This window comes from Anomaloglossus baeobatrachus, chromosome 6, assembly GCF_048569485.1.
Source record: "Anomaloglossus baeobatrachus isolate aAnoBae1 chromosome 6, aAnoBae1.hap1, whole genome shotgun sequence".
NCBI classification, from domain to species: Eukaryota; Metazoa; Chordata; class Amphibia; order Anura; family Aromobatidae; genus Anomaloglossus; species Anomaloglossus baeobatrachus.
In genome coordinates, this window is record NC_134358.1 from 99,957,801 (window position 1) to 100,101,979 (window position 144,179).

The 144,179-nt window shown below is 47.7% G+C and overlaps 1 protein-coding gene across 1 annotated transcript; it reads right to left on the reverse strand.

Annotated features, from left to right (window-relative positions):
* Positions 1-24,451: 24,451 nt before the first annotated feature.
* On the reverse strand, positions 24,452-94,743 carry CHMP4C (charged multivesicular body protein 4C). The gene is made up of 5 exons (XM_075316288.1): positions 94,405-94,743; positions 38,431-38,608; positions 34,262-34,376; positions 30,447-30,555; positions 24,452-25,309 (listed from the first exon to the last, which is right to left on the reverse strand). The coding sequence occupies exons 1-5, from the start codon at positions 94,607-94,609 to the stop codon at positions 25,242-25,244; spliced, it is 675 nt and encodes a 224-aa protein (XP_075172403.1). The 5' UTR covers positions 94,610-94,743; the 3' UTR covers positions 24,452-25,241.
* Positions 94,744-144,179: the final 49,436 nt, after the last annotated feature.

Here is a 144,179-nt window from a genome sequence, read left to right on the forward strand (position 1 = left end):
TTGAATCCATTCTTCCCTCCACCTGTGAAATGTTCCCCTTGCCATAGGCTGCAACACAACCCCAAGCATGATTAATCCACCCCCATGATTAATGGTTGGCGATATGTTATTTTCCTGATATTCTGTGTCTTTTATTCTCTACACATACCTTTGATCACTGTGGTCAAAGAGTTATATTTTAACCTCAGTCCACAAGACTTGTTTGCAAAATACATCAGGCTTGTTTAGATGTTCTTTTGCATACTTCTGATGCTAAATGTTTGCTGGTGATGCAGGAGAGGTTTTCTTCTGATGACTATTCCAAGGCCATATTTGTGCAGGTGTTTCTTAACAGTAGAACAATGTACCACAACTCTAGAGTCTGTTAACTCTTCCTGAAGATCTTTTGCAGTCAAGCAGGGAGTTCTGATTTGCCTCCTTAGCAATCCTACGAACAGATCTCACAGAAATTTGACTTGCTCTTCCAGACCTTATCTTGACCTTTACTGTTCCTGTTAACTGCAATTTCTTAATTTCAAACTGAATAAAGGGCAACTTGAAAAAACTTTGCTATCTTTTTAGAACCTTCTCTTGATTTGTGGGCTGCCACCATTTTAATTTTCAGAGTGCTAAGCAGCTGCTTAGAATAACCCATTGCTGTTGTTTTTTAGCACAGGGATAGAGGAAAGGATCTGTTTTCACTTGTGTCATGGCTTCTGTTGTAAATGGATGAAAACTGAAAATCATTGACCCCATTAACTTTAATGTGGCCCATAGGGGCCACTATTTTTCATTGCAGGATTAGCTCAGCAAAATGCACATTTCATTGCTCTGGGAAATGGGAAATATTGAATGATGATTAAAGTGTAACACTGTTACCATCGTCCCCACACTGTATTGCCCCCCCCCTCTCCTGGCGGGGGCGCTGGCACACTCCCCCTCCCAGCCACTCAGTGGTGGCTTCTGTACCCCAGGTTCTCAGGGCCTACTCATGCCACACAAGACTCTTGGGAGCGCACTTAAGGGCTTACACACCTATTCTTAACGTGCCAGCCTGACCTAAGCCAGAGGTATTTAAGGTATCCTCCCCCTATGGGAGGTGCATGGGAAATGTCTAACCTTAGAGATGTGTTGCTAGTTGTTCAGGTCCCTTTCCCGTATGTTGCTGCTGTGTTACTTACACCTGTCTATATCATAGTACCTGCCATATCCGCTGCTGCATCTATCCATATCAGCCATGCCTGCTGTACCAGCCGTGCCCACTGCACCAGGCAGTACCTGCCGTCCCAGCTACACCTTCTGTATCAGCTGTAACATCCATACCTTCTGGATTCTGTCATCTAGTCTGTATCACCTGTCCTTATCGGAGCCTGTCCGTATCACCTGACCCCGGAGCCAGATATCGCAATACCATGTCTCCCTGTCTAGCATCTAGTGGATGCCAGCAGCCCAATCTATCCTCACCATCAGAGGCTCTGTGAAAACCCTGTGTGCGCCTAGTAATGCCTCTCAAGTGAACCAGCGCTGTGGCCCATCGGGTCCACTCCCGCTCACACACGCATTACACAAAACAGGCACCTAACGCAAGTATAATTAGAGCCTAATGATATATTTCTAAAAGTATTCAGAAAAAATAGAATACATGGGAAGCTTTATAAAACTGGATTTCCATGGCATTGAGGAGATTCATCAGTATCTTCTTCTTTTCCTTATTTGCTTCTATACTTTCATCACTGTTATGCTGCATCTCTTCACTGTCACAATAAATACATGGTATCGGTGCGGCTGAACCCCGCTGCCAGTTAAAATACCTGCACTTCTGCATCAGCGTGACGCCCCTTGTGCTCATTATAACGCATCATTTGCAGGAATTGTAATTTGACTCAGAAGGCATTTGTCTTTGGAGACAGTAATTTGATTTCCAAGTTGTTGTCATCCTCCTGCTCCCACCGAGCGCCTTATCTTCCTTTTGACAGCACTTAGGAATTTTACACCATGTGAAACTCCAATCCCCAGGGATGGTGACACTGCCAATGTTTTCAAGTAGGTCATTCATCCGATATCAGCTAACATGAAACAAATAAGCTTTTGTTTATAGGCATTAAATAGCATGGCAAGAATTGCTGAGCAGAGAATGGAAAGCTGGAAATATGAATGCATATTATTGTACTTTGTATAAAACCAATAGTTAATGCAATTGTAATGTTTTTTTTTACTGATATATGTAAAGCTCCATTTACAGAAAGCAATTGCCAATAACGGTAGGAATATTGCTAAATTCTGCTTACTTCCTATGAGAGGAATGACAAAAATCCTCATTTTACTGTCTAAACAATTTAATCAATAATAGACAATATTGTACAGACTGTGATGGGGTCCTTCTCCCATATAACACAATCAACAGACTGAGAGATGGGTGAACAATCCAAGAATATTTATTCCAAGCAAATCAAACGGTCCATAACATAATCCACCACACAGAGGGTAAAAATAGTCCAGAAACACGAATATAGTCCAGTTAAGCGCATAAATGTCCCGGGGATCAGTCACATTCCTCCAGCAGTCCTTCTCTAGGGAAAGCGGGATTTCTAGGGTGCTGGCCGCAGCCTCAGCTTTTCCCTCAGAGGTTCAATCTTGCTTCTTTTCTCTTGTAAGTCTCACCCAGAATGACAATCCCCAGGGTAAGCAGAGAGTTTAGGTGGATCCCAGGCCCCCTTCCCCCCAGACCTAGGGACAGAAACACTACAGGGGTGATTACCTACAGAAAATACAATGTACACACAAGCAATACAGAGAATGGACCGAGAACCACACCTAAATTACGAACCTACACAACATGATTCACAACCCCCCATATTCCACCATCACATACACTATGGGACGGAAGTGTAAGAAGATTCCTGTAATACCAGTATGACTTGGGATGCCAAACTAACCAAAATGTAAACCTCTGAAGATCCTCTATTCTCTTACTTCATTCTTGATATTACTAGATTACTTTGTCACGAGCGGAGGAGGGGACGCCGCGCTCTCCCTACTGCTCGGGTCCGGCTGCTGCTGCGGCTGCTGTGGCCTGCTGCTGCCGCTGCTCGGTGGCTCGAGCGATGGGCCGGATCCCGGGGACTCGAGCGGCGCTCCTCGCCCATGAGTGAAAGGGGGTTTGGGTGTGGGGATAGTTTATTGTCCGTGACGCCACCCACGGTTGTGGTGATTAGGTGTACACCACCGCTGCTCTGGCTGGGGATCCCGGGAGTGATGGTATGGAGCAGCCAGTTGTTGTGTTGCCCCTCCGTGGGTAGGGGTTGGTGATCCCGGGGCCCAGTGATGGGGTTGGATGGTGGACAGGCGGGTATGGGGCCTGTGGAGGTGCAGGGGCGCAGGGGCAGCGCTCTGCCGCACGGCATGGAGGTACTCACTCAGCCAGTAAACACGACACAGTTCTCGGTAAACAAACGGCTGGTTGGACGGGTCCCTCAGACGGTTGCGCTGCTGATATCCCCTGCAGTTGACGGTGACGGTCTCTTCCCTGCACCTATGTGTTGTTGTTTGGTAGCGATTGGTTCCCACCGGTAACCCGCTCCCCAGCTTAGATATGAGCCGGAGGAGCTCCACTCTTGCCCGCAGGCACTGGCCCTGGGAAACTGGTGCCTTGGCGGTGGCGGTGTCTCCCCTTAACGGTCGGACTGTTGCCTTCAAACGGGATTTGGTTGTTGGGAGACAGTCGTCCCCTTCACTGACGGATTTGGCAAATTCAGCGACTCCTAGCCTTGCCGGGATCCGAAAGGCCCCTGCCCTGGTGCTGACTAATCTTCGTATACCGCTCCGGTACCGCCGGGTCACCACCCGTCCACGGTCCTTTCGGCAACCTCCAATCAGTCTCGCCTGCAGACGGTCACCGCCGTCTGCCAACCTTGCTGTCTCAGTCCGGAGCACACACCCGGACTAACTTCAGGCTTCTTTCTGTCACTGTCTCTGTTGCTTTTCTCCTTCACTTCCCTAGCTTCACTCTACTCTAGCCCTCAGCTAGACTTCAACTTCCACTCTTTCCACTTCCTCCTCCTTTCTCTATCTGCCTGGTTTCTCCCGCCTCCAGGGCTGTGAACTCCTTGGTGGGTGGAACCAACCGCCTGGCCCACCCCCTGGTGTGGACACCAGCCCCTGGAGGAAGGCAACAAGGATTTGTGTTTTGACCTAGTGTGTACCTGCAGGGAATGTGGGGTGCGTGTGGTGTTGTGACCTATGACCCCTGGCTTGCCCAGGGCGTCACAACTTCATATACATATATTACAGATCTAGCCACCATTCAGCCATTTCAATAAACTGCCCCCGTAAAGACATATCTGCATTTAATGGGAGTTTCTTTAATATTACAAATGTTAATATTTCTGTTCTGCTAAGGCAAGGTAACACAGTTTGTATAGCATTCTATTGTATGGTCATTGTAACTATATTGACTCGTAAAACTTAGTAATGTTTATTGTCTTTAAAAAATGTTGTCCTGTCAAATAAAATTAGTTTAAAAATATTGATAGTGCAAATTTAAAAACCAATAAATTGGAATATATTGTTTCAATTTTATACAGTCATTCCAGTTCCGGGATTGTTCCAATGCTCTCCACCCCCATGTGTTAGCACATGACCAAGGGACTGGCCGTCCAGAAAAAATTCAATAGCTGAGCCAGCATCATTGATGGAGAAAAGGGAACAAACCTGGCTGTGGAGCGGACGAGTGATGAATTCGGGTCAATTATCATAATAAATCATAATAAGTATGTCATCAGGTTCAATCAGTAGCGAATCCCAATACCCTGTCACGCTTGCCAAGTGTGATGAGCATGGCACGTGCGTTCATACCTACAGGTGTCAGACACATCAAAAAACACAACAAACAAGGGGACACGATAACAGCAGAGGGCCCTGGAGCTAGTGAGAGGGGTAGATGGGACACTGCCTATCCTCACCTGCAGCTGTCCCTACTCTCCTCGCCAGTCCCAATACAGTCTCCACAACTGTCGCTGATCAGGAAGTGGAGACCCTGAGAAGCCCTGTAGATGCCATGGCTAGTGAGAGGCAGGTGAGGTTTACTAGACCCACCGCTGTAGCAATAAGACACAAGGGGAGGAAAGACAAACCCAGAAAACAGTAACGAAAAAAGGATAAAGCTCAGGTCAACTCCTAAGCAGGACCTTCCACCAAGGCAGCCAGAGAACAAAGAATTTATATCTTCAGCAAGGGTTGCTGGGAAACACCACTACATAAACCTAAAGGGGAGAAAATTATAATAATAAAAAATTGTAGTCCGCTCACCAGCTTAGCCGTGTAGATAGGAGTCAGTCTTTGGTGATCCACGCTCAGAAGGGCAGGAGCCATCACACAGCAGGTGAAATAGAAAAGGTGAAAACTCCAGTGAAGGATCACATTGAAATAAGGTTAAAAATACATTGTATTAAAGTCATATTAAAAAGATAAAAATTATTAGTAATCCTGGCAATACGTTGGATGCAGTTCCAAAGAGAGTGAAAAGATAACTCGTTTCAGCTAAGAAGCTATCATCACAATCTATATGGCAGCAGAGTCAGGTTCACATTTAAAGGAAGTATGTTCAAAAAAGAAAAAAAAGGGGATTCCGGTAAAATCAATTAAAAAAAAGGGAGTATGCTCCCTAAAAATGATGTTTTCTTTGTGCCCTCTCTAGAAAGTAATAATGTATTATCTGTACCGCTTTAATGGTTATAAGATCCTGAGTGCCCCTAAGGAATAATAATTTCCCCCAAATGTTATCACATAGTCATAATGTCCCATATATCCCTATATAGTAATAAGGACTCCTGAGTTGCCCAGATATAGTTTTTTATATATAATATATATATATATATATATATATATATATATATATATATATATACACACATACACAGTACAGACCAAAAGTTTGGTAATACCTTCTCATTCAAAGAGTTTTCTTTATTTTCATGACTCTGAAAATTGTAGATTCACATTGAAGGCATCAAATTATGAGTTAACACATATGGAATGACATACTTAAAAAAAAGTGTGAAACAACTGAAAATATGTCTTATATTCTAGGATTTTCAAAGTAGACACCTTTTGCTTTGATTACTGCTTTGCACACTCTTGGCATTCTCTTGATGAGCTTCAAGAGGTAGTCACCGGAAATGGTCTTCCAACAGTCTTGAAGGAGTCCCTAGAGATGCTTAGCACTTGTTGGCCCTTGTACCTTCACTCTGCGGTCCAGCTCACCCCAAACCATCTCGATTGGGTTCGGGTCTAGTGACTGTGGTGGCCAGGTCATCTGGCGTAGCACCCTATCACTCTTCTTCTTAGTCAAATAGCCCTTACACAGCCTGGAGGTGTGTTTGGGGTCATTGTCCTGTTGAAAAATAAATGATGGTCCAACTAAACGCAAACCGGATGGAATAGCATGCCACTGCAAGATGCTGTGGTAGCCATGCTGGTTCAGTATACCTTCAATTTTGAATAAATCCCCAACAGTGTCACCAACAAAGCACCCCCACACCATCACACCTCCTCCATGCTTCACGGTGAGAACCAGGCATGTAGAGTCCATCCGTTCACCTTTTCTACAAAGACACGGTGGTTGGATCCAAGGATCTCAAATTTGGACTCATCAGACCAAAGCACAGATTTCCACTGGTCTAATGTCCATTCCTTGTGTTCTTTCACCCAAACAGTCTCTTCTGCTTGTTGCCTGTCCTTAGTGGTTTCCTAGCAGCTATTTTACCATGAAGGCCTGCTGCACAAAGTCTCCTCTTAACAGTTGTTCTAGAGATGTGTCTGCTGCTAGAACTCTGTGTGGCATTGAACTGGTCTCTTATCTGAGCTGCTGGTAACCTGCGATTTCTGAGGCTGGTGACTCGGATAAACTTATCCTCTGCAGCAGAGGTGACTCTTGGTCCTCCTTTCCTGGTGTGGTCCTCATGTGAGCCAGTTTCTTTGTAGTGTTTGATGGTTTTTACCACTGCACTTGGGGACGTTTTCAAAGTTTTCCCAATTTTTCGGACTAACTGACCTTCATTTATTAAAGTAATGATGGCCACTCGTTTTTCTCTACTTAGCTGCTTTTGTCTTACCATGATACAAATTCTAACAGTCTATTCAGTAGAACTATCAACTGTGTATCCACCAGACTTCTGCACAACACAACTGATGGTCCCAACCTCATTTACTAGGCAAGAAATCCCACTTATTAAACCTGACAAAGCACACCTGTAAAGTGAAAACCATTTCCGGGTGACTACCTCTTGAAGCTCATCAAGAGAATGCCAAGAGTGTGCAAAGCAATAATCAAAGCAAAAGATGGCTACTTTGAGGAACCTAGAGTATAAGACATATTTTCAGTGGTTTCACACTTTTTTGTTAAGTATTTCATTCCACATGTGCTAATTCATAGTTTTGATGCCTTCAATGTGAATCTACAATCTTCAGAGTCATAAAAATAAAGAAAACTCTTTGAATGAGAAGGTGTGTCCAAACTTTTGGTCTGTACTGTAATATATATATATATATAAAAATATATAAATATAATTAGTCCGGGATTGGCATCTGTACCGTCGCAGCTACAGCCACAAAACTTTGCACACTCACACGTCCGGACCCCGAGAGCATCATACGCTATGTTGTGAGGTGAAATTTTAACCCCGCGCGTTCCCATTTACCAATCAATTTTGCCCCATCTACATAATGGGGAAAAAGTGAAACGAAAAGTGTATCCGCATCGTCGCATTTACAATCACGAAATTTTGCACAGACACCTCAAGTGACCCAGGGAACATCATAGACTATGTTTTGACTTGAAAATCTAACCCCACGTTTTACAGTTACTCTCCAAAACACATGCCTCCATTAAAGTAAATAAAGCCTGGAACTACAGGTTATTAGTAGGAGCTGTGATTGGTTGCTATAGGAACAAAAGACATTCATAGTATAAGAAGCTTATATGTGAGGTAATAAGATGTCGGTGGGGAGACGGATAGAGAGAGACAGACAGGGAAAAAGACAGAGAGATAGAGACAGACAGAGAAAGAGACAGAGACAAACAAAAGAGACAGAGACAAACGATGAAAGAGACAGAGACAGACCTGGAAAGAGACAGACCTGGAAAGAGACAGATGGGGAAAGATACGGATGGGGAAAGAGACAGACATGCAGACAGGGACAGAGACAGGCAGACAGGGAAGGAGGAGACAGCCAGAGAGACAGACAAAGATAGATGGGGAAAAACACAGACCTTGATAGAGACAGACGGGGAAAGAGACAGAGAAAGAGAGACAGACAAGGAAAGAGACAGACAGGCAGGCAGACAGGGAAAGAGACAGACAGGAAAAGACACAGACAAAGAGACGGGGAGACAGACGGGGAAAGAGACAGACGGGGAAAGAAACAGAGAGATAGAGACAGACAAAGAAAGAGACAGGCAGACGGGGAAAGAGACAGACGGGGAAAGAGACAGACGGGGAAAGAGACCGATGGAGAAGAAGACAGACAGAGACAGATGGGGAAAGAGACAGACAGAGACAGACAGGGAAAGAGACAAACTAGGAAAGAGGCAGACCTGGAAAGAGACAGACCTGGAAAGAGACAGACCTGGAAAGAGACCTGAAAAGAGACAGACGGGGAAAGAGACAGACCTGGAAAGAGACACCTGAAAAGAGACAGACCGGGAAAGCGACAGACCTGGAAAGAGACAGACGGAGCACATTACTTAGTCAATTTAGTTAAATCTGTGTGGAATATCTGGGGTGTTGAAAGATATGTTGTGAAATGCTTCTATTAGCTTAGTTTTTGCCTTTTAATAATTACATTTCTATTTGTTTTGTGTGTGCAGACTACATTTTCGTTACTACATTCTATTTTGTTAACAGCAGGTATTAACCCGGGCGAAGCCGGGTAGTACAGCTAATATATATATATATATATATATATATATATATATATATATATAAAATGTATTTATTAGTGTTCTCTTCACGATTAACAATACCATAAATGCCTCCAAAGAGAAATAATGTCCCCTACAAACCTCATAAAAAGTAACAATGCCCCCAAGACACCCACATATAGTAATAATCCCATCTTCCAGTACATCACATCACATTTAGATTATATACAGCAACATTCCACAGTACATCACTGCTTTCAGTCCCTCTATCTGCAGCCTAATCATGCAGTATATCACTCAACTCAGGCTCTCTATATACAGCTCCATCCTGCAATACATCCCTCTTCTCAGTTCCTCTATATATAGACCCATCCTGGAGCCTCTCTATACACAGGCTCCTGCAGTAAATTAATACCCTCGGACTCTCTATATAAAGCTACATTATGCAGTGCACGGTGACTGTTGGGGTATCTTACCATGCTAGCATATCCCACACCTTTATAGCCGTGACAAAGTAATTTTGTCCCTCTAGAAGCCATTAGTGTTCCTACACAGTAAGATACTCATTTCGTGGCCCCCATACAATTTGATGCCAACAAATGTGCCCTCCTAGCACAGTAAGATACCCCAACAGCCATCATGCAGTGCATCATTCCCCTCAGTCCCCTCTATATACACCCAGCCACATCCAGCAGTACATCGCTCCTCAGTCCCATATATACACCCAGCCCCATCCAGCAGTACATCGCTCCTCAGTCCCTCTATATACCCCCAGCCCTATCCAGCAGTACATCGCTCCTCAGTCCCTCTGTATATGCCCAGTCCCATCCAGCAGTACATCACTCCTCAGTCCCCTATATACACCCAGCCGCATCCAGCAGTACATCGCTCCTCGGTCCCTCTAGATACACCCAGCCCCATCCAGCAGTACCTTGCTCCCCAGTCCCTCTATATACCCCCAGCCCTATCCAGCAGTACATCGCTCCTCAGTCCATCTATATACACCCAGCCCCATCCAGCAGTACATGGCTCCACAGTCCCTCTATATACTTACAGCCCAATCCAGCAGTACATAGCTCCCCAGGCCTTCTATATACACTTAGCCCTATCCAGCAGTACATAGCTCCTCAGTCCCTCTATATACACCCAGCCCCATCCAGCAGTACATCGCTCCTCAGTCCCTCTATATACACCCAGCCCCATCCAGCAGTGCATCGCTCCTCAGTCCCTCTATAGACACCCAACCCCAATACAGCAGTACATCACTCCTCAGTCCCTCCATATACACCCAGCCCCATCCAGCAGCACATCGCTCCTCAATCCCTCTATATACACCCAGCCCCATCCAGCAGTACATCGCTTCTCAGTCCCTGTATACACAGCCTCTTCTTTTTCTTCTCGGCCTCTCTATATACAGTTCCATCCTACAGTACATCCTACTTCTCAGGTATCCAGCTTACGAGTGTGCTGCTGCTCCATGTTATGTGTCATGTGTAAGCACTGTAATCTTGGAGTCCTTAAGATCTTCCCAAGACATCAATTAACACAGAAGCAAGCCCAATGTAGACATTTGCACACAGTCAGTGTGTCCCTGGGTATAGCCAGCCTGTTGAGAGGGGTCAGCAGTCAGTCAGTCAGAAGAGAGGTAGAGAAGAGAGTACACGGAGGAGGTGTGTGGACACGCCTGAGCTGGGTCCGTGCAACGGTGACTCCGGGGGCACAGGAGAGAGGTCGCCAGGACGGGTACCGAGATATCGCTGGGACCAGAGCATGAACGGGGCACAGGGCCCTAGATCATATGTCAAGTTTTAAACAGTTTAATAAATACCTGCACGTTGAGGACACCTTCATGGACTTCATTGAACCAAATAATCCGTGGGCATCAGCAATAAACTAGGATCGGGGTTTGGACATTTACCTCCCCGCAGGGTCCGCACTGCCCGCCGTATGGAGGAGATTGTACCCCAAAAGGGACAGTCGGGGTTCCCAAACACTCCACGCTACGGCAACTCAATCTACAGAGAGTGCCGGGGACAGAGCAACCTGGGTCACTACATTGGCACTGATACTCCTGGGACTGGAACCAGCAGGCCGAGGGTCCATGTGAGTAAAAACTGTTAAAGTTACCCTGGTGTGGTCTCCATCATTATAGACCATACATCTCCCAGGCGCTGCCCTACCTGCGGAGGGCCTACCATCTCAGCTGCCACTACCACCATCCCTGGGAGTACCCACATTGAGCAGCGGCGGTTCCCTATCTTTAACCGCAACCCGCAGGTGGCGTCACAAACATTAACTCTATTACCCCCTGTAAATACCCAGTTTTTAATAAGCGTTCTCAGGGCACGGGACCAGGCAACAGCCACCAGAGTGACATTCCCAAATGCAACTGCCCGGGACCGAGTACCCCCTTCCCTGGGCGACACAATGGCAACCGCCACCCCCACTGCCATGGTAATTAAGTTAATGACTGTGTGGCTTCTAAAATTGTGAGCTTGTAAGGCTAGTTTCACATATCCGGCTTTTCGCCGGTTTGCCGGATTCGGCGCACGCTAGTACACTGTATACAGTACAATGGCAGCACGACAAGCGCCGGTCACATGATGTGACCCGGAAGTTGCGGCGCTGCAATTGTAGTGTATACACTATACTGGCGTGCGCCAAATCCAGCCAAATGGCGAAAAGCCGGATGTGTGAAACCGGCCTTATAGCCTAAGATTTCAGGGCATACTGGGAGTTCTAGCTTCACAACAGCCAATGAACGTCTGGATGCTGTTCACGGCACCACTTTATATCCATTGTTTCATTTAGAAGGTGAGATTTGATTTTCCACAGATACAGCATTGATTGCTATTTATACAGACATGCAAAAATGTACAAAGCAGGTGTCATCATGTCCATTACCAGTCTTGGGGATATAATTAGAATATTATATAGTCCAAGCTACAAGCCAAGTAAAAAATGACACAATGGAGTATGTGATTGATTAGTCACCTATTACTTCGTGACACATCATGTAAGAGTTTTACCGAGGTCTGATGGGGCCACATGGTATACATTCATTACATTTCCTACACTTGCCTCATTCAGATTCCCTGATTAATTATTTGTGCATTTGTTTTTCTTTACTTCCGTTATACTAATTATCTTATTAATCATCACATAAAGGTATTCATTCCGAATAACCTTAGTTACAGTATGTGCTGAACATTTCCAAGCCACTTGCCCGTATACTTTTGTATCTATAGTCATTCTCTTAGTATGTATATAACAACGTTTATGACACCATATTTTATCATGTAACTCCGTGTACCCCACCATATGAACCGCATGAATATATGAGTTTATCGGTAGTATACTCTCAGCATGTTTATGGTATTATGTGATAGTTTGCTTTGTTCTCATTATACCAGATTTATTCTTTTAGGCTTTGTGCGCACTGGAAAATGCAATTTTCTCAAGAAAATTCCGCAAGCACTGAAAGATTACCGCACCCGCGGTAAAAAACCGCGACAAACCGCACCCGAAAACTGCATGCGGTTTGCTGCGGTTTTACCACGCTATTGTTCGCGGTATTGCCGCGTGTGGGTTGGTACATGTGCTTTAATGCATTCAATGCAATAAAGCACATTGAAAAAAAAAAAGTAATTTCCTTCTTAGATAGCAGACAGATATATAGATAGAAGAATAAATAGAGAGATAGATAGATAGTTAGATAGATAGACAGAGAGACAGAGAGTCCCTGTGAGCACATGCTGCATTTCTCACAGTCGGTAGTGAGTTCACATTACCGGCCGTGGGAAATGCCCTGTGGTTACCTCTGCAGGCTCGCTGCGAGGCTGCATTCAGCAGTGTGTCAGTGTCAGTCGCGGCTGGATGCAAGCATCGCAGGACGTGGATTACGCCGGAGCTCTGTGTTTCGGGGGGGTTAATAAACGGGTGAACCAGGGGCTTTTTTGTGTTTTATTTAAAATAAAGGATTTTTCGGAGTGTGTTTTTTCACTTTACTTACGGGTTGATCATGTCAGCTGTCTCATAGACGCTGCCATGATCAAGCCTGGAGTTACTGGCAGCGATCCGCCGCCATTAACTCCTTATTACCCTGACTGCTACTGCATCACGGCAGCAGGAAGAGCTTGGGACACTCCGGTACTGCCGCATAATGGATGCGACAGTCCCGGGGCAGCTGCGGCTGATATTCTCGGCTGCGGGAGGTGGGAGGGGGGGACATTAGCCCTGCCCCTCGCCCTCCCCAGCCTGAGAATACCGGGCCGCCGCTGTGTGCTTACCTCGGCTGGAAGGTAAAAATATGGCGGAGCCCACGGTTTTTTTTTCTATATTTCCGTTTCTTTTCTATGTGTATTCTATAAGTCTGTGTCTGTGTTCTATGTCTGTGATGTCTGTGTGAGTGTAATCTCTGTGTGTTTACTCTCTGCTCCGCTTCCTCTTCCTGTCATAATGACATCACTTCCCTGCAAACCGCAGGCAGCGATGTACATTACCGCCGGTAAACCGCAAAATACCGGAGGGAATAACGCAGGAAAACGCAATGAACCGCACAGAATTTGCTGCCTGCGTTATTCCCTGCGGGATTTCACGATTACTTTACAGTCAATGGAGTGAAATCCCGCAGCGATGTGCGGAAGAGAAGTGACATGCAATTGTTTTTGCTGCGGGAATCCCGCAGCAAAACATGCAGCTGTCAAATTCCGCATAGTGCGCACAGCATTTTTTTTTCCACAGGTTTTGCTGGTGATTCACTGCAGAGGTGTTATGAACATTTTCTGCAGCGAAACATGGAGCAAAACCACAGGAAATCCGCGGGAAAAACCGGTAAGTGCGCACAGGGCCTTACATGTTTTTTTTCAAGTTGCATTTTGCCCTTTCTCAATTTGCATTGTGCCATATGAACTGAACTGATACATCTATTTTTTCACTTTTATATTTTGTAAATATTTTTTTGTATATTTTTTTTGTATATAATTTTGTTTCTTCTAGAGACTCTGTGATCAAGGCCCCTAGGGCTGAAATGTCAGACACGATCATTCTTGTTCACAATTTCACAAATAAAAATTGCAGTTAAAAAAACGTTTTGCTCAAAATTTGAGAGTGTGCAGTGATTTTCTGTGACTGCAACCAATCACAGACGCCGGTGGGTGGGGGAAAGCAGTGCATATGCATGAAGGCTAATGAGCGGCCCTGGAAGTGAATGGGTGGCCGCGGGAGCAGTTACAGCTGACCCGGAGCCTCAGTAAGTATAAAGCGCTTGCTCCTATCACCCTATACCTTCTACCACCATTTTTAATCGCCAGATTCTAGTCGCCATAGACTTATATGGGGACTGGAAAGCAGCCAGATACCTGGGATCAGTCCTGCTTCAGTATCTGATTTTTTAATAATCTGGTTAGGCCCGCCGGTCCCGGTTATCTGCGAGTCCACCCATCAATACTGATGATATATCCAAGCTAGGATTAACACGTTAGTGTTAAGAAAATTAAAAAAGACATTGTCATGAGTGTGTCACAGCCTCAGATTACATCTTACATTGGAGTGGATTTACTTTCTTTTGACCCTGAACGTTTTAATTACTTTTTCCCTGCTTTCTGAGATTACTCTTAAGGGTGCTTTACACGCTGCGACATCGCTAGCGATTGCTAGCGATGTTGTGCGCGATAGCACCTGCCCGTCGTTCGTGCAACATTTGGTGATCGCTGCCGTAGCGAACATTATCACTACGGCAGCGTCACACGCACATACCTTGTCAGCGACGTTGCTGTGACCGCCGAACAATCCCTTCTTCAAGGGGGAGGTGCGTTTGGCGTCATAGCGACGTCACTGCGGTGTCACTAAGCGGCCACCCAATAGAAGCGGAGGGGCGGAGATGAGCGGAACGTAACATCCCGCCCACCTCCTTCCTTCCGCATTGCCGGTGGACGCAGGTAAAGAGATGTTCGTCGTTCCTGCGGTGTCACATATAGCAATGTGTGCTGCCGCAGGAACGACGAACAACATTTTACCTGTGGCAGCAACGATATTAAGGAAAGGAGCGACGTGTCAACGATCACAGTTTTTTAACGATTTTTCAATCGTTGATCATCGCTCCTTGGTGTCACACGCTGCGATGTCGCTACCGGCGCCTAATGTGCGTCACTAACGACGTGACGCCGACAATATATCGGTAGCGATGTCGCAGCGTGTAAAGCACCCTTTAGCCTTAATCACAGCTGCAGCATTTTGTAATCATGCCCTTCCACATTATATACCCACTCCTGGCTTTACTCCATGCTGGTGATAAATATTCTCTATACTGACCACGTTGAAGGAGCTTGTCTCGCCATAGCTGTGGTGTCGTTTCAGTTGCAGCTGCAAAGTTTCTTGCTGGAGAAACCAAGAAGTGCTTTTTGATGTGTCTTTCTTCACCTATTTGTCTTATTTTCCTTGTGTTGTTTTATTGTAGTAGTGGAACTAGTATCCCGCTTGCCTACACCCTAGTTAGGGTATGTTCAGGTCAGTGAGGGCTTGGACACATGACAGTGCACAGGAGGTAAGGACACTTCTTGGGACGTTAGAGAGTGATCAGCCACAGGTGAGTATGAGGTGGTGACCCTTCTCCCTATCGCCAGGGCCTTCCTTTACATTTCCCCTGGTTTTCCATCTTTGTTCCGCTGAACTCCTGTTGCTCCCTTGCTCTGGCATGAGAGAGAGTTGCTTAAATAAATTAAATGATCCAGAACCTATTGATCATTAAGGAACCCCTAAAAAGTTCCCTATGAGAGACCCCTCCAACAATCTAATCTATCTCTAATATAGTGACCACTGGATTCTGGTTGGGAAAGAACTTGTAACAAAGCTTCCAAGTATAGTCAAAAAATCGTCTGCACTCAGACTAAAAATGATGGTGGTGCAAGTTAAAAATGTGATGATTGCCTAATGATAGAGAATGGTAAGAAATAAGGAAGTGCACCATATACAAGTGTAAAGAGCAGACAGGAATGAGTATTGACAAAGTTACCTTTAGGATAATAGGAGCTGGGTTTGCAAGCGCAGCGGCGCTGTTGCTGTTTGTGATCTGTCGCGGGCGGGGAGGGAGCCATCGCTGCTGCGCTCTTGCTGGCGCTCGGATCCGGCACTGCTGCTGCTGCTGCTTGGTGGCTCGAGCGGTGGGCCAGATCCGGTGACTCGAGCGGTGCTCCTCGCCCGTGAGTGAAAAGGGGTGGTTTGGGTTTGGGGAGTTGGTCCGTGACGCCACCCACGGTTTGTGGTGAGGTTGGGACACCACCGCTGCTCTGGACAGGGATCCCGGGAGCGATGACAGGGAGCAGCCGAGATGTTTCTCTCCCCTCCGTGGGTAAGGGGGTTGATGGTCCCGGGGCCCGGTGAGGTGGGACGGGGAGGCAGGGTTGGTGAGGTGCAGGGTCGCGGGGGCAGCGCGGTGCCAGATGGCACAGTGGTACTCACTCAGCCAAGAATGGATACAGAGTCTCCGGTAAAACAAATGGCTGGATGGACGGGTCCCGCAGCCAGCTGCTGTGGTTACTCCTATTAGGTTGGTGTTGGCTGCCTTTCCCTGCACCTGTTGTGTATCTTAGTCCCGATGGCTTCCCACCGGTAACCTGCTCCCCAGCTTGGATATGGGCCGGAGGAGCCCCTTTTGCCCGCAGGCTCTGGCCCTGGGAATTCTAACTGTGGCGGTAGTTGTATTTCCCTTTCTCGGTTTGGACAGTGGCCTTCAGTCGGGTCTTTGTTGCTAGGAAACCCCGGAGGTTCCGGTTGCTAACGGATTTGACCGGTTTAACAGCGACTCCAAGCCTGCTCGGGGTCCGTAGGCCCTGCTGGCTTCTCTTCGCTCCCCGGTTCGGTACCAGCGGGCCACCGCCCGTCCCCGGTCCTACGGTTCCGCGTCAATCGGCCTCTCCTGCAGACGGCCACCACCTTCTGCCAACCTTGCTCTCGGTGCCTGGGCCACGTACCCAGACATGGTCAGTCTGCTCTTCCACTACTTCACTCTCTCTCCTTCACTCTCCCTAATGGTTCTCTTCTGTTCTGACTTCCTCTCCCGCCTCCAGGACTGTGAACTCCTCGATGGGTGGGGCCAACCGCCTGGCTCCACCCCACCTGGTGTGGACATCAGCCCCTGGAGGGAGGCAACAAAGATTTGTGTGTGACTGGTGTGCCTATCTCAGGGTGTGGGGTGTGTTGTTGCAGTACCTGTGACGACCTGGCTAGTCCAGGGAGCCACATTCCCCCTTGGTTAAATGCAGACCGTCCGCGGGCTGTCCGTCCATCACTGGTTTTATTTTTTTTTGTAAACTGTAAGAAGAGGTAGAAAAACAGGTAACAACAAACACAAGTAATTTTTTAAATCTTCCCATAACGGGAGGCACGGTACTTTCAACGTTACAAACGGTAGACATATTTATTAGCAGTAACGGTCGGCTTCCGCTCTCTCCCGCCCAAACAACCTGACCCTGATGCTGCCCCTAAGAAGTGGGCAGCACCCCTTGACCCCAGTCCATATCCAGGCTGCCCGAGCGGGTACGGGTACGGTATTTCGCACCTTACGGTCTTTTCAGGGGACCCACGTCCATGGGGAACCCCTGACCCCCGGAGGATGGCCACCGGTCCAGGCGGTGGCCGGACCCAGCTTACTCTGCTGCGGGCCCTTCCTCCAATCCGCCTCTCCGGAGGCGGCAACGGAATTAAGCCAATTATTTACATTCCACTAGTTTGTGGTTGCCCTGCAAGTTCTTGGGCATGTCCATAAGTAGTTCCTTACGCACGGTGCAAAGGGTCCCTACGGGGACAAACTTGCCGGCAACGGCCGGTTCAATCACGGTTGACAATCTGGTTAACTTCTCGGTGGATTACTTTCATTCATTTAACTACGGTACTGGTGGTCCCAATGGGGACAACGGTGCAATAGAGGGACCGCTGACTCACTTCAAATCCACAGCGCAGGCCGGAGGAGGGGGCTGGGCTGGTGCTTGGGCCTCCTGGCCTTCTCTCAGTTTGGCGTCCAGGGCAAACCAACCCCTCTCTCCACAATGCCGCGTGTATTGTACCAGATCTCCTGGGAGCAGGTTACGGCCCGGGTGGTCCTCTGGCAGGTGGGCATTAACGTCCCGTCGAGCCACAAAGACTTCGGCCTCCAGGCCCGGTTCGTAGATAAAACCGTACCCCTGACGAACATCGAACCTTCTCACTTGCCCCTCGTGGATCGGGCCCCGTACTCGGAAGGTGGCTCTGCGGAGGCTCTCTTCTTCTCTGATGGTGCGGGCGATCAGTTCAGCCTTCAGTTTTTCCCTCTCCGCAATTTTTCGGCCCAGCGGGTCGGTTCCCTGTCCCAGTAAGGGGCTACTGCGTGCCCCTGCGCGCGGGTCGGGCCCTGCTGGATTTCCACCACACTGCCCACTACTGGTGTCCTCTGTGGAAGATCCCGCGGTGTCATGGCCTGGGGTGCTGCCTCACAGCAACGACCCGGCGCAGCCTCAGCCGAGGCGTGGGGGATGGGTACAGGGGTCCTCTCCCGCTTGACCTCCGCCTCTTCCTGCACGGGACGGACCGCCGGTGCCAGAACGGAACTAGGCACGGTCACTGCATGTGTCACCGATACATCTTCGCCGGCTGACAATGTCTTCGGCGTCTTCCAGGGAAGCGGTTCAGGGCGGCTACGGGTCTCAACTGCAGGTCGGTCCGCTTGGGCGGATGGGCAGGGTGCCGCTACCGGTTGTGCGGGTAGCGGGCCTAGTGGCGGGGCGGTAGCGACTAACACGGGTAGCGGGGGAGGCAGCAGGGTGAGCGGGCGCAGGCCGGGCCCCTCAGCCGCAGTGGCCGATCCCTTGGGAATACAGGGGCGTGGGTCGCTTACCTGCTCCTCCAAATCTCCCTCCACCTCGCGTCTTCGTATAGCCGCCACCACGTCCGCCATGTCGGCCTCCCACTCCTCCAGGAAGAGCTGCATTCGGACCTGCAGTCGGCTGCTCAACTGGACGGTCCGGGCTTTCACCCACGCTGTGGTACCAGGCGCGGGCGCGGGGACTGCGGTGTTATCGGACGGACTGTACATCTTGGCAGCGGTATCTTCCAGGAACCAATTATGGCCGCAGAGTCCTGGCATCCCTGCTTTTATAGCCGCGGTTTACATGCGGCTGGACGCCATCCGCCCCCCTTGGTCTTTTCTCAGCACCTCCTCTTCAGGGGCGGAGCTTCTGCTTTCACGCCTCCACTGCTCGAGAAGATGCTCGAGCGGGAAAATCTTCGCTCCCAAGATGGCGGATTCTGAAATTTTTCGGCTGGACACCACCGGCGGGACACAAGGCGCACTTCTGCCAGCTGGCAGAACGGTAAGATCCTGTTCGTGACGCCAAGTTATGTCGCGGGCGGGGAGGGAGCCGTCGCTGCTGCGCTCTCGCTGGCGCTCGGGTCCAGCGCTGCTGCTGCTGCTGCTCGGTGGCTCGAGCGGTGGGCCGGATCCAGGGACTCCAGCGGCGCTCCTCACCCGTGAGTGAAAAGGGGTGGTTTGGGTTTGGGGAGTTGGTCCGTGACGCCACCCACGGTTTGTGGTGAGGTTGGGACACCACCGCTGCACCGTTGGGACACCACAGGGATCCCGGGAGCGATGACAGGGAGCAGCCGAGATGTTTTTCTCCCCTCCGTGCGTAGGGGAGTTGATGGTCCCGGGGCCCGGTGAGGTGGGACGGGGAGGCAGGGTTGGCGAGGTGCAGGGTCGCGGGGGCAGCGCGGTGCCAGATGGCACAGTGGTACTCACTCAGCCAAGAATGGATACAGAGTCTCCGGTAAAACAAACGGCTGGATGGACGGGTCCCACAGCCGGCTGCTGTGGTTACTCCCGGTAGGTTGGTGGTGGCTGCCTTTCCCTGCACCTGTTGTGTATCTCGGTCCCGATGGCTTCCCACCGGTAACCTGCTCCCCAGCTTGGATATGGGCCGGAGGAGCCCCTTTTGCCCGCAGGCTCTGGCCCTGGGAATTCTAACTGTGGCGGTAGTTGTATTTCCCTTTCTCGGATTGGACGGTTGCCTTCAGTCGGGTCTTTGTTGCTAGGAAACCCCGGAGGTTCCGGTTGCTAACGGATTTGACCGGTTTAACGGTGACTCCAAGCCTGCTCGGGGTCCGTAGGCCCTGCCGGATTGTGCTGGCTTCTCTTCGCTCCCCGGTTCGGTACCGGCGGGCCACCGCCCGCCCCGGTCCTACGATTCCACGTCGATCGGCCTCTCCTGCAGACGGCCACCACCATCTGCCAACCTTGCTCTCTGTGCTCGGGCCACGTACCCGGACACAGTCAGTCTGCTCCTCCACTACTTCACTCTCTCTCCTTCACTCTCCCTAACGGTTCTCTTCTGTTCTGACTTCCTTTCCCGCCTCCAGGACTGAGAACTCCTCGATGGGTGGGGCCAACCGCCTGGCTCCACCCCACCTGGTGTGGACATCAACACCTGGAGGGAGGCAACAAGGATTTGTGTGTGACTGGTGTGCCTATCTCGGGGTGTGGGGTGTGTTGTTGCAGTACCTGTGACTACCTGGCTAGTCCAGGGGGCCACAGATCCATATCCTAATGAACTGCTCTGCAAGTGGGGGTATATGTATTACAGAAGGCAACCATGTGGGGACATAGGGCCAATGGATGCCCTGTCTGCTCTTTACACTTGTATATACAGTAGTGCACTTCCTTATTTCTTACCATTCTCTACCATTAGGCAATCTTCATATACGCCAATGCCATTGCGCTTTTCATTATCCTACTCCAGCTACCTATCCTCAAGGTAACCCTGCCGGTGTACTACACTATTCTTTTCATTATTCCTCATTGATTTTGTGTCTGTTTGATCAATATTTATTAGTCATTTACATGACGCTTCTTGCATCTTGTCTGTTGCTCTGCAGGAGATTATCCTATTTATACTGTATGTACCCATATTCCTTTAAGAACGTCTTCTGTGCTATGCTTTGCCACATGTCCTGTTTTCTAAATGTTGATAGTGATTTAGACTAGACAGTTAGGTCAACTAACCATGTACATGCATTATCTCTTTATGCCCATTTTTTGATTTTTGCTTGTTTGCATCTTGTGTACATACTGCATATATTGTATATATGTCTATAATGTGACTATTACCAGATTTTGATTGTACATTTTGTATTTTCTTTCATTTAGCGACTCTTGACTAAGCCCCAGGTGGGTCGAAACGTCGAATGACTCCACAATCACTCTTCTTTTGTATCAATAAACCCCTCAACTTTTTACATCATAACCTATGAGTGTAGTGAATTGTGTCTGATACAAAGCTTCCAAGTATGACAGACCTCATTAGCTTTTATTCTGTACTAGAAGGTGGCCCGATTCTAATGCATCGGGTATTCTAGAATTTACATATTTTGTAGTTAATGTATGATTTTTGTTGTTGTTGTGTGTAGTTGCCAAGTGTTTGTGTCGGACGCTGTAAATGTTCTGGGTGTTGTCTGGGTGGGGGGGGTGAGAGTGGTGGTGTTTGTGTGTTGCGTTGTGTGTTGCATTGTTTGTGGAGCGCTGTGTGTCTGTAGCGTTGTGTGTGTGTGGTGCTGTGTGTGTTGCGTGGTTTGTGTGTGTGTGTGTGTGGGGTGCGTGTGTGTGTTTTGGGGGGAGGTATGTTTTGTGCAATGTGTGTGTTGTGCGGTATGTGCATATATTTGTGTGTGCCGCGGTGTTTGTGTGTTGTGTGTGTGCAGCATTGTCTGTGTGTGTGTGGGTGTCTGTGTAGGGCAGTGTTTGTGGTTCCCAGTGTGTGTGTGGTGTGTTGTGCGGTGCGTGTGTGGCGCTGTGTGTGTGTTTTGGGGGGAGATGTGCACCCCCCATCGTGGTCCACCCCCATGCTGCACCCCCCATGCTGCACCCCCCATCGTGCTCCATCCCCCATGCTGCGCACCCCCCATCGTGCTCCATCCCCCATGCTGCGCACCCCCCATCGTGCTCCATCCCCCATGCTGCGCACCCCCCATCGTGCTCCATCCCCCATGCTGCGCACCCCCATCGTGCTCAATCCCCCATGCTGCGCACCCCCCATCGTGTTTCATCCCCCCATTCTGGGCACCCCCATCGTGGTCCACCCCCCCATGCTGCACCCCCCATCGTGCTCCATCCCCCATGCTGCACCCCCCATCATGCTCCATCCCCTATGCTGCACTCCCCATCGTGCTCCATCCCCCATGCTGCGCACCCCCCATCGTGCTCCATCCCCCATGCTGCGCACCCCCCATCGTGCTCGATCCCCCATGCTACGCACCCCCATCGTGCTCCATCCCCCATGCTGCGCACCCCCCATCGTGTTTCATCTCCCCATTCTGGGCACCCCCCATCGTGCTCCATCCCCCATGCTGCACCCCCCATCATGCTCCATCCCCCATGCTGCACACCCCCCATCGTGTTTCATCCCCCATTCTGGGCACCCCCCATCGTGGTCCACCCCCCATGCTGTACCCCCCATCGTGCTCCATCCCCCATGCTGCACCCCCTATCGTGCTCCATCCCCCATGCTGCGCACCCCCATCGTGCTCCATCCCCCATGCTGCGCACCCCCCATCGTGTTTCATCCCCCCATTCTGGGCACCCCCCATCGTGCTCAATCCCCCATGCTGCACCCCCATCGTGCTCCATCCCCCATGCTGCACTCCCCATCGTGCTCCATCCCCCATGCTGCGAACTCCTCAGAGAGGAGTATAATAGGAGGATTATAATAGGAGTATAATGGGTGGAGTAGTCCTATGGAAAGAGGAGTATAATGGGAGGAGTTGTCCTGGGTGGGAGGTGTACAGGTGCCCAACGTGTGCGGGGGGCATGGCCGAGCGGGCATAGTGTGAGGGGGGCGTGGCTGAGCAGGCACAGAGATGAGGAGGTGTGGCCTAGCGGGCATAGTGTGAGGGGGCGTGGCCTAGAGGGCATAGTGTGAGGGGGCGTGGCCTAGCGGGCATAGTGTGAGGGGCTGTGGCCTAGCGGGCATAGTGTGAGGGGCTGTGGCCTAGCGCGCATAGTGTGAGGGGGCGTGGCCTAGCGGGCATCGCGTGCGGGGGGTGTGGCCTAGTGGGCATCGCGTGTGGGGGCGTGGCTTAGCAGGCATCACGTGCGAGGGGTGTGGCCTAGTGGGCATCGCGTGCAGGGCGTGGCCTAGCGGGCATCCTGTGCAGGGGGGGCGGGCCTGGCCAAACGGTTAATCCATGCGGGGGGCGGGGCCAGGCCGAGCCGAGCGGCCAATCCGTGTGGAGGGGCGGGGCCAGGCCGAGCCCAGCGGCCAATCCGACGGTTGTCACTGTAAGGACACAATTTTGGAGCAAGACAGACAGACAGAATAAGGCAATTATGTATATAGATTCCGGCCTGATGGACATAGTGCAGAATGTGAAGCTCCAATTAATCACACTTCTCTACCGTTGCCATTTTTTCTGTTTGTTACATCAGACTCCCATATTACACTTCTATCCTCCGTAGAAGCTTTGAAAGCAAACGTGCATAATAAGAGGGAAGAATACTGACCATAATACAGACCAAAATTCCCATCAATTGTCCATACCGGAATGCTTTCAGGAAACCAATTCCAATAGTATATATGCATTGGTGATGTTAATGTAATTTGTGGAAATACTAGCTAATTGCATATGTGGTTAGATATTACTCTAGATCAGACTGGTCAGCATCTCTATTATATGTTCATAGATCTGGGAATAACCATACGGGAGCAAGGATCCATCTTGTATATGTTTATACAGTATATACACACACATATACTGTATATATACTGGTATATATATATACAGTATATACATAAATTACATGTGCATATATATATATATAAATTATATATATAAATTCACCTTTATACCCGTTATGTCTCAGAATTACTCTAATTAAATGAATATATATATATTTATTTATTTAGAGTCATTCTGAGACATAACGGGTATAAAGGTGAATTTGAAGTCCACTTTGTGTCTTGTCGATGCTTACTCTAAGACAGTGAAACTGCCCAAGGATGGAAAGAGAAGCAATACCACCAAGTGAGCATTATGTGAAGACATAGCCGGTATCTGGTTGGACTAGAATAGGATTATATACACCGTAGTTCCAGTAGAAAGTGTTTAGGTTTTAGGACCCTCTATTCATATCCAATCAAGAGCACTTGGCCGATTTGTGTTATTCTTGTTTATACTCACCGTGCTATTGTGCCATCTTATAATGATATTATTAATTTGTAAAAACAAATGTGTTCTGTATGTGCAAAACCAATGAGGGTAATGCCATCTGGTGGTCACTTGAGGAATGGCACATGGACAAATGATTTCCTATTACCAAATCAGAAAAATCAATTTAAATTTTATAAAATATATATATTATGTATTTTATCCTGGAACTGCAGAGCAGTTCAGCACTACTAGGATAATCTTAAAAAAAAAAAAAAGTTGTCGAACTCACAGATTGCATGCTGGGAGTTGCAGTTTTGGGAAAGGTTAAAGTCACAGAATAGAAACTGCCCTACAGGATAACATAACGTACTTATATGAAGCATATTGTAGGTACAAACTGAAGCATGACAGTATTTTATTAGGTCCAGCACATAATAGAGAGCAGATAACCCCAAATGCAACATGTAGAATACAGACTTCACTATTATACAACATCTATAATGCTAGGCTTCCTTCCCATAAGAAAATAAATGTGTCCATATTCAGCTATATATATATATATATATATATATATATATATATATATATATATATATATATATATATATATATATATTACACACACACACACATTTCATGGCGGAGCAGGGCTCACATTTGCTATCCCTGAGCTGCAGTAGAACATCACACATACACTGTAGGTATGGGCAATGTCTATCATACCGTTTGCACATATGTACACCTCTGTATAGGTCCCCAACCTTTTACTGGGCCACATTAGAACAGTTCTCAAATACATGTATTACATATTTACATCCAGCTACTGATAAGAACTAATGAAATAATGAATAAAAAAAAAAGGACCAGTGTAAATAAAATCCATGCGGCATCAATGCTTTGTTGGTGTAACTTCCAGTTTGCCAGTCCGTGGTGTAGTGATAATCGCCAAAAATCTCATCAGAATTCAGAAGCCAATTCACATAGTTCTTAGTCGGGAGACTTCTAGTCATTTGGTGCTGACCTGATGCCAGCTTTCATTAATGCTGGCAATGCCTTTGAACCACAATAGTTTTTAGCACCTGTTTCCAATTGGGGAGTCAAATACAGGAGGTTTGGGGATAAGATTTGGCTCCCGATCCACTGGTTGGGGATTAGTGGCTTGAATAGTTCCTGATTAGTTAGCCCAGGCCGCCAGCATCTGCATGTCATCATCATCTTCCACCCTCTTCCTTGTTGATGCAGCTAGCACAGAAAAAGTAAATAGTTGTTAACAGAAAAATTCTAAGTATGTGAATGTCAGTCATATTGATGAAAAAAACACTTTTTAACCCTATATGAATAATCAAACCTCGTACTTGTTAGAAGATCAGCTTTGCAATGTAATGTTCTCCCTCATGTTAAAGTATGTGGACACATTTGGGCACATATTTCATTAAGAATTTTGGGTTGTTTGACTTCTACAGTCCCTGATAGAAGTTCTGTCGATTATCCATGTTATGTAGATAAAAGCTTATAACCTGACTTTAAATCCATCCATTGGTTTTATAAATTACTCTTTTGAAAGCTGAAACCCTCCCAAATTTGGTTTAGGTTATGAAAATAAAGTTGCTGCAAAGCTGAAATATTGATCATTTAATGAACACAGAAAGGTCAGATTTTGGCAAGACAAATGTTTCGTCGCCTTTACATATAATGCACCCAATCCTAGTTTACAGCCTCACCTGTGCTCACTAAATTATCAGTTAATTAGTGGGTGTGTATAAAAAGAAACCCAGCACCCCAGACCTTCAGTTGAACTGCAACTTGACCTCTGACAACATGCCAAAAATCGACCCTGCGACCAAAGCCTTGATTATCAGGAGGCTGAAGACCAGATCCACTGCAGAGGTGGCTGGCACCTTGAATGTGTTTCAGCGTCAAGTACAAAGAATTAAAAAAAGATTTGAAGAGACTGGAGATGTTTTTGACAAGCCCAGGTCCGGCAGACCCCGCAAGAAAACTGCTCAGGACGAACGTTTGTTGGTTAGAAAATCCAAAGCCAGCCTCTCTTCCACTGCAGCAGAGCTCCAACAGGCCTGGTCACCTCAAGTCCCTGTGTTAACTAGAACAGTTTGTAGGATTCTGTCTCGAAATGGTCTCCATGATCAAATCAGTGCCCAGAAGCCAGCACTAAACAAAAGGCAATTAAAAAACCGTGTGGAATTTGCCAAGTCCCACAGCCTGCTAAACAGATGGACGCTGGAAAAGTGGCAGAAGTGGATTTCTCTGATGAATCTTCAGCTGAATTACACCACAGCAGCTACAAATACTGCAGGAGACCTACTGGAGCCAGTATGGATTAAGAAAACAGTTAAGTTTGGTGGTGGAAAGATCATGGTCTGGGGTTACAGTCAGTATGGGGGTGTGCGAAACATTTGCAAGGTGGAAGGCAATATCAATAGCCTAAAATATCAAGTATTAGCTACCTCTTACATTCCCAATCATAAAAGGGGTCAAATTCTGCAGCAGGATGGTGCTCCATCTCATACATCTGTGCCGCCCCCGTGTCAGCAGCCAAGCTGCTCGGATCCGGATCCGCGGTGGCTCGAGGGTCGTCCGGACCCAGAGGGGGGTCTCGCGGCCACTCGAATGAAGGGGGATTATATTTAGAGTTTGTGATGCCACCCGTGGTGTGTGGTAAGGTGGAGTACCACCGCTGCAGCTGGGAGTACCCAGTGGCGATGGAGTGGGCAGCCAGGTGTTTAAACCCCTCCACGGGTAGGGGGAATGCCCCGGGACTCGGTGATGGTGACAGGGATGTGCCGTTGGGGAGGTAAGGGTCCCTTGCATACTCACTCAGTCCAATAACGCTGACACCGACAACTTTAGTAAACCAAAGTTCTGGACACCACTGTCGCTGAGGGGGAGCACGATTGGGTCCCGTTTCTGCTGGTGTTGCCTGTTGATCTGTGACCTTTCCCTTGGCACCTTGTTTCCTTTTAGTTGGTCCCTGTAGCTTGAAACTAGTCGAGTCCCGCTCCCCAGTGTGGCTAACTGAAGGAGCTTGCTCTCAGTGTTCACGCTTGGGATTTCTTGGACTGTATTTGTGGAAAGTCCTATCTCTCTCGTTGCGCTAGTACCCCGATTTTGGAGCGGGTGGAGAGTGGATCTTGAAGGCTCCATTCTCGTAGGCGAATTGTCAGGTTGCCTGAAGCTACTCCCTCACCTAGGGTCCACATACCCCATCGTGCCCTGGTCCCAGCCCGATGATGGTACAAGGCCGCCGGCTGTCCTCCACGACAATACCATGCCCCTTGTCACGATCCCCTGTGACCGGGGGTCCAGCTCCTACCAGGCTCAGACCAACGTCTGCTACCTAGTAGTTCCAAGGAGCCCAGCTCCTGACCTCCTCTCACTTTCACCTCCAACACTACACTCTCCCTTACTCTGACTGACTCCTGACCTCCCCTTAATCAACCCCCCACGTGGGCGACCCTCTTCCACTCAGGCCGTCCACTGATGTGTCTGGTGGGTGTGGTGCAGAGTGTTCCTAGGATTTTGATTAGCTGATTTTGGCAACACCAATGGTTAGGGACCCGTAACCAAGGAGGAGGTGGATATTGCACAGAAGGGCAGATTGCACAATACCCTGTGATGACCTGATAGGCCAGGGTGTCACACAGCCATCCATACAACAAAGTTCCTCCTGGAAAAGAAGATCAAGGTGCTCAAGGACTGGCCAGCCCAGTCCCCAGACATGAACATCATTGAGCATGTTTGGGGTAGGATGAAAGAGCAAGTTTGGAAGACAAAACCAAAGAATCTAGATGAACTCTGGGAGGCATGTAAGACTGCATTCTTTGCTATTTCTGATGACTTCATTAATAAATTGTATGTAAACTAGGATGAAAACTAGGATTGGGTGCATTATATGATAAGCCGACAAAACTTTTGTCTTGCAAAAATCTGTCCTTTCTGTGTTCATTAAATGATCAATATTTCAGCTTTGCAGCAACTTTATTTTCATAACCTAAACCAAATTTGGGAGGGTTTCAGCTTTCAAAAGAGTAATTTATGAAACCAATGGATGAATTTAAAGTCAGGTTATAAGCTTTTATTTACGTAACATGGATAAGCGACAGAACTTCTGTCAGGGAGTGTACATCCTCTATGTATCACAGAACATAGCAGACTGTAGAATGATTTAACAGTCAATCTGTTAGTGAGCTTGACTTGTGACTCTTCCAAGACCTATCGTAAGTTAAGGCTATTGAAAGAGAAGCAAGGAGAAACAAAAACGAAAAAAAAAAAAAAAAAAAAACCCAGAAAATAACCCTATGGTGAAGGGGTTAAAGATTAACTGGTTGGACCTTTGTGGGTTGTAGATGGAATCAAAATCAACTGTCAAATTTGCTTCCAGTTTTTAGAAGACAATTTTTTCAAGCAATGGTACAGGACAAAGTCTGCATCTTTAAAAAAACATTTTTTTATGCAGGACAATGTGTAAGAAGATGGACATACTGCTATTGTTCCCTTTTGTACACACCAGTGTTATTGTTGTTGTAATGTGAACTATGACATGCATTAATAATGTTGAAGAGTGTATTGTTTGACCACAGGGTGAGATAGAGTTGATGTTTGCGTCTAGCCAATAGTAGTATTGGCTAGAGTGAGAGAATAGTGATGGTTCCTTGTCAGGAGGGCAGATAGGGCTCAGCATGCAACAACGACGGACCTAAGGTCTGACTGGTGAGCAGAGTCGCATGATGTGGGTGTACCTAGACTGAGCGGAGACCGAGACAGAGTATAGCGAGATCCTGAGGAGAGAACAAGAAAAAGTTGACCGAGATGCAGAGTGAACGGCTGGAGACGGGTCTTCGGAGACGACGTTCAGTAGTACAGCCCCGATTTTATAACTCATTAAGGTAACAGGCCAGCATGGTACAGAAACGAGAGATGAAGATAGTACCCAGCAAACCAGTTCTTTTTGAAGGAAAAATTGGATGTGGAGCCGAGGGTGGAGAAAATGACTTTGACTAACTACACTGTTGTACTAAGCTTAGTGGTGGTGAAGGAAGAGAGACTAATGGAGGCAGGAACAAGTGAAGCTAAGAAGAAACTAGACTGTGTATAGAGATGCTCTGTGTCGAAGTTGTGTACCAGCTATCTATGCATAGTTATCATCAAATGGCTGTTTAGTAAACGACTTTGTAAAAAACTGGTAGTCTACCTTCCTGATTTTTGCAACACTTGGTCCTGACCAGCATGCGGCCTGCAAAGGCATATTGCCTCCTTAGCATAGGTACACACACCCAACCAGGGCTCCCACTTTCATGTTACGTGTCGGGGCACTATAGATAACTGCCTCACGCACAACTAACGCTGCCCCGTGCCGCCCTACACATGCATTGAAGTCTCCACTCCTTGGCTGCCAGTAAAGGCTTTATAGATGAATAAATGATATGAACCCTTCTTCACCTCACCTAAACCCTATTTTGGCTTCTTCTTAAATAGGAACTTTACAAAGAAGGGCAACATGCCAAACCTTGTTTTTACTTATTTCCTTGACATTATCTAAATAATATAAATGTAATATGTTATTTCCGAATGTGTTTATATACTGTGCTAAATGAATATGAGTTTATAATCTTGCTTGACTTTGAAACTTAACGAATTGCCTCAACGTCTTCCTTCTTCCCTTTCTCCTCCCCCTTTATATTCCCTAACTCCTTCCATTCCCACTTCCCCTCCAATACCCCTTCCCATCCACTTTTAGCCTACCCTTTCTTCCCTTCCTCTTCCCCTTCTTTGTTATTTCAACAATATTTTTAAGAATGCATTTTAAAAACTTCAATTACCCCCTCCCCTGTTATTGTAAACCCCTTAAAATGTATTAAAGTATACAAAGAAGGGCAACATTCACCCCTCTGAGCAATGTCCGGGAGGCTGTGGTTGATGCTGCCCAAACTGTTGATTGTCAACAAATTAAGAAACTGACAGACTCCATGGGTGGAAGGATTATGACTGTTTTCCAAAAGAATGGCCGGCTGAAGTGGTCACTGATATTTTTTGAAATGTCAGACATGTATTTTTGTACATTTTGTGTTTTTTGGTTATTATTCTTATTTTAACACATGAAAAACAAACAATTGTAATTTATGCATTCCATTTCGCTGTACACTAATGGTTGTCCAATAATTCTACGCACTTAGATATTCTCCTAGAACAGACAAAACCTCACTTTAACTTTTCTAAATATTCAGGTTTATTAACCCTTTGGATTGACCGACTGCACTGTAGTTGTTCAATAATAAAATCACACATCAAAAATACAAATTGCAGAATAATTCTGCACACGGTGTAAATGGCAATGGAGGTCTTATGAGCAACAAGCTGTTACCTTGTCTGGATGGCAGTTTTGAGGATGGCACACTTGGTAACGTAACATTGGCCAAATGTTTATTCAGATCTGTTTGTTCCAGTTCTTCCAATTCCGCCATCAACTCATCCTGCAAGAGTCATGAATAATCTTGAGGTCACATTACATAATACAGATGGTTTGCATAACTAACCAATCTGGAACATTTTGCAACACAATGTAATTATCTAACATCTCATATAAATAGTTACGTAATCTGTATATAGGTGACTTCTTTACAAATGTGCCGCTCACCATACGTCTGCCAATATCTGAGAAGAGCTCTTCAGCTCTGGTGGACAATCATAAGAATATTCCCTATGCAGAACTAGACTGAAAGTCGTCTGTTCCACAGGTAATAATGGAGAGGAACCTATAATAGTGATATAGCCGTGCACATTCATCATGCACATACCATCCTAATTGCCCATATTCCAAATTATGAGTCTGATATATCCAGAGAGACCAAAATGCTTTTTGATCAAAGAGGAACAGGACTGAGTTTATTGAGGAACTTGAAATATTTATAGTTTCTTGGATGCAATCCAAGGCTGCATATTCTTTCACTATTGGTCAAAACTGCAGTGAAGAAACTTATACAGATATATTCTATGAGGCTGAGGCCACACGGGGATTACTGCGTGTCCTCGCATGACACTCGGCTCACGCTCACAGCACAGCAGAGCCGAGTGTCATGCCAGGGTCATGCAACTGTGGTCTGATCCTGCGATCAGAGCACAGCTGCGGAGAAGAAGGCCAGCACTGCGGAGGGGAAGGAAGGATTTATCTACCTATTGAGATTCTTGTACTGCACTCGCGTTACACCAGTGTAACGCGAGTGCAGTGCAATGTTTCTCCCCATAGACTTGAATGGGTGCGAGTGAAACAAGATCGCATTCCACCCGCAGCATGCTGCGACTGTTTTTTCGGTCCGATTAGCGCTGAGAAAATAATCTCTCATGGGAGTGGGCCCAAAGAGTAATATTGGTCCGAGTAGAATGTGATTTTTTATCGCATCCACTGGCTCTGTTTTTCTTGCCGTGTGTCCTAGGCCTTATAAGCTGAATCATCTTTGCATCACAGGAAAGTCCTATAATGACTTATAATGTCTGAGTGCAGATATAGGTGGGATACACAGTGTAAGCGCCATTTTGAGTACTGTTATTTTTGGGTATCTTCATATAATCATGTCCATAACAAGTGCCTGTTATAAGACCTACCTTATAGTCCCTGTTCCTTATCAATCACAGTACCTGCAGTGCCAATAAACTTTGTCTGTCACCCTACTTTCTGATTTACTAATAAATGACCAGATTTCCCCAAGTAGAATCAGGTTGTTTGCCTGAAAATAATGGGCACTTAGGGTCCGCACCTTTAGCCAAATGGTCAGTCCTGGCACTCTGTTTCCAACAGTTGTTACTGTAGGGGAAATGTGTAGCTGGCTGCTCAGATGATTGTCAGGGGTGTCAGTCATTAGATTGGCCTTCTTTGGAGAAACAGTTAAGTTAGGACAACCCCTTTAATTGTCAGAAATTATGGAACTAATGATTCTATAATCAGCTCCTCTGTATGTAAATTGTAACTATCCAGTACAAAAAGCTCATTGCCTCTTACTAAATGTCAATTTTTTTTAAATGTTGTGCCTTGCAAAAGTATTCATACCCTGTGAACATTTGCACATTTTTTCACATTACGCCTACAAACTTAAATGTCTTTTATTGGAATTTGTGATATACCAACGCTAAGTAGCAAGAATTTGGGAAGTGTAAAGGAAATTATACATGTTTTTCTAAATATTTTACAAATATAAATCTGAAAATTGTGACATACATTTAAATTCAACCCCCTGTAGTCATATACCCCTAAATTAATTAGCAATTAATTACCTCCAGACATCATCTAATTAGTAAATTGAGTTCTCCTGTAATTTATTCTCAGTATAACTAGTTGTTCTGTGAAGACCTCAGAGGTTTGTTTCAGAACATTAGGGATCAAACAACATCATGAAAACTAAGGAACACACCAGACATGTCATGTCAAGGATAAAGTTGTGGAAAAGAGTAAAGCAGGGTTATGTTACACTGATGAGCAAAAGGGTAACAATGTTTTGGACTTTTTACTTTCTGGCTCCATATCTCCCCATTTACTACATCTTTGAGCATGAGACTACCTTCATTATATAGTCAATCATCTTGGCTATCTCATACATAAATTTGACTTGCAGCTATTTAGCATATGATTAGTTATGCATGGTTTTATCAAGTCACTGCATTGTTACTGCTTTGCTCCTAAAATCTAAATTTTAATAGTTATTATTTTGTAAATACAGTACATCTTTTTGTTTTCAACACTGCCTGAATCCTTCTGGACATGCTCTCGATCAGATTCAAGCTTGTCTCAACCGAAATGTGATCCCAGGTCTCTTCTACATATTCCCAATATTGGTGCACACTGGTCAACTAATTTCTGTATGTATATAGCTATTTCAGCTGCTATTCTGGTCCCTGTGCACTGTCATTGTGCGATTTGCTGTGCGGTCTGGTCCTTGCGCACTGTCAGTGCACAGTGTCACAGTAACCAGCAGCATGCAGAGACCAGCACCCCTCCCGGGGACGGTGCTGGTTTCTAAACACTGCTATGCAGTCTGACACTGGGGACTAACAGTGTGCACTGCTCTGTGTTGCTGGCTATCTATACTGATATGAATTGGCAACATACAGCATGCTGTCACTGTGCAAACCCCACAATAAAAGCATGCAGGGAACAGACCAGCCACTGAAAAGGCGTCACTGATGATGCTTCGTTTCAGAGAGGGACAGAGCCTCTGATAATGCTTCATTTAAGTATCTCAGCATGCACTGTTATTCTCAAATGAAGCATCATCAGAGAGGAAGTAGGAAAAAAAAATCAATAATAGTGTAGTCGGGGAAGGGTATGGAATTTTTAATGCAGCTGTATTAGGCTCCTTTCACACTGCGTTTTGCGTTACGTTCACAGGTCCCGTCGGGGCATCCGTCCGAACCACCCCTCCCCCGCCCTGCAAAACGTGTTTCGGACGCATTCGCCGACAGGGTCATTGACTGTAATGGAGCACACTACGTTAGCGTGTGCTCTGTTTTGTACCATTTTTGCACATATACGTTTTCTGCAGACGAACACCTGAACATAGTTGACTACATCTGGATGCCCGCCTGCAGAAAACGTATGTGCAAAAATGGTACAAAACAGAGCCCTGAGGGGCGAGGGAGAGGCAATCGGCTCAGGAATACTGTAGTCTGGAGCAAGGCTAGGAAGGAGACTCAGGCCTCTCCACCATCAGGACTATCCCTGAGGATAGGGCTAGCATAGGATCCCCCAGCTTGAGGGACAGTTTAGGAGCCCCGGTTTTCCGCCAGCCCATAGTGATGAAAAAAGTAAAAATGACATTATTACTGCTAGAAGAGCTCCTTCTCCTCATGCCATTCAGTGATAAAATTCTAGCTGCCATCAGTTGTCATCTGGTGGACCTCTAGATACATCTTTATACCGCTCCCCTTGAAGTCAATAGCAGCATTGAATATATAAATACAGCTATTTCCCACTAATGTAGAGTTCTTATTTCAGTAAATTCCAGGAAAATTGAATGAATAATTTTTGTGTTGCATTAAATGTATGATTATTTGTAAAAAAAAAAACCAAAGACATAATTTGAGAGAAATAACAATTTTAAATACAGGTTTATTTGATCTACTATAAAAGTATAAAAGAATTCCCCCAACAGAAAGACACAAATCCTGAAGTTTATCACCAGCAATTACCTCATCAAACTCATCTCCGAAACTAACGGGGCGAGAAATGGCATCCGAAATTTCCTGCGCTACGTCCTGTTGTTCATTGATGTCCCGCATCAATTCATCAATCTTATCCAGATCCCTGCAGGTAACAACATTTCTCATATTAGTAAGAAATATAATGCTACAAAATCTACAGAATAGGAAGCTTCACATCGCAGTTAGAGCTTGTATTGCTCCTGTCCATGGAGAACGAATGTGTCCTTAATTAAACCATGAATTCTGCCATTAGCCGACTCCGAGAATTATATCATCTTTACTGGTAAGAGCACAATAGAGCTTTTATTTCTCCGGCCTTAGAATAGTCTTTGTATAATGACCCACATGAATCAATACTTTGCACCTGCTGGGAGTTCGTTGCGATCTGTATTCTCCAGAATGATCAAAAAGAACAATGAAGTGACGAGATATTATAGTACATATATCAATATGCGGCATACAGTTCAGAGCGAACACAAAGCAGATACATCACGACTGCTGCTGAAATAGAGGAAAATTCCCACCGAATGCTGAACAATTGCCATACAAGCTGCTGCGGAGTTATTGTATAGCGCAGAAGTAATTATTATACTTGTAGGTTTACATTGTTGTAAATGAGCTAAAATCCGGGACACAAACCAACAACTTCACCAACGTTCAGTCATAGCCAAAAGTTTTGAGTTTTCTGTTTCAGTGTTTTTATATTTTAGATCTAATAGTTAGATGTTTCTATAGTTACTGAAGTATCAGTAATTAGTGATGAGCGAATCCGCAGATATTCGGGATCGGCGAGTTCAACCAGATATAAAAAAAACCCAAACAAACCCAGTTTGGGACTGAATTAATCCTGAATATCTGCCCAAACGCCGATCCCCATAAAAGTCTATGAGTACCAGAACATTGTACTTTAAAACAGTGGCAGAAAGGGCTAGGGGGATTAGAACAAGGGTGTTATACTTAACGAGTCTCTCACATGGTCGTAACACTACTTCTGGGTCCATTCATTACTCGCATACATATTCCCTGTTTCCCCCTCCCTCAGCAGTCCCGGCATCTCTGGTTGGTTGCACTCAAACCGCGTAACCACCCTGTGTGACAGCGTGTGTGATTGCTTGGAAGCACACACGCTGTCTGCATCTCTATTGTGGTGTAAAAATAATAAATAGAAAAAATTGGCGTAGGGTCCCCGAATGTTATGACACACAGCCCAGATAAAGCATATGGCTACAGGCTGCAGCCCCCAGCCGTATGCTTATGTTGGCTGTATATCAAAATAAGAGGGACCGCATGCAGCTTTTTTTAAAACAAAAATATTTAAATAAATAAATTTAAAAAATTGGCATGTGGTCCACCCCCATGATAAAGCCGACAGCTGGGGGCTAGTATTCTCAGGCTGTGGAGACCCATGGTTATTGGCCCTCCCAGCCTACAAATAGCAGTCTGCAGCCACCCAGGATTGTCACAGCCACCCAGGATTGTCGCATCCTTTAGAACTTTACATGGTTCATCCCGATTGACCCCGTGCGGTGGCAATCGGGGTAATAAGGGGTTAATGACAGCTCACAGATGCCACTAAGCCTTAGATTACTAATGGAAGGTGCCTATGAGACCTCCCATTACTAATCTGTAAGTGAGGACAAATAAACACCAACACCAAAAAAATCCTTTATTTGAAATAAAATGCAAAAAACCCACCCTCTTTCTCTCATTTATTAATCCCCAAATCACCCAGTTCCGATGTTATCCACATGAGGTCCCACAATGATTCCAGCTCTGCTACAAACATACTGAAGGCACAGAGCATGACCAGATACTGTAGGCTTCAAACAGAGACTGAGCAGCAGCGATGAGCCTTGATATCACTCTGTTTATCTGTGGTCTTTACTGGAGATTTCCTTGGTATCCCAGCTTTGACCACAGGTAAACTGACTTCAGGTGATCTCATTAAATTCTGTGACCTCATCTCAGGTGAGGTCACTGAGTTCACAGACCTGCATCTCCAGGCAGAAAACCGCAGTTTTCTGACAAAAGGTGCAAATTTGGTGCTGAAATGTCTGCACCAAATTTCTGAACTAAAATTCCACCTCCTAGGAGAAAATCACACCAAAATGGTGTCAAAACAGTTTTTGTTCATTTTTTTGCCAAGAGATGCAGACTTGGTGCTGAAATTTATACACCATATCCCTGCATCAAATCTGGATCTCTTGTCAAAAAACCCCACATCAAAACTGTGTTATAATGCCAGAAATTACGTCAGTACTGGGTGTTTTGGGGGTTAATAAAGGAAAGAAAGAAGGTGTGTTTTTTGTTTTTTTTTATTTCAAATAATGGATTTTTTTGTGTTTTATATTTTTTTTCACATACAGACTAGTAATGGGGGTGCCTCATAGATGCCTCCCATTACTAATCTAGGACTTAGTAGCAGCTGTGAGCTGTCATTAACACCTAATTACACTGATTGCTACCGCACCGGGGCAATCGGGATGAGACATGTAAAGTTCCAGGATTGTCGCATCTTATGGATGCGACAATGCTGGGAAGCTGCAGGCTGCTAGTTTTTGGCTGATGGGGCCCAATAACCATAGGTTCTCCCCATCCTGAGAATACCATCCCCCAGCAGTTGGCTTTATCATGGCTGAATATCAAAATTGGGGGGACCACATGTTGATTTTTTAAAATTATTTATTTAAATAATTTTTAAAAAAAGCCGCATGCAATCCCTCTTATTTTGATACACAGGCAAGATAAATACATAGCTGGGGGCTTAGAAACCCCTCTTTTTTTGATAACCAGCCAAGGTAATGCTGACAGCTGAGGGTTACAGCCTGCAGTTCTCTGCTTTACTTGCGCTAGTTCTCAAAAATAGGTGGAAGCTACATCTTTTTTTTTGTTGTTTTTATTTTTTAGTGATTACTTATCCACATTTATTTGTAGGACAATTGCCCCCGTTTTGCTAAATTTTCCAGTCATATAGCCCTTACAATGACCATTTTACAGTAATTTTACAGCACACAAATTTGGGTCTCCATTGACTTATATGGGGTTCGGTGTCCAGAGTCAAGTCTGAGTCCCGAACAAAGCTTGTTTTTTAAAGTCTGGCTGAACCCAGCAAACCCGAACATCCATGAGTCCTTTCATCACTAATTATGACATCATTGTAATACTGTGCCATTTTTACATTATCATTATACTGCGACAATACTGTGTATCGTTGTGACTTTGCTGTATATGATTTATGTACTGTGTACTGACTGTGACATCACTGTCTGTATTATCCTTGTGTTGTGACATCACTGTGTGTTTTATCCTTGTGCTGTGACATCAATGTGTGTATTATCCTTGTGTTGTGACATCACTGTGTTTATTATCCTTGTACTGTGACATCACTGTGTATTATCCTTGTGTTGTGATATCACTGTGTGTATTATCCTTATGTTGTGACATCACTGTGTGTACTATCATTGTACTGTGACATCACTGTGTATTATCCTTGTGTTGTGACATCACTGTGTGTATTATCCTTGTACTGTGACATCACTGTGTATTATCCTTGTGTTGTGATATCACTGTGTGTATTATCCTTATGTTGTGACATCACTGTGTGTATTATCCTTGTGTTATGACATCACTGTGTGTATTATCCTTGTGTTATGACATCACTGTGTGTATTATCCTTGTGTTGTGACATCACTGTGTATTATCCTTGTGTTGTGATATCACTGTGTGTATTATCCTTGTGTTGTGACATCACTGTGTGTATTATCCTTGTGTTGTGACATCACTGTGTGTATTATCCTTGTGTTGTGACATCACTGTGTGTATTATCCTTGTGTTGTGACATCACTGTGTGTATTATCCTTGTGTTGTGACATCACTGTGTGTATTATCCTTGTGTTGTGACATCACTGTGTATTATCCTTGTGTTGTGATATCACTGTGTGTATTATCCTTGTGTTGTGACATCACTGTGTGTATTATCCTTGTGTTGTGACATCACTGTGCACATTATTCATGTGCTGTCACACTGTGTGCATTAGTGTTCAGCATTAGGGAAAAACAAAAATTGATAACCATTCATGTTCTGAACTTGCCACTCCATTACAAGCATTGCTAATGGGCCCCATGGTTACTTGGTCCTGTGTATGGGTCATACTCACATGTTTTGGTGCACAGTTTTCATGGCTTTAGCAGCATAACCCATGTTTTTCAAAACCTCTGTGTTAGTATGTGAATTCTCTAGAGCTTCTCTCTGGAACTCAATGGTGGATAGTGTCCCATCAATCTGGGTTAATTGCTTCTCCAGCCTCTTCTTTCTTTTCAATGCTTGTAATGCAGCTGAGGAGAGAAACACATTCCACCTATAATACGAGGCTGGACAAATATGCAATAACTATATACATTAAGAAGAGGACAAATTATTCTCATATAGTGCTCTTCAGACCCACAGGCACTCTGGCATAATTGTAGGTGTGCAGCATATTGGCATATTTAAAGTTGATGTCATACCTGGAGACCCTTACAGCTTGGCCCTCTAAAGGCAAAGTGGAGGACTGGAACTTTTTACTAATAAATCCCTTTTTGAAGCCAAACCCCCATGCCCATTTTCCATTCCCAAATGCACAACTGAAAATATTTCCAGAAGTGCAGGATTTTGGAAGGTTAATTATTATTATTATTATTATTATTTATTTATGGAGCACCATTGATTCCATGGTGCTGTACATGAGAAGGGGGATACATACAGAATACATATACAAGTTACAATAGACAGACTAGTACAGAGGGAAGAGGGCCCTGCCCTTGCGGCCTTACATTCTAAAGGATTTTGGGGAGGAGACAGTAGGTGGGGTGTAGGTGGGGCTGCAGCTCAGCACGGTGGTGGGGTGGGAGCTCCGCACGGTGGTGGGGTTGCAGCTCCGCATGGTGGTGGGGTCATTGAAGATTATAGGCAGTTCTGAACAGATGAGTTTTCAGTAGAGATGAGCGAACCGGTCGCGGTTCGGCTCGAGATCGGTTCGCCGAACGGAGCTCCCGTTCGAGTTCGGTTCGTAGAACGTTCGACAAACCGAACTCGAACCAATAGGCTATAATGGGAGGCAATCACAAACACATAAAAATGCATTATAAATGTACACATACAGTAAATAAACATTGCCATAACACTTACCAGTCCCCGCGATCCCTCCTGCACTCTGTCTCCTGCCGCTATTCCATCCGATGATCGCTGAATCCTCCTGGTGACCGGCACTGCCAGCAGAGAAGCAGGACCTATCGTGACGTCAAAATAGCCATGTGACCAGTCACGTGGCTATTATCTCATTGGCTACAGACTGGTCACATGACTATGTGTCACGCTTCCCGGGTCCTCACCCCCGCTCCCCGGCTCACCTGCCACGCTCCCCGCTCTCCAGCCACCGGATCCCGTCCGTCCCAGGGTCCCTGGACCCCGATCCCGGCGCCCGACAGCTTCCCTGGACCTGGCCGGCTCCCCTGCGTCCTCCTCGCAGCCTCCTTCCCTGGCTTCTGGCACTCGGGCGGCGCGCATGCGCATTAGGGCGCGCGCGCGGTCACTGACCCTTTCTTAAAGGGCCAGCGTCCATTAACAGGAAATGAGGTTGCACAGGTACAGGGTATATAGGGGGTCATTGTCCAAGGGGGCGGGGCCTGATCTTCGTGTTCCCTGAGCTAGGAGTCAGGTCTCCTGGTGTTTATGTGCCTATACTCACCTATCTCTCTTTGTAGAGCCGTACCTGCCGCGCCATCCAGTCTGCCGTGTCCTGAACCCCGCACGCTGTCCGTCTGCCAACTGACAGTCCGTACCATCTCGGATCCCTGCGGTGACCCGTCATCCCGCTCCAGAGGTTCCGGACCCCGCCTACTATCATCTCGGCTTCCGAACCTGAGCTACGTCACCAGTACCACCATCTGTGACTCCGTGGTCCCAGGGACTCCTCCGCTGCCCTCACTTGCACGGACTGTTCTGCCGCCCTTCAGTGCTTCAGCTGCCGGACTCCTTACCACCATCTTAGAGTCCGGTCCAGTGGATCCACCTCCTGGGTCTACCCGACCGCCCGGCCGTGACAGTAAGATCAGGCCATGGATCCCGCTGCAGCACTATTGGCCCTGCAAGAGGAACTCCAACGCCAGCGTGAAGTCCAGACCCGCATGCTGCAATTTATGACCTCCGTGGACACCCGCCTGTACACGTTACAAGCTTCCATGACGCCTGCGGCACCCAGGTCCTCCAATGGACAATCCACGGCTCCCGCACCAGTGGCAGCCTCGTCGGGTGCTTCCCAACTCCGGTTGGCTTCACCACCTCGTTATGCTGGAGATCCCAAGACCTGCAGGGGCTTCATTAACCAGTGTTCCCTTCATTTCACGCAGCTGCCACATCTGTTCGCCTCTGACCAAGCCAAGGTCGCCTTTATAATGTCTCACCTGGAGGGCGAGGCGCTGGCGTGGATGAACCCCTTGTGGGAAAAGGAGGACCCTATGACCAAGGATCTTCAAGAGTTCCTGCAGGCCTTTCGCAGCACTTTTGACGAGCCGGGACGCGCCTCTGCGTCTGCTTCATCCCTTCTCCGCTTGCGTCAAGGAACACTGACGGTGGGCCAATACGCCATTCGTTTCCGCACGTTGGCTTCAGAACTCAGCTGGAATAATGAGGCCCTAACAGCCGCCTTCTGGGAGGGTCTCTCAAGCCGCATCAAAGACGAGTTGGCGGGCCGTGACGTGCCCTCCACCCTAGATGCCCTGATTGCCCTAGCAACTCGAGTAGACATCCGTTTTCAGGAGCGCTCCAAAGAGCTGTCTCGGGAGAGACGTCCAGTCCGGCATCCCTCTCCTCCACAGAAGACCTCCGTACCTCAGTCTTCTACCGCTGGGATTCCCGTCCACGAGCCCATGCAGATTGACCGGATACGGCAGTCCGAACAACGACGAGCAGAGCGGCTCGCTAAGGGCCTCTGCTTTTACTGTGGTGAGGACACACACCTCCTCCGTTCCTGTCCGGAAAGGCCGGGAAACTCCAAAGCCTAGGGTTGGTAGGAGAGGCCACCCTAGGTGCTGGGACTCTCTCTGATCCGGTCACATGGACCGTGCAAGTGACAACGGGAGAGACGCGGTTCACGGCTGAGGCCTACCTCGATTCCGGGGCAGCAGGCAATTTCATCCAGCAAGCCACCGTGGACAAATACCAAGTGCCTGTTATTCCACTCAACAAGCCCCTGGTGATTGCCTCTGTAGATGGGAGACCCCTTTCTGACACCATCTCCTGGACCACCAGGCCGGTTGAACTGCGGATCGGTGCTCTTCACACCGAGACCATCGCCTTCTACGTCCTCCCTCACATGTCCCATCAGATCCTGCTGGGTCTTCCATGGTTACGGGCCCACGAACCATCAGTCAGCTGGGGTACAGGCGACATCACCCGCTGGGGTTCTTCGTGTCATGAGAGATGTCTAAAATCCACACAACCCATCCGACAACCTCTGGTTCCTGAGAACCTACCGGGGCTGCCCTCGGCCTATTGGACCTTTGCGGATGTCTTTGATAAAAAGGAATCCGAGGTACTGCCGCCACATCGTCCATACGATTGTGCCATCGACCTGCTCCCTGGAACAACGCCACCACGAGGACGGATATATCCTTTATCTCCAGCCGAAACAAGGGCTATGTCTGCTTACATCTCAGAGAGCCTGGCAAGGGGATTCATTCGGAGGTCCTCCTCTCCTGCTGGAGCAGGTTTCTTCTTTGTCAAGAAAAAAGAGGGCGATTTACGCCCCTGCATCGACTACCGGGGTCTGAATCAGATCACAGTCAAAAACAAGTACCCTCTGCCGCTCATCCCCGAATTGTTTGACCGACTTAGGGGGGCTCGTGTGTTCACCAAGCTGGACCTTCGGGGTGCTTACAATCTGGTGCGCATCCGCTCTGGTGACGAATGGAAGACCGCGTTCAATACGCGCGATGGACATTATGAGTACTGCGTGATGCCCTTCGGCCTGTGTAATGCTCCTGCCGTCTTCCAAGAACTGGTGAACGACGTGTTCCGAGACCTCCTCTACACCTGTGTGGTAGTATATCTAGATGACATCCTTGTCTTCTCTCCGGACCTCTCAACCCACAGAGAGCACGTACAGCTGGTTCTACGAAGATTGAGAGAGAATCGCCTGTACGCAAAGTATGAGAAGTGTGTCTTTGAGCAGTCTACACTCCCCTTTTTGGGGTACGTCATCTCTGAGACTGGACTGCAGATGGATCCCAAGAAGGTCTCCGCCATTCTCAACTGGCCTCCCCCTTCTGGACTGAAAGCAATCCAACGCTTCCTGGGATTCGCCAACTACTACCGCCAATTCATCCCTCACTTCTCTGCTCTGACTGCTCCACTTTCCGCTTTGACTAAGAAAGAGGCAAATCCAAAGGACTGGTCGCCTGCGGCCGACGCCGCGTTTGGCTCATTGAAGCGAGCTTTTGCTTCCTCTCCTGTACTCCACCGTCCGGAGTTAAACCGCCAGTTCACCTTGGAGGTGGATGCCTCCTCCTCAGGAGCCGGAGCAGTGCTCATGCAGAAATCCTCCTCCGGGAAGATGGTGACTTGCGGATTCTTCTCCAAGGGCTTCTCAGCGTCTGAACGCAACTACACCATCGGGGACCGAGAGCTCTTGGCAGTCAAACTGGCACTGGAGGAATGGCGCTACCTCCTGGAAGGTGCAGTGTATCCCGTGATAATTTACACTGACCACAAGAACTTGGAATACCTGCGGTCCGCTCAGCGACTGAACCCACGGCAAGCCAGGTGGTCTTTATTCTTTGCCAGGTTTGACTTTCAGCTTCACTTCCGACCCGCGGACAAGAATGTACGCGCTGATGCCTTGTCCAGGTCTTTCATGCCCATGGAGCAGGAGGAAGCGACTACCCAACCCATCATCTGTCCTAGCAACATCGTTCCGGTGGCCCCTGTCACTCTAGCCCAGATACCGCCCGGGAAGACCTATGTCTCTGAGACCGACAGGCAAAAAGTGTTACACTGGGGTCATGCATCAAAAACAGCCGGCCATGCAGGCCAGAAGAGAACATGGGGTGCGATTGTACGCCATTACTGGTGGCCATCCCTTCGCACGGACGTCGCTGCTTTTGTCTCTGCCTGCTCCTCCTGTGCCAGGAACAAGACGCCCAACCACTTGCCCCATGGCCGTCTTCTGCCTCTGCCGATACCCTCAGTCCCGTGGCAACACATAGCTATGGACTTTATTACGGACTTGCCATTATCCTCCGGGCACACAGTCATATGGGTCGTGGTTGATCGATTCTCCAAAATGGCCCACTTCGTTCCTATGGCCGGACTGCCCTCAGCTCAGGAACTCGCGGAAGCCTATATACATCACATCTTTCGCTTGCATGGCTTTCCATCCCACATCGTGTCCGACAGAGGAACCCAGTTCACCTCCCGCTTCTGGAGGGCTCTATGCAAACATCTGGGAGTGACTCTGGACTTTTCCTCTGCTTACCATCCTCAGTCTAATGGCCAAGTGGAGAGGGTCAATCAAATCTTGACCTCATACCTACGTCACTATGTCAACGCCCATCACGACGACTGGTCCTCGCTTCTGCCTTGGGCTGAATTCGCCCATAACCACCACGTCAGTGAGTCATCCTCCAAATCACCCTTCCATGTTGTTTACGGACTTCAGCCCGCCGTCCCGCTGCCTATATCCCCTTCATCGGATGTCTCGGCTGCTGATACTGCTGTCCGTGACTTTGCTACCATTTGGGACTCTGTCAAGGCGTCCCTTGGGCGCGCTTCCCAGCGGATGAAGAAACACGCTGACAAGAGACGTCTGGATCCTCCGTGTTTCTCTCCTGGTGACCTGGTCTGGCTTGCTTCCCAGTACATCCGATTGAAGATACCGTCCTACAAGCTGGGTCCTCGCTACATCGGGCCGTTTAAGGTCCTCCGCAAGATCAATGAGGTATCCTACAAGCTACAGCTCCCGGCCACGATGAGGATACCCAACTCATTCCACGTCTCCCTGCTCAAGCCGGTTGTCCTTGGTCCTTTCTCCGCTGCTGCCAGTCCGGCTCCTCCACCTATTGCCGATGATGACATCTATGCGGTAAGGGATATCGTGGCCATGAAGACCGTACGAGGTCGGCAGTTCTTCCTGGTGGACTGGGAGGGGTATGGTCCTGAGGATAGGTCTTGGGAGCCCAGGGAGAACGTGGGCACTCCTCTTATCCGTGCCTTCATGTCCCGGTTGCGGGGAGGGGGGCGTGGGGGGGGGGGGTACTGTCACGCTTCCCGGGTCCTCACCCCCGCTCCCCGGCTCACCTGCCACGCTCCCCGCTCTCCAGCCACCGGATCCCGTCCGTCCCAGGGTCCCTGGACCCCGATCCCGGCGCCCGACAGCTTCCCTGGACCTGGCCGGCTCCCCTGCGTCCTCCTCGCAGCCTCCTTCCCTGGCTTCTGGCACTCGGGCGGCGCGCATGCGCATTAGGGCGCGCGCGCGGTCACTGACCCTTTCTTAAAGGGCCAGCGTCCATTAACAGGAAATGAGGTTGCACAGGTACAGGGTATATAGGGGGTCATTGTCCAAGGGGGCGGGGCCTGATCTTCGTGTTCCCTGAGCTAGGAGTCAGGTCTCCTGGTGTTTATGTGCCTATACTCACCTATCTCTCTTTGTAGAGCCGTACCTGCCGCGCCATCCAGTCTGCCGTGTCCTGAACCCCGCACGCTGTCCGTCTGCCAACTGACAGTCCGTACCATCTCGGATCCCTGCGGTGACCCGTCATCCCGCTCCAGAGGTTCCGGACCCCGCCTACTATCATCTCGGCTTCCGAACCTGAGCTACGTCACCAGTACCACCATCTGTGACTCCGTGGTCCCAGGGACTCCTCCGCTGCCCTCACTTGCACGGACTGTTCTGCCGCCCTTCAGTGCTTCAGCTGCCGGACTCCTTACCACCATCTTAGAGTCCGGTCCAGTGGATCCACCTCCTGGGTCTACCCGACCGCCCGGCCGTGACACTATGACGCGTCATGTAGGACCTGCGAGTGCATCTCTCCGGTACATGGTGCACATTTGTGTATCGCCGTGTACCGGCGATATGCTCTAGCACACGGTCAACTCCCCATTCCGTTAGGGACCGGCTGACACAGCCGGTCAGTAACAGAGATCACCGTTGCCATAGCAACGCAGTTAGCGGTGACGTCACCGCTAACCACGGCTCCGGGAGCACCGTTGCTATGGTAACGCGTCTGTCAGCGTTACCGCTGTTACCGCTAGCAGCACTGATCACTCACGGAGTGAAGGCTGCACGCTGCTTCCCGATTGTAGTGAGGATTGTAGTGAGGATGAGGTGCCCCAGCCCATCAAGTGATGGGCTGGGGCACCTCATCCTCACTACAATCGTCACTACTACTACACTAGTGAGGATTGTAGTGAGGATGAGGTGCCCCAGCCCATCAAGTGATGGGCTGGGGCACCTCATCCTCACTACAATCGTCACTACTACTACACTAGTGAGGATTGTAGTGAGGATGAGGTGCCCAAGCCCATCAAGTGATGGGCTGGGGCACCTCATCCTCACTACAATCCTCACTACTACTACACTAGTGAGGATTGTAGTGAGGATGAGGTGCCCCAGCCCATCAAGTGATGGGCTGGGGCACCTCATCCTCACTACAATCCTCACTACTACTACACTAGTGGGGATTGTAGTGAGGATGAGGTGCCCCAGCTCATCAAGTGATGGGCTGGGGCACTTCATCCTCACTACAATCGTCACTACTACTACACTAGTGAGGATTGTAGTGAGGATGAGGTGCCCCAGCTCATCAAGTGATGGGCTGGGGCACCTCATCCTCACTACAATCCTCACTACAATCCTGAAGTGCAGTTTCTTCAAATTCACTTAAAGGCACTTGGAACGCTGAAATTGCTGCTTATAATTTAAGCCTCTATTAAAAACCTCTTATCAGCGCTGGTTTATTGGGGATTTATTGGGCTGACAGGGGGTAATAAAGATGGAGTCTCTAATGTGTCTGTGTATTTATTTCTATTAAAGTATTTTTTCTCTGTGTGGTGTCTTTTTTTTAACCCTTTATTGGAGATTCTTAATGGCCGGGTCAAACGTGCCTGACATTAAGAATCTCTGGCTTAATACTGGCTAGTAAAACAAAGCCAGTATTAACTCATGATTACCCAACAAGCCACCCGGCTCCAGGGCTGTTGGAAGAGTTGGATACAGCGCCAGATGATGGCGCTTCTATGAGAGCGCCATTTTCTGGGACGGCTGCGGACTGAAATTCGCAGCAGAGGCGCCCAGAAACCTCGGGCTAACCTGTGCTGCGGATTCCAATCCCCAGCTGCATAGTTGTACCTGGCTGGACACAAAAATGGGGCGAAGCCCACGTCATTTGTTTTTTAATTATTTCATGAAATAAGTGAAATAATTAAAAAAAACGGGTTTCCCTATATTTTTGGTTCCCAGCCGGGTACAAATAGGCAACTGGGGGTTGGAGGCAGCCCGTGCTGTACCTGGCTAGCATACAAAAATATGGCGAAGCCCACGTCATTTTTTTGGTGGGCAAAAACCTTCTGCATACAGTCCTGGATGGAGTATGCTGAGCCTTGTAGTTCTGCAGCTGCTGTCTGCTCTTCTCCATACAGACAGACAGCAGCTGCAGAACTACAAGGCTCACCATACTCCATCCAGGACTGTATGCAGAAGTTTTTTGCCCCCTGAAAAAATTATGTGGGCGTCGCCATATTTTTGTATGCTAGCCAGGTACAGCAGGCAGGTACGGCTGCCCCCAACCCCCAGTTGCCTATTTGTACCCGGCTGGGAACCAAAAATAAAGGGAAGCCCTTTTTTTATTATTTCATGAATTTCATGAAATAATTAGAAAACAAATGACGTAGGCTTTGCCCCATTTTTGTGTCCAGCCAGGTACAACTAGGCAGCTGGAGATTGGAATCCGCAGCACAGGTTGGCCTGAGCTTTCTGGGCCCCACTGCTGCGAATTGCAGTCTGCAGCCGCCTCAGAAAATGGCATTTTCATAGAAGCGCCATCTTCTGGCGCTGTATCCAACTCTTCCAGCACCTGCCTGCTATACCTGGCTAGCATACAAAAATATGGCGAAGCTCACATCCTTTTTTTGTAGTTTTTTGGCAAAAAAAATAAAAAATGCTTCCCTGGATTTTCCATTGCCAGTGAAGGTAACACCAAGCAGTGGGGGTTAGCAGCCAGTAGCTGCTTGGATTACCCTTAGCTAGCAATACAAAAAATGCAGCGGGAGCCCATATATATTTTTTTTAATTATTTATTTAAATAACTAAAAACAAAATGGGCTTCCCTGTATTTTGATTGCTGGACATCACAGTGCTGTAAAAATAAATCTTTAAAAAAAATGGCGTAGCGCTCCGCGGTATTTTTGATTCTCAGCGCAAATAAAGCAGACAGCTATGGGTTGCCACCCCCATCTGCCTGACGTTACCTTGGTTGGCAATCAAAATACAGGGAAGCCCATTAATTTTTTCTATTTAAAAAATAGTTAAAAAAAAAAATGACGTTGGGTCCCCCCATTTTTGATAGCCAGCTAGGGTAAAGCAGACGGCTGTAGCCTGAAAAGCACAGCTGGCAGCTTTACCGTGGTAGGGGATCCAATGTGGAGGTCCCCCCAGGCTCATTTTTTATAATTATTTTATAAATATTAATAATTACACAAAAAAAGTAGGGTCCCCCCCAAATTGGATCACCAGCCAAGGTAAAGTGGACAGCTGTGGTCTGGTATTCTCAGGGTGGGAAGGTCCATAGTTATTGGGCCTTCACAGCTTAAAAATAGCAGGCCGCAGGCACCCCAGACGTGGCGCATCCACTAGATGCGCCAGTCCTGGCACTTCACCCCAGCTCATCCCGTGCCCTGGTGCAGTGGCAAACGGGGTAATAAATCGGGTTGATACTAGCTGTAAAGTCACCTGAGATCAAGCCCAGCAGTTTGTGATGTCATGGCGTCTATTAGATACCCAACATTATAAACTGTCAGTACTAACAAAAAAAAAAAAATCGACAAAAGAAATTTATTTGAAAAAACAGTCCCCAAAACATTTCCTCTTTCACCAATTTATTGTAAGAAAAAAAATAAAGGGGTCCCACGACGACTCTGGACCATCTAGAATATAGGGGGGAGACACTCAGGGAACGTATCCCCCATTTTCTAGGAGTGCGGACCCTTCATGTAAGGAGCGTGGGTGCAATGAATCTGCACTCACTCTCCCCGGGTCCACAGCAGCAGAGTCCATGTCGTAATGGTTGCTACCAAAGCTGCAATGCCCTGCTCATGAGGTAAGGGCATGCCTAATCAGGAGAACTACTGTAGAGGAAGCTCTGCTCACTGGTATATAGGTGCTCAGAGGTAATAATAGATAAAATTAGTGAGTAACCTCGGCACTCTAAATCTCCCAGACTAAGTCAGTAAGTCACAACGGATAGTAATGCAAAATCACTCTTTATTGGTCCGTATTAAGAAAAAAAAAATTTTCATAAGCATATATGTTTTTGTCCAAAACAAGTTACAAATGACGTTTCGGCCTGAGCCATCGTCAGATTGGACTTATCTGCATGTAATCCTGAAAAATGACAATAATCAGTATCACATAAGAGTGAGAGAACAATAACATAAACTCGAACAATGTAGAGGTACAATTGGGATGCAGCAAAAAAATTGCAACACAGCAAGAAATGAAACACATGATACAAATGTCATAATACAGTACAAGGACAATATAGTAATGACAAATATGGGGTCAGAGTAGGCTTAGACAGCTCTGGTACGAAAGAGATGTCAATCATAAAGTAACATGTGCAGTAGGTGTAGAGCTACACTATGCATGGCAGAGCTAATGGGTAGACCGACCATAGAAAAAGAACGGAGAAAAAGTGGAGAAAAAGTGGAGAAAAAGTGGAGAAAAAGTGGAGAAGAAGTGGAGAAAAAGTGGAGAAAAAGTGGAGAAAAAGTGGAGAAAAAGTGGAGAAAAGGTGGAGAAGAAGTGGAGAAGAAGTGGAGAAGAAGTGGAGAAAAGGTGGAGAAAAAGTGGAGAAAAAGTGGAGAAAAGGTGGAGAAAAAGTGGAGAAAAAGTGGAGAAAAAGTGGAGAAAAGGTGGAGAAAAGGTGGAGAAAAAATGGAGAAAAAGTGGAGAAAAAGTGGAGAACAAGTGGAGAAAAAGTGGAGAAAAAATGGAGAAAAAGTGGAGAAAAGGTGGAGAAAAAGTGGAGAACAAGTGGAGAAAAAGTGGAGAAAAAATGGAGAAAAAGTGGAGAAAAGGTGGAGAAAAGGTGGAGAAAAAGTGGAGAAAAAGTGGAGAAAAAATGGAGAAAAAGTGGAGAAAAAGTGGAGAAAAAGTGGAGAAGAAGTGGAGAAAAAGTGGAGAAAAAGTGGAGAAAAAGTGGAGAAAAAGTGGAGAAAAGGTGGAGAAGAAGTGGAGAAGAAGTGGAGAAGAAGTGGAGAAAAGGTGGAGAAAAAGTGGAGAAAAAGTGGAGAAAAGGTGGAGAAAAGGTGGAGAAAAAGTGGAGAAAAAGTGGAGAAAAAGTGGAGAAAAGGTGGAGAAAAGGTGGAGAAAAAATGGAGAAAAAGTGGAGAAAAAGTGGAGAACAAGTGGAGAAAAAGTGGAGAAAAAATGGAGAAAAAGTGGAGAAAAGGTGGAGAAAAAGTGGAGAACAAGTGGAGAAAAAGTGGAGAAAAAATGGAGAAAAAGTGGAGAAAAGGTGGAGAAAAGGTGGAGAAAAAGTGGAGAAAAAGTGGAGAAAAAATGGAGAAAAAGTGGAGAAAAAGTGGAGAAAAAGTGGAGAAAAAAATGGAGAAAAAGTGGAGAAAAAATGGAGAAAAAATGGAGAAAAGGTGGAGAAAAGGTGGAGAAAAAGTGGAGAAAAAATGGAGAAAGAGTGGAGAAAAGGTGGAGAAAAGGTGGAGAAAAAGTGGAGAAAAAATGGAGAAAAAGTGGAGAAAAAGTGGAGAAAAAGTGGAGGAAAAAATGGAGGAAAAAGTGGAGAAAAAGTGGAGAAAAAGTGGAGAAAAAGTGGAGAAAAGGTGGAGAAGAAGTGGAGAAGAAGTGGAGAAGAAGTGGAGAAGAAGTGGAGAAGAAGTGTTTGTTCATGCCAGATGGGAGATAAATAATTTTTTACCGGAGCTGTCATTTACTGTAACGTGATCATCGGTGTACGGTGTATACCTGTGATCACGTGAGCGGGGACCGGAAAAACCATCCTGAATCATGATCTCCAGGGTCTCAGCTAGCCCTGAAACCCCGGAGATTTTCTGACGCCGGGGGGCGTTATTCACTTATTTCTGCCTGCTGTTTATAAATGGCATATCAGAATAAGGCTACATTAACACGACCGATCCATTTTTGCGGTCTGCAAAAAACAGTCCGTTTTTTTTCACGGGTACATCCGTGTGGCATCCGTTTCCGTTCCGTAGACGGTCCGTATGTCATCTGTTTGTCATCCGTGTGCCTTCCGTTTTTTTTGTGTACTGCAAAAAACTGAAGGAGGGTAAATGCATAAATTTACCCAGGATCCATAGCTTCATCCTACATGAGGCGGTCACATGTTCACTCCAGTGCGATTTTCTACTGCTTTTCACAGCGTAGAGCGCTCTGGTGATTTTCTTGTGCTTGTGCACTTCATATCAGTCTTTTCTGTCATTATAATGGCAGAAAGACACATAATGTCCCACTCTCCTGCATTTTGTAATTTTGCACCCTTTGGTGCCTTTCATGTGGCACTAAGGGGTGCTTAGCTTTGTATTTAGCCAAAAAAATGAAAAAAAAAAAATGACGTAGGGTTCCCCCTAGTTTTGTAGCCAGCTAGGGTAAAGCAGACGGCTGCAGCCTGCAGACCACAGCTGGCAACCTCACCTTGGCTGGTAATCCAAAACTGAGGGCACCCCACGCTGTTATTTTAAATTAAATAATTAAAAAAAAAAAACACGTAGGGGTCCCCCCAAAATTGGATCACCAGCCAAGGTAAAGCAGACAGCTGGGGTCTGATATTCTCAGACTAGGGAGGTCCATGGTTATTGGACTCTCCCCAGCCTAAAAATAGCAGGCCGCAGCCGCCCCAGAAGTGGCGCATCCATTAGATGCGCCAATCCTGGTGCTTCTCCCCAGCTCATCCCGCGCCCTGGTGCGGTGGCAAACGGGGTAATATATGGGGTTAATACCAGATGTGTAATGTCACCTGGCATCAAGCCCTGGGGTTGGTGAGGTCAGGCGTCTATCAGATACCCGACATCACCAACCCAGTCAGTAATAAAAAAAAATAGACGACAAACACATTTTTATTTGAAAAAACACTCCCCAAAACATTCCCTCTTTAACCAATTTATTAGAAAGAAAAACAAATCCAGGTCTGGTGTAATCCAAGGGGTTGCCATGACGATCCACACTGTCCCAGTCAATGAAGAGCAGAATGTTCCCCATTGGCTGGGAGAGCAATGCAGTGACCTGAGCTAACATCAATGGGTCAGCCCAGGTCACTGCAGGGGATGACAAGTGCTGCTGTCAGCGAGGTACATTACCTGCGCTGATCTCCAGCACACTGACAGCACCTGTCACTGAGTTCAATGACCTTCACAGCCAAGTATCGCGAGAGGCCCGTGACGTCACCGCTAGTCAGTCTCGGGTCGGAAGCGAGAGGTGATGTGACAAGCGGCGGCCATGGAGGACAGTGACAGCGCTGAGGTCGGGATGGCGGGACTTCATCACCGCAGGTAAGCCGAGCGGGACCATGTGTGCAGAGTGTGTGTGTGTGTGTGTGTGTGTATGTATGTATGTGTATATGCCGCGGGCAGGAGGGGGTGGAGCGAGCTGAGCGGGGAAGTGTGGGCTTCCTGCACGTAACTAGGATAAACATCGGGTTACTAACCAAAGCGCTTTGCTTGGATACCCGATGTTTATCTTGGTTACCAGCTTGTGGCAGGCTGCCAGCGATGGCTCCTGCACACTGTAGCTGTAAAAAGCCCTGCTTTTTGCTGCTAGAACCGTTCTCGAACGTATCTAGAACTATCGAGCTTTTGCAAAAAAGCTCGAGTTCTAGTTCGATCTAGAACAGCCCCCAAAATCACTCGAGCCGCGAACTGGAGAACCACGAACCTAGAACCGCGCTCAACTCTAGTTTTCAGGTTCCGTTTGAAGTTTGCAAGGGTAGTAGATAGTCCAACGTGTTGAAGCAGAGAGTTCCAGAAGACTGGGGATGCTCGGGAGAAGTCTTGGAGGCAGTTGCATGAGAAGCAAATGAGAGAGGAGGAGAGAAGGAGATCTTGGGAGGACCAGAGATTACGTTTTGGAGTGTAGTGAGAGATTAGTTCAGAGATATATGGAGGAGACAGTTTATGGATGGCTTTGTAGATCAGTGTTAGTAGTTTGAATTGGATATGATAGAAGATTGTGAGCCAATGGAGGGATTTGCAGAGAGGAGAAGTGGGGTGGTATTGAGGAGAGAGGTGGATCATTCGGGCAGCAGAATTAAGGATGGAGTGGAGTGGGGCGAGCGTGTTAGCAGGGAGACCACAGAGGAGGATGTTGCAGTAGTCGAGGCGGGAGATTATGAGAGCATGCACTAGCATTTTTGTAGATTGAGAATTGAGGAAGGGACAGATTCTGGAAATATTTTTGAGTTGAAGACGGCAGGAGGTGGTGAGGGATTGAATGTGTGGTATGAAGGACAAGGCTGAGTCAAAGGTCACTCCGAGGCACCAAACTTTGGGTGCTGGGGAGAGTGTGATGTTATTTATTGTAATAGATAGATCAGGTAGAGAGTGTAGAGGAGATGGAGAAAAGATGATCAGTTCAGTTTTGGGCACATTGAGCTTTAGGAAGCGAGGGGAGAAAAAGGAAGATATAGCCGATAGGCACTCTGGGATTCTGGACAGCAGAGAAGTGACATCTGGGCCAGAAAGGTAGATCTGAGTGTCATCGGCATATAGGTAGTACTGGAAGCCATGGGGCTTTATGAGTTGTCCGAGGCCAAATGTATAGATGGAAAAGAGTAAGGGTCCCCGGACGGATCCTTGAGGAACGCCAACAGAGAGATGGCGGGATGAAGAAGTTGTGTGGGAGTGGGAGACACTAAAAGTGCAGTTGGAGAGGTATGAAGAGATCCAAGAGAGGGCGAGGTCTCTGACACCAAGGGAAGAGAGGATCTGTAGTAGGAGGGAGTGGTTGACAGTGTCAAAGGCAGAGGATAGGTCTAGAAGTAGGAGTATAGAGAATTGGTTGTTAGCTTTGGCAGTAAGTAAGTCATATTGTGATTTTAGTCAGGGCAGTTTCAGTGGAATGATGTGGACGGAAGCCGGACTGCAGGTTGTCAAAGTGAGAGTTAGAGGAGAGGTGGGAAGAAAGTTTAGCATGGACGTGCTGTTCCAGGAGTTTTGAGGCAAGTGGGAGTAGTGATATGGGTCGATAGCTGGTAGTAGAGGTTGGGTCGAGGGAAAGTTTCTTTAGGATGGGTGTGCCTGTTGCATGTTTAAAAGCAGAAGGGAAGGTACCAGTTGTTAAAGATAGGTTGAAGAGGTGGGTTAAGGCTGGAATAAGGATAGTGGTGAGGTTGGGGAGGAGGTGGGATGGGATGGGGTCAAGTGTGCAGGTGGTGAGGTGCGCTTTTGAGAGAAGTTGTGCAAGCTCTCCTTCGGTGATGGTGGGGAGGAAGTTTATGGGGGAGGGTCAGTGGTCTGTTATATGAAGGGGTTGTGGTGGTTGAGCAGAAAAGACTTGTCTGGTTTGGTCAATCTTTTCTTTGAAATATGTGGCAAATTCGTCTGCGCAAATGAGGGAGGTTGGAGGGGGCAGTGGTGGGCGAAGGAGGGAGGTAAAAGTATTCAATAGCTGTTTGGGGTTGTGTGTTAAAAAGGATATGAGAGCTCTGAAGTAATCTTGTTTAGTAGAAGTAAGGGCAAAACGAAATGTGTGAATTGCATTTTTGAATGTGGTTCAGCACCATAAACATTCGCCAACTCTTCTGACCATTGGTAAGCTGTTCCTTTTTTTTTTTTCATGAGCCTGTTGAACATTCCAAGAGGGTGGAGAAGAAGATCTACGCACTTTCTCCACCTCCAATTTGGGATTGTAGTATAAGCATAATACATATTGCTGTATTCTCCAAACGCACAGGAGAGATGGACTGTCAATGGTGTGATGGACATGACACCACTCCCGCTGTTCCTTACAGTTTCCAGTTTTTATGAAAATTGACATGGTAAATGGAATTATTTTGAATGGAATCAGTGGGTAATATGTATTACTATAAGGCAAATGCCTTTTTTGTCCGTTATAGGGACATTTAGCAATACTAAATACTAATACTTTAGAAATACTATGGTTCATGCAGCTGATCAGCTTTTAAGTGCATAATAGAGACACCACAAAGTGTACTCCAATGTTAGTGCAAGTAATAGTAGTAGATGTTATATTGCGTAATATAAAATGTAACTTTTGTACTCATACACAGGACAATCATGTTCCAATAAATAATCTTATAAATGTTGCTTTGAAGGTAGACTGATTGGTCACGGCCTTACTTTACAGGCTCAGGGTGTGACTGCTGAACTGCAATAACTAGAAGTTTTATTTCCCAACACGCTTAATTCCATAAAGTGAGACAAGATTAGTGTACAGTACGTCTTCCATGAAAGATTTGGATATGGATGATAGGAGACATCATGATGGTTAGGCCAAAGAATTTTGAAAAAGGAGTGAGAATATTGTATGCTTGGCCAACTAAAATGTTGTGGGACCCTTGTTATGTAAAATCTAGTAGCAATTGTTTTTTTTTTACTTGGGGTCCAAATGGAAAATTGTTAGATATAAGTCTAACATCCATATGGCTAATTTTGTACAAAAGTCCATAGACTATGGTGAACAGGTCATAACGGGACAGTGGTGAAGAAACTATGTCTGATGGTAAAACTAATCCCTGTGGGTTGGAGGAGACTATGCCATGCGGGAATTTAATTTATTGCTTGCCACTGGGATGTTAAATGTAGAGGAAGACAGGTTAATGTAGCTCCCCTGAGACTGGTCACTACAGGGTATTGTATTTTATGTATTTTATGTATGTTATAATGTCCTTCCATCCTTGGCAGGAAGAGGTTAAAGTCTGGTAAGTTTCATCTTCTGCATCACACAGCCTTGCAAACGCAGACAGCAGGTGCCTCACACAGAGACAGAGGGAACATTGCAGGTGGGGGCATGTGCAGGAGTGAGTTATAAAACGGCTTAGTTTCACTTTACTTCAGAACGGCATAGGCTGCTTTCACACTACGTTTTTTTAACATGTGTCCTGAACGTTTTTTTAACGCAAAAATGGATCCAGTGCAAATGCGTTTTCATTTCAATGCATTTGCAATGGACTCGCGTCAACATGCGTTCACCTCCGTTTACGTGCGTTATAGTGAGGATCCAGCGACTTGCAGTTTTTTTACTTTTTTCAAAAACGCTACTTGTAGTGTTTTTGAGCTGCGTCCAAATACTGCAAATTGCTGGATCCTGACTGTACTGCACGCAAATGTATGTGAACGCTGGCATGCTGATTGACAGGATCCTGCTTGCTCTACTGAGCATGCCCAGAAACCAGCCCGGCGTGATCAGTCTCTCTCTCCCCCTCCCTCTCTCCCCCGCCCTCTCTCCCCTGCCTGAGAGCTGCGGAGGAGGCTCGTTACCAAGGTAAACATCGGATAACTTGCTTGGATACCCGATGTTTGCCTTGGTTACGTGTGCAGGGAGCCCTACTCCTAGCAGCTGCAGACGCTCGTAACCAAGGTAAATATCGGGTATCCAAGCAAGTTACCCGATGTTTACATTGGTTATGTGTGCAGGGAGCCCGGCTCCTAGCAGCTGCAGACACTTGTAACCAAGGTAAATATCGGGTATCCAAGCAAGTTACCCGATGTTTACCTTGGTTACGTGTGCAGGGAGCCCGGCTCCTAGCAGCTGCAGACACTCGTAACCAAGGTAAATATCGGGTAACTTGCTTGGATACCCGATGTTTACCTTGGGTATGTGTGCAGGGAGCCCGGCTCCTAGCTGCTGCAGACGCTCGTAACCAAGGTAAATATCAGGTATCCAAGCAAGTTACCCGATGTTTACCTTGGTTACGTGGACAGGGAGCCCGGCTCCTAGCACCTGCAGACGCTCGTAACCAAGGTGAATATCGGGTAACTTGCTTGGATACCCGATGTTTACCTTGGGTATGTGTGCAGGGAGCCCGGCTCCTAGCAGCTGCAGATGCTCGTAACCAAGGTAAATATCGGGTATCCAAGCAAGTTACCTGATGTTTACCTTGGTTACGAGCCTCCGCAGCTGTCAGATGCCGGCTCCCAGTCTCACGTTCAGTTCCCCTCACTCCCGATCACATGACAGGATCCTGCAAAATAACACGTGTTTGCATGCGTTTCTCTCTGCAAAAACAGAATCCGCTTTTGCAGCAAAAAAATGTTCATGACGCATGCTAACAAACGTAGTGTGAAAGCAGCCTTAAGGGACCAGACAGAGTGGATGCATAGTGTGCATCTCCCTGTGGGAGCTCCCTTTGTAGGGGGGGGCAGAGCAGCAGAACAACAAGGTCCAGACCGGTGCATACACCCTTCCCTCACCTAGGACCGGGCTGGTGGATGGCTGAGGGCCCCTAAGCTGAGAGAGCTGATCCCAGTGGGTACTGGATGCCGCCAGTTAGGAGGTTCCCAGTCCATTAGCCGGCAGAGACCAGGAGTGGGACACGCTGCTCTGTCCAAGAGGTGACTTTTAGGCTCGAGGAGGGGGGGCCCATAAACAATTCTTGGATAGGGGCCCTTTGCTCTCAGTTTCCACCCCTGGCTGAACGGTAATATAAGACATGTATATGCCTGGAGTAAATGAAAAAAAAATCATCAACAATAATTTTAAAGTATTTTGGTTTTATTGGAGGATCCTGGAAGCTAGAGATGTACCTTTTCCTCCTCACGTGAGGTTGCTACATCACACAATCCTCATGCGCAAACATCGCTGGCTTCATTGTCCCCTCCTTTGAACATCTAAGTAATCAAAAGGAAGTAAGGGACCAACCGCTCGCAAGGGTCGCGAGAACGGACACAATTGGAATGGTGCCAGCTTGGGAGCTGAGTATAAGCTTTTTTTATTTCAAAAGGAGCAAACATGGCGCATAAAAAATGTTATCCTAGTAATGGACAACCCCTTTAAGCTTGCTTAATAAAGATTGCAAATTGCGGAGGCATAACTTCTTGACCTGTAATGCGTCCTGCATATAAATAACACACTTTAGATCTAGCAGTTTAGCCACTGGCAGACAGATTTTTATCTTAATAGAATCTATTTCAGTGCCCAAAAACATGGAAACTACTGATGGGCACTGGTCTTTTCAGGTGCAAAATGTTGAGCCACCTTTCCACAGTCCTCAGCAGTAAAAAGCACACTGGAGACTAGAGATGAGCGAACCGGTCCCGGTTCGGCTCGAGGCGGTTCGCCGAACGGGGGGTCTGGCTCGAGTTCGGCTCGTCGAACGTTCGACGAACCGAACTCGAGCCCATAGGAAACAATGGCAGGCAATCACAAACACAGTAAAACACCTAGAAAACACCCTGAAAGGTGTCCAAAAGGTGACAAACAACTCACAACATAACACAAACACATGGGAAAGTGACAAGGACATATACTCATGTGAAAACAAAACAGCTGGACAAGGAAAAAGAGGGAGACACACAGATATATGAGTATATGCAAAGAAACATCGATTCCATTATTGTGCAACTTGAGCCCTGCTCATTTTAGGCTTCCAATCTGGATAAATTGCCTGAGCTCGCCACGTACGCCTTGAGGATCTTGTCGTGTCCTGCAGCCAGCGTTCTCTCGGAACCTGTCTTCAGTGCTGCTGGGGGTCTGCTGGCAGATAAGCACACGTGTCTGTCCACTGACAATGTGGACCTGGCTCTCAGAGGACTTTTCTTCCCCTGGGTCAGCCAGGGGAGGCGAAAGGCACGCGTATTTTTGAGAGTGCTTCATGCAAAGCATCTTTTTCTTTGTCAAAAGGGGGGCTCAACCGATGCCAGTCAAGTGGGGTGTGTGTGGCCCAGTTAGTGGCAACGAGGGAGACTGTGGTTGGAGTCCCCTCGCTGTGTCTCTAAAAGAACCAAGATGAACAAGTCATGGCTCTCAGAGGACTTTTCTTCCCCTGGGTCAGCCAGGGGACGGGAAAGGCACGCGTATTTTTGAGAGTGCTTCATGCAAAGCATCTTTTTCTTTTTCAAAAGGGGGCTCAACCGATGCCAGTCAAGTGGGGTGTGTGTGGCCCAGTTAGTGGCAACGAGGGAGACTGTGGTTGGAGTCCCCTCGCTGTGTCTCTAAAAGAACCAAGATGAACAAGTCATGGCTCTCAGAGGACTTTTCTTCCCCTGGGTCAGCCAGGGGACGGGAAAGGCACGCGTATTTTTGAGAGTGCTTCATGCAAAGCATCTTTTTCTTTTTCAAAAGGGGGCTCAACCGATGCCAGTCAAGTGGGGTGTGTGTGGCCCAGTTAGTGGCAACGAGGGAGACTGTGGTTGGAGTCCCCTCGCTGTGTCTCTAAAAGAACCAAGATGAACAAGTCATGGCTCTCAGAGGACTTTTCTTCCCCTGGGTCAGCCAGGGGACGGGAAAGGCACGCGTATTTTTGAGAGTGCTTCATGCAAAGCATCTTTTTCTTTGTCAAAAGGGGGGGTCAACCGATGCCAGTCAAGTGGGGTGTGTGTGGCCCAGTTAGTGGCAACGAGGGAGACTGTGGTTGGAGTCCCCTCGCTGTGTCTCTAAAAGAACCAAGATGAACAAGTCATGGCTCTCAGAGGACTTTTCTTCCCCTGGGTCAGCCAGGGGACGGGAAAGGCACGCGTATTTTTGAGAGTGCTTCATGCAAAGCATCTTTTTCTTTTTCAAAAGGGGGCTCAACCGATGCCAGTCAAGTGGGGTGTGTGTGGCCCAGTTAGTGGCAACGAGGGAGACTGTGGTTGGAGTCCCCTCGCTGTGTCTCTAAAAGAACCAAGATGAACAAGTCATGGCTCTCAGAGGACTTTTCTTCCCCTGGGTCAGCCAGGGGACGGGAAAGGCACGCGTATTTTTGAGAGTGCTTCATGCAAAGCATCTTTTTCTTTGTCAAAAGGGGGGGTCAACCGATGCCAGTCAAGTGGGGTGTGTGTGGCCCAGTTAGTGGCAACGAGGGAGACTGTGGTTGGAGTCCCCTCGCTGTGTCTCTAAAAGAACCAAGATGAACAAGTCATGGCTCTCAGAGGACTTTTCTTCCCCTGGGTCAGCCAGGGGACGGGAAAGGCACGCGTATTTTTGAGAGTGCTTCATGCAAAGCATCTTTTTCTTTGTCAAAAGGGGGGGTCAACCGATGCCAGTCAAGTGGGGTGTGTGTGGCCCAGTTAGTGGCAACGAGGGAGACTGTGGTTGGAGTCCCCTCGCTGTGTCTCTAAAAGAACCAAGATGAACAAGTCATGGCTCTCAGAGGACTTTTCTTCCCCTGGGTCAGCCAGGGGACGGGAAAGGCACGCGTATTTTTGAGAGTGCTTCATGCAAAGCATCTTTTTCTTTTTCAAAAGGGGGCTCAACCGATGCCAGTCAAGTGGGGTGTGTGTGGCCCAGTTAGTGGCAACGAGGGAGACTGTGGTTGGAGTCCCCTCGCTGTGTCTCTAAAAGAACCAAGATGAACAAGTCATGGCTCTCAGAGGACTTTTCTTCCCCTGGGTCAGCCAGGGGACGGGAAAGGCACGCGTATTTTTGAGAGTGCTTCATGCAAAGCATCTTTTTCTTTTTCAAAAGGGGGCTCAACCGATGCCAGTCAAGTGGGGTGTGTGTGGCCCAGTTAGTGGCAACGAGGGAGACTGTGGTTGGAGTCCCCTCGCTGTGTCTCTAAAAGAACCAAGATGAACAAGTCATGGCTCTCAGAGGACTTTTCTTCCCCTGGGTCAGCCAGGGGACGGGAAAGGCACGCGTATTTTTGAGAGTGCTTCATGCAAAGCATCTTTTTCTTTGTCAAAAGGGGGGGTCAACCGATGCCAGTCAAGTGGGGTGTGTGTGGCCCAGTTAGTGGCAACGAGGGAGACTGTGGTTGGAGTCCCCTCGCTGTGTCTCTAAAAGAACCAAGATGAACAAGTCATGGCTCTCAGAGGACTTTTCTTCCCCTGGGTCAGCCAGGGGACGGGAAAGGCACGCGTATTTTTGAGAGTGCTTCATGCAAAGCATCTTTTTCTTTTTCAAAAGGGGGCTCAACCGATGCCAGTCAAGTGGGGTGTGTGTGGCCCAGTTAGTGGCAACGAGGGAGACTGTGGTTGGAGTCCCCTCGCTGTGTCTCTAAAAGAACCAAGATGAACAAGTCATGGCTCTCAGAGGACTTTTCTTCCCCTGGGTCAGCCAGGGGACGGGAAAGGCACGCGTATTTTTGAGAGTGCTTCATGAAAAGCATCTTTTTCTTTGTCAAAAGGGGGGGTCAACCGATGCCAGTCAAGTGGGGTGTGTGTGGCCCAGTTAGTGGCAACGAGGGAGACTGTGGTTGGAGTCCCCTCGCTGTGTCTCTAAAAGAACCAAGATGAACAAGTCATGGCTCTCAGAGGACTTTTCTTCCCCTGGGTCAGCCAGGGGACGGGAAAGGCACGCGTATTTTTGAGAGTGCTTCATGCAAAGCATCTTTTTCTTTGTCAAAAGGGGGGGTCAACCGATGCCAGTCAAGTGGGGTGTGTGTGGCCCAGTTAGTGGCAACGAGGGAGACTGTGGTTGGAGTCCCCTCGCTGTGTCTCTAAAAGAACCAAGATGAACAAGTCATGGCTCTCAGAGGACTTTTCTTCCCCTGGGTCAGCCAGGGGACGGGAAAGGCATGCGTATTTTTGAGAGTGCTTCATGCAAAGCATCTTTTTCTTTTTCAAAAGGGGGCTCAACCGATGCCAGTCAAGTGGGGTGTGTGTGGCCCAGTTAGTGGCAACGAGGGAGACTGTGGTTGGAGTCCCCTCGCTGTGTCTCTAAAAGAACCAAGATGAACAAGTCATGGCTCTCAGAGGACTTTTCTTCCCCTGGGTCAGCCAGGGGACGGGAAAGGCACGCGTATTTTTGAGAGTGCTTCATGAAAAGCATCTTTTTCTTTGTCAAAAGGGGGGGTCAACCGATGCCAGTCAAGTGGGGTGTGTGTGGCCCAGTTAGTGGCAACGAGGGAGACTGTGGTTGGAGTCCCCTCGCTGTGTCTCTAAAAGAACCAAGATGAACAAGTCATGGCTCTCAGAGGACTTTTCTTCCCCTGGGTCAGCCAGGGGACGGGAAAGGCACGCGTATTTTTGAGAGTGCTTCATGCAAAGCATCTTTTTCTTTGTCAAAAGGGGGGGTCAACCGATGCCAGTCAAGTGGGGTGTGTGTGGCCCAGTTAGTGGCAACGAGGGAGACTGTGGTTGGAGTCCCCTCGCTGTGTCTCTAAAAGAACCAAGATGAACAAGTCATGGCTCTCAGAGGACTTTTCTTCCCCTGGGTCAGCCAGGGGACGGGAAAGGCACGCGTATTTTTGAGAGTGCTTCATGCAAAGCATCTTTTTCTTTGTCAAAAGGGGGGGTCAACCGATGCCAGTCAAGTGGGGTGTGTGTGGCCCAGTTAGTGGCAACGAGGGAGACTGTGGTTGGAGTCCCCTCGCTGTGTCTCTAAAAGAACCAAGATGAACAAGTCATGGCTCTCAGAGGACTTTTCTTCCCCTGGGTCAGCCAGGGGACGGGAAAGGCACGCGTATTTTTGAGAGTGCTTCATGCAAAGCATCTTTTTCTTTTTCAAAAGGGGGCTCAACCGATGCCAGTCAAGTGGGGTGTGTGTGGCCCAGTTAGTGGCAACGAGGGAGACTGTGGTTGGAGTCCCCTCGCTGTGTCTCTAAAAGAACCAAGATGAACAAGTCATGGCTCTCAGAGGACTTTTCTTCCCCTGGGTCAGCCAGGGGACGGGAAAGGCACGCGTATTTTTGAGAGTGCTTCATGAAAAGCATCTTTTTCTTTGTCAAAAGGGGGGGTCAACCGATGCCAGTCAAGTGGGGTGTGTGTGGCCCAGTTAGTGGCAACGAGGGAGACTGTGGTTGGAGTCCCCTCGCTGTGTCTCTAAAAGAACCAAGATGAACAAGTCATGGCTCTCAGAGGACTTTTCTTCCCCTGGGTCAGCCAGGGGACGGGAAAGGCACGCGTATTTTTGAGAGTGCTTCATGCAAAGCATCTTTTTCTTTGTCAAAAGGGGGGGTCAACCGATGCCAGTCAAGTGGGGTGTGTGTGGCCCAGTTAGTGGCAACGAGGGAGACTGTGGTTGGAGTCCCCTCGCTGTGTCTCTAAAAGAACCAAGATGAACAAGTCATGGCTCTCAGAGGACTTTTCTTCCCCTGGGTCAGCCAGGGGACGGGAAAGGCACGCGTATTTTTGAGAGTGCTTCATGCAAAGCATCTTTTTCTTTTTCAAAAGGGGGCTCAACCGATGCCAGTCAAGTGGGGTGTGTGTGGCCCAGTTAGTGGCAACGAGGGAGACTGTGGTTGGAGTCCCCTCGCTGTGTCTCTAAAAGAACCAAGATGAACAAGTCATGGCTCTCAGAGGACTTTTCTTCCCCTGGGTCAGCCAGGGGACGGGAAAGGCACGCGTATTTTTGAGAGTGCTTCATGAAAAGCATCTTTTTCTTTGTCAAAAGGGGGGGTCAACCGATGCCAGTCAAGTGGGGTGTGTGTGGCCCAGTTAGTGGCAACGAGGGAGACTGTGGTTGGAGTCCCCTCGCTGTGTCTCTAAAAGAACCAAGATGAACAAGTCATGGCTCTCAGAGGACTTTTCTTCCCCTGGGTCAGCCAGGGGACGGGAAAGGCACGCGTATTTTTGAGAGTGCTTCATGCAAAGCATCTTTTTCTTTGTCAAAAGGGGGGGTCAACCGATGCCAGTCAAGTGGGGTGTGTGTGGCCCAGTTAGTGGCAACGAGGGAGACTGTGGTTGGAGTCCCCTCGCTGTGTCTCTAAAAGAACCAAGATGAACAAGTCATGGCTCTCAGAGGACTTTTCTTCCCCTGGGTCAGCCAGGGGACGGGAAAGGCACGCGTATTTTTGAGAGTGCTTCATGCAAAGCATCTTTTTCTTTGTCAAAAGGGGGGGTCAACCGATGCCAGTCAAGTGGGGTGTGTGTGGCCCAGTTAGTGGCAACGAGGGAGACTGTGGTTGGAGTCCCCTCGCTGTGTCTCTAAAAGAACCAAGATGAACAAGTCATGGCTCTCAGAGGACTTTTCTTCCCCTGGGTCAGCCAGGGGACGGGAAAGGCACGCGTATTTTTGAGAGTGCTTCATGCAAAGCATCTTTTTCTTTTTCAAAAGGGGGCTCAACCGATGCCAGTCAAGTGGGGTGTGTGTGGCCCAGTTAGTGGCAACGAGGGAGACTGTGGTTGGAGTCCCCTCGCTGTGTTTTACATGCTTTTAGAAGGGCATGAAATGGCTTGGAGGTTGACTTTCATCATATGCAAACTGTTGGCTACCAAAATGCTGCCTTTCCAACAACTGTGGTTATAGGCAATGAGGAACATACTGATGAAGATGAGACGCAGATACCCGATTGGGATGACAACTTAAATATTCGGTCAGGGCAAGAAGAAACTCGGTCTGAGGGGTAGGGGAGTGCAAACACAACAATTGATGATTAAGTTCTAGATCACACCTACTGTCAACCCACAGTCAGACACTCGAGGAGGTCAACAGAGGCGGTGGAGGAGGATGCAACCGACGTCGAAGTAACCTGGCGCCTTCCTGGACACAGTCGGAGCACTGGTAGCACGTCTACAACTGCATCCTCAGCCACCACTCTGCCTCTGAGCATTATTCGGGGTGGATCAACAGGTCGCATGGCCTCTAAGCCTTGCCTAGCCAGGTCCTTTTTTGACATAGAAAAAGATCGCCCAAATTATGTGATCTGTAAAATTTGTCATGGTTCTCTTAGTAGAGGTCAAAACCTCAGCAGTTTGACAACTTCTTCCATGAATCGTCACATGAATAAATATCATATGGCCCGATGGGAAGCTCACCGTGCTGCAATGCGGCCTAGCGGAGCGAACCATCCACCGCCTGCCCCTTCCAGTGCATCCGCGCGCTCGTCATCTTCTAGGACTGTGGGGACAGCTGTCACACCTGTTTTTCCACCCACAACTTCCACCACTGTAACCGCAACAGGCAGTTTGCTTGGTAGGTCGTCAGTTGGTTTGGAAGGGGAAACAAGTGAGTGTGTACAGCTCTCTCAGACATCGATAGCACCAACTTTGGATGAAGGCAACATCATGTCTCCGCCTGCACTTTCCTCACAAAGCTGCATTTTTCCAGGGACACCCGACTCAACACCGTCTACACACAGCAGCCAGATCTCTGTCCCTCAGATGTGGTCAAATAAAAGGCCACTTCCTGCGACCCATGACAAAGCGAAGAGGTTGACTCTATCCCTCTGTAAGCTGTTGACTACAGAAATGCTGCCTTTCCGCCTAGTGGACACACAGGATTTTAGAGACCTTATGTCTGTCGCTGTGCCCCAGTACCAGATGCCTAGTCGCCACTACTTCTCTAAGAAAGGTGTGCCCGCGCTACACCAGCATGTCGCACACAACATCACCGCTTCCTTGAGAAACTCTGTGTGTGAACGGGTGCATTTCACCACCGATACTTGGACCAGTAAGCATGGACAGGGACGTTACATGTCGCTGACTGGCCACTGGGTAACTATGGTGATAGATGGTGAAGGGTCTGCTGCACAAGTCTTGCCGTCCCCACGACTTGTGTGTCAATCCTCTGTCTGTCCAAGTTCCGCCACTGCTTCTGCATCCTCCACCTCATCTGGGTCCTCCACCTCCGCCCCAAGCCTGCCTGGTCAGGCCACCAGCGTTCTCACTGCGCAGAAGGAATCACGCACCCCTCATTACTATGCTGGTAGCAGAGCGCAACGGCATCAGGCGGTCTTTAGCTTGACATGTCTTTGAAATAGGAGTCACACAGCGACTGAGTTGTGGGCAGCTCTGGAGACTGATTTTGATAAATGGTTGTCTCCACTCAACCTGCAGCCTGGTAAGGCCGTGTGCGACAATGCTGCAAACCTGGGTGCGGCCCTTCGCCTGGGCAAGGTGACACACGTGCCTTGTATGGCTCACGTGTTTAACCTTGTTGTCCAGCAATTTTTAACACACTATCCCGGCCTAGATGGCCTTCTGACCAGGGCACGGAAACTGTCTGCAGTGCTCACTTCCGCCGTTCAACCGCCGCACCTGAGCGACTTGCATCGCTCCAGAAGTCTTTCGGCCTGCCGGTTCATCGCCTGAAATGCGATGTGGCGACACGCTGGAATTCAACTCTCCACATGTTACAGCGACTGTGGCAGCACCGGCGAGCCCTGGTGCAATACGTCATGATGTATAGCCTGGGCCAACGAGATGCAGAAGTGGGGCAGATCACCCTGATGGAGTGATCTCAGATCAAGGACCTATGCACCCTTCTGCACAGTTTCGACATGGCGACGAATATGTTTAGCGCTGACAATGCCATTATCAGCATGACGATTACAGTCATTTACATGCTGGAGCACACGCTAAACACTATTCGTAGTCAGGGGGTGGGACAACAGGAAGGGGAGGAACTACAGGAGGATTCATATGCGCAAGACACAACAACATCACCAAGGTCCAGACGTTCATCATCACCAACGCGGCAGGCATGGGACCATGGGGGACAGGGATCAACAAGGGCGCATGGTAGCAGGTGAGATGTTGAGGAAGGTGCAGGAGGACATGAAGATATGGAGGACGAACTGTCCATGGACATGGAAGACTCAGCAGATGAGGGGGACCTTGGTCAAATTTCAGTTGAAAGAGGTTGGGGGGAGATGACAGAGGAAGAAAGAACGGTTAGCACCTCTATGCCACAAACACAGCGTGGACTTGGTGCGCATGGCTGCGCAAGACACATGAGTGCCTTCTTGTTGCACTACCTCCAACATGACCCTCGTATTGTCAAAATTAGAAGTGATGATGACTACTGGCTTGCCACACTATTAGATCCCCGGGACAAGTCCAAATTTTGTGACATAATTCCACCCATAGAAAGGGACGCACGTATGCAGGAGTATCAGCAGAAGCTGTTACTCGATCTTAGCTCGGCTTTTCCACCAAACAACCGTGCAGGTGAAGGGAGTGATTCTCCCAGTTGTAACTTGACAAACATGGGACGGCCTCGTCATCTTCAACAGTCTACCCGTACCAGTAGGACCGTATCTGGTGCTGGTAACAGCAATTTTATGGAATCTTTTCATAATTTTTTTAGACCCTCCTTTGCAAGGCCACCAGAGACAACAAGTCTGACACATAGTCAACGGATGGAGAGGATGATACAGGAGTATCTCCAAATGAACATCGATGCAATGACTTTGCAAATGGAGCCTTGCTCCTTTTGTGCTTCAAATCTAGAAAAATGTCAAGAGCTCTCCAGTTACGCCTCGAAGATTTTGTCGTGTCCAGCTGCCAGCGTTGTCTCTGAACGTGTCTTCAGTGCTGCTGGGTGTGTGCTGACAGATAAGCGCACGCGTCTGTCCAGTGACAATGTGGACAGACTGACGTTCATCAAAATGAACAAGTCATGGATCCAGAAGGAATTTACTACCCCTGTGTCATCCTGGGGAGAGTAAATGCTTGTGGATTTGGAATGTGCTTGATGCAAATCAAAACATCCTGTTTGCAACTAGGGCACAAGTGCTGCCACTGATAAGGTGTCTGTGTGGGGCCCAATTTTTGGAAAAAAAGGGAGACTCCGCTTGGAGTAACCCTTGCTTGCTGTGTTTTTTAAAAATGATACAAGATGAACAGATCTGAAGGCAAGATGAAGCCAACATCATGTCTCCGCCTGCACTTTTCTCACAAACCTGCATTTTTCCAGGGACACCCTACAGACAGCAGCCAGATCTCTGTCCCTCAGATGTGGTCAAATAAAAGGCCACTTACTGCGACCCATGACAAAGCTAAGTGGTTGACTCTATCCCTCTGTAAGCTGTTGGCTACCGAAATGCTGCCTTTACGCGTAGTGGACACACAGGATTTTACAGACCTTATGTCTGTCGCTGTGCCCCAGTACCAGATGCCCAATCACCACTGCTTCTCCAAGAAAAGCATGCCCGCGCTACACCGGCATGTCGCACACAACATCACCACTTCCTTGAGAAAATCTGTGTGCGACAGGGTGCATTTCAACACAGATACTTGGACCAGTAAGCATAGACAGGGTCATTACATGTCACTGACTGGGCACTGGCAAACTATGGTGAGAGATGGAGAAGGGTCTGCTGTACAAGTCTTGCCGTCCCCACGAGTTGTTTCAATCCTTGTTCTGTATGTAGAAGTTAATACACTGCTTCTGCCTCTTCAACCTCGTGTGGGTCCTCTACCTTTGCGCAAACCCTGTGTGGTCAGGCCACCCTTCCTTGCAACTGCGCACAAGGACTACCACACACCTCCTTACTATGCTGGCAGCAGAGCTCAATGCCATCAGGCGGTCAAAGTTTTACTTTGAAATGTATGGGAAATGTGAGTCACACCGCTATTACAGAGAATAGTAGTCAGGCAGGGTCAAAACATTAATTGAGGAACAGGAACAGAATGGGACGGCCAGGACTTAATCAGAAAACAAGCAGAGGTGAAATGCGTATCGGCCAACAAGGTACATAAACAGCAAGCAGGAAAAGTAGTCAGGTAACAAGCACACAAAATCATAAAACTGAACTGGGGGTAAAATTAACCAGAGGTTCATAGCTATGTCTGGCAGTGGTCTGCAGACAGGATGGGCATAAAAAAGGGTGTGGTGTCTTCCCATTGGTTGTAGCTGAATGATGGTATTTCATCTGTGAGATACCCACCAGCTACATTCAGCCAGAGATTCTGCATCTGTCAAGGTAATGCAGCCCAGTGGGTGAGCATAACTTGCGTCCACCTGCGCCGCTGGCATCGACTACTCTCCCATCATCAGCACTATTCATGAAAGGAACACGTTGTCACCTGGCGACCGGAGTACAAATTGACGGAGCGGACTCCGTTGGTGACTTAACAGCCGTGTGCGGCAATGATGCAAACCTGGCTGCGGGCCATCCTCAGGGCAATGTGACACACGTGCCTTTTATGGCTCACGTGTTGATCCGAATTCTCCAGCAATTTTTAAAACACCATCACGGCCTACATGGCCTTGTGCAGCGGGCACGCTCGCTATGTGCTCACTTCCATCGTGCGTACACAGCAGCTCAACAACTTTCATCACTCCGGAAGTCTTAGGGTCTGGCAGTTAAACGCCGGAAATGCGATGTTCCGACACGCAGGAATTGGAATCTGCACATGTTGCAGCGTGTGTGGCAGCACCGCAGAGCCCTGCTGAAATACGGTAAGACATATAGCCTGGGATAAGTTGATCCAGAGGTGGTGCAGATCACGCTGCTGGAGTGGTGTCAGATCAAGGACCTATGCACCCTGCTACACAGTTTTGAAATGTCGACGAAGATGTTTAGCACTGGCAATGTCATTCTCAGCGTGACAATTCTGGTCATCTACATGATGGAGCACACTGTAATTATTATTCGGAGTCAGGTGTTGGGACAAGAGGAAGGGGAGGAAGTACAGGAGGAGTCATATGCGGAAGGGATAACAAGATCTACGAGGTCCAGATGGTCAGCGGCACCTATGCGGCAGTCATGGTGAGGGAGAGGGATTAACAAGGGCGCATAGTATCAGCAAAAAGTGTTGATGAAAGTGCAGGAGCCCATGAAGAAATGGAGGACGAACTGGCGATGGGCATGGAAGACTCAGCAGATGAGTGAGAGCTTGCTCACATTTCGGTTGTGCGAGGTTGTGGGTAGAGGGCAGAGGAAGGATGCACGATTCTCACCTCTCTGCCACCAACACACCAAGGACTTGGTCCTCCTGGATGCACAAGACACATGAGCGCCTTCTTGCTGCACTACCTACATGACCCTCGGATTGTATGAATTTGAAGTAATCCTGAATACTGGGTTGCCACACTGTTAGATCCCCGGTACAAGACAAAATTTGGCGAACTAATTCCTGCCATAGAAATAGACGCACGTATACAGGAGTATCTGCAGAATGTGGTACGCAATCTTAGATCTACTTTTCCACTAAACACCAGTGCTGCACAGAGTGAATCTCAACACTTTGTCATGGATAGGAGGAAATGGTCTTTTACTTGTCCACATCGGAGGGACCGAGGGATGGCTGCTGTGCTGAGATGGCGTTGAGTACGGTGTCCCTGCACAGTTGCACTTTTGGTCATATCCCAAAATGAGTTGAAAAAGGACAGATGCTGTTGGAAAGGGGAACAGGTGTGTTGGAAAGGGGAAAAAAATTTTGGTCCGTGGATTTGGTGGTTAAACAACTGTAACATTTGCTGAAGAAACAACATCTGTTACAGTGGGACTGGCAGATTTGGATAAAGTGGTATATAATCTGTGACCGCTATATAACAAAAATTAATAAGAAAAGAAAGAGAAAGGTATATATCACCTTCAGCAGTCAGTGTCCACCGTGCTCCCAGTTGGAAAAGGAGAGGTTGGCAACTTGAAGGTTTGGTGGAGGATACAGAGCTGTGTGGCTATGAAACTAATAGTAGCCTGAACCGAGTTAGACGCCATTCGGATCTGGAGACTGTGAGCCCTGTTAGCGTCACAGGGTCCACATGCCCACCCAGCCCAGGAACTCCCTGTTAACAACACAGGGGCCATTGAGTACGCTGACCGTGTGCGTAGGGGCCACACCTGTGGACAGCAGGCGCATCAGCAGCAGCAGGCCTGTTAATGCCACTGGGCTGCACAAGCAGGACTGTTAGGACAGGAGCTGGTCTTAACCGTTCTGCGTTACCAACTGTGGTGGTGGCCTGCATCCACCACCCTATCCCTGCCTACCTCTGGCCTAAAGCCGCAATGGGTTCAACACATGGAGGTGTGCTCTTTCGGAGCATAATAGAAGACTGCGCACCTCCTTGTTGGCTCCAGCCCCTTTTATAACCTGGGTCCGCCCCAAACCAGGGTGAACCACAATGCACCTCCTGGAGACAAAAGCAGAGTGACACGTCATGAGTGGCATAACTAGCGTCCTATTTGGAAACGCAACTTCAATGATGACCTCATGGCTGCCATGACCCAAACACCTCACCAGTCATCGTCTGACCATCAATAATGCGGTGACAAGTCATAGGTGTGGGCCTCTGCAAGCCATTTGGGAGGACACCTGATGCCCTGTGGTCTATATGGGACCCCCACATCAGGGCCAGGGCCAAAGAGTTCATTACCGGACCTAGTCTCTGATGCAGGAAGTGCCTGAGCATGCTCAGTAGCATGAAATACAGTCTCTGAAAAAAGACTATCAGCTTTAGCATGGTGTCTAGGCACAAAACAGGACTTAGACCCGGCACAGAATGCAAGCACCTGTGCAAAGAGGCTTTTCACACTTAGTGTGGGAGCATGCGCTGTATCCCGAAATGAAGACTTAGCGTCAGGAATGGCACAGTCAGGCTGAGCATACTCACTAGGCGAAACACTGTAATTATGCTGCAGCTGGGGTACATCGGCACACGCATGCGCACTAGCTGCCTCTCCACACTTAGACGTGGAGGGGAAATTTGTCTTGGAGATGCTGTCTATGAACAGAAGGAAAAGCTAAAGGAAGCCTGACTTTCTATCCCTCCGAATTATGAAATGCAGCAATGAATTCCATGAGTTTGCTATAACATTAGCGTAGCTAAATGTGCATGAGGGTGTGATGTAGAGGTGCTAGAAATAGCTTGTCACCAGTGGGGCACTAATGGAATACAACAGCCAGTTCTATGATGCCACAAAATGGCAGTATTTTGTGCTATCATTATAGCTTATTAAAAACAGAGCACGAGGTTGTCATGCAGAGGTGCTGCACATAGATTTGCAGTAGTGTGAATAGACAAAAGTACAATAGCCACGTTTAGGATACAACTAGGTACAGTGAGTGTTTGCTAGTATAATGGCTGAGTTTAAAAAAGTTTGAGTGTGCAATGCAGGCAGATGTCCTGCAAATATCGTTCCAATACTGTGAATTGACAAAAGTACAATAGCCACGTTTAGGATACAACTAGGTACAGTGAGTGTTTGCTAGTATAATGGCTGAGTTTAAAAAAGTTTGAGTGTGCAATGCAGGCAGACGTGCTGCAAATAACGTTCCAATACTGTGAATAGACAAAAGTACAATAGCCACGTTTAGGATACAACTAGGTACACTGAGTGTTTGCTACTATAAATGGCTGAGTTTAAAAAAGTTTGAGTGTGCAATGCAGGCAGACGTGCTGCAAATAACGTTCCAATACTGTGAATTGACAAAAGTACAATAGCCACGTTTAGGATACAACTAGGTACAGTGAGTGTTTGCTAGTATAATGGCTGAGTTTAAAAAAGTTTGAGTGTGCAATGCAGGCAGACGTGCTGCAAATAACGTTCCAATACTGTGAATTGACAAAAGTACAATAGCCACGTTTAGGATACAACTAGGTACAGTGAGTGTTTGCTAGTATAATGGCTGAGTTTAAAAAAGTTTGAGTGTGCAATGCAGGCAGACGTGCTGCAAATAACGTTCCAATACTGTGAATTGACAAAAGTACAATAGCCACGTTTAGGATACAACTAGGTACAGTGAGTGTTTGCTAGTATAATGGCTGAGTTTAAAAAAGTTAGAGTGTGCAATGCAGGCAGACGTGCTGCAAATATCGTTCCAATACTGTGAATAGACAAAAGTAAAATAGCCACGTTTAGGATACAACTAGGTACACTGAGTGTTTGCTAGTATAATGGCTGAGTTTAAAAAAGTTAGAGTGTGCAATGCAGGCAGACGTGCTGCAAATAACGTTCCAATACTGTGAATAGACAAAAGTACAATAGCCACGTTTAGGATACAACTAGGTACACTGAGTGTTTGCTACTATAAATGGCTGAGTTTAAAAAAGTTTGAGTGTGCAATGCAGGCAGACGTGCTGCAAATAACGTTCCAATACTGTGAATTGACAAAAGTACAATAGCCACGTTTAGGATACAACTAGGTACAGTGAGTGTTTGCTAGTATAATGGCTGAGTTTAAAAAAGTTTGAGTGTGCAATGCAGGCAGACGTGCTGCAAATAACGTTCCAATACTGTGAATTGACAAAAGTACAATAGCCACGTTTAGGATACAACTAGGTACAGTGAGTGTTTGCTAGTATAATGGCTGAGTTTAAAAAAGTTTGAGTGTGCAATGCAGGCAGACGTGCTGCAAATAACGTTCCAATACTGTGAATTGACAAAAGTACAATAGCCACGTTTAGGATACAACTAGGTACAGTGAGTGTTTGCTAGTATAATGGCTGAGTTTAAAAAAGTTAGAGTGTGCAATGCAGGCAGACGTGCTGCAAATATCGTTCCAATACTGTGAATAGACAAAAGTAAAATAGCCACGTTTAGGATACAACTAGGTACACTGAGTGTTTGCTAGTATAATGGCTGAGTTTAAAAAAGTTAGAGTGTGCAATGCAGGCAGACGTGCTGCAAATAACGTTCCAATACTGTGAATAGACAAAAGTACAATAGCCACGTTTAGGATACAACTAGGTACACTGAGTGTTTGCTACTATAAATGGCTGAGTTTAAAAAAGTTTGAGTGTGCAATGCAGGCAGACGTGCTGCAAATAACGTTCCAATACTGTGAATTGACAAAAGTACAATAGCCACGTTTAGGATACAACTAGGTACACTGAGTGTTTGCTACTATAAATGGCTGAGTTTAAAAAAGTTTGAGTGTGCAATGCAGGCAGACGTGCTGCAAATAACGTTCCAATACTGTGAATTGACAAAAGTACAATAGCCACGTTTAGGATACAACTAGGTACAGTGAGTGTTTGCTAGTATAATGGCTGAGTTTAAAAAAGTTTGAGTGTGCAATGCAGGCAGACGTGCTGCAAATAACGTTCCAATACTGTGAATTGACAAAAGTACAATAGCCACGTTTAGGATACAACTAGGTACAGTGAGTGTTTGCTAGTATAATGGCTGAGTTTAAAAAAGTTAGAGTGTGCAATGCAGGCAGACGTGCTGCAAATATCGTTCCAATACTGTGAATAGACAAAAGTAAAATAGCCACGTTTAGGATACAACTAGGTACACTGAGTGTTTGCTAGTATAATGGCTGAGTTTAAAAAAGTTAGAGTGTGCAATGCAGGCAGACGTGCTGCAAATAACGTTCCAATACTGTGAATAGACAAAAGTACAATAGCCACGTTTAGGATACAACTAGGTACACTGAGTGTTTGCTACTATAAATGGCTGAGTTTAAAAAAGTTTGAGTGTGCAATGCAGGCAGACGTGCTGCAAATAACGTTCCAATACTGTGAATTGACAAAAGTACAATAGCCACGTTTAGGATACAACTAGGTACACTGAGTGTTTGCTACTATAAATGGCTGAGTTTAAAAAAGTTTGAGTGTGCAATGCAGGCAGACGTGCTGCAAATAACGTTCCAATACTGTGAATTGACAAAAGTACAATAGCCACGTTTAGGATACAACTAGGTACACTGAGTGTTTGCTAGTATAATGGCTTAGTTAAAATGAGTTTGAGTGTGCAATGCAGGCAGACGCGCTATGCAAATGTCTTTGCACTAGTGGGACTATAGCAAAGTCCAATAGCCACGTATAGGATGCCACTAGGTACACTGAGTGTTTGCTAGTATAATGGCTTGGTTAGAATGAGTTGTAGTGTGCAATGCAGGCAGATGTGCTCTGCTAATGTCTTTGCACTAGTGGGACTATAGCAAAGTCCAATAGCCACGTATAGGATGCCACTAGGTACACTGAGTGTTTGCTAGTATAATGGCTTAGTTAAAATGAGTTTGAGTGTGCAATGCCGGCAGACGCGCTATGCAAATGTCTTTGCACTAGTGGGACTATAGCAAAGTCCAATAGCCACGTATAGGATGCCACTAGGTACACTGAGTGTTTGCTAGTATAATGGCTTGGTTTTAATGAGTTGGAGTGTGCAATGCAGGCAGACGCGCTCTGCAAATGTCTTTGCACTAGTGGGACTATAGCAAAGTCCAATAGCCACGTATAGGATGCCACTAGGTACACTGAGTGTTTGCTAGTATAATGGCTTGGTTAGAATGAGTTGTAGTGTGCAATGCAGGCAGACGCGCTCTGCAAATGTCTTTGCACTAGTGGGACTATAGCAAAGTCCAATAGCCACGTATAGGATGCCACTAGGTACACTGAGTGTTTGCTAGTATAATGGCTTGGTTAGAATGAGTTGTAGTGTGCAATGCAGGCAGACGCGCTCTGCAAATGTCTTTGCACTAGTGGGACTATAGCAAAGTCCAATAGCCACGTATAGGATGCCACTAGGTACACTGAGTGTTTGCTAGTATAATGGCTTAGTTATCAGTTGGAGTGTGCAGAGGACAAGAGGGTACAGTGGCAGGATTGTGGTGCTCTGGGTAGAGGAATGGAAGCCTGCCTTTCTATTCCCTCCTAATGGTGAAATGCAGGTAGGAAATCCCTGACCTGGGCTACACAGACGCTGTTGCTGTTTGCAGGACCTGTCACCTATGGCTCTCTGACCCTGCCGGTTGGAGCCCTTAAAAGGACTGCTATAAAGTGCTCTCCCTAAGCTGTCTAACGCTGTGTATGCAGCGCATACAGCTGTATCGGCTATAGGACTCAGGAAGACGGAGCTGCGACAGTGATGTCTGACACCAAAGACGCAGAAGGCAGATAATGGCGTCCGTGAAGAAAATGTCCGGTTTTATAATGCAGGGACATGTGACATGCAGATCCTATCACACATGCCGTTGCTTCTCTGGCTCAAAGTCCACTTAGCTGTGTGTGTGTCTGGGATTGGCTGACATGCTGGCCCGCCCCACAAGACGCGCGCGCTTAGGGAAGGAAGACAAGAAAAAAAAAAAAAAAAAATGGCGATCGCCATTATAGAAACAGCAGTGATCTGAAGGCGCTGTTCACGCACACTATACACTGAAATGTGATAATAGTTTGATTCACAGAGTGACTTACACTATTACAGCAGAAACCAAGCTATGATTTAGCTGTTTTTTGGCTGCTAGAACCGTTCTCGAACGTTTCTAGAACTACCGAGCTTTTGCAAAAAGCTCGAGTTCTAGTTCGATCTAGAACATGCCCCAAAATCACTCGAGCCGCGAACTGGAGAACCACGAACCACGAACCGCGCTCAACTCTACTGGAGACCCTGCATAAAAAGGTATCTGAGTAAGATGTAATCCAAGCCAGAATCACTTTCAATTCAATAAAACAACAAACATTTTTAAAATTAGCACAAGAAATCAAGTAAGCAGAAAATGCACCTTAAGTGCATTTGAACAGAGACTGTTAATAATTGCTTGTGTTTGTGGTGTTTCAAAAGGGCGACCATGTTTAAAGGGGGAAGAATGAAGTGTACCAATGGTCATGTTCCTGCCCGTGAAGACATCGATTGCAATTCATGTTGTGGTGTGAATTGTGCCATGTGTCTTGGCACATAATGTGATGATGCAGTGTTAGTTATGTCATGTAAAATGTAATGTATTGTGTTATAAACAACAAAGTGTAGTGTAATGTGTCGCGGGCAGCGGGGCGCTGCGCTCGCTAACGCTCGGGTCCGGCGCTGCTGCTGCTGCTCGGTGGCTCGAGCGGTGGGCCGGATCCGGGGACTCGCCCGTGAGTGAAAAGGGGGTGGTTTGTTTGGGGATTTAGTCCGTGACGCCACCCATGGGTTGTGGTGAAGATGGGCACCACCGCTGCTGGTGATGGGGATCCTGGGAGCGATGGTAGGGAGCAGCTGGGATGTTGTTTTCCCCCTCCGTGGGTAGGGGTTGGTGGTCCCGGGGCCCGGTGGTGTGACGGGGAGGCAGGGTTGGTGAGGTGCAGGGTTGCAGGGACAGCGCGGCGCGGTGCCGGATGGCACCGGTGTACTCACTCAGCAACAGCTGCACCAAGGCTCCGGTAAACCAAACGGCTGGATGGACGGGTCCCGCAGCCGGCTGCAGTGTTGTTGTTGTGCTCTCCCCGGACGGCTGATGGTGGCTGTCTTTCCCTGCATCTTTAGAATGTTCTGACTCCTGTGGTTTCCCACCGGTAGTCCGCTCCCCAGCGTATAGATGCCATAGGAGCCCGTTTTGCCCGCAGGCGCTGGCCCTTGGATCTCTAGCCTGTGGCGGTGGCTGTATATCCTCTCTGGGTGGACGGTTGCCTTCAATCGGGACTTGGTTGTTAGGAAACCCCTGGGGTTCCTGTCACATTTGGATTTGACTATTGACGGCGGCTCCAAGCCTGGTCGGGGTCCGATGGCCCTGCCTGTGTGCTTAGCTTCACTCCGTTCGCCGGTCCGGTACCGGCAGGCCGACGCCCGACCCCGGTCCTTACGGCTCTGCGGAGTTCCACCAAATCCTGCAGACGGCCACCACCGTCTGCCAACCTTGCTGTCAGTGCCTGGGCTCCTACCCAGACACCTCAAGTCTTCACTCCTCTCACTTTCACCTCCAAGACTCAACTAACTCTTTTCCCGCCTCCAGGCCTGTGAACTCCTCGGTGGGTGGGGCCAACCACCTGGCTCCGCCCCACCTGGTGTGGACATCAGACCCTGGAGGGAGGCAACAAGGGTTTTTGTCTGACTGTTGTTACTGCCTAGGGTGGGGGGTGTGTATGTTGGTATGTCTGTGACTACCTGGCTAGTCCAGAGCGTCACACTCCCCCTTGGTAAAATGCAGACCGTCTGCGGGCTGCCCGTCCATCACCGGTTTTATTTTTCAAACTGCAAAAATATAAATAACATGGGAAAAACGGTAAAACATGAAACATAAGCATACTTTAGGTCCTCTTAAACGTTACAACACACATAAACATTTTTAATAACGGACGGACGGATGTCTTCCGTTCTCCCACCCAAGCAACTTAGCCCTGATGCTGCCCCTAAGAAGTGGGCAGCACCCCTTTACCCCAGTCCAGGTTCCGTCTGCCCGAGCGGGAACGGGTACGGTGTCTCGCACCCAACTGTCACTTCAGGGGACCCCACGTCCAAGGGGGAACCCCTGACCCCCAGAGGATCGCCACCGGTTACGGTAGTGGCGGGCCTGGGCCATCACTTTCCTCCAGGCCCATCCTCCAAATCAGCCTCTCTGGAGGCGGGAACGGTATCCATCCCACAACATTATTTACAAGCCCACAAGTTCGTGGGTGGCCTGCAAGTTCTCGGCCATGTCCATGAGCAGTTTCTCATGTGGGTATGGGGAGTTAACTTAACAAAAGGGGCAACTCCAGTCCCAATGGGGACGGTTCTTTTCTCGGACGGTAATCTGCTGATTTTTCGGTTTGATTAGTTTTCATTCAAAGTGCTGCGGGTCCCAACGGGGACAACTTGGTTGCAACGGAGGACCGCTGCCACTATTGCTCACTTTCGTACTCCTCACCCGGCTCCAGTTGAAGAAACACGGGTTCCAGCCCCTCCAGCGCACGGCAGGCGCGACGGGGAAGGGCTGCCCGGCATCCATTTTTTCCGCTCCGAGGGATGTAAGTGGCCTCATTGTCATACAAGCCAAAGATTCCCTCCTCCTCCGAGACAGGCTCCGTGTCAGCTCCCGAGCCGCTGTCATCTGACTCCAGGGGCTACTGACGGGACCCGGCAGGACCGCAACGGTTTCTAGCTGAGCCCAAACTTGTGGTTCCTCAGTGGCAAGTGATCCGTCATCGGTCGGTGTACGGAGGCCCGCCATCGGTTCTTCTAAGTCAACCGCTCCAGCTATTGGTTGGCTGGTGTCCTCTCGGGCATCCGGGCCCTGGCGGGGCAGCACGGACTCCGCCAGCTCCATCGGGGACGGCGGCCTGAGCGGGGCCGTATGGGCTGCCAGCACGGGCGATGGAGCGGGCTCTGCTGGGGCCAGAGGTAGACCGAGTCCTTCAGCCGCAGCAGCTGGTCCCTCAGGGACACAAGGGCGTGGGTCACTCACCAGCTCCTCTAGCATGGCCTCTATTTCATGCGCCCGCACGACCGCAGCCAGCTTCTCCATCTCAGCGGTCCAGCGATCCAGCAGGTCCCGTACCTGGGCCTGGTTACGACAGCACAGCAGCATCACTTGGGTTTTCAGCCACATCGCCGTCCCGGGGGCAGGCTCCGGAGACTCAGGCCTCTCAGGTGGTGCGGACATGTTACAAGCTGCTTCCAGGAACCGGATATGTTGCAGAGTCCTGGCGTCCCTGCTTTTATGGCCTCAGTTACATGAGGCAAGACGCCATCTGTCCCCCCTTGGTTCTCTTTAGCCCTTCCCTCTTCAAGGGGCGGGGCTTCGCTTTCGCACCTTCCCTGCTCGGGGAAGACGCTCGAGCGGGAAATCTTCGCGCGAAAGATGGTGGCGCTTCAAAATTTTCGGCCGGACGCCGCTGGCGGGGACTACAAGGCGCACTTCTACTGGTAGGTAGATTGGTTCTATCCTGTTCGTGACGCCAAGTTGTCGAGGGCGGCAGGGCGCTGCGCTCGCTAACGCTCGGGTCCGGCGCTGCTGCTGCTCGGTGGCACGAGTGGTGGGCCGGATCCGGGGACTCGAGCGGCGCTCCTCGCCCGTGAGTGAAATGGGGGTGGTTTGTTTGGGGATTTAGTCCGTGACGCCACCCACGGGTTGTGGTGAAGATGGGCACCACCGCTGCTGGTGACGGGGATCCCGGGAGCGATGGTAGGGAGCAGCTGGGATGTTGTTTTCCCCCTCCGTGGGTAGGGGTTGGTGGTCCCGGGGCCCGGTGGTGTGACGGGGAGGCAGGGTTGGTGAGGTGCAGGGTTGCAGGGACAGCGCGGCGCAGTGCCAGATGGCACCGGTGTACTCACTCAGCAACAGATGCACCAAGGCTCCGGTAAACCAAACGGCTGGATGGACGGGTCCCGCAGCCGGCTGCAGTGTTGTTGTTGTGCTCTCCCCGGACGGCTGATGGTGGCTGTCTTTCCCTGCACCTTTCGAATGTTCTGACTCCTGTGGTTGCCCACCGGTAGTCCGCTCCCCGGCACATAGATGCCATAGGAGCCCGTTTTGCCCGCAGGCACTGGCCCTTGGATCTCTAGCCTGTGGCGGTGGCTGTATATCTTCTCTGGGTGGACGGTTGCCTTCAATCAGGACTTGGTTGTTAGGAAACCCCTGGGGTTCCTGTCACATTCGGATTTGACTATTGACGGCGGCTCCAAGCCTGGTCGGGGTCCGATGGCCCTGCCTGTGTGCTTAGCTTCACTCTGTTCCCTGGTCCGGTACCGGCGGGCCGACGCCCGACCCCGGTCCTTACGGCTCTGTGGAGTTCCACCAACTCCTGCAGACGGCCACCACCATCTGCCAACCTTGCTGTCAGTGCCTGGGCTCCTACCCAGACACCTCAAGTCTTCACTCCTCTCACTTTCACCTCCAAGACTCAACTAACTCTTTTCCTGCCTCCAGGCCTGTGAACTCCTCGGTGGGTGGGGCCAACCGCCTGGCTCCGCCCCGCCTGGTGTGGACATCAGACCCTGGAGGGAGGCAACAAGGGTTTTCGTCTGACTGTTGTTACTGCCTAGGGTGGGGGGTGTGTATGTTGGTATGTCTGTGACTACCTGGCTAGTCCAGGGCGTCACAAATGCAAGATATAGCAGAGATAAAATTGTCATATGTAGTAATGTAGGATGTAGGAATGTTGTGGAGGCAAGAGTATAAATCTGTCAGCAATATAGTGCAGGGACAGAGATAGTTGGGTGTGGGTCTAGCCCACAATGAGTAGACCTAGCCTCCAGGATAAGAGAGAATCTGTGGGTGGGAGATAGGGTATGAGAGAGCAAAAGTGTCCATGGTGTGTTCGGTGCAGTACACGTTGATGCTGGCACTCCCTGGTCATGAGACTCCTGTAATGTCTGGAGCACAAAGCTCATGGCTGGTGCACTGGTGGACACCTCAACCCCTTCCTGACAGAGAAAGTGAGATGTAAAGTTGCAGGTGGGAAAAGTATGGAACTTGGACAGACTGTGGGACGGGGCTGGGAATGCCTGAGACAGACAGAGCCAGTATAGGCACGGATAGTACAATATGGAAGTGTACTTTACTATGGAAAGAAGAACAGGAAAATGTTGTTCCCTTTATGATGTGCTGCTATACGATGAGCTTGGACTGTTAAGTAAAGTTCCTTGCCAAGAAACAAACTTGGTGTCTCCTGATTTATGTGTGGTGGCTCCTGAAACAGAAGGCTTGGAGACAGTTGAGGAAGAGTTGGAGTCAATAGAAGACTGCGGCCTTCATGTGAGTACAGCAGATTCCACAGCAGCAGACAGCACACATATTCAGGGACACATTCTCTGTAGAGTGCCAGGGCATTGCACAGCAGAAGCAACTCACCCACGACTGTTGCCCTCTGGCACCCTACAACTGCACTTAAGTGTGAGGTGGTGAGGTCAGTTTTAACATTGGAGAATGTTTGTTTTAGTAAATATTTGTATTCTTTATGAACTAACAACCTTAGAACTGTATTGTGCCATTTCTCTGCTATTTCTCCTATTTATGAAAACTGGGTGTTACCAGTTGGGGACGTGCCTCTACACAGTCTGACACTGTCCAATCAGTGCTCACAGAGCCAGACTTTTGACAAGGTGAATTGTAACACCCAGTTGTCAATTTTGTCATACCTTTCTAGGAAGAATATCAGAGAAATGGCCCAGCACTGAGTCATGAAAAAGGATCATTTTGAATTGTTTCATGAGGATGGAATACAAGAAAATACTAAAACTCACCAGTCTTATGAGCAGACAAGGGCTCACTAAATGTTGCCTGTGTACTATTTACCTTTATTGTATAGGAATTATTCCTGTGTACTATCTACCTTTATTGTATAGGAATTATTCCTGTGTACTATCTACCTTTATTGTATAGGAATTATTCCTGTGTACTATCTACCTTTATTGTATAGGAATTATTCAGTCCACAATGACATTGGTTATTTACCCTCACATGCTCCCTTTTGGATTATAACCATTCTGTCTGTTTAGGTCTCCATTCTCTTGAGATTTAATGATATCTTATGTGTGCAATGTGTTTTCATCTCGGTAGTATTAGGCAATTTTTAATGAAGATGTGTTTCTATTAAAAGCCTTAGTGTGTTGTTTAAAAAAATGGCCCGGTCTGATGAGTCATATTTTCTTTTACATCATTTGGACGGCTGGGTGTGTGTACATCAGTAAAGGGAACCTGTCACCTATAAAAATGCTATTAACCTGCAGATAAGGGGTTAATCTGCAGGTTAATAACGTTTCGGTCCTGCCGCCGCTTGCACATTGAACCTCGCTGCCTGGAGGAAATGAACTTTAATCCTCCTGGCAGCATTCGGGTTTCAGACACAGGGACAGCGTTGGCTACAGGTTAATAGCGTTTTTTACAGGTGGCAGGTTCCCTTTAAGGCTAAGGGTGGCTTTACACGCTGCGATATTTGTCCCGATATTGCTAGCATGCGACCCGCCCCCATTGTTTGTGCGAAACGGGCATATCGCTGCCCGTCGCGCACAAAATCGCGCACCCGCGTCACACATACTTACCTGCATAGTGAGGTCGCTGTGACCAGCGTATCACCTCCTTTCTAAGGGGGCGGTCTGCTCAGCGTCACAGCGACCTCACTGAGCGGCTGCCCAATGAAAGCGGAGGGGCGGAGATGAGCGGGACGAACATCCCGCCCACCTCCTTCCTTCCGCATTATGGCCGGCGGCAGGTAGGAGATGTTCTTCGTTCCTACGGGGGTCACACACAGCGATGTGCACTGCCGCAGGAACGAGGAACAACAACAGGAAAGCGATAGTATCGATAATTGGGAGCGGACCCCCATGTCAACGAGGAGCGATTTTGGACGTTTTTGTAACGATCCAAAATCGCTCCTTGGAGTCACACATTACGAGATCGCTACAGCGGCCGGATGTGCGTCACAAATTCCGTGACCCCAACGAGATCGCTGTAACAAAATCGTAGCGTGTACAGCCCGCTTAAGTTCACATGTCCAGTAGGCATCTATTAAAACCTGCAGAGATCCATAGGAACAAAGTTTTGCAAATAACTTTTTTGTCCGTTGTTAAATAACTGATGTCTGCAGGATCCGTTTGAGTGTATGGAGAACAGATCCATTAATGGATTGCTATTTAGCCATCCATTTTTGTTTTCATTTGTAACGGATCCGTTTTTTTCTTACAGGATCCATTACAAATGGAAGATGACTAGCAATCTGTTCTCTATAGACTCCAATGTTAAAAAAAACGGATCTGGTATAAATCAGTTAGTGTTCATTAACAACGGACAAAATGTTGTGTTTGCACAATTTTTTTCAAAATGGATCTCTGCAGGATCCGTTCTAATGGATGATTACAGGAATGTGCCTGCATCATAGAAAGAAAGCAAGTTGCAAAAAATAGTGTGATGCTCTGAGCAATGTTCTGCTACCAAACCTTATGTGGTTGTGGTTCATATTTTGACTTGTACTCGTACTTGCCAATTGTACTCTGTTATGGCAGTGGCCTATTTCATACTGAAATAATGGATTAGGAATGGTTTGAAGAACATGACTAAATGACCCGTTACACGCAACGACATTGCTAACGAGATTTCATTGGGGTCACGGAATTCGTGACACACATCCTAGTTAGCGACATCGTTGCGTGTGACACGTACGAGCGACCGCTAACGATGCAAAATACTTACCAAATCGTTGATTGTTGACACGTCGTCAATTTCCCAAATGTCGCTGCTTTTGGACGCAGGTTGTTCGTCGTTCCTGAGGCAGCACACATCGCTACGTGTGACACCCAGGAACGACGAACAACACCATACCTGCGTCCTCCGGAAGCAAGGTGGGCGTGTCTTTCATGCGGCTGCTCTCCGCCCCTCCACTTCTATTGGACACCTGCCATGTGACGGGTATTAGCGATATTGTGCGCCACGGGCAGCGATTTGCCCATGACGCACAAACGACGGGGGCGGGTGCTTTCACGAGCGACATCGCTAGCGATGTCGCTGCGTGTAAAGCGCCCTTTAGAGTTGTAGGTGTTGACTTGGCCTCTAGATTCTCAGATCTCAGACAGGTCAAGCATCTGTGGGATGTGCTGTAAAAACAATAAGATCAAACTGCATCTCATAGGACTAAGGCTAGGTTCACACACTGCATCTTTTACTGCATTTTTGGTGCATTTTTTACATCACACAGATGCACCTAAATGTGTGTGTTTCCTTCTGCCAGCAAAGTCTATGAGATTTCTATTTTGCTGTCCGCACAGTGCATCTTTTTTTGGCTGCATCTTGGCTGCATTTTTGTAGACGCAGTCAAGACGCAGCATGTCAATTCTTTCTGTATCTTGTCCCTTCGTTTCGGTGAACTGGCAGACCAATCCCCTTCTGACTCAGGTCTGTGGGGGATTGATCCCTGGTATCTGGCCATATGATGGTTCCCATAAAGTCAATGAGGACCAGAATCTGGAGGAAAGGGGTAGGAGCAAGCACTTCAGATTCACTGGCGTGGTTGTCCCACTGCTCTAGCTGCTGGTTATTCACTTCCTGGGCCGCTCATTACCTTCATTGGATATGCACTGCTTCCTCTGCCCACTGGTGGGTGTGATTGGTTGCAGTCAGACGTGCCCCCATGCTGAGTAACAGCTGTCTGACTGCAACCAATCACAGCCCCCGGTGGGCAGGTCTATATCGTACAGTACAATAAATAAATAATTAAAAAAAAGGCATGCGGTACCCCCAATTTTGATGCCGAGTCAAAATAAAGCCTAACAGCTGATGGCTAGTATTCTCAGGCTGGGGAGACCCACATTATTGGGATCCCCCAGCTTAAAAATATCATCCAGCAGCCACCCGGAATTGCCGCATCCATTAGATGTGACAGTCCTGGGACTTTACCCGGCTCATCCTGATTGCCCTGATGCGGTGACAATCGGGGTAACAAGGAGTTAATGGCAGCCCATAGCTGTCACTAAGTCCTAGATTAGTAATGGCAGGCATCTACCTGAGGCACTCTCCATGACTAATCAGTAAGTGATATCAAATAAACACAAACAGCGAAATAATCCTTTATTTTGAAGAAAAGACAAAAAAGCACACTCATTCACCACTTTATTAACCCCAACACAACCCTCCAGGTCCGACGTAATCCGCACAAGGTCCCACGATGATTCCAGTACTGCCTTATCGGAAGCTCACAGTAAGCGCCATAAAACAAGACTGCCTGCTGTGAAGTTCAGGCCGCAACTGAAGTGAGCCGTGCCATAAGCGGTGACGTCACTCAGGTTAGCTGCGGTCACAGCTTGGCCACGGCCTCCACCTGTGACAGCAAATCCCCTGAGTGACGTCCCGCTGATTGCACGGCTCATTTCAGTAACTCGGGTGATTTGCTGTCACAGGTGGAGGACTCCAGCTGTGGCTGCAGCTAACCTGAGTGATGTCACTGCTTATCTCGTGGCTCACTTCAGTTGCTGCATGGAGCTCATAGTGGGAGTGGGCAGTCTTGTTCTATGGCGCTCGCTGTGAGCTTCAGATTTGTAGCAGTACTGGAAGCATTGTGAGACCTTGTGTGGATTACCTCATCATGTGGACCTGGAGGGGTGTTTGGGGGTTAATAAAGTGGTGAAAGTGGGAGCTTTTTTGTCTTTTATTTCAAACAAAGGAGTTTTTGGGTATTTGTGTTTATTTACTTTCACTTACAGATTAGTGATGGGGGGTGTCTCATAGATGCTTGCCATCACTAAGCTAGGGTTTAGTAGCAGGTGTGGGCTGTTATTAACTACTTATTACCCCGATTGCTAGCACACCAGGGCAACGGGAAGAGCCGGGCCCAGTGTGGAATTGGTACATCTTATGGATGTGCCACTTCTGGGGCGGCTGGGGGCTGCCATTGTTAGGCTGGAAAAGGCCAAGTAATGATGGCCCTTCCCACCCTAATAATATCAGCCCTCAGTTGTCTGGTGTACTTTGGCTAATTTTAAAAAAAGGGGGGGACCCCACGTCATTTTTTTTTTTTTCAATAAATCAAATAATTAAAAACAAAGTGTGGGATCGCCTCTATTTTTCATAACCAGCCAAGGTACAGCACACAGCTGAGGGTTGCAGCCTGCAGCTGCTGCTGTTCCTGTGCTGGATATGAAAAATGGGGGGAATGCCATGTCATTTTTTTAAGAAAAAAAAAAATAAAAAACAGCTGGCTAAGCTAGCTATCCCTCTATCAAGCTATTCTGTTATTTCTTTCTATCTGTTCCTTCTTATTATTTATTCTATATGTTCTATTATCTATCTATTATCTATCTATCCATTATCTATCTATCTATCTATCTATCAATTATGCTATCCTATCATTGTTTCTCCTTTAAAAAATGCGGCACAAAATGCGGCAAAACTTCATGCGTTTTTTTGGGCCACAAGCTGTATTTTCTGAGACCACAGGAAAAAGATGCACTCAAGATGCACTCAGGAAAAAGATGCACTCAAGATGCACTCAGAAAAAAGATGCAGTGTTTGAACCTAGCCTTAAAGAGGTTGACCACAACTCGGTCAACCCATTTCCCAGTCATTATGTTTGCAAGTATAATAATAACACCTATACTCACCTCAAGTGCTGGAGCTGTTCCACAGGTCTCTGCACTGGCTCCCTAGGGTTCACATGACATTATTATGTCACGCAATCCCTATGGACAATCAGCGGTCGCTTACCTCTCCCATCCTTCAGATAATCAGACATCCAGAGGAAGTGAGAGATCAGCCACGGTTCTGAGTTCCTCCAGATGTCAGTTATGTCCGTAAGAGGGGTCATTAAAGTAGCCGCTGATTGGCCACATGGATTACCTGGCATAATAATGTCAGGCAGCCCTCAGGAAAGCCAGTGTAGACACCATTTGAGAGGAGGGAAGTATAAGTGTTATTATTTTACATGGGGGCCACATAATGATTAAAAAGGGGTTTTCCGATTCGTGGACAACCCCTTTATAGGGTCTACCACTAACATCTGGGTGCAATATACTACATGACACAAAAGGAGCACACAATGTTTGTATGATGGTTTAAATTTATGACTTGGTATATTTGATGGTAAATTCATTAGAGATTGGTTCCCTCAAATACCAATGTATTTATAGTGCAATGAAAAAGTATCCATACCCCGTAAACTGTTCCATATTATTCCATGTAACATTCACAAACTTAAATACATTTTATTTGGACTTTATGTGATATACTAACACTAAGTAGTTTGTGAAGGGCAAAGTAAATGATACATAGTTTTCTAAATATATTAAAAAATCAAATCTGAAACTTGTGACGTGCATTTGTATTCAGCCACCTGTAGTCTGATACCCTTAAATGAAATCCTAATGATCAATAACCTCCAGAAGTCACCTAGGTAGTAAATTGAGTCCACCTGTGTCTAATTTATTTTTAGTATAACTACAATTGTTATGTGAAGGCCTCAGAGATTTATTTCAGAACATTAGGGCTCAAACAGCATCATGGAAACCAAGAAAAACATCAAACATGTCAAGGATAAAGTTGTGGAAAAGAGTAAAGCAGGGTTAGGTTATAAAAAAAAATAGTCCAAGTTCCGAACATTTCATGGAGCACTGTTCAATCAATCACCCAAAAATGAAAGGAGTGTGGCACAACTGAAAAGCTACCAAGATATGACAGTCCACCTAAACTGTCATCCCAAGCAAGGACAGCACTAATTAGAGAAGTAGCCAAGAGGCACATGGTCACTGAAGAGGAGCTGCAGAGATCCACAGCTCAGGTGGGAGAATTGTCCACAGGACAACTAATAGTCATATACTCCAAAATGTGACCTTTATGGAAGAGTGGCAAGAAGAAAGCCACTTTTTAAAACAAGCCATAAGATGTCCTGTTTGCAGTTTGCAAAAATCCATGTAGGAGGCACAGCTAGCATGTGGAAGTAGTTGCTCACGTCAGATGACACCAAAGTAGAACTTTTTGGGCTAAATATAATACGCCGTGTGTAGTGAAAAATTAACACTGCACATCATCCTGAAAACACCATCCCCACTATCACACATGGGGGTGGCACCATAATGCTGTCTGGAGACTTTTCTTCAGCAGGTACAGGGAAGCTGGTTAGAGTTGATGGGAAGATGGATGAAGAAAAGTGCAGGACAATCATTGATGAAAAACTTTTAAAAGCTGCAAAAGACTTGACTCTAGGGTATAGGTTCACCTTCCAGCTGGACAACAACCCTAAACATACTGCTGGAGCTACAATGGATGGTTTAGATCAAACCATATTCATGTGTGTGAATGGCCCAGTCAAAGTTCAGGTCTAACTTCCATTGAAAATTTGTGGCAAGACTTGAACATTGCTGTTCACAGATGCCTCCATCCAATCTCAGTGAGCTAGAGCTATTGTGCAAAGAAGCATGTGCAAAAAGTTCAGACTCTAGATGTACAAAGTTGTTAGAGACATACAACCCAAAAAAACTTGCAGCTGTAATTCGAGCAAATACTTTGGTCCTACAAAGTATTGAATCAAAGAGGGTGAATCCATGTCCCGATTTTCAGATTTAAAGTTTTAACCCCTACCCAACCTTGGACGTACAGCGTATGTCCTGACTGTCGGATGCTTCCCGGCCTTGGACATACCCTGTACATTCTGGAAATTGCAGGGGCACCAGGGTGGATAAAAATCTTGATTTTTTTAAAAAAATCAAAAAAATCAGATTTTTTTGATTTAAATCAGATTTTTTTTATTTAAATCATTTGATTTAAATCAGATTTTTTAATCAAGTTGTACACAAGCAAAACTTTGTCTTTTTGCAAATCTAATTGTTTTACACAAATAAAAATATTAAAACAGTGGATTATGAAACCTAATAATTTTTATTTGCACTATTAAACACTCAGAATTGAACTACAGAGAGTAAGTACTTTTTAACAATAGCCTATCTCTAACGTTTGAAGTAAGCAAACATCTTCAGTGAATACATCAGTCCTTTAAGCCTACTGTTTATTTAGGACTTTTAATAGGAAAACCAGTTGTCCTGCTTTAGCAGTTCCTAAGCGGTTTCGGACTGTTGTGTGCACAAAACCAAATGAAGAAAACACTCTCTCTACTCCTGCGGATGAAGCCGATGCAGTCAGTAGCTGAGTAGCTAGATTTATTATCTTTGCTGGAAGAACAAGTGATTGCTACTTCCACCAGTCCAGTGGTTTTAGTTCATTAACGACGTTATCTGCAAACATGTATTTTTGAAATGGTGCAGATTCACACTTCAATTTCAGCACAGTTGCCACAATGTCATGGTTAGTATTGGCGAGCCACTCCATTGCAGAGTTGATTTCCGCCTCAGATAATTTTTTCCCTCTGTAGATGGGATGCAAGATATTGGCTAAATAGTGTTCTTCTTTTAATGCTTGGTCCTTGCGGTGCTGTATTGCAACCTTTACATTGTTTGAGAGGTTCAAGAGATCTAGAGAACCTTCTAAATCTTTCCAAACTTCTGTGGCATCAGCTATGGTTGCAGTATCTTTCTGCATTTTAATCGTGATTTATATTAAAAAAAAACCTTTTGATTTAAATCAGTGATTTAAATCATGATTAAAATCATGATTTAAATCGATCCGATTTAAATAGAAAAAAAATCTTTTGATTTAAATCGTGATTTAAATCATGATTTAAATCGGCGTGATTTAAATCAATCCACCCTGAGGGGCACAGGCTTGTCCTTCTCAATAGCCCCCAGGGACTTGGCTTATCTGACAGGCGAGCCCTGGCTCTCACAGTCAGGGATGGTCCCCACGCCATTACTGACTGTTTAGCCCCCTAAGTGCCACAAATAATATCGATCCCTGCATTTAGGGGATTGGTAGAAGGATTGCGCTAACTCTCTCCTCCGACCAGTGCCCCTGCAATGTCATGATCATTGCAATAATGACCTAAGGTCGTCATGATGACATCTCGGTCACCAAGCTACGGAAAGCACCAGGAATCATGTCAGGAGCATAATCCCAGGTGTTTCAGTCAGTGCTGCACTGACAGTTTAATGTATTGCAGTGCTGGAGCATTGCAATACATTATATGAGCGATCAGAGGAATAGAAAGTAATGTCCAAAATACGGGCTAATTAAAAAAGTAAAAAAAAAAATTAAAAAAATTCTAAAAAAACCCCAAAACAAAACAGAAAACAAACAACAAAATAATTCACAAAAAATAAAACTGTCACACTAGTTAACACCTTCAGTGAACATAAAAAAGTAGCAAAAACTATGTAATTTCCTAATACAGCTGACAAAGAAAGTAGAATAAAAAGCAATCAAAAAGTCACAGATAAATAAAAATGGTAACGCTGAAAACATTATCATGTCCCACAAAAGACAAACTGCCATATAGCTCCATCAGCCAAAAAAAAAGCTATAGCTCTCAGAATACAGCAATGCAAAAACTATTAATTTTTCTATAAAATAGTTCTTATGTTGTAAAAGCGGCAAAACATAAACAAACTATATAGCTGTGGTATCGCTGTAATTGTACTGACCCAAAAAATAAAGCTATCTTATCACTTTTATAACACAGTGAACAGCATAAAAAAAAATCAATTCCTGAATTGATGTTTCTTCTTGATTCTACCTCACAAAAAGCAGAATAGAAACCAATCAAAAAATGATTATGTAGCCTGAGATGGTAACCATAAAAACTCCAACTCATCCGCAAAAAAACAAGCCCTCACATGACTCTGTAGGCAGAAAAATAAAAAAAATATATAGCCTTCAAAATTAGGTGATGCAAATAATCCTTTATTTTGTAAAAAAAAAAAAAAAAAAGCGTTTTAGTGTGATAGTAACCAAACAAAAAAAACAAAAAACTAATATAAATCTGGTATCGCTGTAATCATACTAACCTGAAGAATAAAGCCACCTAATCACTTATACTCCTTTTGAGTGCCAAGTTCTTTATTTATTGATGGGTTTGAACCCTTCTTGAGCACTCATTTTTCAAGTGTGCCATAACCTCACTGTACTAATCACTTACACTGCACAGTGAACAGCTTAATAAATAAAGCCAAATTTTCAACTACTGTTGATTTGTTTATTCTGCCTTCCAAAGATTGCAGTACAGCATGGCTCATATTTATCCTGTCCTTTACGCTGAGCACGTATACTGGGGATTACATGTTTCAGCATAATTCCCAATGGAAAATTCACTGTAATGAGGTAGAAGGAGTCAATTTGAAGTACCGTGTTGCATGTGATCTGGCGGTGTCTTTCTTTATACCCATCTTTTTAGGGGTTCACAAAAGTGTGGTCATCAACATTTTTGTTCACCTTTGAAAAGACGGACACCACTGAACAGAAGCCAAACAGAGTCCGGGGTAACTTTGCTGCCTCTGCTGCCTCATTAGTGAATGGATACTTCACCTGAATCACGTATTTCGGAGATGTAAATGCAAACCCCAATGTAAGTGCTCATCATAAAGCACAGGATAAATGTGACCTGATCCAGAAGTTTCTGTAGCCTAAATTGCCACCAAATAGCATTAAACTCAACCCACAAAAACACAAATCCCCACTAAGGTCTGTCATCTGTTAATGGAAATATGGCAGACTTCCATGTTACTGGCAGCACAAAGGATCTGGAAAAATGCAATGCCCCCACCCAAAAAAAAAAGAAAACAAGCAAAATCTGTACTCACAAATCCAAGTGCCCCCCTCCCTACAATGCCCCACAATGTGCCTAGACAGTTAATGCCCCATGTTTTGGCATTGTTGTAGGGAGGAAAGCCCACTTAATTTATGCGAAGTGTGTCTCCAGATGTTTGAGCTGGGCACAATGTACGGGCACTACAATGTTCTGGGCACAACAAAGCTTATTTGCAATTTTTAGTCCTGCAACATTTACTGTGTTACTCCATGGGTGTTTTCCAGAGACTAATTTGTCACTACTCCCATAGATGAGCTCCCATAGGGATGTAATTTCCAAAATTTGGTCACTTGAGGGGGTTTCTGTTGTTCTGAAATTTAGGGACTCTACAAATAGAGTCCACAAACTATTCTAAGAAAATCTGTGCTCCAAATATCAAATGGCGCAAATTCCCTCCCGAGCCCTGCGTTACAGCCAAACAGTACTATACAGTCACATGTTGAGTACTGCTAAGTTCAGGAAAAATTGTGTAACACATTATGGGGCTTTTTTACCTACTACCAGTGTAAAATTTCTGGGGTTAAAACAACATTTGAGTAGTAAAAATGTAATTATATTTTTCTTTACGCGCTAATAGTATAACATTTTGTGACACACTTATAGTATTAATATGCTCACTGCACCACTAAATGAATGCATTGTGGGCTGCAGTTTGTAAAATGGGATCACTAGTGGGGGGTTTCTGCTGTTCTGGCACCTCAGGGGCTCTGCCAATGGGACATGGCACCCGCAAACCATTCCAACTAAACCGGAACTCAAATATGGAGCTCCTTCTTTTCTTCACTTTGTACTGTGCCTCAAAAGTAGTTCTCGACCATATATGAGGTATTGGTTACTAAGGAGAAATTGCACCACAAATTTTATGGTCCATTATCTCCTGTTACCCTAGCGAATTTAAAAAATTTGGGGTTAGAGCAACATTTTTGTTGTTAAAAATGTATTATTTCATTTTCATGGCTGAACGATATAAAATTCTGTGAAGTACCTGAGGGTTCAAGGTGCTCACCAAACATCTAGATACATTTCTTGAGAGGTCTAGTTTCCAAAATGGCGCCATTTGTGGGGCAGCTACACTGTTGAGGCACCTCAGGGGCTCTGCCAATGTGACATGGCACTTGCTAAGCATTCAAACTAAATCTGACCTCAAACATGGCACTCCTTCCCTTCTTCACTTTGCACTGTGCCTCAGAAGTAGTTTTCGACCACATATGAGATATCAGTGCACTCAGGAGAAATTGCACAACAAATTGCACTGTGCATTTCTCCTTGTTATCCTTGTGAAAATTCAAATCTTGGGGCTAAAGCGACATTTTTGTGGGAAAAAGTAATATTTTAATTTTTAAAAAAACACAGCATGTCAATTCTTTCATCATTTTTATTGCAGTTTTTCCTCATTGAGATGACAATGTCTTGATGCTAAAAAATGCATAAAAAACACGTAAACATGTGCAGAATTAACGTTGTGCTTTTCAGGCCAAAGTATGCATTTTTCAAGGAGAAAAATAAAGCAACAACAATGCTATGATTATAGTATGAGGAGTTTTCCCCAATCACACATTATCATGGGAAAGGGCAATAAAAATGCTCTTTATCCTGAAGTTTAAGGTTAACAGGAGCCATACTCCACAACAAGTACATTGATAAGAATAATAATCATCTTTAGTATCAGTGGTTTTGGGTTTCCACTGACGTAGACTAAACATGAGTTCTATTACTCTAAGATACTATTTCACTACCTAATTCTCTTCTTTAGCAAAGCACATTCATTAATAATGCATTAGAAGATATTTGTGTATTGAAAGCCTTAGGACATTTATACTGATGGTGATGTCTGTCCCAGCAGAGGTCGTGAAGCGAAGCGTTAATGTAGAATAATGTCTATAATCACATTCATAATAGAAGGAACACAAGGCACGCCTTTCCTGCTTGACCTAAGAATAGACCTGAATTTTAAGACTGATCTTTTCTTAGAAGTCTCTGTTTTTACTTAACCCTGTGTTTTTCTGAGACATATTTCTAGAGTATACGAGTTTAGTAGGGAAAAATCCAATATGACAAAATAGTGTAATAAATCAACAAACCAACTTGCGGCACAAATTTTCAGAATATTTTTTTGCTATCTGGAATTAATATACTTTATCATATAAAAAAATGAAAAATCTTAAAATACAAAACTAAACAATCTGTAAACAAGTTTTGTGATCTGTCCGTCATCTTTGTAACAACCAAGGTTCTAACCAATAAAGGTCACCATACCAGTTCCGTCTTGTTACTTGGCTTTTCTAGATTCCTAAAAGGTAAAGGCTCCTATTTAAGAAGTAATTTTTCTCCCAGTAGAAATGCATGATTAGGGATATGTAGATATATAAGTCTACACTATGAGAAAGCTCGGAAAAAAGCCCTGCAGACATTGACCATAATAGTTGTCAACCAACTTTTAGAGGAACTCTATAATTAAGGCCTCTGCCACACTCACGTGAAATTCACGCACGTGCCGAGAGACACGTATTTTCCCTGCGTGTTGCGTGCAGGTAAGTACGTGTCTCTGGTACGTGCGTGACACGTGTGTTCTACGTGTGCTATCCGCGATAGCACACGTAGAATCAGTAATTATTATACTCACCTGGTCCTTCCTGATGTCCGCGCTGCTGTCCTTGGTGCTGATCCTCGGTCTCCAGCCCTCCCGTCTCCCCGCTGCTGCTGCTGCCAGGCTGTGAAGTGAATATTCAATGAGAATAATGAGCGGCGGTCGGCAGCAAGAGGCAGCAGCGGCAGAGACAGGAGGGCTGGAGAAGGTGAGTTAATGTTTTTTTTTTTTTCAATGACATGTGTGTTTTCTCCGGCGCGTGTCACACGGGACCGCATCCACACTACACCCGTGTGGTGCGGGTGCGGGCCGTGTGACACCCGTGCTGCCGGCGAAAAACCGGACATGTCAGCGCTTTGAAAATCGCACACACGTACAAACGCACACGGACACACGTTCCGTGTGGTTTTACGTGTGTGTGCCTGCTACAATAGGGTAGCATTGGTTAAAGTGTCTCCGTGCCGCCGGTACGTGTAAAAAATGACAAACACGTGCCGGAGGCACGGATGTGTGGCACAGGCCTAAAAAATATCTGAACAGATCAATCACCAAATTGAGAGACAACAACAACATAAGGACAAGGATTTTACAGGTGAGGCTTTGTGGGATTTAGGTTCAGATTTTGTTTTACAAGACAAGTTCAATACACAATCTTGAAGTTGATAGAAGATGACAAAGAGAACGTTTTCTAGCCTATATGTGTAATTATATGCCCTCAGACAGGTCAGGGTTAGGGTTCAGCCATGTCCTCTCCTTACCTCTTTTGTCCTTGGTCCCGTGTCTCCTCGCTGTAGCCAGCTCATGTTCTATTTTCTTCTCTAAGTACTCCTGTTTTTTGGTTAACATTTCCTCAGTTTCTCGGAGCCTGAATAAAGCTTCCTGAGGACTCGGACCCCCCTTACGACTTTTTGAAGAGGAACCAGACCCTCCAGAGGACTTGAAAAGCTTGGTGATCTTACTCATTGTTGTATCTGGTTTTCTGACTTGTTCCAGTTATAAATTTTCATCCACTGTTAATTTATATCCTTTAGAACGAGCTCTAAATGCAGAGAAAGATCCAGAGATCTGATCTCGTTCTCAGACACCTGCAATTTCCTGTCAAGTAAAACTGGAATGACAACTTCCAGTAGACAAACCTGGGAAACTGGGTGGGACAAGAAAGAACATGGTCAAGTGACTGCTTACGTAGCCGAATACCTGGCAGATCATATCACACCTTGCTAATAGCATGAATAACAGATGAGAGTTTCCTTCACTCCCCACAGCACAGAATATAGCAGCAAAAGAACAGAAAGTTAATAATTAACATTCAGACATGAGCTTCAGAATAGTATTAAAAGGGCAATACAGCCTTCAAAAATAGATGACTTATTCCTAGGATAAGCCATGAATATTAGATCACCGAGGATCCCACTACAGCCTTTAAAAATAGATGACTTATTCCTAGGATAAGCCATGAATATTAGATCACCGATGATCCCACTATCGGCACCCTCTTCGATCAGCTGTTTAAGAGGGATACCATACTCCGGCGTGAGCCGCAGCCTGTTCACTGTTTGCAGCAGCTTGTTACTGGTTGGTTCATTCTTACACAAACTTTTTTTTATCAACCATTCAAGAAATTGGAGCCTTGTCCTATTGAGGTGAACATGACAACATTGCAATATCTTGTATCACCACTGAGAAAAGTGTAGAGCAGGCAAGGAGGATGCAGCCTCATCTTAAAAATGTTTAGATTTTTCTGTTTTTTAGTCATTGCAAGCTTTGGCATGTAAGTCTTTTTGTCTGTTTGTAAAGTATATGGATTATGTCCATTTGACTAACTATGCTTCCAAAAACTCCCTTCCCCCCATCAGCCACAGGTGTTTTTATCCTTTAATAGCGTGTCTCTCTTTGCCCATTTATGTAGGTTTTAAAACAAAGAGAGGCAGCAAGATAGAATAGGACCCAGTATAATGAGATTGCTGTGACGTGGATACTGGGCAGATATGAAAAAGGCCATTTTGATATGCAAAACATCTGAAAGGTTTTTTAGATTTTTGTGTTTTTTAATAGTTGCAAGCTTTGACATGTAAGTCTTTTTGTCTCATAGGCGCTGTATTCATGCAAGTTAGTGTAATGACAAAAAATTTTTTTTTATGAAACCATGTGAAATCAAGGAACTTTTATGGGTAATTTAAGAATAAGTATTGCTTTTTTTGTTTTTTAAAAAAAAGTTCCCCCTTTCATTCAAATGAAATAAGGCAAAAATTATTTTTTCCCCCAAAAAAAGGACATGCAATTTTGCATTATTGAAACGATAATAGTAATAACTAAGCAACTTTTATTATCGTTTTTTAACAAATACGGTATAAAGCAGTTAGTTATAAGTACAATATGTACAAAAGAAGTGTTTAAAAATTATTTTTTCCTATGATTTTTAGATTCAAAAATTCAATTTTTTTCGATTTCGCATGTAGTTCCTCCATCAGTTTACAGCACATTCAGCATTTTGGTTAGATCTGGGAATGTCAATTAACCCCTTCACAACTGCGGGCAGTAAAATTACGTCCTATTTTAACGTGACTTAACGACCAGGGACGTAATTTTACGGCCTAAACTTCATTTGATTGCCGTGGCCATAGCAACGGCTTTCAAATAATGTCCCCTGCTGTTTCTTACAGCAGGGGACCTTTGCTTGACCCCAGGGGGGGGTGGCATCGCCACCCCCTATCGACGATCGATGTGATTGGCTGTTCAAATCTGAACCGCCAACCACATCGTTCGTACTAATTTCGGCAAAAATAATGCCAGAATTACTGCGATACTGTGAGATCCGGCTATGATCTGCTCTAGCAGCTTCAACAAATCATAGCCGGAGCTCTATAATGTCGCCCCCAGCCCCTGCAGCACTGATTGGAGCGATCGTGCTATGACGCGCAATCGCTCCAATCCGTGTGTAGTGGGGCGGTCTGATCTGCCGGTGGCCGCCCTCCCCAGGCCTGTGCTGGCCTGCGAGCCCTCCCCCAACATATCTGCAGCGTGCCGCCGCCGTAGCTGAGGTCACCGCTCCTGCTGCACGTGAGTACTGTGCTCACCTTGCAGCCCGTAGGCGCTCCCGTGGTGCCCCGTGAGCGCTCCCGTGTTGGCCCCTGCCCCTTTGCGATCTGCCCCCCCCACGCCCCGATCTGCCCCCCCGACATCCCGATCTACTCCCCCCGCGATCTGACTGCCTCCCCCATTATCTCTATTCTGCTTCTGCAGCTCCCTCTCCGGTCTCCCCCTCTGCTCTCCCCCCCTCCCCCTCTGCTCTCCCCCCCTCTTCCCCTCTGCTCTCCCCCCCTCTGCTCTCCCACCCTCTCCCCCTCTGCTCTCCCCCTACCCCTCTGCTCTCCCCCGACGTCCTCTTACCTGTCTTCACCGGCTCGTCCGAGGTCTTAACTGGCCCGATCACCTCTGCCTCCATCGCTGGGCCCTTCCTGGGCATTCTGCTGATCTGCCCAACGTCCTGCCTGCTGCTCCTGTAAAGCTGTTCCTCCTGCAGCTCTTCTGGTCAGTGATCCTCCTGCTAATCCTCTGGGTACTGTGAGTATTACTTTTTTTTTTTTCCTGTATCCTGTCCATTTTTACACCTCATCCGTCCGTGCGTCCCGCCGAGCGCTGATCAGGGATGCTGATAACGGATCGGCATCCCTGCTCAATTTTTGGTGTGACTTTTTTTTTTCCGTATCCCAGACGCTTTTTGTATCGCATCCATCCGTGCGTCCCGCCAGGCGCTGATCAGGGATGCAGATAATGGATCGGCATCCCTGCTCAATTTTTGGTGTGACTTTTTTTTTTCCGTATCCCCGACGCTTTTTGTATCGCATCCGTCCGTGCATCCCGCCAAGCGCTGATCAGGGATGCACATAACGGATCGGCATCCCTGCTCAATTTTTGGCGTGACTTTTTTTTTTCCATATCCCCGACGCTTTTTGTATCGCATCAGTCCGTGCATCCCGCCAAGCGCTGATCAGGGATGCACATAATGGATCGGCATCCCTGTTCAATTTTTGGCGTGACTTTTTTCCGTATCTGCGACGCTTTTTGTATTGCATCCGTCCGTGCGTCCCGCCAAGTGCTGATCAGGGATGCACATAACGTATCTGCATCCATGGTCAATTTTTGGCATGACTTTTTTTCCGTATCCCTGACGCTTTTTGTATCGCATCCATCCGTGCGTCCCGCCAAGCGCTGATCAGGGATGCACATAACATATCTGCATCCATGGTCAATTTTTGGTGTGACTTTTTTTTTCCGTATCCCTGACGCTTTTTGTATCGCATCCGACCGTGCGTCCTGCAGTGGCCGATTAGTGCACCGCGTCTGTGCGTTTGAAAAGTCAAATGGCGTTCCTTCTCTTCTGAGCCCTGCAATGCGCCCAAACAATTACTTTCCACCACATATGAGGTATCTACGTACTCAGGAAAAATTGCACAATACGTTTTATGGTGCAGTTTTTCCTGATAACGTTGTAAAAAAAAAAAGCTACCTGATTGATGCAAAAAATTTGTGGTTAAAAAAAAAAATAATAATTTTCACTGTTCAACTTTATCAACTTCTGTGGAGCCCCTGGGGGTACAAGGGGCTCACCAAATATCTAGATAAATTCCTTGAGGGGGTCTAGTTCCAAAATTGGGGTAATTTGTGGGGGAGCTCCACTGTTTAGGCACCATAGGGGGTCTCCAAACGTGACATGGCGTCCACTAATGATTCCAACCAATTTTGCTGTCAAATGGCGTTCCTTCTCTTCTGAGCCCCGCCATGCGCCCAAACAATTACTTTCCACCACATATGAGGTATCTGCGTACTCAGGAGAAATTGCACAATACGTTTTATGGTGCATTTTTTCCTAATACCCTTGTGGAAAAAAAAGCTACCTGGTTCGAGTGACAGTTTTGTGGTGAAAAAAAAAAAATTGTATTCCTGGCTCAACATTATCAACTTCTGTGGAGCCCCTTGGGGCTTGCTAAAAATCTAGATAAACTCCTTGAGGGGTCTAGTTTCCAAAATGGGACACTTGTGGGGGAGCTCCACTGTTTAGGCACCATAGGGGGTCTCCAAACGTGACATGGCGTTCGCTAATGATTCCAACCAATTTTGCTGTCAAATGGCGTTACTTCTCTTCTGAGCCCCGCCATGCACCCAAACAATTACTTTCCACCACATATGAGGTATCGCCATACTCAGGAAAAAATGCACTATAAATTTCATGGTGAATTTTTTCCTGATACCCTTGTGAAAAAAAAAGCTACCTAGTTGAAGCAACCGTTTTGTGGTAAAAAAAATGTTTTTTCTTTTCACGGCTCAACGTTATAAACTATTGTGAAGCCCCCAGGGGTTCAAAGTGCACATCAAACATCTAGAAAAATTATTTGAGGGCTCTAGTTTCCAAAATGGGGTCACTTATGGGGGAGCTCCCTTGTTTAGGCACCTCAGGGGGTCTTCAAACCCGACATTGCGTCCGCTAATGAGTGCAGCTAATTTTGCACTCAAAAATTCAAATGGTGCTCCTTGCCTTCCGAGCCATGCCGTGTGTCCAAACATTTGATTTCCACCACATATGAGGTATCTGCGTACTCAGGAGAAAATGTACAATACATTTTATGGTGCATTTTTTCCTGATACCCTTGTGGAAAAAAAAGGCTACCTAGTTGAAGCAACCGTTTGGGGTAAAAAAAATGTTTTTTCTTTTCACGGCTCAATGATATAAACTTCTGTGAAGCCACCAGGTGTTCAAAGTGCTTACCAAACATCTAGAAAAATTATTTGAGGGCTCTAGTTTCCAAAATGGGGTCACTTGTGGGGGAGCTCCATTGTTTAGGCACCTCAGGGGGTCTTCAAACCCGACATGGCGTCCGCTAATGAGTGCAGCTAATTTTGCACTCAAAAATTCAAATGGTGCTCCTTGCCTTCCGAGCCCTGCCGTGTGTCCAAACATTTGATTTCCACCACATATGAGGTATCTGCGTACTCAGGAGAAAATGCACAATACATGTTATGGTGCATTTTTTCCTGATACCCTTGTGAAAAAAAAGCTACCTAGTTGAAGCAACAGTTTTGTGGTAAAAAAAAAATTATTTCTTTTCACGGCTCAACGATATAAAGTTCTGTGAAGCCCCCAGGTATTCAAAGTGCTCACCAAACATCTAGAAAAATTATTTGAGGGCTCTAGTTTCCAAAATGGGGTCACTTGTGGGGTAGCTCCATTGTTTAGACAACTCAGGGGGTCTTCAAACCCGACATGGCGTCCACTAATGAGTGCAGCTAATTTTGCGTTCAAAAATTCAAATGGCTCTCCTTCCCTTTCGACCTCTGCCATGCGCACAAACAATTGATTTTTACCACATATGGGTATCAGCGGACTCAGGAGAAAATGCACAGTAAATTATAGGGTGCACTTTCTCTTTTCTCTCTTGTAAAAATGAAAATTTTATGGCTAAAGTAACATTTTTGTGTTAAAAAGTAAAATTTTAATTTTTTCCTTCCACATTGCTTTGGTTCCTGTGAAGCACCTAAAGGGTTAATAAACTTCTTGAATGTGGTTTTGAGCAGTGTGAGCGGTGCAGTTTTTAGAATGGGGTCACTTTTGGGTATTGTTGGGCACCTCGGCCTCTCAAAGTCACTTCAAATGTGATGTGGTCCCAAAAAAAATTATTTTGTAAATTTTGTTGGAAAAATGAGAAATTGCTGATGACCTTTGACCCCTTCTAACTTCCTAACGAAAAAAAATGTTGTTTCGAAAATTGCGCTGGTGTAAAGTAGACAAGTGGGAAAGTTTATTTATTAACTATTTTGTGTGACATATCTCTCAGATTTATGGGCATAAATTTTAAAAGTTTGAAAATTGCGAAATTTTCGCAAAATTTCTTAAATTTTCACAAATAAACGCAAAAAATATCGGCCTAAATTTACCACTGACATGAAGTACAATATGTCACGAAAAAACAATCTCAGAATCGCCAGGATCCGTTGAAGCGTTCCAGAGTTATAACCTGTCAAAGTGACACTGGTCAGAATTGCAAAAAATGGCCCAGTCATTAGGGTGTTTTAGTGGCCGGGGGTGAAGGGGTTAATGACTCCTCGACCAACCAGTGCGCCTTCAAACACTTAATTGCTTTCTTGCACTTTGTCTTGGTGAGTGAGGTTATGGCCTTGTGCGCACTAGGCGTTTTTGCCGCGTTTTTAGCGGCGTTTTTTACCGCGTTTTTGTTCTGAAAACGCAGTGACATTGCTTCCCCAGCAATGTCTATGGATTTTCAGTAGTGCTGTCCGCACACAGCGTTTTTTCGTAGCTGCATTTTTGTGGTGACCACAAAAATGCAACATGTCAATTATTTCTGCGTTTTTCACTGCGTTTTTCACCCATTGAGTTCAATGAGATGTTCAACAACGCAATGAAAAACGCATATAGCCGCGTTTCTATGACTAAAAACGCAGCTATAAACGCAAGGGGTGCGCAGTAAAGTGACGTGTACAGGAAGAGGATTCCTTCTGTTGGTAAACACAGAAGCATGAATCCTCCCGGTACCGTCACCGCTACATCCACCTCCCGTCCTGTGCATGTCAGCTCCGTGCGGCGCCATGTCTGGGCGGGAGGTGGAGGCAGCGGCGAAAACCAAAGTGAACAGTAGAAAAAAAACAAATGTCATATATACTCACCTGTCTGCAAGGTCCCGGTGCCATGCCCGCTCCCAGCCCCTGTCTCGGTACCGCCGCTCTGGCTGTGTGCAGTCTCCCCGGGGCAGGACCTTGCTTGCAGGACCTGGCGGTGGATCACCTGATGCAGTCACCTGACGCATCAGCTGATCGTAGTCTCGCCGGCTTTTTCGCGCCCGGCCGGCTATCAGCTGATCCTGCCGTCAGGGGACTTCATCAGCTGATTACTGGCAGCTGCTGCTGCGATCGGACGGGATCAGACTCCTGTCCAATCGATCGCTCCAGGAGCTGCCGGTAATCAGCACAGCACATAAGTGAGTATTATTTTTTTTTTTTCTACTGATGCATCAGCTGATTGTATAACCAGCTTTTATACAATCAGCTGATGTGTGATATGATTCAGGCACTTGAACCTGACACATCATCTGATCACTTTGCCTTCCAGCAAACCGATCAGATGATATTGGATCCGGATTGGATGGCGCGGGACCCTTGACCCAGGATTACTGCGGAGGGGGGTTCTTTATTTCAATAAAGATGGAGTCACTAATTGTGTTGTGTTTTATTTCTAATAAAAATATTTTTCTGTGTGTTGTGTTTTGTTTTTTTTATCATTACTAGAAATTCATGGTGGCCATGTCTAATATTGGCGTGACACCATGAATTTCGGGCTTAGGGCCAGCTGATAATATACAGCTAGCCCTAACTCCATTATTACCCAGCTAGCCACCCGGCATCAGGGCAGCTGGAAGAGTTGGATACAGCGCCAGAAGATGGCGCTTCTATGAAAGCGCCATTTTCTGGGGTGGCTGCGGACTGCAATTCGCAGTGGGGGTGCCCAGAAATCTTGGGCACCCTGCACTGTGGATTCCAATCCCCAGCTGCCTAGTTGTACCCGGCTGGACTCAAAAATTAGGCGAAGCCCACGTCATTTTTTTTTTTTAAATTATTTCATGAAATTCATGAAATAATTAAAAAAAAAGGGCTTCTCTATATTTTTGGTTCCCAGCCGGGTACAAATAGGCAGCTGGGGATTGGGGGCAGCCCGTACCTGCCTGCTGTACCCGGCTAGCATACAAAAATATGGCGAAGCCCATGTCATTTTTTTTTTCTTTTTGGGCAAAAAACTGCATACAGTCCTGGATGGAGGATGCTGCGCCTTGTAGTTCTGCAGCTGCTGTCTGCTCTCCTGCATACACTAGTGAATGGAGGATGCTGAGCCTAGTAGTTCGGCAGCTGCTGTCTGCTCTCCTGCATACACTAGTGAATGGAGGATGCTGAGCCTTGTAGTTCTGCAGCTGCTGTCTGCTCTCCTGCATACACTAGTAGTTCTGCAGCTGTCTGCTCTCCTGCATACAATGAACATTTTGAAGAAGGAAATGACATCAGACCTTTTTTTTTTTTCATCAACAATCTTTAATGGCATTGTGCACTGATTAAAAACGCAGTGAGCAAAAACGCAGCAAAAAACGCACCAAATCGCGGCAAAAACGCATGCGTTTTTGTCGCTTTTTTAGCCGCGGGTGCGTTTTTTGAGACAAAAACGCACATAAAAACGCAGCGTGAAAAAAACGCCTAGTGCGCACATACCCTAACAGTTCATTGAAGGACGCTTCGTTGTAGTGTTGCGACTGGAACCAGGCATTTTCCCATTTGTAGCAGATGAAGTCGCATGCTATACCGAGGACACAGCGCCACTCTGGTATCAGAAAAAATGCTATAACAGCATATACAGCTCGCGAGTTCCATCTTGTCATGTGCAGGTTTGGGAGTTTCTGCCAACTGATTCAAGGCCAATGTGATGTTGTTTTGTAATGACAATATGCCTGGCATAGTTCGTATAAGAACTTGAAATGATCTCGCCATCCAGGATTCTCGCCTGTGTTGACGTCATCTGTTGCAACTTGGTGGTAATCAATCTGAAGTGAGGCATAGTTTTCTGTTAATTTGTCAATGAAGAAATAATTGAGTTCTGGTTTCTTCGTTGACTCTGGAATAAGGAAATTCATGACGTGCTTCAGTAGGAGGTCGAGTACATGGTGTTGATAGCCAATGTATTGTGGCTTCTTAAAGCCCTTTCTCAAGACATCATCCTGTATCAGCTGTGAGGTAGCGTGGTCGGCTGCGCAGCAGAAGACACGGGATCCAGGCATTAAGGTTTTCAGCACACGGTTTTAATGTCCAAACAAAAGTGCACAACAATATACATGTGCCTCTCCAGCAGAGAACTCAGGGAGTTCTGTTCACTCCCTCACACCCGGCACACCTGCCCTTGTTCCTGTTTCCATTTAACCCTTCCTTCAGCCTGTAGGGAAACAGCATTAACCCTAGAGTGGATTTACTTTCTATCATGGAGTGAGCACAACCGGGGCGAGACATACCGGCCGTCATAGATAACCCCGGTCACAGTCTCACATACCCCCCCATCAGTTCAAGCGTGCGGGGTTGAACTCCCGCCATCAAACACGGGCCGCGGGACAAGGCATCGGCGTTGCCCTGCAACCCACCGGCCCTAAGTTCAACCGTAAACCGGAAGTTCTGCAGAGAAAGGAACCACCGGGCATTCCGTTCCTTGGCGGACCTCATCCAGACCAGTGGAGAGTGATCCGTCACCAAGCGAAACTGCCGTCCCAGCAGGTAATAGCGTAGGGACTCCAAGGCCCACTTGATCGCCAGGCACTCCTTCTCCACTACGCTATAATTCCGCTCGGGAGGGGTGAGCTTCCTACTTAAGAAGGTGACGGGGTGTTCCTCCCCCTGAACCACCTGAGACAGCACTGCCCCCAGGCCGACCTCTGAGGCGTCAGTCTGTACTATGAACTCCTTCCGGAAATCAGGGTGTACAAGAACGGGCTGTCCGCACAGGACCTCCTTCAGGGCCCGGAAGGAGTCCTCGGCCTGCGGAGTCCAGCGCACCATGACGGACTTCTTGCCTTTGAGAAGGTCCGTCAAGGGGGCTGATAGTCCCGCAAAATCCTTTACAAACCTCCTGTAGTACCCCACGATACCCAGGAAGGCCCTAACCTGCTTCGTGGTCAGGGGTCTAGGCCACTTCTGGATCGCCTCAACTTTGTTAATTTGGGGCTTAATCACTCCTTGGCCTATCACGTAGCCCATGTAGCGGGCTTCCGTGAGTCCCAATGCACATTTCTTGGGATTGGCTGTCAATCCGGCTGTTCGAAGCGCGTCCACCACCGCTTGTACCTGTTCCAAGTGGGCCTGCCAATCGGAGCTGTAAATAATGATGTCATCAAGGTACGCTGATGCATACGCCTGGTGGGGTTCCAGCACTAAGTCCATCAACCTCTGGAACGTGGCCGGAGCGCCATGTAACCCAAAAGGCAAGACAACATAGTGGAAGAGACCCTCCGGCGTAACAAAAGCGGTTTTCTCCTTGGCGGACTCCGTCAGTGGCACCTGCCAGTACCCCTTGGTCAAGTCGAGCGTGGTAAAATATCGCGCCTGTCCCAGCCTATCAATCAGCTCATCCACCCGGGGCATGGGGTAGAGATCGAACTTGGATATTTCGTTCAATCTCCTAAAGTCATTGCAGAACCTTAAGGAGCCATCGGGTTTTGGTATTAGGACAATCGGACTAGCCCATTCACTCCGGGATTTTTCGATGACCCCCAGGCGTAACATTGTCTTTACTTCCTCCGATATGGCTTGTCGTCGAGCCTCCGGTACCCGGTATGACTTCAGGCGTACCTTCAGGTGGGGCTCGGTGACAATATCATGTCGTATCAGACTGGTCCTACCGGGCAGCTCGGAGAAGACATCGGGGTTCTGCTGAACCAGCCGTCTGGCCTCTCGCCTCTGAGTCTTGGTGAGGGCTTCTCCAATCCTTACTTCCGGTTCGTCCTCTCCGGAGGTCGCTGGAGCCGGATGTGAACGACCCGAAGAGGAGGGTGATGGGGAAAAAACAGCCATCAGGCTTTCCCGTTCCTGCCAAGGTTTTAATAGGTTGACATGGTATATTTGTTCAGGTTTCCGCCTACCGGGCTGCAATACTTTATAGTTAACCACCCCAACTCTTTCCTTTATCTCGTAGGGGCCTTGCCACTGAGCCAGGAATTTACTTTCCGCTGTGGGGATTAATACCAACACCCGATCCCCGGGTTTAAAGGTCCGCACGGTGGCTTGTCTATTGTAGCGGCCGCTTTGCGCGGCCTGAGCCTCCTGTAAATGCTCCTTCACAATTGGCATGACCGCGCTTATGCGGTTCTGCATACCCAAAATGTGTTCAATCACACTTTTATGGGGGGTGGGCTCTTGCTCCCATGTTTCCTTTGCCAGGTCCAACAATCCCCGGGGATGTCGCCCGTATAACAATTCAAAAGGCGAAAACCCCGTGGATGCCTGTGGCACCTCACGGATGGCAAACATCAAATAGGGAAGCATCATATCCCAGTCTTTCCCGTCTTTTGAAATCACCCTTTTGAGCATGGTTTTCAGGGTTTTATTGAAACGCTCGACTAAACCGTCCGTTTGAGGATGATACACAGACGTACGCAACTGCTTGATCTGGAGTAGCCGGCATAGCTCTTTGGTCACTTTAGACATGAATGGGGTCCCCTGATCCGTAAGGATCTCCTTGGGCAACCCCACCCGGCAGAACACAGCAAACAACTCCCGAGCTATAAGCTTTGCTGCAGTATGTCTGAGAGGTATCGCCTCGGGATACTGGGTGGCATAGTCAACGATCACTAGGATGTGTTGGTGCCCTCGAGCGGACTTTACGAGGGGCCCCACCAGATCCATCCCTATCCGTTCAAAAGGGACTTCTATAATGGGTAACGGTACCAACGGACTGCGAAAATGGGTCAGGGGTGCGGTAAGCTGACACTCCGGGCAAGTTTCGCAGAACCGTTTTACCTCCCCAAAGACCCCGGGCCAATAGAACCTTTGCAATATTCGCTCCTGCGTTTTCTTGACCCCTAGGTGGCCACTCATCAGGTGTTTATGAGCCAAGTCGAGGACCCGCCGGCGATACGGCTGGGGCACCACCAACTGTTCTACCCCCACGCCCCGTATTTCATCTACCCGGTAGAGTAAATCTTGCTTAAGAGCAAAATGGGGGTACCTTACCTGGGCACCGGGCAGCTGTGCCACCCCGTCAACTACTGTCACCCGACTCCGGGCATGTATTAACGTAGGGACCTGGAGTTGGGCTGTCCCAAACGTATCCGGGGACGCCTCCAACGCCGGGATAGGCTCGACCATCTCAGCCTCTCCTGCCAATACCTCTAGGGGTGACCTATCGGGTTCACACTCTGTCCCTATCATGGTGACCCCTACGGCAGGCGTCCCGGATTCAGGATTGTAGGGCTCAGGTCCCGGACTAATCAATATCTGAGGGGACTTAGGGGGTCCCCTCCATAAAGTCCAAAAATAGGGCAGATCCCTTCCTAGGATCACGTCATAAGGAAGAGTGTTAAGAAGTCCCACCTCATGTTGCACCTGACCGCAAGGTGCTGTGATGGTGACAATCCCCGTGGGATAGTCTCGGCGGTCCCCATGTATGCAAACCACCCCCACGGTACATCCTGTGGCCTTTACTTTAGCCCTTAGGGTTGATCGCACAAGGGTCACTAAGCTTCCGGAATCCAACAATCCTGTAACCGGACATCCATTCACCTGTATTTGGCACAAGTGGGGCTCCGTCTCTGGGGAGACCAGGTCAGCGGTACACACCACCTGAGCATACATTGAACCCCGCCGGGTAACCCCACAATCCATGGGCTCCGTGGTGAGTGAACACTGGGCTTCCATATGTCCCACCCGCTGGCACCGCCAACATCTAATGGGGACGGAAACCCCCTTGACGGGTTGTCGTTTAGGGTACAGAACCTTCCGGACCTCAGGAATGGCGGCCTCAGACGGGACGGTAGGGGACTCCTGCACCGTTGTCAGCGGTGGGTCCTTGGCCCTAGGCTTGGAGGGGCCGGACCGACGGGCGGTACGCAAAGTCTCAGTGTCCCGTATCAAGTCCTGCGTAGCCACATGCCGCTCTACCAGGGACACTAATTGGTCGAGGGTACTCGGGTCACCTTGTCCTACCCACCGTTGAACGGGGACGGGTAAAGTGCGCACAAAACGATCCACTACTACCCTTTCCACCATTTGCGCCGGGCTCAGAGTGTCAGGCTGCAACCACTTTTTTACAAGATGCAACAAGTCATAGGCCTGGGAGCGTACGGGTTTGGCTTCCTCATAGAACCACTGATTTACCCGCTGAGCCCGTACATAGGTATTCACCCCCAACCGAGCCAGTATTTCGGCTTTCAGGGTCACATAGTCAATGGCGTCCTCGGTACAGAGGTCCAGGTACGCTTTTTGGGGTTCCCCCGTCAGATAGGGCGACAATACCTCAGCCCACTGGGGAAGTCGGCAGCTTTTCCCGCTCGGCCACCCGCTCAAACACCGCCAGGAACGCTTCCACATCATCCCCCGGGGTCATCTTTTGCAACGCTTGTCTCACCGCTTTCCGGACGCTGCCGTCGTCACCCGGTCCCGGGGTTGTTGCTGCCGGTCCGGCACGGATCGACTTGGCCAGGAGGACCATCTGTTCTTGGTGCCTCTGTTCCTGCAATTTCAAGGATTGCTGGTGCTGTTGCTGCTGATGATCCAACGTCTGGAGCAGGTGTGTATTCATCTGTTGTTGCTGTGCAGTAGCCTGAGCCAGCTGCTTTAGTATGTCCTCCATGGCGTTGCCGGGTTTGGGCTGTAGTATAGCCGCTTGAATCCAGGACATGTGCTACCGGGTCACCAGAAATGGAAGCTACACCTCACCGGGCTGGCATGCCCGCCGATTCTCCACCATATGTGAGGTAGCGTGGTCGGCTGCGCAGCAGAAGACACGGGATCCAGGCATTAAGGTTCTCAGCACACGGTTTTAATGTCCAAACAAAAGTGCACAACAATATACATGTGCCTCTCCAGCAGAGAACTCAGGGAGTTCTGTTCACTCCCTCACACCCGGCACACCTGCCCTTGTTCCTGTTTCCATTTAACCCTTCCTTCAGCCTGTAGGGAAACAGCATTAACCCTAGAGTGGATTTACTTTCTATCATGGAGTGAGCACAACCGGGGCGAGACATACCGGCCGTCATAGATAACCCCGGTCACAGTCTCACACAGCGTTACAATCCCGTTCATACGACCAGTATTTACTGCTGCCGTGTCGCAGATTCATCATGCGAATATTTTCCCAAGCGTCGTATTCATCAATTAGCAGATGTAGTTTCTTGTGAATGGCCGTGGCAGAACCATTCTCACATTTCAGAATACCGAGTTTGATTTCGGTTGTGATATTTTTCAGCAGAACTACTTGATACTCTTCCCCTTGGATTCTTTTACCATCGAAGTGGAGACAATAGGGCTCTTTGCTTTGAAGTTTTTCAAAAATTTTGGTTTTCATTTTCTGTCCTTCTGAGATTATTCGTCTCCAGACACCCAACTGACTTGAAACTGGTACATCATGACCTTGTTCAGCAATGGTTGCAAGCACTTTATTTTTCAATTTTCAATTCTTTCAGCTCTTCTTATAGCACATGTTTGTAAGGCTAGATTTAACTTTTAAAGAAAACGTTAAATATAAATTTTTAATGGGTAACAATTAAAAATGTAATTTTTTCACTAGATGTTCTAAATTATTCCTGAATATTCTAAATCATTCCAGAATCTTCAAAAAATTAAAACACGAAAAATAGGTTTTTTTTGAAAATTTTGAAATTAAAAAGAAGGGGAACTTTTTTGAATATTTTACAAATTTGATGATACTAATGTCATTTGAATGCAATTGTTCCTCAAATGTAAGGGGTTTCATTTTCGTTTTGCAAAATGTTTAAAATAGTCATCACACTAATGCAAGTGCTGCAGAACTTGCACTAATAGGTCATAGTTGTGAAGCTGAGCTGTTTTTTAGTTGACACTGGGCAATTAAGTAATTTATTCTTAGACCCTGAACACTTTTTTTTTTAAGTGCAAGGGTGCTTTCAGACTGTGTTCCTCTCCCCATTCAGTGGTCCGATTGAGGCTTCCCCACAAACCTCCGCAAAACGGGATTTGGACGTATGCGCCATAGGGGCCACTGATTATAATGGAGTAGACAAAGTCACGGTGTGCTCTGTGATGCACCATTTTTGGATGTATACTCTCACTGGAGGCGGACATCCAGACACAGTCTACTACATCTGGATGTATGCCTCCAATAGGCGTACACACCCGAAAATGGTCCACAACAGAGCACACTGAAGACCCCATGGGACCACTGAACAGGGAGAGGAATGCAGTGTGAAAACACCTAAGGCCTCCTTCACGGGATGTGTCTTTCAGTATGCATCCTGTCCATGTGCAGACCATAGCACACAGACCAATGTAAGGCTGGGTTCACATGTCCTGTAATCACCCGTTATCATGGATCCATTAGAGATCCATTTGCAAAAAAGTCTGCAGGGTCCCGGTGCCATGCCCACTCCCAGCCCCTGTCTCGGTACCGCCGCTCTGGCTGTGTGCAGTCTCCCCGGGGCAGGACCTTGCTTGCAGGACCTGGCAGTGGATCACCTGATGCAGTCACCTGACGCATAAGCTGATCGTAGTCTCGCCGGCTTTTTCGCGCCCGGCCGGCTATCAGCTGATCCTGCCGTCAGGGGACTTCATCAGCTGATTAGGATCTGATCTGCTTCCTTTTCCCGCCTCCAGGACTGTGAACTCCTCGGTGGGCGGGACCAACCACCTGGCCCACCCCCTGGTGTGGACATCAGCCCCTGGAGGAAGACAGCAAGGATTTGTGTTTGGCTTCGGTGTGCCTAACCGGGGTGTGGGGTGTGTTGGTGTAGTTCTGTGACGACCTGGCTTGTCCAGGGCGCCACATTCCCCCTTAGTAAAATGCAGACCGCGGGCTGCCCGTCCATCACCGGTTTTATTTTTTTAAACATTTAAAACATAAGCATTTTTCATTCTTCCCACATCGGGAGGCACATTTCTTAAACGTTACTAAACGGTTGTCTTTATTAACGGTACGGCTTCCGCTCCTCTCCCACCCAAGCAACCTGGCCCTGATGCTGCCCCTAAGCAAATGGGCAGCACCCCTTGACCCCAGTCCAGCACCAAGTTGCCCGAGCGGGTTCTGTCTCTTTCAGGGGACCCGCGTCCATGGGGACCCCTGAACCCCAGGAGGATCGCCACCGGTTACGGTAGTGGCGGGCCTGCGCCATCCCTTTCCTCCAGGCCCATCCTCCAAATCAGCCTCTCCGTGGGTGGTCACGGTTTCAAGCCAACAACATTTTTTTTATTTACATACCAGAAGTTCGTGGTTGCCCTGCAAGTTCTCGGGCTTGTCCGTAAGCAGTTCCTTACGCATGGTTTAAAGACAGTCCCCACGGGGACAACAGTGCTTCGTAGCCAACGGGCTACCACAAACAAAACTGTAGGGTCCCAACGGAGACTTGCCGTAGGGTCCCAACGGGGACCGTTAGCTGGGTCCCAGGGGCCATCCACAGCACCTGGCTCCGGTACAGCTTCCTCCTGCAGCTTTCCCACAGTCCACCATCGAACAGCACGAGCCCCCAACACCACCCTCACACAGGGGTGACACTGTCCCACAGGACTCCATTTTCAGCTGCCGATGATGCTGGTACGACTGCTCCTCCAACCGGACTCCTTAGCCTTGAGGGCCGTCTGGAACGTCAGCAGAGTCCCAATGGGGACCGACAGCAAGGTAACCAGGAACCGCTACCATGCTTTAACTTTTCTTACTTCCAAGGCCGGCCATTTGCAGGGCACTGACCTGCAAAATGCCCCCACTGCAGGCAGTACCTGCAGCGTGCCATCCACGTGTCTCCGAAGGCGCGAATGACGAGCGGGGCCTCACCTTCCGACAGGGACTCCATATCTTCCCCTGAGCTACTTCCATCTGTCGTCTCTTGTCCCGAGCTGGCGCCCCCTGGGTCTTCCGCGCCGGCCGCCACTCCTGTCACGGTCGGGCGGATTGTCGAGGCAGACATCCTCCCTGTGGCAGGCGGGCCGCTGTCGGCTGCCGCGCGGGGAATTACTGCCGCATTCTCGGGGCCCACTGCTCCTGCGACCGGAGTAGGGGCTACAGCCATCTCGCCATCCTCTGCCCCCGCGGGCGCCGCCGCTCCATCGGTCGGCGTGGGGTTAGCATCAAACTCGGGAGCCGACATCTTCCATCCCGTTCCCCTTAGTCTTTTTCCGGCTCCTCCTCTACAGGGGCAGGGTTTCTGTTTTCGCGCCTCCACTGCTCGGGAAGACGCTCAAGCGGGGACTTTTCGCGCCCAAAATGGCGGCTTCTCAAAATTTTCGGCCGGACACCTCCGGCGGTCACAAGGCGCACCTCTACCAGACGGCAGAGCGGTAAGATCCTGTTCGTGACGCCAAATTGTCGCGGGCGGAGGAGGGGACGCTACGCTCACCCATTGCTCGGGTCCGGCTACTGCTGCTGCTCGGTGGTGGCTCGAGCGGTGGGCCGGATCCCGGGGACTCGAGCGGCGTTCCTCGCCCGTGAGTGAAAGGGGCGTGGTTTGGTTTGGGTTTAGGGATATTGTCCGTGACGCCACCCACGGTTGTGGTGAGATTGGTGACATCACCGCTGCTCTGGATGGGGATCCCGGGAGCGATGACAGGGAGCAGCTTGGATGTTGGTTCTTCCCTCCGTGGGTATTGGGGTTGGTTGTCCCGGGGCCCGGTGAGGGAGGTAGGGATGTATGGCAGGCGGGTTACGGGGCCTGGTGAGGTGCTGGGTCGCGGGGGCAGCGCTGTGCCGCACGGCACGGTGGTACTCACTCAGCCAATGATGAATGCAAAGTCTCCGGTAAAACAAACGGCTGGATGGACGGGTCCCACAGACGGCTGCAGTGTTTTTCCTCCCGGCAGGTTGATGGTGACTGCCTTTCCCTGCACCTGTGTTGTGTTACGGTTCCAATGGCTTCCCACCGGTAACCCGCTCCCCAGCTTGGATAGATGCTGAGGGAGCCCCTTTTGCCCGCAGGCTCTGGCCCTGGGAACTGTAGCCTTGGCGGTGACTGTGTTTCCCTCTACTGTTTGAGCGGTTGCCTTCAATCGGGTCTTGACTGCTGGGAAACCCCGGAGGTTCCCTTCGCTAACGGATTTGACAAATTCAACGGCGACTCCTAGCCTTGTCGGGGTCCGTAAGCCCTGCCGGATGGTGCTGGCTTCTCTTTGCTCGCCGATCCGGTACCGCCGGGCCACCGCCTGTCCACGGTCCTTACGGTTCGCTCCAATTAGCCTCTCCTGCAGACGGTCACCACCGTCTGCCAACCTTGCTGTTCCGTCCGGGCCACACACCCGGACCGCCTTCAGACTGCTCCACTACCACTTTACTTCCTCACTCCTCAAACTTCAAAACTGATCTGCTTCCTTTTCCCGCCTCCAGGACTGTGAACTCCTCGGTGGGTGGGACCAACCGCCTGGCCCACCCCCTGGTGTGGACATCAGCCCCTGGAGGAAGGCAACAAGGATTTGTGTTTGGCTTCGGTGTGCCTAACCGGGGGGTGGGGTGTGTTGGTGTAGTTCTGTGACGACCTGGCTTGTCCAGGGCGCCACAAGTGCAATCAGCTAAAACATCGGATTACTCTTCTGTGTCGCCCCCGTGTCAGCAGCCGGGCTGCTCGGATCCGGATCCGCGGTGGCTCAAGGGGTGTCCGGACCCAGGGGTCGTGCGGCCACTTAAATGAAGGTGGTATTTACAGGGACTTATGTTTAGAGTTCGTGACGCCACCCGTGGTGAGTGGTAATGTGGCGTACCACCGCTGCAGTTGGGAGTACCCGGGGGCGATGGAGTGGGGCACCCGGATGTTAGAACCATCCACGGGTAGGGGGGATGCCCTGGGACTCGGTGATGGGAGCTGGAGAGTGCCGTGGGGAGCGAAGAGGGACACTTTCGTACTCACACAGTCCAGTAACTGACACCGACAACTGGATAAACCAAAGTTCTGGATACTGCTGCCGCTGAGGGGAGCTAGTTTGGGTCCCGTCGCCGATGGTGTTGCCTGGTGATCTGTGACCTTCCTCCTCACTTAGCTCTCTTCTTTGTTGGTCCCGGTAGCATAAAACTAGTCGGGTCCCGCTCCCCAGTGTGGCTAACTCCTTCTCCTCCTACACTTCATCCTCTACTTCAACTCCAACTTCCACTCCGACTTCAACTCCAACTTCTACTGACTGACACTCCTGACCTCCCCTTAACCAACCCCCCAAGTGGGCGACCCTATTCCACTTAGGTTGTCCACTGGTGTGTCTGGTGGGTGTGGTGCAGAGTGTACCTAGGATTTTATTGGCTGATTTAGGCAACACCATGTAATTGGGGACCCATAACCAAGGAGGAGGTGGATATTACACAGAAGGGCAGATTGCACAATACCCTGTGACGGCCTGATAGTCCAGGGCGTCACACTTCCACCAGTGCAAAACTATGGGGCAGTGTCCATCTGCGATTGATTTCTCATGCCATGTTGGCATGAGAAATTAATTGCTACATGCTGCGTTTGACAATTAACTGTGGAAAAAGGAAGCGCAATAGGGTCTTACCCAAGTAGCATTGGGGGAGAGAAAGATAAGGTACTACTCACCTATAGGGGTTGTGACAGTCACAACTCCTATACCAGCATGTGTGTAGATAATTCCAGAGTCACGGCAGCGGTCCCTCGGTTTGGCAGATAACAGAGAGTAGTAGGATGAGGGTTTCCAGGCCGCGCCAATGACAACCAACCTGGTTGGTTGTCATTGGCGCGGCCTGGAAACCCTCATCCTACTACTCTCTGTTACATGCTGCGTTTGGCAGCGAGTCTCAACTCACATGCACCCATACAAGTCTATGGGTGCATGTGAAACATCGCACTGCACTCGCATGTCGTCTGACTGCAGTGCAATGTACGCAGAGACAGGCAGCAGAGGAGATAGTCAGAAAAAGTTCACTTCCTCTTCTCCGCAGCTGTGATACGATTGTAAATCCTCGGCTGACGCTCGCAGCAGAGTGTCATTAGCATATTGCTTCTGATACTCTCGCATCCGAAGCTAGGCGCAGGTGGACCTAAGGCCTTAGTGTGGATCCCAGGAGTCAGACCTGCACCATCATAAAACGATGTCCTGTCTGAGCAAAATGTGTGTGATTTTCAAAACGGAACCAGTCATCAGAAAATGTGCAGAAGCTGAAACTTGTTGTTATTGGACCATCCAACAGAACACTGATCCCAAGCATATCTCAGAGTCCAACATGGCTTGGTTTTAGGCCTCCTTCACACGTCAGTATTTTGCATCAGTGTTTCGTTAGTGTGTCATCAGTGTTTGGATGCCAAAACCAGGAATGGAACTTACAGAGAAAAACTATAATTGAAAGACTGACACCTGTTCTGTGTTTTGGAGACACTCCTGGTTTTGGCATCCAAATACTGATGACACACTGATGAAACACTGATGCAAAATACTGACGTGTGAAAGAGGCCTTAGATGAAGTCCTGGAAGATTCTGGAGTGGTAGTTGCCTGACTTGAACTCCACAGAAAATCTTTGGTGGGATTTGAGGAAGGTAGTTGCAGCTCCAAAGTAAAAGAATATTAGATAATTAAAGGCTACTGCTGATGATAAATAGGCTAGAATTTCTCAGTAACATTGCCAGAAGATGCCAGGAGATCAATCACGTTTGCAGCAATCAAAGGCGCTCTAAGTACTTAAGATGCTTATCATGAAGTTGTTGGTAAATATTCAAATAGTTAAGTAGAGAGTCATCTGCCACCTGTTGGAAAGGTAGAGGCTATTTGCATATTTAATTTAAATATGCAAATATCTTCTTCAGAAAGTAGGAGGACAAGAACTCTATTGCCACCTATTGAGGTAGTAATCCTAAAAGTCAAGATAGACCCTTTAAAAAGCCTTGAGATACATATTTAAATGCATATTATTTGCATGATCTACAAAGTCTCCCAATGTCTACACAAGAAGAGACTTTACCCCTTATGAAGGGGTTGCCCAGTGCTGAGACTGCAGTAGCAATTAAAGTGACATTTTGTGTTCAATTTAGACAAATTCCTTGATATATTAGTTGTGTTAACTGTTAACATTGTTCTTCTTTGATTAGTTTATTGCAAATAGAAGAAAGTATGAAAAGTTTGTTAAATCTAATTTGCAATGAGGATTGAATAATTTTGATTGCAGCTGCATGTGCCAAGGTTAGAGGGTCCGGGTGGGGTATGCATTTTACTGATGGTGTTTTTCCTTACACAAAACTGTTTGATCACAGTTGTGGTTTGACTTTTGTACTTTGTGACTGGTGATATGATGCCCTCCTAATCTACAGTAATGTTTTGGGAGCTATGCCAGCAACAGAATGATGACAGTGCACATGGATATTGTTATGTGCTCCAAATTAATAATATGAGATTTTCTGAAGATTTTAATCTGCCAAATTTACCATAAAGACCATAAAGCTGAATTCAACCATCCGTGAAACACAGTCAATGTACGGACTATGATGTACGAATGACAGCTGAATATATTTTTAACACCTATATGTCTTTGAGGAGAAAATGCTTTTCATGTTTTATAGAGATATAATGCGTCTATTATAGAAGCCCTTGGAACTGCCATGAATATTATAACCTTCTCGCATATTATCTAAAGCTTAGCCCAATAAAATGAAAAGCAACTGAATTATGGATAAATGGAAGTGGTGACTAGAGTTGAGTGCGGTTCGTGGTTCTCCAGTTTGCGGTTCGAGTGATTTTGGGGCTGTTCTAGATCGAACTAGAACTCGAGCTTTTTTGCTAAAATTCGATAGTTCTAGATACGGTCGAGAACGGTTGTAGCAGCAAAAAGCAGGGCTTTTACAGCTACAGTGTGCAGGAGCCATCGCTGGCAGCCTGCCAGAAGCTGGTAACCAAGATAAACATCGGATATCCAAGCAAAGCGCTTTGGTTAGTAACCCGATGTTTATCCTAGTTACGTGCAGGAAGCCCACACTTCCCCGCTCAGCTCACTCCGCCCCCTCCTGCCCGCGGCATGTACACACGTACACACACACACACACACACACACACACTCTGCACACACACTCTGCACACATGGTCCCGCTCGGCTTACCTGCGGTGATGAAGTCCTGCCATCCCGACCTCAGCGCTGTCACTATCCTCCATGGCCGCCGCTTGTCACATCACCTTCTCTTGCTTCCGACCCGAGACTGACTAGCGGTGACGTCACGGGCCTCTCGCGATACTTGGCTGTGAAGGCGGCGGTCATTGAACTCAGTGACAGGGGCTGTCAGCAGTGCAGGAGAACAGCGCAGGTAATGTACCTCGCTGACAGCAGCACTTGTCATGCCCTGCAGTGACCTGGGCTGACCCATTGATGTTAGCTCAGGTCACTGCACTGCTCTCCCAGCCAATAGGGAACATTCTGCTCTTCATTGACTGGGACAGTGTGGATCGTCATGGCAACCCCTTGGATTACACCAGACCTGGATTTGTTTTTCTTTCTAATAAATTGGTTAAAGAGGGAATGTTTTGGGGAGTGTTTTTTCAAATAAAAATGTGTTTGTCGTCTATTTTTTTTTATTACTGACTGGGTTGGTGATGTCGGGTATCTGATAGACGCCTGACCTCACCAACCCCAGGGCTTGATGCCAGGTGACATTACACATCTGGTATTAACCCCATATATTACCCCGTTTGCCACCGCACCAGGGCGCGGGATGAGCTGGGGCGAAGCACCAGGATTGGCGCATCTAATGGATGCGCCACTTCTGGGGCGGCTGCGGCCTGCTATTTTTAGGCTGGGGAGAGTCCAATAACCATGGACCTCCCTAGTCTGAGAATATCAGACCCCAGCTGTCTGCTTTACCCTGGCTGGTGATCCAATTTTGGGGGGACCCCTACGTGTTTTTTTTTTTTAAATTATTTATTTAATTTAAAATAACAGCGTGGGGTGCCCTCAGTTTTAGATTACCAGCCAAGGTGAGGTTGCCAGCTGTGGTCTGCAGGCTGCTTTACCCTAGCTGGCTACAAAACTAGGGGGAACCCTACGTCATTTTTTTTTTCATTTTTTTGGCTAAATACAAAGCTAAGCACCCCTTAGTGCCACATGAAAGGCACCAAAGGGTGCAAAATTACAAAATGAAGGAGAGTGGGACATTATGTCTCTTTCTGCCATTATAATGACAGAAAAGACTGATATGAAGTGCACAAGCACAAGAAAATCACCAGAGCGCTCTACGCTGTGAAAAGCAGTAGAAAATGGCACTGGAGTGAACATGTGACCGCCTCATGTAGGATGAAGCTATGGATCCTGGGTAAATTTATGAATTTACCCTCCTTCAGTTTTTTTGCAGTACACAAAAAAACCGGAAGGCACACGGATGACAAACAGATGACATACGGACCGTCTACGGAACGGAAACGGATGCCACACGGATGCACCCGTGAAAAAAAACAGACTGTTTTTTGCAGACCGCAAAAATGGATCGGTCATGTTAATGTAGCCTTATTCTGATCTGCCGTTTATAAACAGCAGGCAGAAATAAGTGAATAGCGCCCCCCAGCGTCAGAAAATCTCCGGGTTTCAGGGCTAGCTGAGACCATGGAGATCATGATTCAGGACGGTTTTTCTGGTCCCCGCTCACATGATCACAGGTATACACCGTACACCGATGATCACGTTACAGTAAATGACAGCGCCGGTAAAAAATTATTTATCTCCCATCTGGCATGAACAAACACTTCTTCTCCACTTCTTCTCCACTTCTTCTCCACTTCTTCTCCACTTTTTCTCCACTTTTTCTCCACTTTTTCTCCATTTTTTCTCCACTTTTTCTCCATTTTTTCTCCACTTTTTCTCCACTTCTCCACTTCTTCTCCACTTTTTCTCCACCTTTTCTTCCCTTGCTCTCCATTTTTTCTCCACTTTTTCTCCATTTTTTCTCCACTTTTTCTCCACTATTTCTCCACTTTTTCTCCACTTTTTCTCCACTTTTTCTCCACTTTTTCTCCATTTTTTTCTCCATTTTTTCTCCACTTTTTCTCCACTTTTTCTCCGTTCTTTTTCTATGGTCGGTCTACCCATTAGCTCTGCCATGCATAGTGTAGCTCTACACCTACTGCACATGTTACTTTAGGATTGACATCTCTTTCGTAACAGAGCTGTCTAAGCCTACTCTGACCCCATATATGTCATTACTATATTGTCCTTGTACTGTATTATGACATTTGTATCATGTGTTTCATTTCTTGCTGTGTTGCAATTTTTTTGCTGCATCCCAATTGTACCTCTACATTGTTCGAGTTTATGTTATTGTTCTCTCACTCTTATGTGATACTGATTATTGTCATTTTTCAGGATTACATGCAGATAAGTCCAATCTGACGAAGGCTCAGGCCGAAACGTCATTTGTTACTTGTTTTGGACAAAAACATATATGCTTATGAAAAAAAATTTTTTCTTAATACGGACCAATAAAGAATGATTTTGCATTACTATCCGTTGTGACTTACTGATTTAGTCTGGGAGATTTAGAGTGCCGAGGTTAATCACTAATTTTATCTATTATTACCTCTGAGCACCTATATACCAGTGAGCAGAGCTTCCTCTACAGTAGTGTCTCCTGATTAGGCATGCCCTTACTTCATGAGCAGGGCATTGCAGCTTTGGTAGCAACCATTACGACATGGACTCTGCTGCTGTGGACCCGGGGAGAGTGAGTGCAGATTCATTGCACCCACACTCCTCACATGAAGGGTCCGCACTCCTAAAAAATGGGGGATACGTTCCCTGAGGGTCTCCCCCCATATTCTAGACGGTCCAGAGTCGTCGTGGGACCCCTTTATTTTTTTTTCTTACAATAAATTGGTGAAAGAGGAAATGTTTTGGGGACTGTTTTTTCAAATAAATTTCTTTTGTCGATTTTTTTTTTTTGTTAGTACTGACAGTTTATGATGTTGGGTATCTAATAGACGCCATGACATCACAAACTGCTGGGCTTGATCTCAGGTGACTTTACAGCTAGTATCAACCCGATTTATTACCCCGTTTGCCACTGCACCAGGGCACGGGATGAGCTGGGGTGAAGCGCCAGGATTGGCGCATCTAGTGGATGCGCCACGTCTGGGGTGCCTGCGGCCTGCTATTTTTAGGCTGTGAAGGCCCAATAACTATGGACCTTCCCACCCTGAGAATACCAGACCACAGCTGTCCGCTTTACCTTGGCTGGTGATCCAATTTGGGGGGACCCTACTTTTATTGTGTAATTATTAATATTTACAAAATAATTATAAAAAAGAGCCTGAGGGGACGATGGCGCTTCTATGAAAGTGCCATTTTCTGAGGCGGCTGCAGACTGCAGCAGTGGGGCCCAGAAAGCTCAGGCCAACCTGTGCTGCGGATTCCAATCCCCAGCTGCCTAGTTGTACCTGGCTGGACACAAAAATGGGGCGAAGCCTACGTCATTTGTTTTCTAATTATTTCATGAAATTCATGAACTAATAAAAAAGGGCTTCCCTTTATTTTTGGTTCCCAGCCGGGTACAAATAGGTAACTGGGTGTTGGGGGCAGCCGTACCTGCCTGCTGTACCTGGCTAGCATACAAAAATATGGCGAAGCCCACATAATTTTTTCAGGGGGCAAAAAACTTCTGCATACAGTCCTGGATGGAGTATGCTGAGCCTTGTAGTTCTGCAGCTGCTGTCTGTCTGTATGGAGAAGAGCAGACAGCAGCTGCAGAACTACAAGGCTCAGCATACTCCATCCAGGACTGTATGCAGAAGTTTTTTGCCCACCAAAAAAATGACGTGGGCTTCGCCATATTTTTGTATGCTAGCCAGGTACAGCAGGCAGCCACGGGCTGCCTCCAACCCCCAGTTGCCTATTTGTACCCGGCTGGGAACCAAAAATATAGGGAAGCCCGTTTTTTTTAATTATTTCACTTATTTCATGAAATAATTAAAAAACCAATGACGTGGGCTTCGCCCCATTTTTGTGTCCAGCCAGGTACAACTAGGCAGCTGGGGATTGGAATCCGCAGCACAGGTTAGCCCGAGGCTTCTGGGCGCCTCTGATGCAAATTGCAGTCCGCAGCCGCCCCAGAAAATGGCGCTCTCATAGAAGCGCCATCATCTGGCGCTGTATCCAACTCTTCCAACAGCCCTGGAGCCGGGTGGCTTGTTGGGTAATCATGAGTTAATACTGGCTTTGTTTTACTAGCCAGTTTTAAGCCAGAGATTCTTAATGTCAGGCACGTTTGACCCGGCCATTAAGAATCTCCAATAAAGGGTTAAAAAAAAGACACCACACAGAGAAAAAATACTTTAATAGAAATAAATACACAGACACATTAGAGACTCCATCTTTATTACCCCCTGTCAGCCCTCCACGATCCTGCTCTTCTGTCTTTCTCGTTCAACAAATGCAGCTCTGCTACATCACTGCTGCATGGGGGAAGACGCTGCTTCCCGTGGAGCATTCACTCCGTGAAAGCTGCACGAGAAGCAGCGTGCAGCCTTCACTCCGTGAGTGATCAGTGCTGCTAGCGGTAACAGCGGTAACGCTGACAGATGCGTTACCATAGCAACGGTGCTCCCGGAGCCGCAGTTAGCGGTGACATCACCGCTAACTGCGTTGCTATGGCAACGGTGATCTCCGTTAATGACCGGCTGTGTCAGCCGGTCCCTAACGGAACGGGGAGTCGACCGTGTGCTAGAGCATGTCGCCGGTACACGGCGATACACAAATGTGCACCGTGTACCGGAAAGATGCACTCGCAGGTCCTACATGACGCGTCATAGTCATGTGACCAGTCTGTAGCCAATGAGATAATAGCCACGTGACTGGTCACATGGCTATTTTGACGTCACGATAGGTCCTGCATCTCTGCTGGCAGTGCCGGTCACCGGGAGGATTCAGCGATCATCGGATGGAATAGCGGCAGGAGACAGAGTGCAGGAGGGATCGTGGGGACCGGTAAGTGTTATGGCAATGTTTATTAACTGTATGTGTACATTTATAATGCATTTTTATGTGTTTGTGATTGCCTCCCATTATAGCCTATTGGTTCGAGTTCGGTTCGTCGAACGTTCGACGAACCGAACTCGAACGAGAGCTCCGTTGGGCGAACCGACCTCGAGCCGAACCGCGACTGGTTCGCTCATCTCTAGTGGTGACATCTTTATGAAACATTATTTAACAACATTAAAGTCAAATCATAGCTTCCAAATGTCCCAATACCAACAGTGTCCCAATTTAGGGGAGCAGTTCGGGACTCTCGGGAGATCAGGACCATCTCCTGGAACTTACACTGTCTGTTGATGTAGCACCCCTGAAACCATCAGGGTGCTACAAGGTTCTGTATCCCCCTTAGGGACCCAGAACCCCAGTGCCAATACCAACAAAAACCCAGGTAATCCCAGATTTTCCCCAACACTACAATGGTACCCAGCTAGGGCGGGACCAATGGATGGCCGCCTAGAGGTGGAGTCAATCCAGTCCACTAGTTGACCAGACGAGAGGGGCAGACTGTGGAGAGTAGTCAGAAAGACAGTAGCAGTAGGAGAGTGAGGGTGGAAGCGAAGTGACGTCCTGACTCGGGTTGACGGTGATCTGGTACCCAGGAGAAGTGGTTGCAGGTGGAGTACGGTGGAGAACTCCTGGAACTATGCACCAACGGGGTACAGGACCCTAGGACAGGAAAGAGTCCCAAGCCGACCTGTTAACACCTGTACAGCAAGGGGACCATCAAGGACCTTGCTGACCTTAAAGAATCCGCAGACTCAGTAGCAAAGGGAGAATCGGGGACAGGACCAGAGACTCCAACCCCACAGGCTTCACGCTACTGTCAGGCGGACAGAAGTGGACAAACCACAGAATGGGGACCCCCAGTTGTTCTATACCACGGGGACCCACTTACCAGAGACAGGTGCAGGGGAAGAGGGTACCAGAGAACCAAACTGGAACTGGGGACCTGGAGGCAAAACCAGACAGCCTTGGGTAACCAGTCAACACCTACCAGCAGTGAGTAAACCAGTTACACTGAATACCTGTGTGGACTACCTTCTTCCGACGCCCACTGCACCATACACCCTCTGGGGCAAAACCCTACTTGCGGAGGGTCTACCATTCTAGCTGCCAATACTACCAGCCCAAGTAGAGACATTCTGCAGCAGTGGCTCCCTACACTTAGCCGCAACACCGCAAGTGGCATCACATGTGAACATCATCTTATTCTCCCCTGTAAATATCCCCATTACAAAAAGGGCCTAGGGCACGGAACCGGGTAACGGCCACCATCGTGACTTCCCCAAAACCTGTACTGCCTGGAACCAAGTATCCCATATCCCTGGGTACGACACTGACATGCTTCAGTTTTGAGGCTCAATCCGGTGACCTCTTCCTGTGTGGTTGTTTTCTTTCCTTGCTGAGCCTCAGCCTGGTCAGGCTCTGTCCAGTTGCTGATGGTTCTCTTATTTTTGTTTTTCTTCCCTTCGTTTGTTGTTAGTCAGGTGTTTCTCACCTATTTTTTCTCGGTCTTATTACATCCTGGTTGGGTTTTTTATACTCACCTTGCACCTAACCTTCTTTGTTGGCTATAGTTCTTGGTGGATGTTTGCTAAGGAGATCTAGCCCTGCAACAAAGGGGTTTTGTCTACTAGGCAGAGAGCAGTTGTATTACTTCTGTGTTTTATGTTTTACATTCACAAAACCTTTCCTCTCTCTACTCAGGTTTGATGGGAGGTTTCTCTTGCTTTCATGTATTATACTCCTTTCCCCCTCATGTGCATGTGGTTTAAGTTTATTCACCTTTGGTGCCCATTTACTTCTGCCCGTTTTCCATATCTTGGTTTAGTATCTATAGCGGCGTTACTTCTAGTTCCTCAGGAGGAAGGAGAAACTGCTTGATGGCCTTTGAGGGAGCCATGTCCAAGTTGGTGTTTTTAGTTGTGCGGCTAGGGGTTTTCTAGTCTGTACGGGAACCAGCAGGGTGTGGGTGCAGCTGCTGTATTGAAAGATTTATTTCTCCTTTTACCCGTGTTTGAGTTGGGTACATGCATCTGTGATGCCTCCTGCAATTAAATCTTCACTCCTAGGTGGGGGAGCTGGAAATCTCTGCTCTGTTTATGCTTGCATTGATTTCAGTAACTCTTCATTTCTTGAAGTCTGGTCTCCCAGGAACTGAAAGGGAACAGATCTACCATCCATCCGTGCCTGTTAACCCTTTAAATTGTGCTGTCAAACTGTGACAGCGTGATTTAAATGTCCGTCGCGGTAAATATTCTTTTACCTGGCTCCATTGGCAGCGTTGTGACATGATTGTCGTGGGCAGAGGAGGGGACGCAGCGCTCGAGCGGGAACTCTTCGCGCCCAAGATGGCGGCTTTTCAAATTTTCCGGCCGGACACCTCCGGCGGTCACACAAGGCGCACTTCCGCCAATCGGTAGAACGGTAGGATCCTAATCGTGACGCCAAGTTGTCGCGGGCAGAGGAGGGGAAGCTGCGCTCTCCCACTGCTCGGGTCTGGCTGCCGCTGCTGCCGCGGCTGCTGCTGCTCGGTGGTGGCTCGAGCGGTGGGCCGGATCCCGGGGACTCGAGCGGCGCTCCTCGCCCGTGAGTGAAAAGGGGGGTGATTGGTTGTGGGGGTTTTGATTATGGATATTGTCCGTGACGCCACCCACAGTTGTGGTGATTTTGGTGACACCACCGCTGCTCTAGATGGGGATCCCGGGAGCGGTGACTGGGAGCAGCTTTGTTGTTAGTTCTCCCCTCCGTGGGTAGGGGGTTTGGTTGTCCCGGGGCCCGGTGATGGGGTAGGGATGGATGGCAGGCAGGTTACGGGGCCTGGGGAGGTGCAGGGTCGCGGGGGCAGCGCTGTGCCGCACGGCACGGTGGTACTCACTCAGCCCAATGATGAAGACACAGTTCTCGGTAAAACACATGGCTGGATGGACGGGTCCCACAGACGGCTGCGGTGTTGTTGCTCCCGGCAGGTTGGTGGCAACTGCCTTTCCCTGCACCTAAGATGTCTGTCCGGTTCCAATGGGTTGCCACCGGTAACCCGCTCCCCGGCTTGGATATGGGCCGGAGGAGCCCCTTTTGCCCGCAGGCGCTGGCCCTGAGAAACGGTTGCCTTGGCGGTGGCGGTGTCTCTCTCACTCGGTTGGACTGTTGCCTTCTGTCGGGACTTGACTGTTTGGCAACCCAGGAGGTCCCCTTCACTAACGGATTCGGCAAATTCACGGCGACTCCTAGCCTTGCCGGGGTCCGAAAAGCCCCTGCCAGTTGGTGCTGGCTTCTCTTTGTGTACTGGTCCGATACTGCCAGGCCACCGCCCGTCCACGGTCCTCACGGTAACTCGGATAGGCCACTCCTGCAGATGGTCACCACCGTCTGCCAACCTTGCTGATCTGTCCGGGCCACACACCCAGACCAACTTCAGGCTGCTCAACTACTACTTCCTTCTGCTCACTTTCACTTCCAAACTATATCTGCTTGGTTTTCCCGCCTCCAGGACTGTGAACTCCTCGGTGGGTGGGACCAACCGCCTGGCCCACCCCCTGGTGTGATCATCAGCCCCTGGAGGAAGGCAACAAGGGTTTTGTGTCCTGGCTTTGGTGTGCCTGCCGAGAGTGTGGGGTGTGTGGATGTTGTGCTCTGTGGCCCCTGGCTTGTCCAGGGCGCCACATTCCCCCTTAGTTAAATGCAGACCGTCCGTGGGCTGCCCGTCCATCACCGGTTTTATTTTCACCAACTGAAAAATATAAAAAAACGGTAACAGATATACAATTATAATAACATCTTCCCACATCGGGAGGTACTCTTACTTAAACGTTACTAACGGTTGCAAACGGTTATGGCTTCCGCTCTCTCCCACCCAAGCAACCTGGCCCTGATGCTGCCCCTAAGCAAACAGGCAGCACCCCTTGACCCCAGTCCTGCACAAGTTGCCCGAGCGGGTTCTGTCCTTTTCAGGGGACCCACATCCATGGGGAACCCCTGAAACCCCCAGAGGATTGCCACCGGTTCCGGTGGTGGCTGGGCCCCAGCCTGCTCCACTGCGGGCCCTTCCTCCAATCTGCCTCTCCGGAGGCGGTAACCGTGGGAGCTGTAACAAACATTTTTATTTACATGCCACTAGTTTGTGATTGCCCTGCAAGTTCTCAGGCCTGTTCATAAAGAGTTCTTTATGCAACTTTTTGAACGGCCCCCACGGGGACAACGGTGCCGGCAACAACCGGTTCCAAATCAAAGTTGACAATCAGGTGACTTTTTCACGGTATCATTCACTTATCATTTGTGCAAAACTTTCAAACTTTTCAAACTGCATTTTTTTTAACACACAATGTTCGTGGTCCCAACGGGGACAATTTGCAGCGGCGGACCGCTGCCTTTTGCGGCTCAACAGTCCATTCTCACTCGTGGGGCTTTAGTGCCACCTTCACATGGTGCACCGCTCTGGACCCAGATAGTAGCTCGCTGCAGGCGATCTTCCTCCATATACATGCGGGCATGCACATCCGCTCTACACCCCTCTCGGGCATCGATCTCTCTACGCAGCTGTTGTTGCCGCCGCTCCCAGTCGGGAGCACTTTCTGTTTGCTCCGGTTCAGCGTGTGCGGGGGACGGACCCAGCCAGAGTCCCTCCGTGTCGGCTACGACCGGTACCTTCGGTAATGAGGGACCCCGCTGTGACATGGCCTGCTCTGCCTCCTGGCAGATGCATCCCCGCCGTGCCTCCGGTGCATCTTTGCTGACGGCCGCAGCCTTCGGCTTCTTCCATGGAAGCGGATCAGGGCGGTCATGAGCTTCTGCTGCAGGTCGGTCCGCCGGGGCGGATTGGCAGGGTACCACTACCGGTGGTGGTGGTAGCGGGCCTAGTGGCGGGGCAGCAGCAGCAAACACGGGTAGTGGGGGAGGTAGCAGGGCGAGCGGGTATGGACCGGGTCCCTCAGCCGCAATGACCGACCCACTAGGGGTACAGGGGCGTGGGTCACTTACCCTCCCTTCCAAGACTCCCTCCACCTCGCATCTCCGTATGGCCGCCACCACTTCCGCCATGTCGGCCTCCCACTCCTCCAGGAGGAGCTGCATGCGGACCTGCAGACGGCTGCTTAGCTGGACGGTCCGGACTTCCACCCATGCTGCGGTGCCAGGCGCGGGGGCCACGGTGTTGTCGGTCGGATTCAGCATCCTTAGTAGCGGCCTCTTCCAGGAACCAGTAAATGGCCGCAGGGTCCTGGCGTCCCTGCTTCCATAGCCGCGCTCACATGCGGCCAGCCGCCATTTCGTCCCCCTTAGCCTCCTTCCGGCTCCTCCTCTCTCGGGGCGGGGTTTAGGCCTTCGCGCCTCCACTACTTACTCGAGGAGACGCTCGAGCGGGAACTCTTCGCGCCCAAGATGGCGGCTTTTCAAATTTTCCGGCCGGACACCTCCGGCGGTCACACAAGGCGCACTTCCGCCAATCGGTAGAACGGTAGGATCCTGTTCGTGATGCCAAGTTGTCACGGGCAGAGGAGGGGAAGCTGCGCTCTCCCACTGCTCGGGTCTGGCTGCCGCTGCTGCCGCGGCTGCTGCTGCTCGGTGGTGGCTCGAGCGGTGGGCCGGATCCCGGGGACTCCAGCGGCGCTCCTCGCCCGTGAGTGAAAAGGGGGGTGATTGGTTGTGGGGATTTTGATTATGGATATTATCCGTGACGCCACCCATGGTTGTGGTGATTTTGGTGACACCACCGCTGCTCTAGACGGGGATCCCGGGAGCGGTGACTGGGAGCAGCTTTGTTGTTAGTTCTCCCCTCCGTGGGTAGGGGGTTTGGTTGTCCCGGGGCACGGTGATGGGGTAGGGATGGCTTGCAGGCAGGTTACGGGGCCTGGAGAGGTGCAGGGTCGCGGGGGCAGCGCTGTGCCGCACGGCACGGTGGTACTCACTCAGCCCAATGATGAAGACACAGTTCTCGGTAAAACACACGGCTGGATGGACGGGTCCCACAGACGGCTGCGGTGTTGTTGCTCCCAGCAGGTTGGTGGCAACTGCCATTCCCTGCACCTAAGATGTCTGTACGGTTCCAATGGGTTCCCACCGGTAACCCGCTCCCCGGCTTGGATATGGGCCGGAGGAGCTCCTTTTGCCCACAGGCGCTGGCCCTGAGAAATGGTTGCCTTGGCGGTGGCGGTGTCTCTCTCACTCGGTTGGACCGTTGCCTTCTGTCGGGACTTGACTGTTTGGCAACCCAGGAGGTCCCCTTCACTAACGGATTCGGCAAATTCACGGCGACTCCTAGCCTTGCCGGGGTCCGAAAAGCCCCTGCCAGTTGGTGCTAGCTTCTCTTTGTGTACCGGTCCGGTACCGCCGGGCCACCGCCCATCCACGGTCCTCACGGTAACTCGGATAGGCCACTCCTGCAGACGGTCACCACCGTCTGCCAACCTTGCTGATCTGTCCGGGCCACACACCCGGACCAACTTCAGGCTGCTCAACTACTACTTCCTTCTGCTCACTTTCACTTCCAAACTCTATCTGCCTGGTTTTCCCGCCTCCAGGACTGTGAACTCCTTGGTGGGCGGGACCAACCGCCTGGCCCACCTCCTGGTGTGATCATCAGCCCCTGGAGGAAGGCAACAAGGGTTTTGTGTCCTGGCTTTGGTGTGCCTGCCGGGAGTGTGGGGTGTGTGGATGTTGTGCTCTGTGGCCCCTGGCTTGTCCAGGGCGCCACATGATCACTGGGCGCCGAGGGTCATGTGATGATTCCTGTAGCTCACATGACTTACTTCCTGTTTCCCATAGCCGAATGCTGTCTGTAACAAGAGGTGAGTATTTCTGGTGCTCACAGCTGTGTAGCTGTGATGAACAGTAATGAATGAGCGATCAGACTGCTGAACCTTATAGTTCTTTAGGGGGACTAGTAAAATAAAAAAGTAAAAAAAAAAGTTTCAAAAAAATTAAAAAAAAATTAAAAATACCTAAAAGTTCAAATCACCTCCCTTTCGCCCCATTGAAAATTAAAGGGTTAAAAAAATGCACACGTTTGGTATCGTCGCCTTCAGAAATGCCCGATCTAAATCTAACACCAATAAATCTGATCGCTAAATGGCGTAGCGGCAAAATAATTCCCAACACCAAAATTATGTTCTTTGGTCACTGCAATTTTGCGAAAAATACAATAATAGGCAATCAAAGAGTAGCATCTGCGCAAAAATTGAACCCTTAAAAATGTCAGCTCGACACGCAAAAAATAAGACCTTACTGAGCCATAGATCCTGAAAAATGAGAACGCTATGGGTCACGGAAAATGGTGCCACTTTTTTTTAGACAAACTTTTGATTTTTTTAACTCCTTAGATAAAAGTAAACCTATACATGCTTGGTCTCTACAAACTCATACCGACCTGAGGCATAACACTGACACATCAATTTTACCATATAGTGAAAAATGTAAATAAAATATTCCAAAAATAATCAGGCAGTGGCACTTTTTTGCAATTTTTCGGCACTTGGAATTTTTGTTGCTGTTCTCCAGTACACTATATGGTAAAACTTATGATTTCATTTAAAAGTACAATTTATCCCGCATAAAACAAGCCCTCATATGGCAAGATTGAAGGAAAAATTAAAAAATTACGGCTCTAGGAAGAAGGGGAGCACAAAAAAAAATGAAAAATCGGCCGAGGGTGAAGGGGTAAATAACCTTGGCTGCTCTTCTCTGCACCCGTTCTAGTTCAGTTATGTCCTTCTTATACACCGAAATCATACACAGTATTATAAGTGTGGTTACTTGAGTTGAGCGCAGTTCGCGGTTCGAGGTTCTCCAGTTCGCGGCTCCAGTGACTTTGGGCCCTGTTCTAGATCGAACTAGAACTCGAGATTTTTGCTAAAGCTCGATAGTTCTAGATACGTTCGAGAACGGTTTTAGCAGCAAAAAGACAAGCTAATTACTAGCTGGCTTTCCGCTGTAATTGTAACACTATTATGAAATTCAGTGTATAGTGTGCGGGAACAGCGCATTCAGATCACTGCTGTTTGGATAATGGCGATCGCCATTTTTTTTTTTTTTTCCTTGTCTTCCTTCCCTAAGCGCGCGCGTGTAGTGGGGCGGTCCAGCATGTCAGCCAATCCCAGACACACACAGCTAAGTGGACTTTTAGCCAGAGAAGCAACGGCATGTGTGATAGGATGTCCATGTCACATGTTCCTGCATTATAAAAACGGACATTTTCCTCCAGCACGCCATTATCTGCCTTCTGCGTCTTGGTGTCAGTCACCGCTGGCGTAGCTCCTGTCTCCGATACTGCTGTGTACTCTCTATATACAGCGCTATACAGAATAGGGATAGAAGTTTCTTTCAGCTGTAAGGGCTAATACCGGCAGGGTCAGAGCCATAGGTGACAGTCAGGGCCGTGAAAACAGATTTTAACAGCTACACAAGATGACAGCGTCTGTGTAGCTAAGGTCAGGGATTTCCTCGCTGCATTTCCCCATTAGGAGGGATAGAAAGGGAGGCTTCCTTTCCTCTACCCAGACCCACAACCCTGCCACTGTACCCTCCTGCCCTTTGCACACTCAAACTCATTGTTACTAAGCCATTATCCTAGCAAACACTGAGGAAACTTAGTGGCATCCTAAACGTGGCTGTTGGACTTCGGTATTGTCCCACTAGTGCAAAGATATTTGCAGCACGTCTGCTTGCATTGCACACTCAAACTCATTGTTACTAAGCCATTATACTAGCAAACACTGAGGAAACTTAGTGGCATCCTAAAAGTGGCTATTGGACTTCTGTATTGTCCCACTAGTGCAAAGATATTTGCAGTACGTCTGCCTGCATTGCACACTCAAACTCATTGTTACTAAGCCATTATACTAGCAAACTATGCTGCCAGTTTAAGGGCCGTAGTTGCATTGTCAGGGATAATTATTGTTGTTTATTCTGCTGTTAATAAAGCTAGACCACCGCTGAAATCTACACCACCTCTCAATTTTTACTACTACATTTTAAGTGCACAATCTTGTCGCAATCAAAATGAGTGGCAAAATGACAGATGCCGGTGGAAAGGGGAAGAGGCGTGTTGGAAAAGGAAAAAAAGGGTTTGTCCGTGGGGAAGGTGGCAAAGCTCCATTAACATCTGCTGAAGATAGACCATCTTCCAGCAAAAGTAAGATGTCTACTACTTACCGTGGACAATCCGATGTGCTCCCTTTTTTACGGACACGAACAACTGGAACAAAGGTAGATGATGGCCAAAAAAGGAAAATGCTTGAATGGATCTCAAGTGGTCCAACAAGTGCCCTCTCCGCCACCTCAACCACCGCATCCAAAAAACACCAGTCCTCTGAGTTGTCAGCCCAATCACACTTGCATTCTCCCAGCTCTGAAGTCTCCATCCGCCCTGCACAGTATGGTGGAACTGAGATGGCTGAGTCTGCAGAGCTGTTCAGTCACACTATAGCCTGGGAATCAGAAGTCTGCTCCCAAGCTACAGTGAGTACAGACCAGGAAATGGTCTGCAGTGATGCCCAAAACCTTTGTGACTTTGATTCAGGCTGTGAGGACCAAGTTTCTGAGCATAATGTTGACCCTTTTTCACAAACTGTAACACCTGTTGTTATAGACAATGAGGAACATACTGATGACGATGAGACGCAGATACCAGATTGGGATGATAACTTAAATATTCGGTCAGGGCAAGAAGAGGCTCGGTCTGAGGGTGAGGGGAGTGCAAACACAACAATTGATGAGGAAGTTCTAGATCCCACCTACTGTCAACCCACAGTCAGGCACTCGAGGAGGTCAACAGAGGCGGTGGAGGACAACGCAACTGACGACGAAGTTACCTTGAGCCTTCCTGGACAGAGTCGGAGCACTGGTAGCATGTCTACAACTGCATTCTCAGCCACCACTCTGCCTCTGAGCACTAGTCGGGGGGGCTCAGCAGGTCGCATGCCCTCTAAGCCTTCCCTAGCCTGGTCCTTTTTTGACATAGCAAAAGATCGCCCAAATTATGTGATCTGTAAAATTTGTCATGATTCTGTTAGTAGAGGGCAAAACCTCAGCAGTTTGACAACTTCTTCCATGAATCGTCACATGAATAAATATCATATGTCCCAGTGGGAAGCTCACCGTGCTACAATGCGGCCTAGCGGAGCGAACCATCCACCGCCTGCCCCTTACAGTGCATCCGCGCGCTCTTCATCTTCTAGGACTGTGGGGACAGCTGTCACACCTGGTTTTCCACGCACAACTTCCACCACTGTAACCGCAACAGGCAGTTTGCTTGGTAGGTCGTCAGTTGGTTTGGAAGGGGAAACAAGTACGTGTGTACAGCTCTCTCAGACATAGATAGCACTAACGTTGGATGAAGGCAACATCATGTGTACGCCTGCACTTTCCTCACAAAGCTGCATTTTTCCAGGGACACCCTACTCAACACCGTCTACACACAGCAGCCAGATCTCTGTCCCTCAGATGTGGACAAATAAAAGGCCATTTCCTTTGACCCATGACAAAGCTAAGAGGTTGACTTTATCCCTCTGTAAGCTCTTGGCTACCGAAATGCTGCCTTTCCGCCTGGTGGACACACAGGATTTTAGAGACCTTATGTCTGTCGCTGTGCCCCAGTACCAGATGCCCAGTCGCCACTACTTCTCTAAGAAAGGTGTGCCCGCGCTACACCAGCATGTCGCACACAACATCACCGCTTCCTTGAGAAACTCTGTGTGTCAACGGGTGCATTTCACCAACGATACTTGGACCAGTAAGCATGGACAGGGACGTTAGATGTCGCTGACTGGGCACTGGGTAACTATGGTGATAGATGGTGAAGGGTCTGCTGCACAAGTCTTGCCGTCCCCACGACTTGTGTGTCAATCCTCTGTCTGTCCAAGTTCCGCCACTGCTTCTGCCTTTTCCACCTCATCTGGGTCCTCCACCTCTGCCCCAAGCCTGCCTGGTCAGGCCACCAGCGTTCTCACTGCGCAGAAGGAATCATGCACCCCTCATTACTATGCTGGCAGCAGAGCACAACGGCATCAGGCGGTCTTTAGCTTGACATGTCTTGGAAATAGGAGTCACACAGTGGCTGAGTTGTGGGCAGCTCTGGAGACTGAGTTTAATAAATGGTTGTCTCCACTCAACCTGCAGCCTGGTAAGGCCGTGTGCGACAATGCTGCAAACCTGGGTGCGGCCCTTCGCCTGGGCAAGGTGACACACGTGCCTTGAATGGCTCACGTGTTGAACCTTGTTGTCCAGCAATTCTTAACACACTATCCCGGCCTAGATGGCCTTCTGACCAGGGCACGAAAACTGTCTGCTCACTTCCGCCATTCAACCGCCGCAGCTGAGCGACTTGCATCGCTCCAGAAGTCTTTCGGCCTGCCGGTTTATCGCCTGAAATGCGATGTGGCGACACGCTGGAATTCAACTCTCTACATGTTACAGCGACTGTGGCAGCACCGCCGAGCCCTGGTGCAATACGTCATGACGTATAGCCTGGGCCAACGAGATGCAGAGGTGGGGCAGATCACCCTGATGGAGTGGTCTCAGATCAAGGAACTATGCACCCTTCTGCACAGTTTCGACATGGCGACGAATATGTTTAGCGCTGACAATGCCATTATCATCATGACAATTCCAGTCATTTACATGCTGGAGCACACGCTAAACACTATTAGGAGTCAGGGGGTGGGACAACAGGAAGGGGAGGAACTACAGGAGGATTCATATGCGCAAGACACAACAACATCACCAAGGTCCAGACGTTCATCATCACCAACGCAGCAGGCATGGGACCATGGGGGACAGGGATCAACAAGGGCGCATGGTAGCAGGTGAAATGTTGAGGAAGGTGCAGGAGAACATGAAGAAATGGAGGACGAACTGTCCATGGACATGGAAGACTCAGCGGATGAGGGAGACCTTGGTCAAATTTCAGTTGAAAGAGGTTGGGGGGAGATGTCAGAGGAAGAAAGAACGGTTAGCACCTCTATGCCACAAACACAGCGTGGACTTGGTCCGCATGGCTGCGCAAGACACATGAGCGCCTTCTTGCTGCACTACCTCCAACATGACCCTCGTATTGTCAAAATTAGAAGTGATGATGTGTACTGGCTTGCCACACTATTAGATCCCCGGTACAAGTCCAAATTTTGTGACATTATTCCTGCCATAGAAAGGGACGCACGTATGCAGGAGTATCAGCAGAAGCTGTTACTCGATCTTAGCTCGGCTTTTCCACCATACAACCATGCAGGTGCAGGGAGTGAATCTCCCAGTTGTAACTTGACAAACATGGGACGGTCTCATCATCTTCAACAGTCTACACGTACCAGTAGGACCGTATCTGGTGCTGGTAACAGCAATTTTATTGAATCTTTTCATAATTTGTTTAGACCGTCCTTTGCAAGGCCACCAGAGACAACAAGTCTAACACATAGTCAACGGCTGGAGAGGATGATACAGGAGTATCTCCAAATGAACATCGATGCCATGACTTTGCAAATGGAGCCTTGCTCATTTTGGGCTTCAAATCTTGAAAAATGGCCAGAGCTCTCCAGTTACGCCTTGGAGATTTTGTCGTGTCCAGGTGCCAGCGTTGTCTCTGAACGTGTCTTCAGTGCTGCTGGGTGTGTGCTGACAGATAAGCGCACGCGTCTGTCCAGTGACAATGTGGACAGACTAACGTTCATCAAAATGAACAAGTCATGGATCCACAAGGAATTTACTCCCCCTGTGTCATCCTGGGGAGAGTAAATGCTTGTGGATTTGGAATGTGCTTGATGCAAATCAAAACATCCTGTTTGCAACTAGGGCACAAGTGCTGCCACTGATGGGGTGTCTGTGTGGGGCCCAAATTTTGGAAAAAAGGGAGACTCCATTTGGAGTAACCCTTGCTTGCTGTGTTTTTTAAAAGGAGCCAAGATGAACAAGTCATGGTTCAGCAAAGACTTTGCTACCTACCCCGGTGCAATCCTGAGGACGGAAAAGGATGGCGTATTTTTGAATGTGCTTGATGCAAATCTACCTGTGAAGTGTACAACTGGGGCACAAGTGCTGCCACTGAATGGGTGGGTGTGTGTGGGGCCCAATTTTTTTGAAAAAAAGGAGACTCTGCTTGGAGTAACCATTGCTTGCTGTGTTTTTTAAAAGGAGCCAAGATGAACAAGTCATGGTTCAGCAAAGACTTTGCTACCTACCCTGATTCAATCCTGAGGACGGAAAAGGATGGCGTATTTTTGAATGTGCTTGATGCAAATCTAGCTGTGAAGTGCACAACTGGGGCACAAGTGCTGCCACTGAATGGGTGGGTGTGTGTGTGGCCCAATTTTTGGAAAAAAAGGAGACTCCGCTTGGAGTAACCCTTGCTTGCTGTGTTTTTTAAATGGAGCCAAGATGAACAGAGCTGGGATCAGGAAAGACTTAGCTACCTACCCCGGTGTCCTCCTGGGGACGGTTAAGTATGGCGTATTTTTGAATGTGCTTGATGCAAATCTAGCTGTGAAGTGTACAACTGGGGCACAAGTGCTGCCACTGAATGGGTGGGTGTGTGTGGGGCCCAATTTTTGGAAAAAAAGGGAGACTCTGCTTGGAGTAACCCTTGCTTGCTGTGTTTTTTAAAAGGAGCCAAGATGAACAAGTCATGGTTCAGCAAAGACTTTGCTACCTACCCCGGGGTCATCCTGGGAACGGTTAAGTATGGCGTATTTTTGAATGTGCTTGATGCAAATCTAGCTGTAAAGTGTACAACTGGGGCACAAGTGCTGCCACTGAAGGGGTGAGTGTCGTGTGGCCCAATTTTTGGAAAAAAGGGAGACTCCGCTTGGAGTAACCCTTGCTTACATTGTTTTTAAAAATGGTCCAAGATGAACAGAGCTGGGATCAGGAAAGACTTTGCTACCTACCCCGGTGCAATCCTGAGGACGGAAAAGGATGGCGTATTTTTGAATGTGCTTGATGCAAATCTAGCTGTGAAGTGTACAACTGGGGCACAAGTGCTGCCACTGAAGGGGTGGGGGTGTGTGTGTGTGTTGCCCAATTTTTGGAAAAAAGGGAGAACTCCGCTTGTAGTCACCTTGTGGTGTTTTTCATGATTTTAGAAGGGCGTGCCATGCCTGTATCTGTGTCTCCTCCTCTTTTTCCTTGTCCAGCTCTTTTTTTTTCGCATGAGTATATGTCCTTGTCACTTTCCCATGTGTTTGTGTTGTGTTGTGAGTTGTTTGTCACCTTTTGGACACCTTTGAGGGTGTTTTCTAGGTGTTTTTATGTGTTTGTGATTGCCTGCCATTGTTTCCTATGCGGTTTGAGTTTGGTTCGTCGAACGTTCGCCGAACTGAACTCGAACGAGACCTCCGTTCGACGAACCGAACTCGAGCCGAACCGCGGCTGGTTCGCTCATCTCTAGTGGTTACACTAGTGACGTACAGTATATAGAGGTAAAACTATGTTCTTCTCATGAGTATCTATGCCTCTTTTAATCCATCCTACTATTTTATTAGTTTTGGCAGCAGATGCCTGACACTGGTCAGTAAAGTTGAGTTTGTCATCCATCCATACACCCATGTCTTTTTCAGTTACAGTTTTATCCAGTGTTTTACAAATAAGTTCATAATTTCCCATTTCTCAGCCCAAGCATCCAGCATACATAAATCCTTGTGTAATATTAAATTACCCTCCAGTGTATGAATTACCTTGTACAGTTTAGTATCATCTGCAAATATTGAAATTCTAGTCTTTATGCTAAGGGGCACTATTAACTATCATTAATAAATATGTTAAACAGAAGAGGGTTCAGTACTGACCCCTTTGATACCCCACTGTTAACTGTGACCTAGTCCGAGTGTGTTCCATTAATGAGTACCCTTTGTTTTCTATCACTGAGCCAGTTCGAACTCAGTTAGACATATTTTCCCCCCTCCCATTACTGTATTCTCATTTTATGTACAATCCTTTTGTGTGACACTGTATCAAATGTCTTTCAAATATCCATATAGACAATATCCACTGCATTTCCCTAGTCTGGAACTTACTTCCTCAATGAAGCTGATTGGATTAGTTTGACAGGACCAATTTCTCATAAACCCATGTTGATACTGGGTCAAATGGTTATTCTTCTTGAGATACTCCAGGATAGCATCTCGTAGGAAACCCTTCAGGATTTTACCTACAGTAGAGGTTAAACTTACCAACCTAATGTTTCAATGCTTAGGTTTTGTCCCCTTTTTGAATATTGTCAACTCATTTGCTATGCGCTAGCCCTGTGGTACAGACCTTGTTATTATTGATCATCAATCCAACATAACTTAGTGGAACCAAGACATACTATAACACCTTGTATAAATAACTATAAGTATTATGGTAAAACAATACATAATAGGGAAATTCCACTGTTGGCACAGTGTGGACTAAATAAAAAAACATACACAGAAACAATATGTGTACCGCCCCATGCTCGCCGGTAACCGAGCCACTCGGATCCAGGCTCGCTGGTGGGTGGCTCGAGCGCCTCCGGACCCGGGGGCCCCGTGGTCCACTTCGATCTGAAAGGGGGGCTGGCGCTTTTTTAGGGAGATGTAGGTGTACGGCCAGAGCCGTGTTTGAGTTTGTGACGCCACCCATGGGATGTGGTGAAGGTAGGCACCACCGCTGCAGTTACGGGGGCACCCGAGGGAGATGTTATGCAGCAAGTTGTTAACCCCTCTGTGGGCAGGGATGGTGGCCCTGGGACCTGTTGGTGAGATAGTAGTCGGGCGGTGCAGGGAGGTGCGCGGCCGGAAGGCACTGTTGTACTCACAGTTACTAACGTACACGAGTCTCTGGTAAACCAAGTTGATGGTGGTCGGTGCCCGCAGCCGGCTGCGTCTGGTCCCTCACCCGGTTGGTGGTCTCTGCCTTTCTCCTGCACCGTGTTGTGTGTTTGTGGGCTACCCGCGCTTCAGTGTCGGAAGTCCGCTCCGCTGTGGATGTCGGGAGAGCCCTTTTTCCCGCAGACGCTGGCCCGTTGGTTCTCTCTGCCTATGTGGTGGCTTTCTATCCCCCACGTTGGGCTGTTGTCTTCAGTCGGGACTTTGGGTGGGAAAGGACCTATAGTCCAGACCACAATCAATTAACCCCTTCACGACCATGGACGGAAAGATCCGTCATGGTGCCCTGGTACTTAAAGACCAATGACGGATATTTCCGTCATGGCGGAATCACGGTACCGGAGCCCCCGGTGAGTGCGATCGGTTCACACAAACCGCAGATTCGGGGAGGAGGGGACCTGTACCTGACCTCAGGAGGGGTGGTGCCTCCTCTCCAGACCTACGGAGCCTGTGATTGGCTGACGAACGCCGCTCAACCAATCACAGCCACTGTAATGTTCCAGCCATTTAAAACTGCTGAAACATTGAAATCCAGCCCTGACCAGTGCAGCTGTAGCACTGGCCATTGGCTGGAGCTGGGTGACCTCACTAGATCACCCTCCCCCAGCTCCAGTAGCTCTGATTGGAGAGATCAGCCTTGTGACCGATCTCTCCAATCACAGTGGACCTGTTGCCGGTGACCGCCCCCTCAGCTTCACTTGTCAGTCCCTGCAGCACGCCAGCACAGTGAGTGTATACAGTGCAATTGCAGGGCGACAAGCTGCGGTCCCATGCTGTTATGTGACCGGAGCATGGGACCCAGAAGTTGCCGCGCTGCCATTGTACTGTATCAAACCAGCGAAAAGCCTCCCAATCCGCCGCCACCACCGCCCTCCTACATCTGCCACTGCTCTCCCCGATCTGCTGCCCGCCCCCCCACCTTTCACCCTCGTGATCAGCTGCCCGCCCCCCCACCTCTCATCCTCGTGATCGGCTGCCCGCCCCCCCACCTCTCACCCTCGTCATGGCTGCCCGACCCCCACCTCTCACCCTCGTGATGGCTGCCCGCCCCCCCACCTCTCACCCTTGTGATCGGCTGCCCGCCCCCCCACCTCTCACCCTCGTGATTGGCTGCCCGCCCCCTCCCCTTTGTTATGTGCTGCCAGCCCCCTCCCCTCCGTTATGTGCTGCCCGCCCCTCCCCCTCCCCCCTGTGATGTGCTCCCTCACCTGTCACCCCAGTCATGTGCTCCCTGCTCCCTCACCTGTCACCCCCGTCATGTGCGCTCCCTCACCTGTCACCCCGGTGATGTGCGCCCCCTCACCTGTCACCTCCATCATGTGCGCCCCCTCACTTGTCACCCCGGTGATGTGCGCTCCCTCACCTGTCACCCCGGTGATGTGCGCTCCCTCACCTGTCACCCCCGTAATGTGCGCTCCCTCGCCTGTAACTCCTGTCATGTGTGCTCCCTCACCTGTCACCCCCGTCATGTGTGCTCCCTCACCTGTCTCCCCCGTCATGTGCTCCCCGCTCCCTCACCTGTCACCCCGGTGATGTGCGCTCCCTCACCTGTCACCCCCGTGATGCGCGCTCCCTCGCCTGTCACCCCCGTGATGCGCTTTCCCTCGCCTCTCACCCCCGTGATGCGTGCTCCCTCGCCTGTCACCCGCGTGATGCGCGTTCCCTCGCCTGTCACCCCCATGATGTGTGCTCCCTCGCCTGTCACCCCCGTGATGTGCACTCCCTCGCCTGTCACCCCCGTGATCTGTGCTCCCTCACCTGTCACCCCTGTGTGCTGTGCTCCCTCACCTGTCACCCCTGTGATCTGTGCTCCCCCACCTCTCACCCCCGTGATCTGTGCTCTGCTCACCTGTCACCCCTGTGATCTGCTGCCCGCTCTCCGCTCACCTGTCTCTGCGCTCCATCTCCCACCTCTCACTCTCCTCGATCTGCTGCCTCCTTCATCTCCTGTGATCCTGCTGCCTAGATCCATCCGGTAAGGTAACTATCCCCAATCTCACCTCCCACTCCCACTACCCTTCCCCCCATCCTCTGCCGCTCCTGCATCCACTGCGTCCTCTCCCATCCGCCGCCATCTCACATTCACAGATGCTCCCTTTATATGCCGCTCCCCCCCTATCTGCCGCTGTTCTGATCCATCCTGTAAGTATTGTTCGTGGCTCTTTTCTAACTATCCCCAATCGCATCTCCCACTCCCCCCCCTCCTCCCCCATCTGCTTGCCGCCAAGTGCTGATCAGCTACGTGATTGGCTGATCAGGTACGTAATTGTTGCTCGAGTTTTTTTGCTTTTTTTTGTGCACCCTAAACAAAAAAAAAAAAAAGACAAAACTTGAACAATTAGGTACCTGATCAGCAATCGTCCTGCAGTCGTACTCGACTTTGGACAGGACTTCTTTTTTCCATCCCACCTAGTCCCCCCCCTTTTTGCAGAACATCCGTGCGTGCGCCCTGATTTTTTCTTTATGCCATGGGGGTCTAGTTTCCGAAATGGGGTCACATGTGGGGGAGCTCCACTGTTTCAGCACGTCAGGGGTTCTCCAAACACAACATGGAATACGTTAATTATTCCAGACAATTTTGCGTTTGAAAAGTTAAATGACGCTCCTTGCATTCCGAGCCCTGCTGTGCGCCCAAACATTTGATTTCCACCACATATGAGGTATTTGTGTACTCAGGAGAAATTGCACCATACATTTTATGGTGCAATTTTTCCTGATACCCTTGTGAAAAAAAAGCTACCTGGTTGAAGTAACAATTTCGTGGTAAAAAAATGTTTTTTTATTTTCACGGCTCAACTTTATTAACTTTTGTGAAGCCCCCAGAGGTTCAAAGTGCTCCATAACCATCTAGATAAATTCCATGAGGCGTCTAGTTTCCAAAATGGCGTCACATGTGGGGGAGCTTCACTGTTTCGGCACCTCAGAGGCTCTCCAAACGCAACATGATGAAGCTAACGATTCCAGCTAATTTTCTGTTCAAAAAGTGAAATGACGCTCCTTCCCTTCCGAGTCCTGCCGTGCGCCCAAACAGCGGTTTTTCACCACATATGAGGTATCTGCGTGCTCAGAAAAAATTGCCCAACAAATTTTGGGGTTCATTTAATCCTGTTACCCTTGTGAATATGCAATATTTGAGGCTAAATTAACAATTTTGTTGCAAAATGTAAAATGTTCATTTTTTCCTTCCACATTGCTTTAGTTACTGTGAAGCACCTGAAGGGTTAATAACCTTCTTGAATGTGGTTTTGAGTAGCCTGAGGGGTGCCGTTTTTGGAATGGTGTCACTTTTGGGTGTTTTGGGTCATGTAGATCTTTCAAAATCGCTTCAAATGTGATGTGGTACCTAAAAAAATATGGCTTTATAAATTTTGTTGTAAAAATGAGAAATTCCTCATAAACTTTGAACCTCTATAACTTCCTTAATTTTTTTTTCCCCAAAATTGTTCTAATGTGAAGAAGACATGTGGGAAATGTTATTTATTAATTATTTTGTGTCATATGTCTCGTTGGTTTTAGAGCATAAAAATTAAAATTTTGAAAATTACAAAATTTTCAAAATTTTCGTGAAATTTCCGTTTTTTTCACAAAGAAACGCAAAAAATATCCGCCTAAATTTACCACTAACATGAAGCCCAATATGTCACGAAAAAAACTATCTCAGAATCACTGGAATCCGTTGAAGCGTTCTAGAGTTATAACCTCATAAAGTGACACTGGTCAAAATTGCAAAAAGTGGCCTGGTCTTTAGGGTCAAAATAGGCTTGGGGCTGAAGGGGTTAACTAACTCAGTCCAGTCGCTTCTGGACCTCATTTTAGGGTCTAAGTACCCCTCTTTGTGCTCCAGTTTCGGAGTCGGTTCCCCGGGTCGGTACCGGCGGGCCACTACCCTGTCTTGGTCCACCACGGTTCCACCGAGCCGTCTTCCTGGCTCCTGCAGGCTGAGGCCACCGTATGCCTCCTAGCCAAAGGTGCCTGGGCTCCAACTGGCACATGTCAGACTGCTGCAGACCTGGGCACAGGCCTGCTTCCACTCTCCTTAACTCACTTTCAACAACTCACTAACATTTTTCCTGCCTCAGGCTCTCTGGACTCCTCGGTGGGCAGCGCCAACCATCTGGCTCCGCCCCCTGGTGTGTCCATCAAGCCCTGAGGGGGGTGACTAGGTTTTAATGGTTGGCTGATGACACCTTTTTAGGGGACAGGTGTTATGCAGGGCTCTAACTGTGACTACCTGGCTAGTCCAGGGCGTCACATATGCAGCCAATGAAATTTTTTTTATAAATGCATACAGTTTACACCAGGCAGCCTTAATGTAACACAATACATTTCTGTGCACCAATTAATAATTGTGTGAGAGCCTTGTTTCAGGCCAGATATATGTAGTATTAACGACTCAGTTAATTCAGATTTTTCTGTGTACTAATAAGAATTATTGTGAGAGTCATACACCAATTTCATTGGTGGTTCACAGACGTGTCTTTGGAAATATACAGTATATCTCCTTATAGGTATTGTATCATAGTATCATAGTTTTTAAGGTTGAAGGGAGACTCTAAGTCCATCTAGTTCAAACCATAGCCTAACATTGTGTTACAGTAACTAATCTGGCATCGATGGGCCCCCGGATTCCACGATCCTCGTCGTACCCACTTTATCGGTGATTTCTACACCCCAGCACTGCAGCCTTTCATTGGTTTAGTAGTGATGTCGGCATATATGGAGCTGAACCCTCAGTGGTCATGGCACAGATAGCACGCCATCACTACAAGAATTAAGCAAAGTAAGGAAAGAACCAATAGAGTGGTCTCACTCCAGCAAGAAAAAAAATGAGTGAGTCTAGAATGCTTTATTATTGTATACCATCTCCTCCTCCTTTCTTAATAAGCACTTTCATATATTGTGACAGGATATGTTCCCACTAGTATTATGGTTGTTATAAATGGGTCTAAACCTAACACATGTATGGAGAACCCTAATACAAGTTTTAAGGCTCCTAATACAAGTATGAAGACCCCTAACATGCGTATGAAGACTCTTAACACAAACATAAAGACCACTAATGAAAGAATGAAGACCCCTAACACAAGTTTGAAAAACTCCAACACAAGTTTAAAGAAATCTGTCACAAGTATGAAGACTCCTAATGCAAGTATAAAGACTATAACTAAAGCATTCAGACCATAAAGACTACTAATGCAAGCATGAAGACCGCTAAAACAAGTATGAAGACCACAAACACAAATATAAAGACCCCTACCACAATATGAAGACCTCTAATACAAATATAAAAAAAACTCTACCACAAGTTTGAAGACCTCTAATACAAATTCTGTATAAAGACTTGTGTTAGTGGTTTTCATATTGCATTAAAAGTATGAAGATTCCTAACACAAATATAAAAACTCCAAACGCAAAAATTAAAGACCTCTAACACAAGTATGAAGACCCCTAATAAAAGTATATACATATTCTAATGATTTAGTTCTAAAAATGTGCCTAGAAATTGTAGAAGTCTAAATGGGAAGCTATTCTCCTTGCGGAGACTGACACACCATTCCAGCATGCCAGTGGTGAGGAGACTTTAAGCCTTGTCCCTGTTCCTCGTGGTGATCGTGTCCAACGATCACATGATCACATAAAGGACGTTTTTTCCATTAATTTCACCCTCTGGGTGCCATATTATACCTGCCTCTTGCTCTTTTTGCCTCAAGCATAGAATTCCCACAGATCATAAGTCACAGGTGTTCTAATTCAATGCCAAGTGCTGATTTTGCCTACAAAAAAAACCCCATTTTTTGCATAAGATATGTTGGAGACGCTATTCTCTCCCATCTTGGATGGTCAGATGACCATCACCTTAAACAAGTTAGATAAGAGGACGATTGCCATCTTACCACCTATGTGAGGATATTAAGGCTCTATATGAGTGAAATATTTTAAATATATGCAAGTGACCTCTCTTTGCGATACGCGCCAGACTACAACTCATTGAGTTCTTGAAAAAGACCGAAGGTTTTTTGGTCGATACGTTGGACTTATTTGCATATTTCTTCAATAGGATTATTTGCATATTTCTTCAATATTCCCACAAGAATAAAATAATAATACATTTTTCAAACGAATCATCTTCTGTGTGCCGGATTCTTTATATTTACTGGACTTATTTTTTCCGAGCACCTAACTTTCTCCTTCTCTAGTTGAGCCAGGCCTCTCTATTATATTTCAGTGATGAAGCAGACAAACTCTAGTGCCACCTATTGGAGATAGCAATCCTAAAAGTCCATAGTAACCCTTTAAGAAGCCTTGTCATATGACTTAGGATTTATGCCAGATCAGAACCTCAATTTACAGACAAGGTGTTCCTGCATGGTTGTCCCTCGTCAGTGCAAAGTATGAGATCTGATCTGGCTGTATGTGAGGCTAGGACAGGATCCAAAGGTGAAGCTATTCTCCTTGCGAAGACTGACACACCATTGCGGAGACTGACACACCATTCCAGCATGCCAGTGAGGAGACTTTAAGCCACAATGCTCCTCAGAGAAGTGTGCAAATTGTCTCTTCAGTGAGGAATTAGACAAACTCTAATGCCCCCCTTTGGAGGTAACAATCCTAAAAGTCAAAAGTGACCCTTTAGCGAGCCTTTTCATATGACTTAGAATACACGAAAGCTTTGTAACACTGGATTTACATGGCGTTGAATAGATTTGTCAGTATCTTCTTCTTTTCCTTATTTGCTTCTATACTTTCATCACTGTTATGCTGCATCTCTTCACTGTCACAATAAATACATGGTATCGGTGCGGCTGAACCCCGCTGCCAGTTAAAATACCTGCACTTCTGCATCAGCGTGACGCCCCTTGTGCTCATTATACCGCATCATTTGCAGGAATTGTAATTTGAATCAGAAGACAGTAATTTGATTTCCAAGTTGTTGTCATCCTCCTGCTCCCACCGAGCGCCTTATCTTCCTTTTGACAGCACTTAGGAATTTTACACCATGTGAAACCC

What these genes read in the sequence shown, in the direction of transcription:
- CHMP4C (XM_075316288.1), bottom strand. Translation starts at nt 94,609, where the DNA reads ATGAGTAAGATCACCAAGCTTTTCAAGTCCTCTGGAGGGTCTGGTTCC. An exon ending in CGGGACCAAGGACAAAAGAG is followed by an intron (nt 38,609 to 94,404) that starts GTAAGGAGAGGA and finishes TTCTCTCCTCAG; the next exon opens with CTGCATTACAAGCATTGAAA. An exon ending in AAAACTGCCATCCAGACAAG is followed by an intron (nt 25,310 to 30,446) that starts GTAACAGCTTGT and finishes TTTCTGTGCTAG; the next exon opens with CTGCATCAACAAGGAAGAGG.